This window comes from Camelina sativa, chromosome 7, assembly GCF_030686135.1.
Source record: "Camelina sativa cultivar CO46 ecotype springtype chromosome 7, ASM3068613v1".
Classification (NCBI taxonomy): Eukaryota; Viridiplantae; Streptophyta; class Magnoliopsida; order Brassicales; family Brassicaceae; genus Camelina; species Camelina sativa.
In genome coordinates, this window is record NC_141886.1 from 23,383,767 (window position 1) to 23,508,318 (window position 124,552).

The 124,552-nt window shown below is 36.6% G+C and overlaps 16 protein-coding genes, 5 long non-coding RNA genes and 9 pseudogenes across 34 annotated transcripts; 16 read left to right on the forward strand and 14 right to left on the reverse strand.

Annotated features, from left to right (window-relative positions):
• Nucleotides 1–5,095: 5,095 nt before the first annotated feature.
• On the forward strand, nt 5,096–6,219 carry LOC147941604 (F-box protein At5g49610-like; annotated as a pseudogene).
• A 2,839-nt stretch (nt 6,220–9,058) lies between these two features.
• Nucleotides 9,059–10,646, reverse strand: LOC147941605 (uncharacterized). Its single transcript, XR_015560980.1, has 2 exons — nt 9,774–10,646; nt 9,059–9,597 (listed from the first exon to the last, which is right to left on the reverse strand). It is a non-coding gene; the product is annotated as an uncharacterized LOC147941605 (long non-coding RNA).
• Nucleotides 10,647–13,035: 2,389 nt separating this feature from the next.
• LOC104701779 (3-ketoacyl-CoA synthase 7 pseudogene) lies at nt 13,036–14,772 on the reverse strand (annotated as a pseudogene). The gene has a single exon (XR_015560983.1). The product of XR_015560983.1 is annotated as a 3-ketoacyl-CoA synthase 7 pseudogene (transcript).
• A 421-nt stretch (nt 14,773–15,193) lies between these two features.
• LOC104701780 (putative 3-hydroxyisobutyrate dehydrogenase-like 2, mitochondrial) lies at nt 15,194–16,194 on the forward strand. Its single transcript, XM_010417521.3, has one exon. The coding sequence runs from the start codon at nt 15,194–15,196 to the stop codon at nt 16,091–16,093; it is 900 nt and encodes a 299-aa protein (XP_010415823.1). The 3' UTR covers nt 16,094–16,194.
• Nucleotides 16,144–18,067, reverse strand: LOC104701782 (uncharacterized). Its single transcript, XM_010417522.3, has 7 exons — nt 17,745–18,067; nt 17,536–17,638; nt 17,314–17,434; nt 17,114–17,235; nt 16,895–17,016; nt 16,616–16,775; nt 16,144–16,530 (listed from the first exon to the last, which is right to left on the reverse strand). Exons 1-7 carry the CDS (start codon nt 17,869–17,871, stop codon nt 16,416–16,418), a joined length of 870 nt encoding a protein of 289 aa, XP_010415824.1. The 5' UTR covers nt 17,872–18,067; the 3' UTR covers nt 16,144–16,415.
• A 298-nt stretch (nt 18,068–18,365) lies between these two features.
• Nucleotides 18,366–20,268, reverse strand: LOC104701783 (transcription factor bHLH160-like). Its single transcript, XM_019227745.2, has 3 exons — nt 19,861–20,268; nt 19,442–19,765; nt 18,366–18,864 (listed from the first exon to the last, which is right to left on the reverse strand). Exons 1-3 carry the CDS (start codon nt 20,140–20,142, stop codon nt 18,772–18,774), a joined length of 699 nt encoding a protein of 232 aa, XP_019083290.2. The 5' UTR covers nt 20,143–20,268; the 3' UTR covers nt 18,366–18,771.
• Nucleotides 20,269–21,015: 747 nt separating this feature from the next.
• LOC104701785 (pentatricopeptide repeat-containing protein At1g71210, mitochondrial pseudogene) lies at nt 21,016–24,066 on the reverse strand (annotated as a pseudogene). The gene has a single exon (XR_015560982.1). The product of XR_015560982.1 is annotated as a pentatricopeptide repeat-containing protein At1g71210, mitochondrial pseudogene (transcript).
• LOC104701786 (UDP-glucose:glycoprotein glucosyltransferase-like) lies at nt 23,506–34,533 on the forward strand. Its single transcript, XM_087456793.1, has 37 exons — nt 23,506–24,421; nt 24,519–24,875; nt 24,962–25,115; nt 25,368–25,539; nt 25,666–25,739; nt 25,984–26,080; nt 26,160–26,272; nt 26,368–26,483; nt 26,797–26,854; nt 27,098–27,250; nt 27,370–27,468; nt 27,552–27,704; nt 27,920–27,988; nt 28,118–28,206; nt 28,334–28,496; nt 28,724–28,861; nt 28,962–29,067; nt 29,168–29,262; nt 29,368–29,480; nt 29,598–29,808; nt 29,923–29,991; nt 30,115–30,260; nt 30,547–30,648; nt 30,739–30,886; nt 31,160–31,216; nt 31,318–31,448; nt 31,604–31,692; nt 31,763–32,115; nt 32,200–32,286; nt 32,423–32,487; nt 32,720–32,822; nt 32,946–33,104; nt 33,193–33,333; nt 33,417–33,460; nt 33,539–33,653; nt 33,869–34,021; nt 34,118–34,533. Exons 1-37 carry the CDS (start codon nt 24,276–24,278, stop codon nt 34,307–34,309), a joined length of 4,830 nt encoding a protein of 1,609 aa, XP_087312919.1. The 5' UTR covers nt 23,506–24,275; the 3' UTR covers nt 34,310–34,533.
• A 118-nt stretch (nt 34,534–34,651) lies between these two features.
• LOC104701787 (COP9 signalosome complex subunit 5b-like) lies at nt 34,652–37,132 on the forward strand. The gene is made up of 7 exons (XM_010417529.3): nt 34,652–35,207; nt 35,381–35,662; nt 35,738–35,885; nt 36,008–36,093; nt 36,391–36,468; nt 36,556–36,901; nt 36,979–37,132. Exons 1-6 carry the CDS (start codon nt 34,818–34,820, stop codon nt 36,646–36,648), a joined length of 1,077 nt encoding a protein of 358 aa, XP_010415831.1. The 5' UTR covers nt 34,652–34,817; the 3' UTR covers nt 36,649–36,901; nt 36,979–37,132.
• Nucleotides 37,133–37,617: 485 nt separating this feature from the next.
• On the forward strand, nt 37,618–42,091 carry LOC109124718 (uncharacterized). 3 transcript variants are annotated; one of them, XM_087456796.1, is made up of 11 exons: nt 37,618–37,955; nt 38,071–38,303; nt 38,407–38,554; nt 38,734–38,841; nt 39,031–39,194; nt 39,293–39,458; nt 39,722–39,858; nt 39,967–40,654; nt 40,859–40,971; nt 41,176–41,431; nt 41,599–42,091. In XM_087456796.1, exons 2-11 carry the CDS (start codon nt 38,269–38,271, stop codon nt 41,872–41,874), a joined length of 2,091 nt encoding a protein of 696 aa, XP_087312922.1. In that variant the 5' UTR covers nt 37,618–37,955; nt 38,071–38,268; the 3' UTR covers nt 41,875–42,091. The 3 variants fall into 3 exon arrangements, with proteins under 3 accessions (XP_087312922.1, XP_087312924.1, XP_087312923.1); XM_087456798.1 differs by having other exon boundaries at nt 37,624–37,955; nt 38,071–38,298; nt 38,403–38,554; XM_087456797.1 differs by lacking the exons at nt 37,618–37,955; nt 38,071–38,303 and having other exon boundaries at nt 38,337–38,554; nt 39,288–39,458.
• A 326-nt stretch (nt 42,092–42,417) lies between these two features.
• Nucleotides 42,418–44,081, forward strand: LOC104712699 (GDSL esterase/lipase At1g71250). The gene is made up of 5 exons (XM_087456799.1): nt 42,418–42,725; nt 42,823–42,950; nt 43,044–43,286; nt 43,360–43,615; nt 43,704–44,081. Exons 1-5 carry the CDS (start codon nt 42,452–42,454, stop codon nt 43,925–43,927), a joined length of 1,125 nt encoding a protein of 374 aa, XP_087312925.1. The 5' UTR covers nt 42,418–42,451; the 3' UTR covers nt 43,928–44,081.
• LOC104701791 (single-stranded DNA-binding protein WHY2, mitochondrial) lies at nt 44,036–45,883 on the reverse strand. The gene is made up of 8 exons (XM_087456801.1): nt 45,763–45,883; nt 45,549–45,667; nt 45,365–45,468; nt 45,173–45,265; nt 44,984–45,078; nt 44,801–44,874; nt 44,505–44,593; nt 44,036–44,318 (listed from the first exon to the last, which is right to left on the reverse strand). The coding sequence occupies exons 1-8, from the start codon at nt 45,792–45,794 to the stop codon at nt 44,193–44,195; spliced, it is 732 nt and encodes a 243-aa protein (XP_087312927.1). The 5' UTR covers nt 45,795–45,883; the 3' UTR covers nt 44,036–44,192.
• Nucleotides 45,844–52,707, forward strand: LOC104701792 (vacuolar protein sorting-associated protein 52 A). Of its 2 annotated transcripts, none has more exons than XM_087456794.1 (21): nt 45,844–46,107; nt 46,208–46,269; nt 46,389–46,483; nt 46,592–46,649; nt 46,774–46,869; nt 47,016–47,117; nt 47,260–47,343; nt 47,436–47,516; nt 47,884–48,027; nt 48,392–48,483; nt 48,774–48,855; nt 49,184–49,366; nt 49,866–49,981; nt 50,067–50,125; nt 50,397–50,497; nt 50,853–50,903; nt 51,182–51,361; nt 51,453–51,587; nt 51,741–51,815; nt 52,055–52,112; nt 52,191–52,707. In XM_087456794.1, exons 2-21 carry the CDS (start codon nt 46,243–46,245, stop codon nt 52,496–52,498), a joined length of 2,127 nt encoding a protein of 708 aa, XP_087312920.1. In that variant the 5' UTR covers nt 45,844–46,107; nt 46,208–46,242; the 3' UTR covers nt 52,499–52,707. The 2 variants fall into 2 exon arrangements, with proteins under 2 accessions (XP_087312920.1, XP_087312921.1); XM_087456795.1 differs by having other exon boundaries at nt 52,194–52,707.
• Nucleotides 52,708–53,166: 459 nt separating this feature from the next.
• LOC104704824 (vacuolar protein sorting-associated protein 52 A-like) lies at nt 53,167–59,061 on the forward strand (annotated as a pseudogene). The gene is made up of 19 exons (XR_015560984.1): nt 53,167–53,687; nt 53,758–53,861; nt 53,966–54,062; nt 54,185–54,286; nt 54,425–54,508; nt 54,610–54,690; nt 54,807–54,950; nt 55,056–55,147; nt 55,271–55,352; nt 55,596–55,781; nt 55,878–55,993; nt 56,082–56,140; nt 56,348–56,439; nt 56,755–56,805; nt 57,021–57,038; nt 57,248–57,400; nt 57,498–57,632; nt 57,731–57,805; nt 57,956–59,061. The product of XR_015560984.1 is annotated as a vacuolar protein sorting-associated protein 52 A-like (transcript).
• Nucleotides 58,668–60,072, reverse strand: LOC104701795 (DNA repair RAD52-like protein 1, mitochondrial). The gene is made up of 4 exons (XM_010417536.3): nt 59,815–60,072; nt 59,671–59,708; nt 59,486–59,580; nt 58,668–59,068 (listed from the first exon to the last, which is right to left on the reverse strand). Exons 1-4 carry the CDS (start codon nt 60,060–60,062, stop codon nt 58,925–58,927), a joined length of 525 nt encoding a protein of 174 aa, XP_010415838.1. The 5' UTR covers nt 60,063–60,072; the 3' UTR covers nt 58,668–58,924.
• Nucleotides 60,073–60,151: 79 nt separating this feature from the next.
• On the forward strand, nt 60,152–62,700 carry LOC104701793 (tRNA-specific adenosine deaminase TAD3-like; annotated as a pseudogene). Its single transcript, XR_015560985.1, has 10 exons — nt 60,152–60,282; nt 60,376–60,482; nt 60,585–60,643; nt 60,736–60,812; nt 60,915–61,039; nt 61,139–61,221; nt 61,458–61,557; nt 61,697–62,105; nt 62,181–62,295; nt 62,372–62,700. The product of XR_015560985.1 is annotated as a tRNA-specific adenosine deaminase TAD3-like (transcript).
• Nucleotides 62,613–64,653, reverse strand: LOC147941606 (uncharacterized). 2 transcript variants are annotated; one of them, XR_015560987.1, is made up of 3 exons: nt 64,055–64,653; nt 63,135–63,376; nt 62,733–63,037 (listed from the first exon to the last, which is right to left on the reverse strand). It is a non-coding gene; the product is annotated as an uncharacterized LOC147941606 (long non-coding RNA). The 2 variants fall into 2 exon arrangements; XR_015560986.1 differs by lacking the exon at nt 64,055–64,653 and having other exon boundaries at nt 62,613–63,037; nt 63,135–63,679.
• A 1,012-nt stretch (nt 64,654–65,665) lies between these two features.
• LOC104701796 (putative F-box protein At1g71320 pseudogene) lies at nt 65,666–67,060 on the forward strand (annotated as a pseudogene).
• Nucleotides 67,061–67,492: 432 nt separating this feature from the next.
• On the reverse strand, nt 67,493–69,639 carry LOC104701797 (glycerophosphodiester phosphodiesterase GDPD4). 2 transcript variants are annotated; one of them, XM_010417539.3, is made up of 8 exons: nt 69,119–69,639; nt 68,945–69,042; nt 68,773–68,837; nt 68,602–68,682; nt 68,422–68,514; nt 68,160–68,249; nt 67,944–68,071; nt 67,493–67,854 (listed from the first exon to the last, which is right to left on the reverse strand). In XM_010417539.3, the coding sequence occupies exons 2-8, from the start codon at nt 68,988–68,990 to the stop codon at nt 67,686–67,688; spliced, it is 672 nt and encodes a 223-aa protein (XP_010415841.1). In that variant the 5' UTR covers nt 68,991–69,042; nt 69,119–69,639; the 3' UTR covers nt 67,493–67,685. The 2 variants fall into 2 exon arrangements, with proteins under 2 accessions (XP_010415841.1, XP_010415839.1); XM_010417537.3 differs by having other exon boundaries at nt 68,773–68,833; nt 69,119–69,516.
• On the reverse strand, nt 69,591–72,957 carry LOC104701798 (uncharacterized). Its single transcript, XM_010417540.2, has 8 exons — nt 72,507–72,957; nt 72,219–72,330; nt 71,923–72,113; nt 71,738–71,832; nt 71,235–71,636; nt 70,862–70,970; nt 69,915–70,563; nt 69,591–69,823 (listed from the first exon to the last, which is right to left on the reverse strand). The coding sequence occupies exons 1-8, from the start codon at nt 72,639–72,641 to the stop codon at nt 69,702–69,704; spliced, it is 1,815 nt and encodes a 604-aa protein (XP_010415842.2). The 5' UTR covers nt 72,642–72,957; the 3' UTR covers nt 69,591–69,701.
• Nucleotides 72,958–75,429: 2,472 nt separating this feature from the next.
• LOC147941607 (uncharacterized) lies at nt 75,430–76,665 on the forward strand. Its single transcript, XR_015560773.1, has 3 exons — nt 75,430–75,477; nt 75,596–75,828; nt 76,054–76,665. It is a non-coding gene; the product is annotated as an uncharacterized LOC147941607 (long non-coding RNA).
• Nucleotides 76,666–85,806: 9,141 nt separating this feature from the next.
• On the forward strand, nt 85,807–87,198 carry LOC104701799 (putative F-box protein At1g71320 pseudogene; annotated as a pseudogene). Its single transcript, XR_015561366.1, has one exon. The product of XR_015561366.1 is annotated as a putative F-box protein At1g71320 pseudogene (transcript).
• Nucleotides 87,199–88,838: 1,640 nt separating this feature from the next.
• On the reverse strand, nt 88,839–89,509 carry LOC147941608 (putative F-box protein At1g70970). The gene is made up of 3 exons (XM_087458588.1): nt 89,479–89,509; nt 89,026–89,334; nt 88,839–88,933 (listed from the first exon to the last, which is right to left on the reverse strand). The coding sequence occupies exons 1-3, from the start codon at nt 89,507–89,509 to the stop codon at nt 88,839–88,841; spliced, it is 435 nt and encodes a 144-aa protein (XP_087314714.1).
• A 245-nt stretch (nt 89,510–89,754) lies between these two features.
• On the reverse strand, nt 89,755–91,308 carry LOC104701800 (putative F-box protein At1g70960 pseudogene; annotated as a pseudogene). Its single transcript, XR_015560942.1, has one exon. The product of XR_015560942.1 is annotated as a putative F-box protein At1g70960 pseudogene (transcript).
• Nucleotides 91,309–97,176: 5,868 nt separating this feature from the next.
• On the reverse strand, nt 97,177–100,051 carry LOC104701801 (SUN domain-containing protein 4). The gene is made up of 3 exons (XM_010417543.3): nt 99,594–100,051; nt 99,109–99,343; nt 97,177–98,955 (listed from the first exon to the last, which is right to left on the reverse strand). Exons 2-3 carry the CDS (start codon nt 99,278–99,280, stop codon nt 97,346–97,348), a joined length of 1,782 nt encoding a protein of 593 aa, XP_010415845.2. The 5' UTR covers nt 99,281–99,343; nt 99,594–100,051; the 3' UTR covers nt 97,177–97,345.
• An 8,662-nt stretch (nt 100,052–108,713) lies between these two features.
• Nucleotides 108,714–110,749, reverse strand: LOC104701803 (endoglucanase 9). Its single transcript, XM_010417544.3, has 5 exons — nt 110,519–110,749; nt 109,920–110,423; nt 109,674–109,823; nt 109,482–109,593; nt 108,714–109,398 (listed from the first exon to the last, which is right to left on the reverse strand). The coding sequence occupies exons 1-5, from the start codon at nt 110,711–110,713 to the stop codon at nt 108,905–108,907; spliced, it is 1,455 nt and encodes a 484-aa protein (XP_010415846.1). The 5' UTR covers nt 110,714–110,749; the 3' UTR covers nt 108,714–108,904.
• Nucleotides 110,273–111,360, forward strand: LOC104701802 (uncharacterized). The gene is made up of 3 exons (XR_015562244.1): nt 110,273–110,412; nt 110,496–110,896; nt 111,022–111,360. It is a non-coding gene; the product is annotated as an uncharacterized LOC104701802 (long non-coding RNA).
• Nucleotides 111,361–114,308: 2,948 nt separating this feature from the next.
• On the forward strand, nt 114,309–116,977 carry LOC104701804 (receptor-like protein 11 pseudogene; annotated as a pseudogene). The gene has a single exon (XR_015562242.1). The product of XR_015562242.1 is annotated as a receptor-like protein 11 pseudogene (transcript).
• A 2,111-nt stretch (nt 116,978–119,088) lies between these two features.
• LOC147941609 (uncharacterized) lies at nt 119,089–119,604 on the forward strand. Its single transcript, XR_015562245.1, has 2 exons — nt 119,089–119,211; nt 119,403–119,604. It is a non-coding gene; the product is annotated as an uncharacterized LOC147941609 (long non-coding RNA).
• A 148-nt stretch (nt 119,605–119,752) lies between these two features.
• On the forward strand, nt 119,753–120,664 carry LOC104701805 (uncharacterized). Of its 2 annotated transcripts, none has more exons than XR_015562243.1 (2): nt 119,753–120,058; nt 120,285–120,664. XR_015562243.1 is itself a non-coding variant. In XM_087459174.1 (2 exons), the coding sequence occupies exons 1-2, from the start codon at nt 120,163–120,165 to the stop codon at nt 120,594–120,596; spliced, it is 339 nt and encodes a 112-aa protein (XP_087315300.1). In that variant the 5' UTR covers nt 119,753–120,162; the 3' UTR covers nt 120,597–120,664. The 2 variants fall into 2 exon arrangements, 1 of the variants encoding a protein (XP_087315300.1); XM_087459174.1 differs by having other exon boundaries at nt 119,753–120,189.
• Nucleotides 120,665–124,552: the final 3,888 nt, after the last annotated feature.

The window sequence follows — 124,552 nt, forward strand, 5'->3', positions numbered from 1 at the left end:
GAATGTTTAGGTTGAGTTATCATTATCTGAATTATGTCTGAATTATGTTCGCTATGTCATACAGGTAGATGGCAGTGGTTTGGCTGGGATCAGTAGGAATCTGAATAAAGAGTTTGATAAAGATGATCCTCTTAATTTGTTGAGAAGTCTCCAACTGCTACGAAACCAAATCAACGGCTGAACACGTGGAAAAATGCCAAAGATGCAATGAAGGACAAAGAATTAGATGCAAAGAAGGCCAAAGAGGTTGCGGTAAAGAAGGCCAAAAAGGAGGCGGCGGCTGCAAAGAAGGCCAAAGAGTTGGCGGCAAAGAAGGTCAAAGAGTTGGCGGAAAAGAAAGTTGGAGATAATCCGCAAAAGAGAAGAGGTAGAAAGACTACTAATACTGCCGTGAAGCCTTTGCAATTTGTAGAACCTGTTTTGAATGAGGGAGAAGCCGAAGCTGGTGCAAAAGCTGATGCAAACGCTGGTGCCAACACTGCTGAAAACAGTATATGTGATATGACAACCGAGTTAATGGCTGAAAATGATGTCCTTGAACCTGAATCTGAGGATGATGAGGAGGAAAAGATTAGGCTTGATAGAATTAAAGCCTTAAGGCCGGAGAGTGTTAAGTTGTCCCCGGATGGAAGTGCATTGAATACACAACAAGCTACACAAGCGAGAATTTTTCCTTATATTGGAGACAACGGACTGACGTGCATGAGGAAGAACTCTGTACCTGGAGCTGGAATATATGATCCTCTGGCACCGGTTGATCCGATCAAGTTGAAAAAACTTTTGGAGTACCTAAAGACAGCCGAGTATGACCCTTTAGACCCTTGTTAATCACAGCTTGTTAACATTATATTAACCTGTCTTTATTTGTTTCTTAGGGATACACCATTAGGCAAGTCAACACCAAATATTGAATTCTATAGGATTCTCATCACCGAAAGAAAGAACTGGCCAGTGAAGCATGATACATTTGGGTGGCTATCTGATGAAGTAAGTTTAACTTAATGTCTGAGTTATTATGTTTACGGCTGAGATATAATGACTTGACGGCTGAGTAATAATGTTTACGGCTGAGATATAATACATTATGACTGAGTTGTTCGTGTTGGCAGCGGAGTTATAATACATAATAGCTGATTTGTTATTGTTTACGACTGACGTATATTACATTATGGTTGAGTTGCTGTTCTTTACTCAGTTTTATGTTTTACAGCACATGGGCGCGTTTATGAGACTCCTCAGTATTAGGTACAACCGAGATCCATTCCCATATCACAACAAACGCATTGCGTTTGTAAACCCGTGGTTTACCACAACGATGGTTCGTGACTATGCTCAGTTCGAGATGAAACCCAAACTGTTTAAATTCAATGGCAACTAATTTGAAGTGGATAGAAGATGTGGATCACCTGTATATTGCTTCACAAACTGGAGGCAATCACTGGGTGGCGCTGCACGTGGATCTCTTCAGAAGGCATATTGATTGCTATGATAGCATCGTGGGTCAAGCAAACAAAGACAGTGATATTAGAATGATGAATGCTTGTAGGGCGTTTGCGCGGATGATTCCAGCAATGATGAACGAGAACGTTCCTGACAAATGGCGTACACCTACTTTCAGTCAGTTCAGTTTCAGGAGGAAGAGTGTCTCCAAGGTCCCTCAAAACGTACAGGTTGGTGACTGTGGCGTGTACGCTCTAAAGTTTGTAGAATGTCTAGCGCTTGATTTGACTTTCGATGGCATATGTGATCAAAATATCCAGGCTATACGGGTTAAAATGGCAGCAGAAATCTACGTTGAGGCACTTGATTTTATGAGTAAGGTTAAATAAGAAAGAATTATGTTCTTCGTTTCGTTTCTGTTGGTAGGAATTGTACTATGATATGTAAAACATTTGGATTTCTTTTGGTAGGAATTGTACTTGGATTTGTAAAACTTTGATTTGTCTATTTTCAAAATTATGGCTAATTTACGGTTAAGTTATGGCTGATTTATATACTTCACACGGCTGAGTTATGAATTATAATTGAATTATATAATTGTACGGCTGAGTTATGGGATATTAAAACGTCACTCGATATCACAAAAAGTGATATCACAAAAATTAGTTTTCCTTGTGATATCACAAAAATTAGTTTTCCGGTTCGGTTTGGTTTGGTCGGTTTAGATCCACACGATAATAAATTCATAAAGTGAGCTTTTTTACAATATATTATCAAAATAGTTAAATAATTATTATTTGAATTTATAATTTTTTTGTTGTAAAATTATTATTCCAACAATTGAATATTAAAATTATTATAACTTAAAATTTAAACAATAGGAAAACGAAATGTCACGTCTATTATTAGGTTAATTTATGGTTTCCCGCCAAAATATTGCTTAACGGCTGAGTTATAGTTGGAAAAACGAAAAGTAAAGTCGAATCATGTGATGGCTGAGTTATGGTATTTAAGGGAAAACGAAAGGTCTCGTCGAGTCATGTCACGGCTGATTTAAAGTAAAGTTATGGCTGAGTTATCACAAGAAACAATCTGTTTGTACCTATTGACTCATTCTCTGGCTGCTATATATGTATTAACTCATTAAATTCATCTTCCAAATAACTTTCTTGTATTCTGCCTAACCAAATAATATGTCCGCTCGAGCACCCAAGAAGCTACGCTCGAGCCCTATGTCCGCTCGAGCACCCAAGATTCCAGATCTCCCCGACGATGTTTTCATAAAAATCATTTCCCTTGCTGCAGAAGATCAATGGTGGTCACTTGGTTCTATTTTAAAGGCTGGTCGTAGGGGAAAAAATGCAGTATACAGTAAAGAAGTTCTAAAGACAGCTGCTATCTATTGCCTTTGTACTGATCCATCAGAAATCAACACATCAAATGCCCCTGATGGTGGCCTCCAAATTGAAGGGCGGTACAGGCCTTTCTTCGTTAGATGCTTGATGCTAGCAACCCCATTGCCATTTACTACGAAGGGCTAAGGGTTGTGGATGTGGATAGAAATATCCAGCGTGGGATTGATATTCTCAGTCGTATTGTACCGGCCGATGCTGATGCCACCTTAGCATGTGGGGTACTAAGTATATGTCAAGGGAATGAGGTTATGGCTGTCCATTACCTCCAGCTGTTTGATGTACATCATTATCCTCTACTGTCTGCGGGTGTCAGGGCAACCGGTGATTATTTTCTGTTTGCGTTATCTCGTTTTAAGACGGCCCGGAAATACTCATACACAGCCTCCCATCGCTATCCTGACAGTCCGTTACTCCCTTCACCCGCTTGTGCTGTGATGTGTTATTTGGATAACGGTCGCCATTCTCCCGGCTATGGAGACCGTTATAGAATCATGTGCAAAAACTGTTACCTTTGGTGGTTGTCCCTTAAAGTAACTGAGATCCTTTAGGGTTTCCAGCAGTGATTTTCAGCAGTAATTTCCTGTCTGTTTAATTTAAAATAATTATTTTCTATTCTTTAGGCGAGTATCTTTTTCATGTATTAAAGGTCCCTGTTATCCACATTTTTATGCTTCCACATTTTCCTTTTAGTATCTCCTCTCATTTAACGGCTGAGTTATAGTAACGTTATGGCTGAGTTATCACAAGAAACAATCTGGAATCAAACGACTGATTTATACGAATTTACGGCTGAGTTATAAAATTTGTGAGAAAACTAAAGGTCATGTCACGGCTGAGTTAGTGTAAGTTATGACTGAGTTATCGCAAGAAACAGTCTGAAAGTAAATGGCTGATATATATGACTTGGCGGGAAAACGCGTAATGGCTGAGATATCGTAATACCGGCTAAATTATATTAATATTAAACATTACAAAAAGAAATAATAAAAAAAAAAGTTCAGAGTTCATAAAGAAGACGAGACAACAGTACAATGGAAGATGGTTTTTAAAACCGATTAAGAGGAGGAGGAACCAAGAACTTTTAGTTTCTCCCAATCAAAAGGAGGAGGAACCACACACTGTTCGACATCAACCTCCGCAATCTCTCTCATAACCTCTAACCTATGGTGCTCTGTCTCTAAGTCGACAAGTTCTCCACCCAAGATTTGATTCAGTTGGGATATTTGAGCGTCGATTAGTTCCACTTGATGCTCGAGGGCGGTCTTCTCTTCCTTCTTCTTCATATGATCATTCATCATATGAAGAACTGCTTTGTAGCGATCAGCTGTCTCCGCATCGGCCTCGACTCTCGTCTGAGTAAAAGCTTCGGACATGGCCAATAGTGTTTCCTCTTCCCACTCGAAATCTGCATTTCTTTGATGTTTACTGGAACTTGCTCCGGCCACTTGATTGTCTTTGTCTCCCCACTCTGCCTTGCGTTTTTGACGTCTACTGGAACCCTCTCCGTCCATAGCCGAGATTTGAAGGAAATGATCGAAGGAAATGATCGAAGGAAATGCAATATAATGATAGATGAGATTTGAAGGTGGACTGATCGACCAAGATGCAATATTTATATGTGTAATGAGCGGAGAAGAAGAAACCGAAACGATACAATGAATTAACCGAAATGATACAACGTGTCTATTATTAGGTTAACTTATGTTTTTCCGCCAAAATATTACTTGACGGCTGAAATATAGTTTTATGGGAAAACGAAAGGTCACGTCGATTCATGTTACGACTGAGTTATATTGAATAATGGCTGAGTTATCAAAAGAAACAATCTGAAAGTAAATAACTCATTTATATTACTTGACGGCGGAGATATAGTTTTACAGGAAAACGAAAGGTCACGTCGATTCATGTTACGGCTGAGTTATACTGAATAAAGGCTGAGTTATCAAAAGAAACAATCTGAAAGTAAATGGCTGATTTATATTACTTGACGGCTGAGATATAAAACTTACGGGAAAACGAAAGGTCTCATCGATTCATGTGACGGCTGAGTTATTGTATGATATGGCTGAGTTATTACAAGAAACAATCTGAAAGCATACGATTGAAATATACGACTTGTAATAGTTTTACGGGAAAATGAAAGGTCGCGTCGATGCATGTGACTGATGAGTTATAGTGATTTATAAATATGTTATGGCTGTGGTATCACAAGAAACAATCCTCACAAAGGTTTTATCTGGGCACATGCGATGTTGAACGAAGACGTGATTCAAGAGATCCTCTCTCATTGTTCAGCGACGGAGATTGCAAGATTCCGTCTACAAAACAAAGAGTGCAACAAACGAAGTTACGAGTTGAGATTTATCGATCATCATCTCCATAGAGCCAACTCTGTTTTCGGCTATTTTGTTCATTACGAGGACAGATGTTTTAGGTATCGGCCTCATTTTGTCCCCGACGTTGAAGCAGAACAAGAAGAAAAAGGAGATAAAACCCAAATCTCGCTTCAGTTTCTTCCTCAGAACAACGCAAAGATCAAAGCTTGTGATACACATCATGGGATTTTGATCTGTATCGGTGATGGGTTTAAAGGAGCGAAAACGATACCAGAGTACATCGTTTGTAAACCTGCCACAAAGCAGTTCTGGATCATACCAAACCCTAAAACTCGATATCTGACAATCGCAATTGGTTTAATGGTGATTTCTTTGAATCCGTTTCGGTATAAGATCATTAGGGTTTCTGAACCAAGGACATGGATGACCAAGGAAGGTTTCTATATTCACAACTGTGAGGTCTTCGATTCTGATTCCTTCGCGTGGAAGCGACTGAATGATTTCGAGTTATCAGAGTTTTTCCCGAGAGAAGCTATATTGGTATCAGCATACGGTTTCTTGCATTGGTTAACAAGGAAGAACAACGTGATCCGGTTCTGTATGCGAACCGAAACTTGGTCTATTTTCTCTGTTCCGGACGTACTATTATGCGATAGCAGTCTCATCTTGGTCAACATTCGAAATCAAGAAACGGAGCTGAGTTATGGGTTTTGGAGAACAATTTGAGAAAGTCTTGGGTTAAAGTGGAAGACGCTAAAATTACAGCGTTGAAAGATGAATATGCACAACCCTTTTGGTTCCCAAGTAGCAACGTCATATCAGTGGCGGCTAGTGATCGGCTCGGTCTCTACAACATGAATAGCAACAACTGTCGATATTTGACTAGGGATAATTTGTTCTCGTCCGACCACCCACCCAGTTATCATCTTATACCTTTCTACTCAAACTACGAAAGAGCTTGTTTGGATAAAGATAAAGCTGAAAGAAAAGATACGAAAGGAGTGGGAAATGGAGAGAGTAAGCTTTAATATGGTCAAGAGAATAGTAAAAAAACGTAGAAGATGATTGTTAAGTAAGACATTTTTTTGTTGTAATCGGATATATTATGTGACGAATGAGTTATAGTGATTAATAAAATCGTGATGGCTTAGTTATCACTAGAAACAATCTGAAAATAAATGGCTGATTTATTTCAGTGTCACGACTAAGTTATAATATTTATAGGAAAACGAAAGGTCTCGTCTATTATTAGGTTAACTTATGGTGACCCGCCAAAATATCGCTTTACGGCTGAGTTATAGTATTTACGGGAATACGAAAGGTCATGTAACGGCTGAGTTATAGTGAGTAATGGCTGAGTTATCACAATAAACAATCAGCAAGTAAGTGGATGATACATAACTCTACGGCTGAGTTATAATATTTACGGAAAACGAAAGGTCATGTGATGGCTTAGTTATAGTGAGTAATGGCTGAGTTATCACAAAAAAATCAGCAAATAAATGGATGATATATGACTCTACGGCTGAGTTATAATATTTACGGGAAAACGAAAGGTCTCGTCGATTCATGTTACGGCTGAGTTATAGAGATTTTTTAGGGACGCGTGACAAAAACATTGAATGTTTGCGCGGTCTTTTAGAGTGATTCTCGGGACACAACGAAAGTCCTGCCGCAATCTGATTGGTGGAAGAGGATCGCAGTTGCGTTCCAAATTTTAGTATAAATAGGGGAAGGGTTGGAAATGTTCAGAGCATTTCATAATCGAACGAAACTAGCAAAGATGCAAGTGAATACCCGATCTGCATGGTTGAAACGAGCCCAAGATCGGACAGCCGTTGGAGCTAGCGGTTTTGATCCGAATGAGTCGGATAATGCCCCTCTCAAGAGGAGACGGAGACGTCTCGATCCCTTGAACTCGTTTCGAATTTCAACGTCGTCGAGCCATCCGGGGATCCTTTGCAAACGGAACTCCGGATGTACCAAGCTCGCCGCAAGAGACTAGGCGCGTATATCAAAGCACTTCGTCTTAAACTCGAGCAAGTCTATCTGCTATGCCGATTGAAAGGGAATATTCGAGTCCTGGATGAGCTCATCGCCGAAGGTTTCTTTCTGGCGAAGTGGCGCATGACTCGTCTACTTGTTGAGCATGCCTGATGCGAAGAACAGGTCTCCCGTATGGTGGTGCCCAACTTACCCAGGTGATTACGAACCTTTGGGAGAGTCTGACTTCCCGTGCATCACGGACGTCTGGGCCTACCGAGCTAGCGTGGAGAGGCTGAGGCGGTACGTCAACTACTTGGATTCAACGGACCATTTCTTCCGCGAAAGCCATGCCATAGAAGGTCCATGTGCCTTCCTGGAGGAGATGGTGTCCAAGGGCTCCGAAGTGCCGATGGAAAGGCTTGAAGCCTTAAGGCGGGATCGTCAGATCTTGCGATCTAATCTGAGCAAGCTGGTGGTGGAAAAACCGTTGGAGTCCGATCTATCCGGTCCGGCTCCCATTCTGAGACTACAAGACCGTCCACAATGCTAGTGATGTGAATCAGTTTGTGCCGAGATCAGAAGACTCGTGATTAGCCTTCACATGGGAACTAGTTCGCTGATAGGACGCTTGTCGCTTTTTATTTTTATTTATTTTTTCATTTTGGCGAATTGCCGAACTGAATGTAATCAATTCAAATTTAATAGAAATTTAATGGCAATTCTTCAGCCAAGCGTTACGGCTGATAAATATGACTTTACGGCTGAGTTATAATATTTACGGGGAAAACGAAAGGTCACTTGACGGCTGAGTTATTGTGAGTTATGCCTGAGTTATCACAAGAAACAATCTGAAAGTAAATGGCTGATATATATGACTTGACGACTGAGTTATAAAATTTACGGGAAAACAGTTAGAGTGATTCATGTGACAGCTGAGTTATAGTGATTTATAAATCCGTAATGGCTGAGATATCGTAATACCGGTTATTTTATATTAATATTAAACATTACAAAAAAAAATCAAAAGAAAAAAAGTTAAGTTCAGAGTTCATAAAGAAGACGAGACGACAATACAATGGAAGATGGTTTTTAAAACCGATTAAGAGGAGGAGGAACCAGGAACTTTTAGTTTCTCCCAATCAAGAGGAGGAGGAACCAAACACTGTTCGACATCAGCATCCGCAATCTCTCTCATAACCTCTAACCTCTTGTGCTCTGTCTCTAAGTCGACAAGTTCTCCACCCAAGATTTGATTCAGTTGGGATATTTGAGCGTCGATTAGTTTCACTTGATGCTAGAGAGCGGTCTTCTCTTCCTTCTTCTGCATATGATCATCCATCATATGCAGAATTGCTGCATAGCGATCTTTTGTCTCCGCCTCGGCCGCGACTCTCGTCTGAGTAAAAGCTTCGGACAGGGCCATTAGTGCTTCCTCTTCCCACTCGAAATCTGCATTTCTTTGACATTTACTGGAACTTGAGCCGGCCATGCAGATGGACCACTGATTTTCTTCGTCTACGCACTCTGCCTTGCGTTTTTCACGTCTACTGGAACCCTCTCCGTCCATAGCTCGACTATCAAAATAAAAACAACCGTCACCAACTGATAGGTGCAATGATCGAAAAATATGCAATAGATTGAGAGGGAAAGGAGAGGAGACTTAAATGTGCAACAATCGAAGGAAATGCAATATAATGATAGATACGTTTATTAGGTTAACTTACGGTTTCCCGCCAAAATATTGCTTAACAGCTGAGTTATAGTTTTACGGGAAAACGAAAGGTCTCGTTGATGGCTGAGTTATAGTAAGTAATAGCTAAGTTATCACACGAAACAATCTGAAAGTAGATAGCTGATATATATGACTTGACGGCTGAGTTATCAACAATCTGAGAGCAAACGACTGGTTTATACGACTTGACGGTGAGTTATTACACAAAATAAAACAAATCTCCCTAACTACATCCGACAAGTTTTCCTATTGTGCCCAACTTGCTTACATCGCGAACATGTTGGTTGCTTCCTAGGGCGTTTATTTTCAATGACAACTTCCAAAGATGATTCAATCCTACACTTCTTGGGCCTTCCTGGCTGGTTCACAACAATCGGAGGCAAGCACTTCTGATTATCCACAACTTCAGGAACATGGAATGATTCATCTGGAGGCATGATTGAACCAGCCCATCCGTTAACCAAATCGACACTCCTAAATTTCGGATCGCACATGGATATACGAGACACATCCATATGCTCTGCAGCTGCAATTGCATGGATGCATGGTATTTTCTCGTGGTCGAAACGACGGCATGTGCATTTTTTAGTTCCAAATTTACAACATGCAAAGATGATCCATATCTCACTTGCACACGTACAACATCAATCGTTAGAACCTCCATAAGTCTTGCTGCGGTGACATGGTCCTAGTAGGGAGTAGAACAAAAAAAAAACGTTTTAGGCTGAATTATGAAAACAATGACGGCTGAGTTATGAAAACAATTAAGGCTGATTTATGGAAACTATAATGGTATTGGCTGATGTATGAAAACAGTTACGACTGATATATGAAAGCTATTATGGCTGAGTTATGTAAACTTACCTGTAAAAGTTTCTCAAGACCTCGAGTGAGCGTTGTTAGCTGCGATTTCGCATCCTCTCTCCGTTCAGAAAACCATATTGTCATCATATTCCGTATCGATTCTAGCAGTCGAACTATGGGAAGACTTATAGCATTTGATAGTGCATGGTTCATTGATTCTGCAATATTCATTGTCATTAGATTGTACCATTCACCCGTGCAATGAACACGCGCCCACATTCAGACACCAGCTCGTTGGAGGTATCCATGTAGTTTGAGATGATGTGCTTCAATTTCATTGAAAGCCTCATTAAAATCAGACAGCCTAAAACACCTTGCCGCTTTTTTCACTAGAGGGAACACATGTTTTCCTTTGAACTTCACCAAAATGTTCTTATACAAATGGTAAGTGCAAATTCCACGGGAAGCCAACGGATACACTTGACCAATCGCTTTCCCTAGTGACTTATGTCTGTCGGAGATTATCGCAAGATCCTTTTCGTCAGGAATGGCAACTTTGAGTTGTGTAAAAAACCAACGCCAAGACTCATCATTTTCAGTGTCAACAACAGCGAAAGCTAATGGGAAAATTTGAAAGTTACCATGCTGAGCTAGGGCTGTTAGAAGCGTCCCTTTGTAACTACCATGGAGAAACGTTCCGTCCACAACAACAACTTTGCGCATGAAAGCAAACCCAACAATACTCGCACCAAAAGCAATAAAAACATATTTGAATCTGTCTTCATCATCTATTTGAAGACGCGTGAATGTACCCGGATTTTCCCTTCTTAACTTGTATATGTAAGGAGGCAACTCACTAAAATTATCCTCAGGAGTTCCCTGATGGATCAGTCTTGCATTCAGCAGCGTTCGATATGCCTTCCAATAACCCATCTGTTGACACCAAACAAATTAATAAATCAGCCATAACATATAGATAACTCAGTCGATACATTCGAATAAGTCAGCCGTAAATAATCAATAAATCAGCCGTAACATGTAAATAGCTCAGCCTATACATACATATAAGTTAGCCATTATTATCAATAAGTCAGTCAAAACATAGTTATTACCTTTAAACTAAATTGCTTATTGAAAATGACTCCGACACTTTAAGGTTTAACATCCGGACCAAGATCACCAAGATAGTCTCTGTATAGACCTGCCAATACATCAGCTGTTGATTGGCGGGATCTAATAGAACGTTCCATCACATAACATGTGTGTTTCGAATCGTATAGATGAACATGAAAATCCGGTTCATCCCCTTATACAGATGCACGAACTCACCAAAGATATCCTTCAACCCAACACCTAAAAACCACATGTCTCGGATTTGATACTGGTACATTAAAATCAAATCCATCCCTAACCGAAATAAGTTTCACGTGATTCCTGAACTCCTTTTTGCTCATGTATCTTTGTCCTACAGCAATTTTTAGCGTTGACACCTCCAACCTAATAGCCTCCGGATTCATCTTCGATCCGACAAAGTTATCATCTTTATGAGCTTTCTTCTGAGGAGGCGGAGTAGGTGGGTCTTCCTCTTCTTTACTCTGAGGCTCGCCCAATACAGAAAATTGCTCGTCATCAGATGACTCACCATCGGAGTCGTCGACAAAATCAAATCGGCTTGAAAATTCATTGTCTTCCTCTTCGTCAGATGCTACTTTGACAGCTTCTTCTTCTTCTTGGTTTTCTTTGTCAACGATCTTACCATAATCAAAACAAGTGCCTTCAAATCCCCCACCGTACACTTCGTATGTAGATTCTAATTTCGATTCACTGCTTGGCCGAATCATCCTTCCTCTAGCTCCACTAGTTTCTGTAGACTCTTTCGCCGAAAACTCTACACAGAGACGTAGCTGATCGGTTTTCCAAAGCCCCAAAAAACATTGCAATTGTCGATCATTGGAGACAAAAACTGGTGGACTATCATGCGCCATTAGTTTCAGTGCCTTGTTCGAGAACATGTAGCTCAGCTTTAGCTCATGGCTAAACGCGTCCAATCCGTAGTCTTCAAGAACAAGCTCCACAAGCTTGTTGTGTGTTGTGCCACCATCGATCTGCACAACTATACACCCTATATCGTCGGTATTAAATACATATCTCTGTTTCTTTACCCAATTACCGGACACAACTAGTACCGGAACTGGATCCATGAAAGATAATGAAGAACAAGGTGAAGAAGAAGTAGAAGAACAATGTGAAGAAGAAAAGTGAAGAAAAAGTATAAGAACAAGGTGAAGAAGAAGGTAAATAGTTCACTTATTTACCAGTTGAAGAACAAGAGTCGAACGACGTTTCGTATTTCCGGAGGAAAAGAAAAGATGATATGGAATGCTGACATGGATGTTGCGTCCGACATGGCAAGTCAGCCATCAAACAATTAATAACTCAGTCTATATAAAACTCAGCCATCAAACAAATTATAACTCAGTCACAACATGAAAAACATTACAGTAATTAAAAAGCAAAAAAATTGCTGCCAAATTCAGCCGCTTCATCAACTGAAAATATGTAACTCAGCCGTATCGTTTAAGAAGTCAGCCGTAACTGAATAACATTCTAGTAATTAATCTTTTGCTACTAAGTCAGCCGTCGAATGGCTGAGTTGTACGATAAGTCAGCCTATCACGGCTGAGTTGTACGATAAGTTAGCCTATCAAGGCTGAGTTGTACGATATATCAGCCTAGTCGGAAAATGGTAACTCAGCCGTGTCGTAGTGATAACTCAGCCGTGTCGTAGTGATAACTCAGCCAAAATTTTAACAACTCAACCATTGGGTGAAAACTCAGCCATAAGGATGGCTGAGTTAGAGCGTAACTCAGCCAGATTTTGATAAGTCAACCGTAACGCTTGGCTGAGTTATGCTCTATCTCAGCCGTCCGCTCTTACTCAAATATTTTTTGCCATAACTCAGCCGGAATATACCTGTAACTCAGCCGCAACATACCTTTGTAACGCGTTATGGCTGAGTTATTGTTACACGTCAGCATTTTTGACGTGGCGTCTGACGTGGCAATGGTATTTTTGTAATTACGTTTTTTCCGGTAACATAAAACAAGGGCACGCTGGTTATTTTGAAAATATCCAAAATATTCTAGTAATAAATTCTTTGTTTGTAGATTCTGGTAATATTACCTAATTTGGATAACATTTGAGTAAATCACCCTTGGATTTAAGGTTCTTGCTTCTTTAATTTTAGTGTTTCAGGGACTTGTATTTAGTGTTTTAATTTGCAGTTATAGGAAGTCAAACTATAGCACATACTAAACCTTGTGAAGATAAATAATAAATCCTATTTGATATTGCAATAACAATACATATCTGAGAGGAAAGATCCAAAAGAAACAGCTCTTGAAGAATCTGAGAATGTGGAAAGTTTTTCCTACAATGCATGAATCAGCTTAAGAGCAAACCAAAGAGAACTCAAAGGAATTTATAAACTATTCTATGGAGCAGCAAGTCATTGTCAAGAAAGGAGCTCTGTCCTCAATTCACTTGAAGCATCTCCACAGACCGGATACAAATGGATTCGGTCAGACCATGCATTCCTGTCTCTTGAATCGATCTCAGAAATGCATTTCCAGACAGCACTGTTAGCCTTAAAGCCACTTCCAAACCCGATCTGCCATACTTTATCTCCCTTCTTCATTCTACCTTTAGATTCCAGGTATTGCAGCTCATACCACAGCGAAGACGAAGATGTGTTACCATAACGGTACAGAGTTGACCGTGAAGCTTCTACGTCTTTCTTGTCCAGCTTCAGATGCTTCTCCACGCCTTCGATAATCGCCCTTCCTCCGGCATGTATACAGAAATGCTCAAAAGCTTTCTTGAAGTTGGGTGTGTATATCTCCTTGTGTATTCCCCATTTTCTTTGAATGAACGAGACTATGTATTTGAGCTGCTCTGAGGAAGGTAGAACCCGAGGGCCTAACTCTACCACGTTGATCTTTAAGGCCTTTGATGCTACCCTCACAAGCTGCTTGGACAATGCTACTCCTACTTTGCCTTCTTCATCAACTTGCTGCATTACACTCTCGTAGGATTCATTGTCTGATCCGACGTGAGTTCGTATAAGATGTTGGAGTTTGTATTTCGCCTTATGCATATCTTGCTTCCTGTTGGAGAGAAGAATCGCAGCTCCACCCATTCTGAAGATGGTGTTTGCAATGAGCATTGACTTCGACTTCCCTCTGTAACCATTTGGACTCACAGCTTCCATGCTCAACACTAGGGCCAAAGAGTCACCATGAATCTTCATAAGATCTTTAACAAGATTAACCGAAAGAATCCCGGCGCTGCAGCCCATACCACTCAAGCTGAAGCTCTTTATATCGCTCCTCATGCCAAACCGGTTTATGATCATAGAGGTTATGGAAGGAGAAGGACAAAAAAGGCTGCAGTTAGACACAAGGATGTCAATACTCTTTGGACCTATCTCATGCTTTGCGAAAAGGTCTTCGACAATAGTGAAGAGAATCTCATGAGTTTCTTCTCTAGTTGCAGGGAGAGAAGCGTTTGGTGGAATCTCATGGACTGAGGCAGGGACGCTCGCGTCATCACTAATCCCTGATCGCTCTAAGACCTTCTGCTGAAGATCAAGACTTTCTTGATCAAAAACACCGGATATGGTCAGATGCTCAATGAAATTGGAGACAGGAGCTCGCAAGAAGTCAGGAGGTTGATAACATGAGAAATCAATAAGGTATATAATACATCTTGGTTTGAAGAAATAGTAACCAAAGATTGTTATGAGTACACAGGCTGATGCTACCAGGAAATGGTGAAAAGTCTTTAAGGGTTGATCAGTGATAAGGAGTGCTTGATTGATGAAAGGAAAACTCGATTCCATATTTTCCAGAATCCCAAACTGGGAAAAGAGAGAAGCAAAAGATGGTTTCAAACAGAGAGTTTCTGTTTTTGTGGCAAATGTTGATTTTAGTGTTTACCATAAAGGAAAAACAAAACTAAGTTTGTTGCATCACAGGGTAAGCATGTGAAAGGAGAGTCCAAAACAAGGATGAAATTCAGGTCTCGTGACCTATATTGAGTTTTTTTGCATGATTTCATGGGCAAATGAACATTACGTGTTTGTTGAGTATAGGGACTTTGGAAGTCTCTGTTTCTAAGCTCTACCTCTGTTTCTTTCTTTCACCAACTCCATGTGTTAAATCATTCCAAGATCAAACTCTAAAATAGTGGGAAGATTGTTTAATCTTTTAAAGCATAAAGCTTGAGAGAAGTGAGAGAACCTTGACTTTGTAATTGGGAGCCAAAGACCATATTAATAAAATATGTGCACAGAAAAAAAACAAAACTGAAGCTCAATAAATGAAAAAATTGAGTGAAGTCGGTAGAGCTTACTGTTCTGTTTTTTCTTTTTTCCAATCTTCTCTCGCAGATTCTTCATTTGTTATCTGGAAACGAATAAATGGAGACTCCATACCCAAATCTCATCGATCCTTCAAAGACTAGAATCGGATGGATCGGCATCGGCATAATGGGATCAGCCATGGTTTCTCATATCCTCGCTGCAGGCTATTCCGTCACCGTCTACGCTCGTGATCTCCGGAAATCGAAGGATCTGCAAACCAAAGGAGCTCGCACAGCCAATAGTCCCAAGGAGTTAGCGGAGGTGAGTGACGTTGTGTTCACCATAGTTGGAAACGCCAACGATGTTCGATCTTTGCTTCTCGGTGACGATGGTGTACTCTCTGGTCTCAAACCCGGTGGAGTAACCGTGGACATGACTAGTAGCAAGCCAGGATTGGCGCGTGAGATACACGAGGAGGCGAGGCGGAGGGATTGCTGGGCGGTTGATGCGCCTGTATCGGGTGGCGACGCTGGAGCAAGAGAGGCGAAGCTAACGATTTTCGCCGGCGGAGATTCTGAGATCGTGGAGTGGTTATCTCCGGTGATGAAGAATATGGGAATCGTGAGGTATATGGGAGGAGCAGGGAGTGGTCAGAGCTGTAAGATTGGGAATCAGATTTGTGTAGGAAGCAACATGGTGGGACTAGCTGAAGGGATTGTGTTTGCTGAGAAGGCTGGTTTAGATCCGGTGAAATGGCTTGATGCGGTGAAGGACGGTGCGGCTGGCTCAACGGTAATGCGGTTGTTCGGGGAAATGATGGTGGAGAGGGATTATAAGGCGACGGGTAATGCGGAGTATATGGTGAAAGATTTGGGAATGGCGGCGGAAGCAGCAACGGCTATGCCTGGAGCTGCTTTGAACAAGCAGTTGTTCTCTGGAATGGTGGCAAATGGAAATGGGAAGTTGGGATTTCAAGGTGTCGTCTCTGTTATCAGGAGACTTAACGGCTTATCTTGATGATACTAGTGTAAACTAAGGCAAACTTGTTTTCCAATTTGGTCAGTAGATTTTGGTCTTGAACCAAAGTTGCTAATAAGAACATGGGAGTTTTTTCACAATCTTGACAACTAAAGTTACAAGAAATAACATCAAAGGGTGTAACAAAGGACCAAAATATGAATGGTAGAAGGTAGCATTTGATAAGATTACAAAAGGGTGTAACATTAGTTCCCAGATGGATTTATCAACTTCGACCACCTATAACTACTTCTGTTAGCCAATAATCTTAAACACGACTATCAAAGGTCTTACCATTATACGAGGGTCACCAACATAACATCTATGGAGTCTCTTCGACTGCAACATTGGAGTAGCTATAATCAAACCTCTCTTCCTCGGATTCATTCCCTTTACTCCTCGTCCATGATACCTTCCATGTTGTATACAAGCTAATCCTGTGTTTAGCAAAATGGGGGTAAAGCATGAGTCAAGAATATGGATCTGCAATTTCCAGTCATTTTCACATATATGAGAATGTACCTCTCAGTCTGAACAGTTCTTTTTGCAAGCATGAGGGTAAGGAAGACAGGGACCATAGCAGCGCACAAATGCTTCAGAGAATGGCCACTGATAATATGATGAGTCCAGCTATATATAGGCTTATCAGCAGCTTCTTCCACCTTGGCTAAGAGATAAAATCCTGCAGTTTCAGCCAATTGAATCTAGAATAAGAAATCTTGCAAGTGCAAAAGCAAACTGAAGATATATATATATATATATATATATATATATATATCAACACAAACACTGAGCACTAACCTGCAGCCCAGAGCCAATACGTAGAATGAGTATACATTGGAGGCAATAGAATAGCCATCAAGGGAATGACAATGCAAGGAACAAACTGTACTAAAGCATATGGTCTAAGGTCATCGAAAAACCTGAAATATTACAGCTTCTTATGTCAGCTTATACTCTAACCTCAAGATGGTATCATTAAAAACCAGTTTGAGAGTTTTAAGGAATTCGAGTTACTACCTCCAATACAAAATGCTAATAAGGCCAGCGAGAAGCAAAGGAACAATGGAGTAAGTACCCTTATGCTCATCAATTCTCTCGATTACAAATATAGCCATGATTGATGTGAAGGCAATAGTCATCTAATCCAAAAAAAAAAACGAGTGATCAAAAACAAGACACAAAAAGCGAGTCTAAGAGAAAGAGAAAGAGAAGCGTACAGGAAGACGATCCCAGAGGAGAGTAGCATCGTTAGGGTGAAGATGATAGTAAGAAGATCCAAAAGCAACAGCAGCAACACCAACGTAAAAGCAAGTCCATCCTATTTTCTCACCTCTCAAACTGTATACACAAAACAAATTTGTGAAATCTTAGATTGAACAAAGAAGACCAAGCAAAATTAAAACTAGACATGGAAGAAGTACTAGATATGGTAACGCGACCTAAATCTGAAGAAATCTTCAGGGTAAAAGCAGAGGACGAGACCGATAAGGCCGATGATAAGGAAAGGGAAGTTTGAAATGACGTTGAGAGTATTTGGAATCCCTGAGAATGGAATCGCGGATCATGAGATTTTTGGTACAAACCCTAAAATTCAAAACAGACGATTTTAAGAAGAAGATGATGAGAAGTGTGAGAATTATATAAATACCGAAGAAGGAGCGTTGATCGGCGAAATCGTGGTAAGCCTGAGATTGAGGGATGGTGGGAGTGACGATCATTAGAACTATGAAGATTATAATCGCTGCTCCCCATGCGTACATCGTTCGCTTCTTCATCCTCTTCGATTCTTCTTCTCCTTCTACTTCTGAGAGAACTCAACAGGTTTGTTTTGTTTGACTCTTCAAACTTTTGTTGAGATCAGAACCTTTTTTTTCTATTGGGTCGATGTCATAAATAAAGCGTCGAGGAAAAAATTGGATTTTCTCAAATTACAACAATAAGGGCAAAACGGTAAATTCAATTATGAGGACTGATGACGCATCGACTCTCCCGTCCGTATACGTTTCGAAGTTTCTCACAACATTTTTTATTTATTTTAACATACACGATTCAATCACTCTGCCCTGCCCATTGTTTGTTAATGTGAACAATGCTTAAGATCTGAGGAAAATAAAATAAAATACTAAGGTAGTTTTGTGTTGGAGAGAGATAACCTTCTCTATGGAATCATGTCTCTCTCTAGACTCTAGTCAAGCTCAAATATGGTGCCAACACTGTGACAATGAACCTGGGTTAGACCGGACTCGAGTTCAGACTTGCTCGAAGTCTATAAAACCAACGTTGCTTATACCGGATTTCAAAATTGTTGTTATCTTTTAGAAATCAACCATAAACATTACATAAATGTGTGAAACCAAAGTTAAAATAATCAAAACTGGGGTTCTAGCTACTATTACAAAGAAATTTTCTTTTTGGATTACAAGAAGTTATGGCCTTTCGTCCATATTAATCTCGGATCCGAGAGAGACCAAAGCATATCCAAACTCGTGATCTTGAGGCATAGTAATAAGGTTCTTTTAGCATAAGGAGATAAAAATAACTTCTAAATTCTAAATACGGTTGATATGAGATTTCAAACACAAGAACCAAACATGATCTATAGCAAGAAGAGGAATGACAATTGTGATTTGCATCATCAAAGATATTCCATTAATTCTATTACCTCATTATATTGATCATTTGCATTTTGTGTTGTCACGAAGCGAAGAAATGATGTTCTTCTTTAACAATTTGATGTAGTCATCACCTTCACATGGCTTCTCATCCATCTACACTTTCCCATGTACAATATTTCGACTAGTTAGTTTCTCTGATCAAAAAGAACATGCATGCGTAATATATACTATCTCTAATTGCTCAAAACTAAACAACTGGTTAACTAGTGTAAAAATTCTTTATGAATTAAGCTTAGTGGTTTTGCTCCATAGATCTAGAATCGGCCGTTGATAGTACATGAAAAATATATGTATATCATCATCATCTCACTCTATACACTACACAACACTCAGATTCAGGTCTATTGAAGTCGAAACAATCTCTGTCGCACCAATATAATCAATATCTTCTTTTAAGACCCATTGATTCAAGAACTTTATTATAAACTATCAATTAATCCTATATACTTCCTTTCTAACTTTATTATAAACTATCAATGAATCCTATATACACATTGCTTTCTAACTTTATGAAATCTTATACCGTACTCCTCCGATCCCAAGATGGACCCTAAACATGTATTACATGACATCCTTGTTACATTTATGACTCTATTAACTAGCACATTGTCTATATTCTATAAAAAACATAAAATCAAAGAGAAATGAAGAAGACAAAGAGGAGACACACCTTGACATGAAAGTTGTAGCAAACCACCCTTTGCTCTCGGCAAACTAGAGAAGTAGAAGCACTTAAAATACTCAAACCTTGCACCTCCATCACATGAAGGAGGTTCGAGAACTCGTCTTCGTTTTCCTTCTTCAAGCAAATCTGTACAACAGCCTCATAACCTGACTCCCCTAATTCAAGAACCGAGATTGCTCGAATGGAAGGAACTCGTCTCTCTAATTCCGCAAGCTTCTGCTTTCTTAGAGTTAGCTCTCCAACTTCATTTTGCAGCTTGGGAATGTAAGTTATTGCATTATCGATGATAGACGGTGCAGACCATTTCTTCTGTCAATCACCAAGAAAAGTTATAGCTCACAACAACGTCCACCAGAAACATACCTAAAAGTTGTAATCACAGTTAGCTCTAAAATCAAGAAAACCTTGGAAGAAGAAGAGTGATCAGGAAGAAGAGTGCCGAGAGTGAGGTAAGAGGCATGAAGTCTAATCCTCCTAAGACGCTCCTTGGCGTTATGGTCTAGTTTCTTTGCTGCTGCACCACTTGAGGAGCCTCCATCATTCAAAACTGGTTCCTTCCTTTTTCTTTGTGATTGACAAGTGTCCTTCTCTGCGGACTCCTTCTCAATGATTGTTTCTGCAGGGATATGCAAGCGATCATGGAGAAAACTGGATATTGAAGTCTGATGATTCGGCTGAGAAGACATATTATATACGACGACGGCAAGAGAAACAATACGACTAGAACAATATTACTACCGATGGTCCTAGTTAAACTCAAGAATTTGCAAAGTAATTAATCTCTAAACCCTAATTGTAAGTTAACAAGATGATCATGACAATGATTTGTATGTATGTAGGTGTGTAACTGTATATATATATATATATATGTTTAGGGGGAGAAGCCTAAAGTCAACCCCAGACGAAGTAATAAAATAAGAATGCAATGAAGCTATAGAAACCTTGATTTAATTTTAAAAATAAAATGATTCAAGATTAAAATAAAATTAGAAAAATAAAAAGAGGTTCAGGGAATCACAGCTCACAGAGCAAGTTGATAGAAGAGAAAAGGTCGTATTGTATCTGCAGTACAGACAGATTAGGAAATGATGAACCCAAAGCGAGCAAGAGATAGAAGAAAGAAGAAGATAACTTGAGACTTTTTTTTTTTTTATATATATTTTTCTTGGTTTTGTGAAGAAGAAAAGTTGTGAGCTTCTTACCTGATTCATCTTCTCCATTGTTGTGCTTCTTTGTAAGAAGAATGCAGAGGTTGTCATAGAAACAAAATCATTATGTTTTTCTCTCTCTGGTTTGGTCTTTATTATACAGTACAAACTGTAGTACACAGTACACACATTTGTGTTTGTTTGTTTAATGTGTATTTATTATGTACATCCCTAAATCTCCTCTCTCTTCTATAACTAATTAACTACTCTTAATTTTATTAACAGATTATTGTATCCTCCTCGTAACACACTTGGTGTTCCTTTTTAATCTTGTTTGTTTTGTTTTTTCATTATGTTGTTAAACTAATTTGTGTTAGTCAAAAAGGGAGTGCTTTTAATTAGAAACACTAATTAGATAAAACACCGAAGTATTTCCTTATTATTTCTTTAAAAAATGTATAACTAGTAAACAAATGTAATACAAACACAATATAATTCGAAACCAAGGTGGGTGAGCACCATTTAAGTTTCTTTAACAACAAATGAAGAATATGACAAAAATTGTTGAAATCTCTCTCTTGAGTTGTGTGTTTCTCTACTAGGAAAGACTACTACGAAATTGTGTACATGATGTAGATCTGAAGCTGATACTACCCAATTCTGTAACTGCCTCTAGTGACACATTTGTAATACAGAGATAAGAAAGCTTTCTGCAAGTTATATGGCTTGCTCACTCACCTGTTATCGATGATCCAATTCCCAAAACATAAATTGAATCCAAACAATCAATTGAGAGATTCTTCCCTTATTCTCTATTCAACAATTCTGACCTCTCCATGACAGTACTTTTCATCATTCAAGTTGCCTCTCTCTGCTATTCCAACCATTCCTCCCTAAGCTTGACTGCAAATTCCGTCCCTCTAGTATGCGGCCAGCCCGTTTAAGGATACTGTCAGTCCACTCATTAGGCTCATACCCTCTCCGACATATTCTTTCAACCATCTCATATGCATCTTCCGCCTGGTTCATCACAATCATTCTCAACAGCATATTGTACGTGTATATATCAAGTGTATAGCATTTCTCTATAACTTCATCTAACCGCTTCAGTTGTACTTCCATATCGATGCGTCCCGAAAATAATCCTATCAACTCACCAAGTGACTTCATCTGAGGGATCTTTTCTTCTACATCTCTCATCCGTGTCCATGCTTCATACACCCCTTTGCTCTTCATTGCGTTATGCAAAAGGACATTACCGATGAAAGCTGTAATGCGGCGCCCGCTTTTCCTAAAATCATTGACTAATCCAACTGCCTCCTCATACCTTTCTTCGTTGCACAACTTTTGTATGTTTAGTTCGTAACATTCGATACTAGGCCGCAGTCCTTCACCCTTCATTTCTTCCAAGAAATGCATCGCATCATCCAATCTATTTGCTTTACAGAGGCCAACAATCATAACATGGTAAAGTCTGTTTTTGATCTCACCTTTTTCACGCAGGTCATGGAAAAAGTGAAGAGCATCGGCCATTTTCTCATTTTTAAGATAACTCTGAAGCATGATAATGTTTGAATCTAGTGTGGGCTTCATCCCATCTCTATTCATCATATCATACACCAGTCTTGCTAGTTTTGGTTTCCCTGCAAACCCAGCTCCTTCTATGAATAAGTTGTAGGCCTGAACTTTGTGTTCCCAAAGAGACAACTGAAACATCAGCAAAGTAGTAAAGAATTCACCACTTTCCATCTCACAAACACATCGAATGACATTTCGAAAGAGAGTACGTATCGGGGTGTAACCCTTTTCCTGCATACTGATGATAAGTTTAGCAGCTATGTCTCCCCTCATTATTGTGATTGAGCCGTATATCAAGCTGATGAACATTTTGAAGGAGGTATCTACACCACTTCTATTGAATAGCTCATTAATCATAAGAGCGTCCTCCACTTTCCCAACATTGCAAAGAGCTGATATAATATTGCCACCAGCTAGACGTTTAGGCAATAAGTCCTGTTCTGCGGCAGCAATAACCAGCTCCTTTGCCATGTCAGGCTTCCCTTTCCAACACAAGGCATTGGTAAGTGTACTAAAAGTCTTTCCTCCAAGAAAATGCCCTCGGTCCATCGCCCCCTTCAAGACATCATAAGCTTGTTCAACACTTCCATTGGCGCAAAGGGTATGAATCAGATAGTTGTAAGACGTGGCAGTAGGAGCAAAGCCAATTTCTGACCTCGACCTGTATAACTCGAGGGCTTCATCTACAAATCCGGCTTTGCAAAAGAAGCATAAAGCTGCATTCATCGTTTTCTTATTAGGTGAAACTCCACGTACCATCATCTCCGTCAGGATATCATACACACCATCAAGATCGTTCTCTTTCAAAAGTTGAAAGACCAAAGAGTTATACCTGAAAACTTCGAGTTCACAACCTTCTAAAGGACTAATTTTCTGCAAGAAATCCGCAGTGTTATTCAACAATCCAGCTTTCATAAGAGCCTTAATCCAAATGTTATAAGCACGGTCCATATCCACTGTTCCCACCACTTTGATATCGTCTAACAACTTAGTAGCTTCCTGAAATTTCCGTTTGGAACACAGAGCATCAACCAAAATACCTAAACCAGAACCACATCCAGCAGGATCATTGGGGAGCAAAGCTCGGATATAACCTTCAGCATCATCAAGGCTCCCTTGCTTGCACAACTTCTTCACCAAAATGGAATGCGTGACAGCACACACAAAGCCACGCACAGAGATCTGTTCGAAGATGACATCAACCGTATCAAAACACTTCTCCTCAACAAGTGCATTCAGAAGCACATGATACCCAAACGAATCCAAATCCAATCCTCGGAATCTCATGTTACCAAAATGCTGAAGAGCTATATCAGTACGACCAGCAACAGCATATCCCACAACGAGCGCATCACATAGACGAAGCGAATGACGGTAACCTTCAAAACCAACACTCCGATCCAATAAGTCAATCATAAGAGTCACGAGCTTAGCACCGCGAAGGATCTTGAAGATGGCGTGAAAAGTAGCACGCGTGTGATGAAACCCAGGCTGACGAGCAGCCCAATCGAAGAATTTGAGACAAGAGAGGATATCGTTACGAGTGTGTGAAAGCACGTCGAGTACGAATTTCTCAGTGAGACGGAGTCGGAGATTGGAGAGGTGGAGGTAGAAAGCTCGGTCATCTCCGTCGCTAGATGGAGTTCGAAGGATATCAAAGATTCGATCGATTAACTGGTGGCTCTGCTTCACATCTCGATGCTTAAACCAGTCTTTCCACTGGCGGACTAGGAAATCTCCGGGAGTGATTGAAGAAGAAGAAGAAGCTCTAGAGGAGAAGGGAAAAGGAGAAGAGATAGCGTCGACTTTGTTACCGGAATTGTAGTTTCTGAACGACGACGCAGAGAGCGATAGTATCCTCCGCCTGAGGAGCATCCTTGGCATGATCTCGACGGTGACGCAACCAACACCGAAGGCCACCAAAAAACTCGTAAAACCCTAACATTTGTGAGCCAGTCAGTGATCGCCACGTGCGACTCGATGTCGTGGCTTTTGTTGGCTATTTACGAAAATGTCCTTTTTCTGAGTTAGTGAGAAATATTGGGTTCCCCGGCTTTGTTTCTGGTTTGCTTCTCTTCTCCGTAGTGGAAAAGATGGGGACCAATCTGAGATCTTGGCTCTGTCTCATTCTTCTCTTCTTCGTCGTCGTCGGCGTCAACGCTCAGAATCGGAGACCTAAGAATGTTCAGGTGGCGGTTAAGGCTAAGTGGCAGGGTACTCCTCTTCTCCTCGAGGCTGGGTAATGTCATTGTTGTTGTCATTTCTTACTTTTTGTTACTGATCTTTGCGAATTCGAAAGTGAAATCTGAATTTGTTGTTGTTGTTGTTGTGAACAGAGAGTTGATTTCGAAAGAATCGAAGCAGTTGTTTTGGGAGTTCACTGATGCTTGGCTTGGTTCCGGTGGAGATGATGATGATACTGATTGCAAATCAGCTAGAGATTGTCTTCTTAAGATATCTAAACAAGCTTCGACTCTGTTAGCTCAACCAGTGGCTTCTCTCTTCCATTTCTCACTAACTTTGAGATCTGCCTCGCCCAGGCTTGTGCTTTACCGTCAATTGGCTGATGAGTCTCTCTCTTCTTTCCCTCACGGGGATGATCCTTCTGCGACTGGTTGCTGTTGGGTTGATACTGGCTCCTCCCTCTTTTATGATGTTGCAGATCTCCAATCCTGGCTCGCCTCTTCTCCTGCGTATGCACTAACACTTCTTCTTCTTTTCTTTTTTCGTTTTTGGTTCACAATTTGTTTATTCTAAGCTGCATTTCGTTGGGTGCTAGTGCTGGAGATGCGGTTCAGGGGCCTGAGCTCTTCGACTTCGATCACGTTCATTTTGATTCAAGAGCTGGAAGCCCAGTTGCCGTTCTCTATGGTGCAGTTGGGACTGATTGCTTTAGGAAATTTCACCTCTCGCTTGCTAAAGCAGCCAAAGAGGTCTCTCTTTTTTTATGGAAACTTGTCCTTGATTGTTGAAAAAACGTATTTTTTATTGGGGTAGAAAAGGAAGGCTCTACCTTGAGCTCGTGACATGAGTTTGAGAAGTTCCATCGTATGGGGTTCAGTTCTTTCTTTTTTCTATTACTGTCTTGATAAAAAAACATCAGGCTCTACTGTCCAGGGATTCCATTTCCTATTGTCTATCTGCTTTTGTTGTGTGCATGCTAATTAAGCCTTGGTTTCCTACAGGGAAAAGTTACTTATGTTGTTAGACCAGTATTACCTTCGGGTTGTGAAGGCAAAACCAGACCCTGCGGTGCCATTGGGGCAAGAGATAATGTTAGCTTAGCTGGCTATGGTGTGGAGCTTGCTTTGAAGAACATGGAGTACAAGGCAATGGATGATAGTGCTATAAAGAAAGGTTAGTGTTAAATACTCAGTTATTCATTTCGCCACCCGAATATTGAAAGTAAAAGCCTATTTTTATCCAGTATTTTTTTTTTGGATCTTCTTTCTATCCTTTAACTATTTCTGCTACGAGTTTCAGGTATCACTCTTGAAGATCCAAGGACTGAAGATCTTAGTCAAGATGTTAGGGGCTTTATATTCTCAAAAATCCTGGTATGTTTAATTTGAAAAATAACCAAGAGTAATGTATACATATATAGAAAACCATTTCTTTCAAAATATCTCTTCATTTATTTTGCACGAATGTATGAATACTCGCAAAAAATAAGTATGTTTTTGTCGATGCGAGACGGACAAAGATACGAGAGGAATGATGGGAAAAGGATTTTTTTTTTGTAGTAGTAGTTAGTTGAATTTCTGTAGGGTAATCGTTAAGGTCAGTGCTCTTCTTTTGCAGGACAGGAAACCTGAGCTAAGATCAGAAGTCATGGCTTTTAGGGATTATCTCCTATCATCAACAGTATCAGACACGCTTGATGTTTGGGAGCTCAAGGGTAGATCTGCATCCTGAATGTTTGGCTTGGTTATGATAGAAATTAATCATGTGTTTCCTAATTTACCTTAGTTCAACAGATTTAGGACACCAAACAGCGCAGAGAATAGTCCATGCCTCTGATCCCCTGCAGTCTATGCAAGAAATTAATCAAAACTTCCCTAGTGTAGTATCTTCATTATCTCGCATGAAGGTATGTCATTGTTTTTTGATGCTGTGTTTACACTGCTGGTTGAATTTTTTTCTTGTGGTTCCTTTTATTTTAGATATGTATGGTTAATCGTGCAGCTGAATGAATCAATCAAAGATGAGATACTTTCAAACCAGAGAATGGTTCCCCCTGGCAAGGCTTTGTTGGCTCTGAATGGTGCCCTGTTGAACATCGAAGATATGGATCTATACATGTAATACCTTTTTGCACATTGTGTTACTTTGCCTTGGTCTGGGCATATTTTAGTGCAATCCATGATCCATGAGGAGACTTTTCTTTTTTATGGTTTAGCAAGCTGAAATTCTGATGTTTTTTTCTCATTTGGTTCTCTTCCCCAAGCCCATTTTTGCTTGAGTACACGACCAGACCTAGTTTCCCGTCTTTCTATCCACTTGCATTTGATATCAGATTGCATTGAATCGCTATTCATTTAGATTTCCGTTTTACCCTTTTCAAAAGGTAGCATGCCTAAATTGTTACTCTGGTTGCCATTATTCTGTTTGTAGGTTGATGGATTTGGCTCATCAGGAATTGTCCCTGGCCAACCAATTTTCGAAGCTTAAGGTACTCCTGTAATAATAGACCGAAATTTTATGATTTAGTGTTTCATTTTTCTGTTTTGCTGGAGATCTTGGACATACATCCCAATTCTTGTGAAATAAAAAGTAAAGTTGTAGTTTATATAACATAGAAGAAAAACTGGAACTATACAAATTGATAATTTTTTTTCTTCCTGTATATTCAGGACATTAAAATATGATTAGTCTTGAACATATGGATGTGTTAACATGTTTATGCAACTATCAGATACCTGTTGGAGCCATACGGAAACTTCTACTAACTACCCCTCTCCCCGAGCCGGATTCATATCGGGTTGATTTCCGTTCCGTGCATGTTAACTATCTCAACAATCTGGAAGAGGATGATATGTACAAGCGTTGGAGGAGTAATCTTAACGAGGTAACTAGTGCAGCTGCATCTTCACCATAAGCGAGGATACATGTGATTTAACTGTAAGCAAGGTGCCATTTGGAAAATAATATCTCTAACGGCCTGTGTTTCTCTCACTTTGTAATAAGATTTTGATGCCTGCTTTCCCTGGGCAACTACGTTACATCCGAAAGAACCTATTCCATGCAGTTTATGTCATTGATCCAGCAACTGCCTGCGGTCTTGAGGTAAGTCTTATATCTGCCCTTTCCCGGCATTGTTGTCCCTTTATCCCTTTTCCCTTGAGCTGACTATTGTTGGATCTTTACAGTCCATTGACACTCTCAGATCTTTGTATGAAAATCAAGTCCCTGTGAGATTTGGGGTGATTTTATATTCCACTCAATTAATCAAGACAATCGAGGAGAATGGTGGTCAAATCCCATCTTCTGATGCCCAAGTTAAAGAGGACATATCCACTATGGTATTCACTGTTTAGAATACAAATTGACTGTTTATCGTTATTTTGAACTTTTTTGCCAGCAATAAGAAGCTTTTTCAGGGGGGTTAAGAAATTTCCTGTTTATTATTTGCCCAAGTTAAAGAGGACATATTATGTTCATTTTTTTTGTTTTTTTTTGCTGAGGGTTAAAACTAAGAATGAATTATTAATATTCTGATGAAAAACTCCCTTTGCAGGTTATACGTCTTTTTTTGTACATCAAGGAGCACCATGGGATTCAAACAGCTTTTCAGTTCTTGGGCAATGTAATAGACATTAAAAATTTACACCAAACTCACAGTTAGAAGTGTCTTGAAACAATTATTTGTCATTTTCTGCTGTAACTTCAAGTATCCAAGAACGTTAGTTGCTAACATCTTCAGGTTGGTTAACAGATAAACACATTAAGGACTGAATCTGCTGATTCTTCCGAGGAGGACATTGAACAGGAGCACGTCGATGGAGCATTTATTGAGACAATTCTGTAAGTACTATGTATATTTTGAATCATTATTCTACGATCGTAGATCTATATTATTTCTATCCCCAATCCATAGGAAATTTGGATTGTATTTCTTAGCGCTCCTAAAGTTGGGTCTTTTATATTCTAGACCAAAGGTTAAATCACCCCCACAGGATATGTTGCTGAAACTGCAACAAGAGCACACTTTGAAAGAAGCATCTGAAGCAAGCTCCATGTTTGTATTTAAGCTGGGTCTGGCGAAATTGAAGTGTTCCTTTTTGATGAATGGCCTTGTCTTCGATTCTGTTGAGGTACTTTTGTGCATCTTTTTTAATTTGTTGAGCTTCTCAGATTTTGGTAGCTTATTGCAAGCATGTGTCTGATTCAATATTATAATTGTACATGCAAACCGTTTTTTTTACTTTTTAATCTGCATCAACTTTCACGTCTGCATAGTAAGAGCTTTTAATATTCTACGGCTGTGATTTTCTTAAGTCTATTGAAAATTGGTTCATGAAGCTACCCCTTGTCTTTCCAGGAAGAAACTCTTTTAAATGCCATGAATGATGAGCTTCCTAAGATTCAAGAACAAGTTTATTACGGCCAGATAGAATCCCATACTAATGTTTTGGACAAATTGCTTTCGGAAAGTGGTCTTAGCCGTTACAATCCACAGGTGCGGAATTTCACTGGCAGCATATCTTGTAATATGCTTATGTGTTTGTTCATTACTAATTCCAAGAAGTGTCTGCCTCTCGTATTTGCATTGTTTGTAGATTATTAGTGGAGGAAAGAACAAACCAAGATTTGTGTCACTGGCTTCATCTACTAGGGAAGGGGAATCTATGTTGAATGATGTTAATTACTTGCATTCACATGAAAGTAACAAGAAATTTATATAGTCAACAGCTTCTGTCCATATCCCAAATGTGTTATCTTCTTAGGAAAACTCACTTAATATATATCTTTATGACAATTCCAGCTTCAGATGATGTAAAGTACGTGACTCATCTCCTTGCTGCTGATGTCGCAACGAAGAAAGGAATGAAATTGTTACATGAAGGAGTCCGTTACCTGGTTAGTTGATGTATTATTAGCTTTATGTCTCGTTCTTTACACCCTTTTCCTCGACCTGAAGTTGGATCCGCACATGGTATTGATGTTTCTTACATTTTCATTCAGATTGGAGGTTCCAAAAGTGCTCGTCTTGGAGTCTTATTTAGTAGCAGCCAGAATGCCGACCCAAATAGCCTTCTGTTTATAAAGTTTTTCGAAAAAACTGCTTCGTCATTTAGGTATGTGAGTTTTTTGTCTTACATGTGATAGGTAAAGTGTTCTCGATGATACTTTTGTTTGTGTCATTTCCTTACCTTCATCTCTGCTTGTTATGTTTGTTATCTAATTATTTGCAGTCATGAGGAAAAGGTGCTATACTTCTTGGATAAACTATGCTTGTTTTACGAGCGTGAATATCTGTTAAAAACATCAGTGGAATCAGCTAGCTCCCAAATGTTCGTTGATAAAGTCGCTGAGCTTGCTGAGGAGTATGGGCTATCTTCTAAGGCCTACCGATCTTGTCTCGCTGAATCGTTGGATGAACAATTACTTAAACGTTTGACAAAGGTATGCTGCTTTAAAAAATTCTAATATGCATGAAAGAATGTCGATACAAGAATCATCAGTTTTCTGTAAAAAGCAATGGTGTTAACAATGGTTTTGTTTATAATTGTTATGCAGGTCGCTAAATTCGTTTCTTGGGAACTTGGGCTTGAATCTGATGCAAATGCAATTATTTCAAATGGAAGGGTGTGTAAACCAACTTTTATCCTTTCCCGTAATTATATAGATTGCTTAATACTATTTACGTATTCTTAGTGTTAGTTCTTATATTTATGAACCTTCATCACATTCAATTATATATTTGACTAGGTGATATTTCCTGTCGATGAGAGGACATTTTTGGGCCAAGATTTACATCTTCTCGAGTCAATGGAGTTCAATCAAAGAGTAAAGCCTGTTCAAGAAATTATTGAAGGCATTGAATGGCAGGAAGTTGATCCCGATTTGCTGACAAGGTCTCTTGTTTTATGCTGTAACTGTTTCTCATTGTCTGCCAATTGCCAAACCAAAAAAAGAATTTTTTTAGTCGTAATGCTTTTCCTCCAAGTTCTTGGCGAGCAGCTTCTTTAGCTGCACATTTCTACAATTCTGTTCTTCTAGATATGGCTCTTTCTGGTTATTTTTATAGGCTTTATTCGCTCTTTAGACTGATGTTTCTTCTCATATTTTCTTCTTCAAGGAGAGATGTATGTTTTGACAATAGCTGATAAAATATTGTTTTTCCTTTTGTCGCACTTGCAGTAAGTATTTTAGCGATGTCTTCATGTTTGTGTCATCTGCAATGGCAACACGGGATCGTAGTTCTGAAAGTGCACGGTTTGAGGTGTTGAATTCAGAATACAGGTATGTATATTGGCTTTGTTAGTATTTACTTTTCTTTTCATTTTCTTAGGAGTTTAAGACTCTGCAACTAAGATGTCCATTTGTTTGTAGTGCGGTTTTGCTTGGAAATGAAAATGCAACTATACACATTGATGCTGTTATCGATCCTTTGAGCCCCACTGGTCAAAAACTAGCATCACTTCTTCAAGTTCTGCAGAAACATGTTCAGACGAGCATGAGGATTGTTCTGAATCCCATGGTGAGTAAAACATATACTGCTTACATTATTGTTTAGAGTACATAATTATTGTTCTGAGCACCTAGATGTTCTAAGGGCTTACTCTTCTGGCCTTTATTATGTTTACTGATACTCTTGCTGAGATCGATATCTTTATGATATAACCGCTGCCTTACTGATGTGGTTAATTATGGGTATTTTTCATGTGCATTCTGTTTCAGTAGTAGTTATTTCTTTTTGGAAGATACATACTGTTCATGTGTCTGACCTAGAGTTCTTATTTCTTATTGGCAGAGTTCCCTTGTGGACATTCCTTTGAAGAATTACTACAGATATGTCTTACCTAATACGGTATGTTATTTAAAAAGATCTTCATAAAATTATATGACGGTCTGGTATTTTGTCCATATTCTCTGATCAAATTTTGATTCTGCTTTGTATCTTTTTTTCAGGACGATTACAGCAGTACAGGCTTTGACGTAGATGGGCCTAAGGCATTTTTTCCAAATATGCCATTGTCTAAGACACTTACCATGAATCTTGACGTTCCAGAGCCATGGCTTGTTGAACCAGTAATTGCCATGTATGGTATTTTCCCCTGAAATAAGAAAATGTGACTATGCTATTCTTTTTGGCTTTAAATATTTGTTAAGGCATTTGCTTGTTTAGTTCACTTATATTTGCTTATGCCTGACCTTTTGCTATTTTTTTTTCTCTTCTGGATTTGTCCTTGTCCAGCCATGATCTTGATAATATTTTGCTTGAGAACCTGGGAGATACCACTACACTGCAGGCAGTTTTTGAGGTTGAATCTCTTGTTCTTACAGGTTAGCTTTTCTATACTTATTATAAAATGAATTTGTTCATTCTATTATTATTAACATAACTCTTGCACAGGTCATTGCGCAGAAAAAGATCATGAGGCTCCTCGTGGTCTTCAGCTGATTCTGGGAACCAAAAATAAACCGCATTTGGTTGATACCCTTGTAATGGCCAATTTGGGTTATTGGCAGATGAAAGTATCCCCTGGGGTTTGGTATTTACAACTTGCTCCGGGTAGAAGTTCTGAACTATACGTTTTGAAAGGAGGAAATGACGGGAATCAAGATCAATCCTCGCTGAAACGTATTACTATCGATGATCTGCGTGGTAAAGTTGTTCATCTAGAAGTAGTTAAGAGAAAGGGTAAGGAGCATGAGAAGTTGCTAGTTCCTTCTGACGATGATGATGGTGTGCAACAAAACAATGAAGTAAGTGCTTCTTTACTAGAATAGAAGATATACAAAAAAAACTATGGGTCCTTAAAAATCCTGGTTATTTATCCCCTGTTTTAGCGACGAAGCTGGAACTCAAATTTCTTGAAATGGGCGTCTGGTTTCGTTGGTGGTCGTCAACAATCAATGAAGGGAGATTCCAAAAAAGTGAGTAGCTTTTGTAATCTAGACTAACTTGTATGATTGTTGTAAACCTGTTTCATCTCAATTCTATTTGATTCTAACATGTGGGCTACCTTTGCAACAATTTTAATCTTGTGATATCTATCTATCATCTTTTCAGGAGCATGAGAAGGGTGGACGACAAGGGAAAACGATAAATATATTCTCCATCGCTTCAGGGCATTTGTAAGAGCTAACATTTTTTATCTGCTTGACCACATAGATTGACTTAGATAAACTGGAGTACTTTTAAGTGCATCATTCACGCATATGAAAAGACAATAATGTATGGTATATCTATGTCTGTATGTGGATATTCGTGTCAGAAGAGTTTTAAGTATATTATGTGAAGAAAAAAGTTTAATATATATTTTTTGGTATCGCTTCCTTTCTGATGCCGAGGCACTGCTTATGACAGATACGAGCGTTTCCTTAAGATCATGATTCTCAGTGTTTTGAAGAACACCAATCGTCCTGTAAAATTCTGGTTTATTAAGAATTATCTTTCTCCTCAGTTTAAGGTTGGTTCCTTTGCTTAAGATTGTCGTCTGTGTCTATCTATGTCTTCTTATCTCTAGATGCAAATTTATCTATAGTTTTTCAACCACTTTTAACTTAATGTGTATCACATTCTACTCTTGCAGGATGTGATTCCACATATGGCACAAGAATTCAACTTTGAGTATGAGCTGATTACTTACAAATGGCCTACCTGGTTGCATAAACAGAAAGAAAAGCAACGAATTATTTGGGCCTACAAAATTCTTTTCCTTGATGTTATATTTCCACTCTCATTGGAAAAGGTACATATGATCATATATCTTCATTTCTTTCTTGCGATTTTGATGCTTGCAAGATGCCACTATAAGGAATTCGACATGTATTCTGTAGGTTATATTTGTCGACGCAGATCAAATTATAAGGACAGACATGGGAGAACTGTATGATATGGATATTAAAGGAAGACCTCTTGCGTATACTCCTTTTTGTGACAACAACAGGGAAATGGATGGATATCGATTTTGGAGACAGGTTAACACATTAATCTGTTTTTTTTTTGCCTGTAGAAGTAATTTGGTTTCCTTACCCTTTACATTCTCGATTACTTTGAACAGGGTTTCTGGAAAGAACATTTACGTGGTAGGCCATACCATATCAGGTAAACAAACTAACTTCACTTGAACCTCAGTAAGTTGTTGCTTTTCCCATCCTTGATGTGCCTCGTATCTATCTGCAGTGCTCTGTACGTTGTTGACTTGGTTAAGTTCCGAGAGACAGCGGCAGGAGATAATCTAAGAGTATTCTATGAGACGCTTAGCAAGGATCCAAACAGTTTGTCCAACCTAGATCAGGCAAGTTTTACAATATGGTTCTCAATACTTAGGGCTGTAACTTTTCTTTGATGGTCACACTATCGTTTTCCTTTGTTTGAAAGCCTTTCCATTTCACTCTTATCATCACACCATGCTCTGAATCTTTAGAAAATTCTACTACTGGTTTTGACTTATCTTCTCAAGTTCTATGTTCAAACTTGTTGATGGCATGGCATTATCTTATCTTGTTTCAGGATCTTCCTAATTATGCTCAGCATACTGTTCCTATATTTTCACTTCCCCAAGAGTGGTTGTGGTGTGAATCTTGGTGTGGAAACGCCACAAAATCCAAGGCGAAAACAATCGATCTTTGCAACAATCCCATGACAAAGGAACCAAAGCTTCAGGTAAACGATGACTTTTCCAAAGCTTCCCTAGGAATTTTTTTTTTTTTTTTTTTTCACATCTGCAACACTCATAAAGCATCTTTTGTTTAAACGCAGGGTGCAAGAAGAATCGTAACTGAATGGCCTGATCTAGATCTCGAGGCACGGAAATTCACAGCAAAAATCTTGGGTGAAGATGTGGAACTCAACGAGCCAGTAGCTGCTGCTACAGACAAACCTAACCCTCCTCCATCAAATGACATCTCGGAAGATTCAGAACAAGACTTGGAATCTAAAGCAGAACTGTAAATGCACGTAGAGGAGAAGATAAAACCATGAATCATGGCTATTTTGCAATTGCAAGATAAGGTTTCTAGTTTTTGTAGTTGCAGTTTCGTAGACAAACGACGACATCTCTCAGCAAAAACTAGACAGAAGATAAATGAGAATAATACCAGTATAATGTTTTTTACATCTATTTGTATTTGTAACATAGAAGAGATTACCTTTTAATAAATCTCACTTGGAAGACCCGTCCAAAATCCTAAACTGGATTTGAATTGAACCAAGCCTAAACCAACAAGAAAACCGAACCGAAATTTAAATTTAACATGTGTCAGTGTCTGTATAAAAATAAGCTAACACGTGTTCTTGGAGCAAAGCAACCTTCGGACACAGTTTTCAATTCACAGCAAGTTGGATCGATCACACTCATCTCAGTCTCCAACCATCTTCATCAATTTTGATTCTTCAAATTCTTGAATCTTCCATCGATTGAAACCCTAGATTTCTGCTGCAATTGAGAGTGTATAAAAAAATGGAGGGTTCGTCGACGATGATGGCAAGGAAGACATGGGAACTCGAGAACAACATTACAACAGTAGACCAACTTGATTCAACCTCTGACACTATCTTCTACTACGACGATACTGCGCAGAGTAGGTTCCAGCAGGAGAAACCATGGGCCAATGATCCTCACTACTTCAAGCGAGTTAAGATCTCGGCGCTCGCTCTTCTTAAGATGGTGGTCCACGCTCGCTCTGGTGGCACTATTGAAATCATGGGTCTTATGCAAGGTAAGACCGATGGTGACGCTATCATTGTTATGGATGCTTTTGCTTTGCCTGTGGAAGGTACTGAGACTAGGGTTAATGCTCAGGCTGATGCCTATGAGTACATGGTTGAGTATTCTCAGACCAACAAGCTCGTAAGTGTGTCTCATCTCCTACCTACTTTGATTCCATCTGTTGTAGTTGAATGGTCTAGGGATTTAATCTGTTCGTATGGGTTTCGAGAAGATGTAAAGTTTTGATTTTTGTTCGTTTTAAGTATCTACAAGTCAAAACAGTTTGATGGATTTTAACTTCACTTTATATAAAGGCTGGGCGGTTGGAGAATGTTGTTGGATGGTATCACTCCCACCCTGGATATGGATGCTGGCTCTCGGGTATTGACGTTTCTACGCAGAGGCTTAACCAACAGTATCAAGAGCCTTTTTTAGCTGTTGTTATTGATCCAACAAGGACTGTTTCAGCTGGTAAGGTTGAGATTGGAGCATTCAGAACATATTCAGAAGGATATAAGCCTCCAGATGAACCTGTTTCCGAGTATCAAACTATTCCTTTAAATAAAATCGAGGACTTTGGTGTTCACTGCAAACAGGTATCACCTATTTCTTGATTTTCCTCATTGGAAGCTCCCAAGAAGATTCTTACGTTTGACTTTTTGTTCTGGCAGTACTATTCATTGGATATCACTTATTTCAAGTCATCTCTTGATAGTCACCTTCTGGATCTCCTATGGAACAAGTACTGGGTGAACACTCTTTCTTCTTCCCCACTGCTGGGCAATGGAGACTATGTTGCCGGACAAATATCAGACTTGGGTAAACTTTTTTTATAGCGTAGGAGAAAAATATAATTCTCTCTCTCTCTCTCTCTCTCTCTCTCGTCATGTCTGCATAAAAGGTCATGTGTTCTAATCGTTTCTTGATTGTTACAATTGAAGCTGAAAAGCTTGAGCAAGCGGAGAGTCATCTGAATCATTCTCGCTTTGGAGGAATTGTTCCGTCATCCCTTCATAGGAAAAAAGAGGTATGTGCAAGTGGTTCATCAAATATTAATTGCTCTGCCTTTCACATCCCACTTCTCTGGGTTTTTACCTCTCTAGAACCTCTACGTATAGCTACTAAGATGATAGCTCTTCAACTTTTCTGGTTATTAGTGGTGATTTGTTTAGTTGAGAGGAGAAAATGTTGTCGAAGTTTAAACAGATAAAAATAGAACATTGGAGAATGTTAATGGGTGTTGTGTATAATTAAAATGATATATTCACGCACTTATGTCTTGCGTTAAAGATCTTGCTTGACGTGTGTTCTGGATCATTTTCAGGATGAGACACAACTAACTAAGATAACTAGGGATAGCTCAAAGATTACTGTGGAACAGGTCCATGGACTAATGTCGCAGGTTAGTAAATCTTGAAACATAATGGTGTTATGGCTTTCCCTTAAGATTGATGGATCTCACAGATTCAAATCCGTCAATGTTGTATAGGTGATCAAAGATGTATTATTCAACTCAGTGCGTCAGTCCAACAACAAATCTCCCAATGACTTGTCGGATACAGAGCCTATGATTACATCTTGAAGTTGTTATTCTTTCGGTCTCTAGTTTTGGATTTGAGCCATCGTTTGTTGTTATGTAGTTGTCATTTCATGTGTGTGTGTCTTTTTTTTTTCTGTTGTGTAAAGAGTTTTAAGGCAAATGAGAATGAATTAGATCTAGTAATACAGAAGAAAATTTTGGTCAATGTTGTCCTTGACCAAAATTGCAAACACTTGTTTCATCCACCAGACCACCACCAATGGGTTCATTTCGCATCTGGATAGAATGGCTTCAAGTAAGTTTTCAAATTGTGTAGTAAAACTCTTTTGGATTCAGGAATTAATGTTTTAAAAAGTAAAACGTTATTGGTAGGAGAGGATGAATGTGAGAGGAGAAAGAGGAAGGACACGTCAACAACATTGCATCTGCAAAAACTTGATTTTGCATATGGACCTATATGACTACTAAACTCTGTCTAATCTTGTTTAACAATATGGTCATTGAAAATCAAAATCTTCGTTGTTCACTTTTCTTCTTAGTTCTTATACTCATAATTCGCACTGCTCTCTTCTCCCCAATTCCCTCCCTTGTTTTTGTTTAGCTTAGAGGCAAGGCAAGAATAATAACTTACAGCTTTCAAACACTAGACAGTGCCATGTATAAAACACTTTTTTGAGGCTGCCCTGACTTAACCTATAAGGGGGGGGCGCCTGGAAAATGTTGTTGGATGACATCACTTCTACACAAGATATATCAGGAGCCATTTATAGCTGTTGATAATGAATCCCACAAGGACTGTTTCAGCTAAAATAACTTTTGAGAGCGGTCCATCCAGAAATTTGTAGCTGTTGATATTGATCTCACAAGAACTGTTTCAGCTTAAATAAGTTTGAGAGTGATACATTCAGAATGAATTAAAATTGAACAATCAATGATACATAAAATTGGATTAAGGAACCGTCGACATTGGTTAGTTTGATATTTTTATATGAGAATAAAGACATAAAAGACGAAACCAGAAAGAAAGCAATAATTTAAGACTTACAAAAGTAAAGTGGTGCGTGGTGGTGTTTTGCCACGGTACGCCTCCTCTCTCCAAAAGCAAAGTTTTTTTTTTTTTTTTTTTTTGTTTCAGCAGCAAACAGAAACAGAAATGGCGCAAAGAGTGGGAGGATTGAAAAGAGTGAAACTTTCATCTGCAACTCCAGATTTTCCAATTGTTTTCCGTTTGGATGGTGGAGCTCGTGTTCATCGACGTTACTCTTTCTTGAGAAATTGTTCTTCTAATCGAAAGCCTAGACTCCGAATTGCTGCCCAGAAGAAATGGAAACTGAACGATATCGACCCAAGTAAGACCTTCCTCTTCCTCGAGTTATTAGAGTTATGTACGAATCTTTTGGAACATAAAACTCAGAAACAGCTGCTAGGATTTGATTTAAGTTTTTGTTTTTGTTTGTATGGCAGATGCGGTGCAAGAACGATTTAGTCGGTGGGTGTCTAAATCTCAGAAGCTTTTGAGTGATGTAACCTCTCCGTTGAAGAAAAAAGGTCAGAGTCTTAAGGTAGAGCTTGAGGATCAACATGATGTTGAAGACTTGGAGGAGCTCCTTACAGTTGAGCAAACTGTTCTAAGTGATACACCTAAAGGATCTCTTTCTTTTGATGCTATTATCTCCATCGAACAGTTTAGCAGGGGAGTGAGAACCAATATATAAAAAAAAAAAAAAACAGAATCATCTTCTGACTTGTTGTTGCTTCAAAAGTATTCATTTTTATTTGACCCTTTTTGATATATGGCAGGATGAATGGGATAACTGGGAAGAAAATGCAAGATATATTTGAAACACTTGTTCCTCCAGCTTTATCTACAGATGCTCGGTACCTTGTAGAATATTGCTGTTTCAGGTTTTTATCCAGGGACAGCTCAGAGTTTCATCCGTCTCTCAAGGTATCTTGGAGTTATGGATGCTTTATACGAATTCTCTCTTGAGTTTTTAGTTGCTGGATTGGAGAGTTCTTAAACCCATTTGAAAGAAGATAAACCAAAATGCCTCCAATAACGTCAACAGTGACCTTCTTACAATCTTTTATTTGGTTTCTGAACCGGTGAAGCATGTTTCTTTGTAGCAACCTGCATTCCAGAGACTAATTTTCATAACAATGCTTGCGTGGGCTAATCCATACTGCAAGGAAAGAAATGCACGCAGTGATGCCTCAGAGAGACCTTTGTTTCAGGTATTTCTTAAATCTTTTGGCTTTTTATGAGGACAAAGGTTCCGTATTCCAGAACTGAATCTTATTGTTTCTCTGAAGGTTGGTAGTGGTAATAGTAGTATAAACAAACAAAGTTTGTAAATTCAGTTAGTATCCTGCTCTTTGGGAAACTATGATTGAAATGCTGATGAAAGGTTACTGGTGTTGAAGGGACGGTTTGTTGGGGAAGAGGCATTTGTTCGTATTGCTCCAGCAATTTCAGGCTTGGCTGATAGGGCTACTGTACATAACCTTTTCAAAGCTCTATCTGCTGCCACTGATCAAAAAGGCATTTCTTTGGAGACTTGGCTATCTTACATCCAGGAACTTGTCAAGTGAGTATGACATTTGCATTAATAACTTATCTTTTTGATAAAGAAACATGAAGCCAACGTTGGTTTCCTAGCTGAGTATCTTTCCATTGTCAGAACAGAATACACGAAGGACGAAAGTCACACCAGACTACAGACCTTCGGCAGTTGTCATTGGAGAGACTTTTATGCATGGCCTCTAACAGGAAAGGACCTGTTTTAAAGTGGGAGAATAACGTTGCTTGGCCTGGAAAACTGACTTTAACTGATAAAGCTCTCTATTTTGAGGTATATGTAGCTCTTTATTTTCTAAGTCCTCTCAGGAGGGAGGGAACGAGCAAACACTGTTTTATATTTATTTTAAGAAATAAAGAACACTTCAGTTTTACATATACATTGCATAGATATGTCATGTTAGCTGGAACTAGTTGTTTGATTTAAACTTTGTGAACCCATCTCTTACTGGGCTGTTCTTTTGGTGTTGAAATGAGAACTCTTCTCATGGAAATATTCTTTTCGTTTTAAGGTGTTTGAATTGTTTTCATTTTCAGCCAGTTGACATAAAGGGAAGCAAAGGGGTCTTGAGACTTGATCTCACAGGGGACAAGTCAACCGTGGAGAAAGCAAAAGTGGGGCCTCTGGGGTTTTCTCTCTTTGATTCTGCAGTTTCTGTTTCGTCCGGCCCCGGGTGAGTTCATATGTTCACCTAACTGATGTGGTTCTGATGTCTCTCTTACAGTGCCATATGCCTGGGTGGTCGTTTACATATATGCTAACCTGTAAAATGTTCATTTAGGTTGGCCACTTGGGTTCTGGAGTTTGTTGACCTAGGAGGTGAACTTAGACGAGATGTTTGGCATGCAATTATTAGTGAAGTTATAGCATTGCACACATTTCTACGAGAATTTGGGCCTGAAGAGGATGATGAATCGCTGTATCAGGTGTTTGGTGCAAAGAAGGGTAAGGAAAAGGCAATTGCAAGTGCATCTAACTGTATCGCAAGACTTCAAGCTCTTCAGTATATGCGGAATTTGCCAGATGATCCTATCAAACTAGTTCAGTTCTATTTTCTTCAACAAGTAGCCTATGGTGATATCGTGTGTCAAACTTTAGCTGTAAATTTTTGGGGTGGACCACTATTGACTAAAGTTGCAGACACAGCCTACAAACGAGGTAATATAGCCAGGGCGTCCAGAGAGTCCAATGAAAGTTTTGATAGCGCGTCTGATCTAGATGGAAGTGTCTACTTGAAAAGGTGGATGAGGTCTCCATCCTGGGGTTCCACTGCATCCATCAACTTTTGGAAAAGCTCTTCGTTAAGACAAGGCTTAGTTCTAAGCAAACACCTTGCGGTTGCTGATCTGACACTTGTAGAGAGAGCAGCTGAAACATGTAGAAAAAAATACAAGGTGGTAGAAAAAACTCAAGCCACTATCAATGCTGCAACCATCAAAGGGATACCTAGTAACATTGATCTCTTTAAGGTAACACTTTGTCTCCATTAGTATACAGATATTGTTTCGGAGGATTTCCTATTTCTTCATGTTTAGACAACTTTCAACTCTTGTGTGCAATGCACTCGGTTTTTTAGTAACTATTTTTCATTACCCTGCAAATTATTTTACAAAAAGTAAAATTAGTGGAGACTGACAAAATGTTGTTCTTCTACTTTTGTTTTTCTCTCCCAGGAACTCATTCTACCACTGAGTATAACTGCCACAAAGATTGAGAAACTCAGGCGCTGGGAGGAGCCTTACATGACGGTCTCTTTTCTAGCATTTGCATCAACGATAATATTCAGGTTGGTTCTCACACCTAGACATGTGATACTATGAAACCATGTACCTCATGCGCGTTGCATTCGGAATGATCCTTAGGTTTTAAGACTTGTAGTCGCATGTCGATAAGTCGTATTATCAGTGCTACTTTAAGTTGGATATTGTTATATCCCCATTGCTGCTTAGTAATGATCTGATACCACTGAGGATACTTTTCTGCGCCTCAGGAACCTTCTGCAGTACGTTTTTCCTGTGTCTTTGATATTTTTGGCAACTGGGATGCTTACGTTGAAGGGACTCAGACGACAAGGCCGTCTTGGAAGATTGTTTGGAATAGTTACCTTTCGAGATCAGCCTTCCTCAAATACTATTCAAAAAATTATTGCTGTCAAAGACGCCATGCAAGTTCTGGAGAGCTACCTCCAAAAGATGAATGTAGTGCTTCTAAAACTAAGGACAGTTGTACTATCTGGTCATCCTCAGGTATGTTTTATTAACTGGATCAAGTTATAAAGTGTTTTATTGACATGCCTTCCCTCTCTTATTAAGTAATTTTGGGATTGGGACAAGAATCATTGATAGTGGTCGTGATAGTATCACTATTATGTGGTGTTATATAACCTTGTTACATGATTTGAATCTTTTCTCAGATAACTACTGAGGTAGCACTGGTTTTGCTATCCATTGCGACGGTTCTAGTCATTTTCCCTTTCAAGTACGTTCTGGCTTTTGTTCTCTACGATCAATTTACTCGGGAGCTTGAGTTCCGTAAAGAAATGGTCAAGAAATTTAATGCTTTCTTACGAGAACGTTGGGAGATGGTACCAGCAGCTCCTGTCATTGTTTTACCGTTTGTAAATGAAGAGTCTACACCAGCAACTAAGGATAACAAGCAGCTCAGAAAACAAACACAGAGTGGTGATTGATAAAAAGTGCCAAATCTGTATTTCTAGTGGCATGTGCATCTTTTTAGATACACTAGAAGCTCAACAAGGAACAATCCTAGGAGCCCCAAATATTAAATATAGTTGATGATGATTATTAAGTGTATATGAGTACAGAGCCCTATAGATGTTAGTTATTTGTTTATCTCTTATCCTACTACAAAACTACTGTCCAACAAGGGAAATTATTTTTCTCACATTTCTTACTCTTGATCTCCAAAATTTGTCAGCCTTCGGAGATTTACTATGATTAGCGTGGCAACTCTATCCTTTACAGTCTCAGATAACCTTCTGCTCACTATTTTCTTGATCTTTATCCGAAGAGGGTGAGCAACTCCGTCATGCTCATGTCGCCTTGCGTAATTTTCTAGTCTATGAAATTTCACGCATGATGCAAGCTTTTTGACTCGCTATGCAAGCAGCCGAAATGTGTGAGAGAGAGCCGTTACAATTTGAATCAGAAATTCCGGAAGATTACTCCTTTGAGTCACATGCAGCATGCTATTCTTAGGGTATTCTTAGGGTCTTTATATAACAATCTTCACAAGCTAATTTAACAATGAACACAAACGGACAAAAGATGAAAGTTCCTTTTGGAGGATATGTGTTGATACTTGCCGTGATGGCTTCTGTTATATTACAGCAGCCTGAGTTGGTCACCGGGCAAGCTAGAGTTCCGGCTATGTTTGTACTTGGAGACTCGTTGGTCGACTCTGGGAACAACAACTTTCTCCAGTCTGTAGCTCGAGCCAATTACCTCCCTTATGGCATCGACTTGAACTTCCGTCCTACTGGCAGATTTAGCAACGGCTTGACTTTCGTTGATCTTCTAGGTAAGATTTAAGTTCATTTGTTAAAAGATTCATTAGGCTGTTTTTACTATATATTCTCTTTATCTACTTAATAACACCAAGTATTCTGTGAAAACAGCTCAGTTGTTAGGACTTCCATCGCCTCCTGCCTTTGCGGATCCAACTACAACAGGCAATAGAATCCTTCAAGGAGTAAATCACGCGTCTGCAGCTGCTGGCATCCTCGATGAATCAGGCTACCACTATGTATATATTTTTTTTAAGTTTTGTGTCATCACTTTTTAGTTAAAAGATATGACAGTGTTAAAACGGATAGAGGAATAATGGTGGTGTGTGCAGGGGGCAAGATTCACCCTGAGCCAGCAAATGGTGAATCTAGAGACAACACTGAGCCAATTGAGAACGATGATGAGTCCCCAAAACTTTACGGACTACTTAGCAAGATCGCTTGTGGTTCTCGTTTTTGGAAGTAATGACTATATCAACAACTACCTTATGCCTAATCTATACTCCTCCAGCTTCAGATACAGACCGGCTGACTTTGCCAATCTACTTCTCAGTCAATACGCTCGCCAACTTCTTGTACGTTACGTCAAACCTTCGTATGGGTATTATCCTTTAATCAATCTTCTAATAATCTTTTGAATCTGTGAAGACTTTGTACAGCCTAGGTCTAAGAAAAATATTTATACCTGGAGTAGCACCACTCGGCTGCATACCAAACCAACGAGCCACCGGTGCTGGACCACCTGGGAGATGCGTTGACAGTGTGAATCAGATTCTAGGCACATTTAACGAAGGGCTGAAGTCACTTGTTGACCAGCTGAACCAGCGATCACCTGGAGCCATCTTTGTATATGGAAACACATATAGCGCAATTGGTGACATCTTAAACAACCCAGCAGCTTACGGTATACCTCCCTCTTAGATTATATGGCTGTTAAAAAGGAGTTTCTTCTATGCTTTCTACTCTGATCAAAGAAGGTTTATATGGTACAGGATTCAGCGTAGTGGACAGGGCTTGTTGCGGGATTGGGAGGAACCAAGGACAGATCACATGTCTGCCAATGCAGAATCCTTGTCCTAACAGGAGTCAGTATGTCTTTTGGGATGCATTCCATCCTACTCAGACTGCTAATTCCATTCTGGCTAGACGAGCTTTCTATGGCCCACCTTCTGATGCATATCCTGTCAATGTTCAACAGATGACACTCCTTCGCTAGTTTCTTTTTGTTATTGTGTTTCTCGGTCTTGAAGTTTGTATGTTATGATGGTTGAATCTGTCTAAGTATAAAGCTTAAACCAGAATGCTTTTACTGCAAAATAACATATGTGCTAATGAAAACGGGCAGAAGCCCTATGATTAGAAGTCTTAAAGAGGATATGTTAGATTCAAAAACAAAGCATGCCGATTTTCGTGTGCACCAAATTCCAGAACAAAAGAACATGTGCATTGTCAATTTACTCCGTTCCTACTACTCTATAAGTTCATTTATCCCACTCCTGCTCAATATGCTGAGGACCAGTCGTTAGATGTTGTGAAGTAGTCTTCTGCGTTCCAGTACCAACTTGATCTATTACGCGATCCCAACCCATGATGTGTGGAAGGGCAAACTGCACAAAGTACAAAATCTGATTAAGAGACAATCACAAATATCCTCTCCTTAAATAATAAACACTTGATCCAGATTCATGTGCTAAAATATGACAGGATAGCAACGCTCTTTGTTTTTGGTTCTCGAACTGATATATAATAGTAACAGAACAGAGAAAATGCAGAATTAAAAAATCTCATCTTACACTAAAAGCTGTCTTCATCACTGCAAATTCAGCTGTTGTGACAGGAACCACAAAACGGTCATTGGTATTGAGGATGTTATTGACAACGCCTGCAACAAACCGCAGAAGCTAAGTATTTTATTATAAAGAAAGCCATTTCCTGCGGAAAACTGTTATCGCCATACTACAATACTAATACAAGTGCAAGCTTCTAAATTTAACAAACAGAAAGCTCCCGTAACTAACTATTTCAGTAGGATACAGACTGATGATCCATATCACTAGTAATATTAATATTGATAGATTAGAAGCCTTACTCAATGAGAAGAAGTAGCCGCTACCATCCGCGTGGGGCTTAATTGACAATGTCTTCCTGACTTGACCAGCATTACTGAGGAGTCAAAAACATGTGTGTGTCAGAACATGAAAATGCTGTGTTAGAAAGAGAAAAATCAGCAGTAACATCATCAGTTGAAGCAAAAAAAAAAAAAAAAACAAACCTTGACTTCATGGAAGGGTCATGGAAAAACTCAGAGCTGTCTTTGGAACCCATGCTAATCAAGGATCCAACTTCCGTAGGTGACAAAGAAAACAACTGCAATGATGTATATAGCAAACAAAAATCAATTTATCAGACAAGAAAGAACACAAGTGAAGAAGATCAGAGAGAGAGAGCAAAAGATCAAAACCTGTTTCTGTGCCCCATCGTACTTACGCTCACCAATAGAAGGCATAAAAGTCATCATCAAGGATCCACGACGCTCTATCCGACGGTTTCCTGACTAAAATTGTACCCACAGTAAGTAATGAGAACCTAAAAGCCTTAGAAACACACACAAAACTAAAAAGAAATGGTTTTTGTTTTGTTTTTGGGGGCATACATCGATTTCGGTGAAAGTGGGGAGAACAGGTTCAACAGAGAGAGCAGCTTTTCCCTTGAAAATAGCATAAGGTGCGAACACTCGACCACTAGGCTTTGCAGCATCTTTTCGAATCAAGCAAAACAAAATTAGGGCAACCACACTCTTTATAACAGACTAAACGGAACAAAACCAAAGTTCGTACCTTTTTGACCAGAGAAACCACCTCTAGATGCAGAAGAATCTGACCAGCTTGCAAAACCACGCAACGTCGTAGCTCTCACTTTCTCTTCCAAGAGTGACTTACTTTGGTCGCAAAGACTCCTGCTTTTGGGGAAAAAAAAAACAAACAAACCCAGATCAGAGATGGGTTCTAAAATGTGAATTTCTTGAGAAAAAAAGAGAGGAATTAGGGTAACCTCGAGAGCAAAGTGCGAGCTTGCTTCATCATCTTCTTCTACACAATTCCGAGAGAAACGACGAGTACAAAGCGTCACTTTGGGGGGGTTTCTACCGAGGTTTTATGATTTGTACCAAAACGGGTTTTTAACAGGCGACCCATATTTTTTAACCCGTTTCCTATAATTTTATCTTTTAACGGCCCATGTGGACCAAAAAAACAATCTTTTAACAGCCCAATGGGCTTTTCTGTTGAATTAGGAATCCAAAATCAGATTTTGGAGAAGACGAATCTGGGAAAAGCTGAAGCTGAAGAAGAAGAAGACTGTAATGGCGGATTCAGACTGATCTCAGAGACTCAAAAGGTAGATCTCTCGAGAATTCTGATTTCGTTTCCCTTGGAGTTCAAACATCTTCTGAATCCTAATTTCTTACAAAAGCTTTCACTGTAAATTTTTTGTATAGGTTGAAAGATCGAGCATTCTGGTTAAATTAGCAAGATGTCTGACATTTCCATTGACGCATTGGTAAGCCTGCAAATGGTTTTTCACATTCTTGATCTTTCGAGCCTATTCGTGGATCCTATATGATTTTCGAAGTTTGTCTCTAATTCGCGTTTGGTCTTCTATCTAAAAATTATTTTTAGGGCCAAGCAATGGGTGACTTTAGTAATCATGAGAAACATGGATTTGATTTAGGAGCATTTGTTGGGGACTTGGCTTTTGAAGAAGATTCAGGCAGGTAAACCTTCTAATGTCTTCTGCTTCTCTTTATTATTCTGCTTAGAATAATCTCCTATCGCACTTGATCTAATAGACATTACTCTTTTCAATTTGATTTGTTGGGCAGTGAGGATATATCATTGGAAGGGCTTCAACAAGAGCTAGAAGAATGTCAAAGTGATGAGGTTAGCTATTCACAGAACTGAGATCAAAATTTTGAAAGCTGAAACTAAGAATGTGGATTAGTCGTAAACTGTTGGATCCCATGGATATGATGTCCTATCTTATCTTGTTTGTGTGTCAGCTCAGGTTGTTTCCAATATACTATCCAGTGGTGCCAAACTTAGAGACTATGCAAAAGGGGTAGAGAACAATCTACGAAAGGTTGAATTGGATTCAATTGAGGTTGCTATTTCTCTTACCTCTGTTACATTGTAGCACTTGTTATTGTCTACTTGCCATGTAACATATTTTTCCCCCTCTACGAGTTTGGGAATTTTTTCAACATTGTGAGTAGCTTATTTAAATATTTACCCTCCATGAATACCCAGGATTACATAAAAGAAAGTGATAATCTAGTCTCACTTCACGATCAGATTCGTGACTGTGACAGCATCCTCTCACAAATGGAAACTCTCCTCAGTGGATTTCAGGTACTGTATTTGAAAATTAGTCATTTATATAGTTTGTGTGTGTGTCTGTGTGTGTGTGTGTATGGGCTTCTTTCTCCACTTTGATACATGTATCTATATTTTCCTTGTAATCTGATTTCGCACTTTGCTTCTTTTCTTTCAGGAAGAGATTGGTTCTATAAGTTCAGACATAAAGATTCTTCAAGAAAAGTCAATGGACATGGGTTTGAGATTGAAAAACCGCAGGGTATATAGCCAATCAGTAACTGCTATCAGTTAGTGTTATCTCTTGCTGCTTCCACACGTGACTTATCCAAATGAGCTCTTCTATTTGAACAGGTGGCTGAATCAAAGCTAGCCAAATTTGTCGAAGACATTATAGTGCCACCGAAGATGATCGATGTAATTGTTGATGGAGAGGTAATTTTCTAAATCCTGCTTTGGTAGGGTTCAAGATTTGTGGTATCTCGTCATGTTGTGTATGTGTCTATTTTTCTTATTGTTTCTGATGCTGTAAGAAATTACTGATTTGGCGCATATGCTGTACTATGGCAAACGTGGGAAAAATAGAAAAACAACATGTTCTGGTTAAGCTTTGGTATATGCTGCCACAATGTGCAATACTAGTAGAACTAAAATGTATTAAATAATCTTCATATAGTCCTTACTGTATGTCACCTGAGTACGTGTTTGGGTAAAACTGTAAGGGTGCATTTAGGCCAACATTGGATTGTTGAGTTGGTTTTTTATTGTTAATCTGATAAGTCGTAGTATTTTCCTTATTCAGGTGAATGAAGAGTATATGAAAACGCTCGAAATTCTGAGTAAGAAGCTGAAATTTGTAGAAGCAGATCAAGCAGTTAAAAGCTCAAAAGCTTTAAAAGATGTAGAGCCTGAGCTCGAAAAGCTCCGGCAAAAGGCTATTTCCAAGGTTATAGATCTACTTTCTCTGTTACCTGATACCGGACAATTATAGATTTCGTATAAGGGAGTGTGTTAGGTACAAAAAGTTACGTACCTTTTGACTCAAAATAGACATTTGATACTTATATATTTCTTAAAGTTGTTAATTGTTGGATAGATAAGTACAGAACAATTATGTTCCTGATAAACCCAACTTATTTTACCTCATTGATATGAATCATTGTTCCTTCTCTCTAAAAGTTCTCATCTGGGGTAAATTCAATGAATTTGTAGTATTGTATTAATTCTGCGTCATTTGTGTTTGTTCTCTTCCAAATGACGACAGAGCATTCTAAATGTGTACTCATGCAAGATTTATTTCCGTTTTGCAGGTGTATGATTTTATTGTCCAGAAGCTTATCGCCCTTAGGAAACCGAAAACAAACATTCAAATTCTTCAACAAAGTGTGTTATTAAAGTACAAGTGAGTTATGCTCTCCAGGCCCCTTTATTTGCTTAGACATCATGAAACTACTATACTACAACATTTCCTGTCTTGCATGTATGTTTCTGTTAACTATTTTCTCATACATGTGTTTGTGGTTATCAAATATCAACTTACAGATGATTTGCTTGCTTTGGGTTTTACCTGTGTGATGTTAGCGAAGTTGTTTGAATTTAACATGTTACTGGTGTCCAGCTTGATATTATATTGCTTCTACCGTAAATATATGTGGATATGTACTTCACTCACCAATTATATTTTAATGATAGGTATATTATCTCCTTCCTCAAAGAACATGGAAAAGAAGTGTTTATGGATGTTCGTGCTGCCTACATTGATACCATGAACAAGGTGATATTCTTTATCTTGTTTGATTGCTTGCACCATCCTGCAACTTCTTTATATAGTCTTAGTTGGATGAGAAAGGATAAACAGATAGATTTGTCTTAGGTTAATCTCTGTAATGTACGGTAGTGAATACAAACATCCAATTGCACGTTACATGCAAGTAGTTATTCTATTGTGTATTCTCGCAAGAGTTGGACAAAGCTAGTTATTTTCTTTGTTGATTGAGCTTTGATGATTAAAGGCTGTATGCAGGTTATAGATAAAAGTGGTGTTTGTTAGCTTAGGCTTTCAATTGTTGTTACACCTAATGTATTGTGAGATCTGATTTCAGGTGTTAAGTGCACATTTTCGTGCTTATATTCAAGCCCTTGAGAAGCTACAGTTAGATATAGCCACAGCATATGACTTGATTGGGGTGGAGACTAGAACCACCGGCCTCTTCTCCAGAGCAAGGGAGCCACTAAAGAACCGTTCTGCCGTTTTTGCTTTGGGTGAGAGGATAAAAATTATAAAGGTATTCATTAACAGCGATTAGCATTTCTGATTGACTTTTTCGACCATTCTACATCCTCTGGCAGATTTATTATATAAACTGAGTTGCCTTTCTGACTCTTAATACAAAAGATGGTACTAGGTGTGCGTCTTTACAAATAGATTAGAAGTTGTATTAACTTAATATACACCATTATATAGGAGTGCCCACTGCCCACTTTGATTTTTAGTTCAGATATTTTTGTTTTAGGTTCGAAATTATAGGAATCAAATCATTGACTCATTTCAGTGTTGTACTTTCTACGATATGTGTCCGTAATTTGAAGGCTCCTCAAATAGATGTATGTTTTGATTTGTTTTTTGTCACTTTCAATTTGCATTAATGTAGTTGAGTATCAAAATTTGTTTTTTCTGGTATAGAAGAAGTAAATCCAAAGTTTGTTTAGTTTAACCATATTAGGTACCCCTATTATATTCTAAAAGTTTGTTGAAAGACTTAAGTTTCAGTATGTCTGCTGTAGGAAATTGATCAACCTGCTTTGATCCCTCACATAGCCGAAGCTAGCTCGCTCAAATATCCTTATGAAGTGCTCTTCAGGAGCTTGCACAAGCTACTTATGGATACAGCTACTTCTGAGTTCTGTTGATATTTCCCCTTTTGTATTTATGTTACTTTCCCTCACCTCTCAACCTCCTAATGTCATTTGTTTTCATTTTAACAGGTATATATTTTGTGATGATTTCTTTGGTGAAGAGTCCATATTCTATGAAATCTTTGCAGGTAAATTCTAATTTATCTCCCTTTGGCTATACCAAACTATGTGGATATTGATAACTGTTTAAAAGCACATCAGTATATCTTGTACTCTTGTAGAAATCCTCGCAACATAGTTAAGTTCGTTACTTAGTTGTTACAGATTTGATATGGTGTGAGCAGCATTTAAGAAATTACCTTGCCTTCTTCCGGATAGAAAGCTGAACCCTTCTACTTTACGATTGATATGATAATAATAGCATTTTTTTGGAAATATACTGAACTTTCCATGGCACAGGTCCATTTTCTGTCATTGATGAGCACTTCAATCCTGTTCTTTCAAACTGTTTTGATGCTATCGGCCTGATGCTCATGATTCGCATAATACACCACCACCAGGTATTAACGCTAACCCAACTAAGTGGCAATACATATGTGAGAATGCACTGAAAGTTAATGGTCCAGTGAAGTATGGTTAGATATATATTATCTCAGCATTGGAAGGATGAGTCTTAATGTCTCTCGAACTAAAGATTCAGAGACACTGGCTTAGGAAAGATGTTTCTAGATTACATACCTTCAACTGCTCCATATAGGCGTTCCACCCCAGTCTATATTTTGCCTCAACTGTATGATTATCTAGTATAGCTTAAATTTTACTTATTTTCATGATTCCGGCCTTTTGCAAGGGCCATGATAGTTTTTGTGTCCACTAAGTGTCAAGCAATGCTCAATTTCCCTCCTTTTTTTACAGCTTATTATGTCTCGGCGGAGGATTCCATGCCTGGATTCATATCTGGACAAGGTTCATAACTCTCTATCTCTTTTATTCTGTTTGATATACTCTTTAAGTATATATGTAGCAGTTAAAGCAATAAAAAGGATTCATTATTACTGTGCTCATCTGCAGCTGTTTTCACTTGGTCATTATATGTGTTTTTTTTTTGGGTACAACTTGGAAACATGGTTGATTTCAATCTCATTTTACTTTTAAGTATAAGCTTATAGATGCGGCTATGGTTGATTTCCTTAGATTCCATAGTCCTCTCTAAATGAATCTTTTACATTTTTCAAACGGAGCAGGTTAATATATCATTGTGGCCTCGTTTCAAGATGGTGTTTGACTCACACCTCAGCAGTCTGCGAGATGCAAACATTAAGACATTATGGGAAGATGATGTTCATCCTCACTATGTCATGAGGCGTTATGCTGAATTCACGGCTTCGTTTATTCACCTGAATGTTGAATATGGAGATGGGCAGGTTCGTTATAAGCATTGGCTCTGTCTCCAATGATATGTGTTACTGAGCTCGTCGCTTAATCATCGCTTGAAATTATCTATGACCCCTGCAGCTTGATATAAATCTGGAGCGGTTAAGAATGGCTGTAGATGGCTTGATCCTCAAGCTTGCGAAGTTGTTCCCAAGGCCAAAGCAGCAAATTGTGTTTCTCATAAACAACTACGATATGACAATTGCTGTGCTGAAGGTGAGTTAAACCCTTGGCCGTCTCATGTTAAGTGCACCCTAAAATGCCTTTTGTGAATCAGTCAGCATATCCAAACTTTTTACGAATCATTATTCTATCTATTGAATCTATCCTACCAGAATAATATCTTAAACTCATCTTCTGGTATTTTAGGAAGCGGGACCAGATGGTGGGAAAATTCAAATGCATTTTGAGGAATTGCTAAAGAGCAACACTTCGTTATTTGTGGTAAGGGCCAATGTTGCAATTTGATTATCTTAACTTTTCGAAGTTTTGGTGCCTTTATAATTTGTGTCATGATTAGAACACAAGCATGGCTTTGTAGTAGCGATGTCAACACAGCCTCGTTCAAGTTTCAATAATGGTGACTTTTGTTTGGTCAAGATAAACAAAGACCGTAGACAAATGCTAACATTTGTTATTATTATGTGTCCGTTATCTTGAATCATGGTTTTTTAATCTCGCAGGAAGAACTGCTGGTGGAACATTTCAGTGATTTGATCAAATTTGTGAAAAGTCGAGCTTGTAAGGAACTTCTGTCTTTCTTGTTCTTGCACACATCATTTAAGTCAAAATAAACCACTAAACTGTAATAATATGTAGCAGCTGAGGATTCAAGTTCAAATCCAGAGAGGTCCATAACAATTGCTGAAGTAGAGCCATTGGTGAGGGACTTCGGAAGCAGATGGAAGACAGCGATTGAGTTGATGGACAAAGATATCATAACTTCGTTCAGTAACTTCTTGTGCGGTATGGATATCTTGAGAGCTGCATTGACACAACTATTGCTCTATTACACAAGACTCACAGACTGCATCAAGAAGATAGATGGTGGATCTGCTCTGAACAGGGATCTTGTCTCCATTCAATCTATCATGTACGAGATCAGGAAATACTCCAAGACGTTCTGAAAAAAACATACATATGTGGTTGCTTATGAAAAGTATTGTAAGATAAGTCAATCTTTCTAAGCTAGTGAATCTAAAGCGCCAGGTATTATGGGTTATATGATGTATCTTTCAAAACCAGTTAGAGTTCCTGTAATATCTTTTGATACTGTTATCCCACTTTACGGTTATTTTCACAGCCTGAGTGAGTGTATGGAAAACTTTCATGGGAATGTCTATCCACAATTCACTATTGTCAAAGGTATAAAATTAGTGTAACAAGGATGAGAAAATTGAGAAAGGAGAGGACAGAGAATGCAGTTAGCCATGGCTGAAAACATAAACTTTTTACTGGTTAGAAGTTGCAACCTAATATTTACTTTAATCTAGTATAGCAAAATTACAAATTAGTTTTTGATTAAAGATGTAATAAAGTTAATTAAAATAAATATATTATATAATAAATTGTATGTTAAGTATTTAATTAATTATTTCGTATACACTTCAATTTATATTGTTGTAGTAATATAAATTGTTTGTTTTCTTTTAGATATAAAATTTCTCTTAAAAGATCTCTGAAAAGTTATTTTATTCCTGTCAAAATATTAAATTTTAGATAAAATCATTAACAGAGGTGAATCCTAGCAGAACTCCCATTCCTAGGGCTGGGCTTATTAACATAAAGACCCTAATATCAGATTCTGTTTACAGTTGTGAATATTTCTAGGTCAGAGAGCCCATCGGCTCACAGAAGTGAATTATTTGAAGGTTTTTACTAGTTACTCAAAATCGGTAAATATTATTTGAAGGTTTTTTTGGTTTTTTCTCTTTTCCCCGACAATATCTGTAAGAGAAAAAACGAGAATATACTTTCTGAGATTGAACCGTCATTAATTATCATCCCTAAGTCTTATATATTCAGTAAGAAATTAACGTCAAACAATTAACGTACCTGACTTGGATGATAAGGAAGCTTGCTGAAATCTCTTTCTCACGATCGAAGTCAGAACCACAAGCTTCGTATATATCAAGTCTCTTATCGAAGTTTTGCGTCTATTATTCTCTCTGGTCGTCTTCTATCTAAGAAGAACATAGGGTCAAGCTATGGGTGACTTCAGTAATCTTGAGAAACATGGATTTGATTTCGGAGCGTTAGTCGGAGACTTGGCTTTTGAAGATGATTCGTGCAGGTACGTAACATTCTCATGTTTCTTCTGTTTACCTCAATTCAAGTATATATTACAAATCTATGGTTCTGCTTCTATTTCGTTTTGCCCCATGGCCATTCATACATCGACATTACTCTTGTCAACTTTTTTTGTTGGGCCGTGAGGATATATCATTGGAAGGGCTTCAGCAAGAACTAGAAGAATGTCAAACTGATGGGGTGAGATCAAACGGTTCTTTTGAGTTACTCTGTACATGGATAGACTTTTATATTCCAAGGATATGATCTGATGTCTTCTCTATCTTGTTTGTGTGAAAGCTCAGGTTGTTGCCAATATACTCTCCAGTGGTGCCAAACTTAGAGAATACGCAAAAGGTGTAAGAAAACAATCTACAGAAGGTTCAATTGGATTCCATTCAGGTTGCTCTTTAATTTCTATACTCTCTTACTTGTGATACATTGTGGCACCTTGTTATTTTCTACTTGCATACAAGTTTTGGTGATGAGTAACTTACTTTTATACCATCCATGTGAATACACAGGATTACATAAAAGAAAGTGATAAGCTAGTCTCACTTCACGATTAGATTCGTGACTGTGACAGAATCCTGTCACATATGGAGACTGTCCTTAGTGGATTTCAGGTACTTGACACATTAATCATTGTTATATGATTTTGTGTGTGTTTATGGACTTTTGCTTGATAGGAGAATATGCTACTCTTGGTATACTTATATAGGTTTGTAAACTAATTACCCTCTTTGCGTCTTTGTTTCTGTCAGGAGGAGATTGGTTCTAAAAGTTCAGACATAAAGATTCTTCAAGAAGAGTCAATGGACATAAGTTTGAGACTGAAAAATCGCAGGGTATAAGCCAATGAGAAACCACTATTAGTATTTGTTATGCTAACCTGTGTGGTATTTGCTATCTATTTCACTCATTAAAATGAGCTCTTCTATGTGAACAGGTGGCTGAATCAAAGCTAGCAAAAAATTTCGAAGACATTATAGTGCCACCAAAGATGATCGTTGTAATTGTTCATGGAGAGGTATTTTTCTAATTCCTGTTTTTATGTAGCTCTTTTGTTCTGTTAGGGTGTCGGATTTTAGGATCTTTGCATGTGTTTGTGGTGCTGTATAATCATATGATGTACTCTTTCTTCAGGTGAATGAAGAGTATATGAAAACACTCCAAATTCTGAGCAACAAGCTGAAATTTATAAAAGCAGATCCCGCGGCTAAAAGTTCGAAAGCTTTAGAAGATGTAGAGCCTGAGCTTGAAAAGCTCCGCCAAAAAGCTATTTCCAAGGTTAACTTGATCCTTAACAATTTATGTATTTTTATGTTGTACGTTTGACTTCTTCTATGATGTCGCTGAAAGTAGTGTAAGCTAACTAAATCTGTTCTTATGTAGGTGTATGATTTTATTGTCCAGAAGCTTATAGCCTTGAAGTAACCCAAAACAAACATTCAGATTCTTCAACAGAGTGTGTTATTAAAGTACAAGTGAGTCATGTCTCTTCAAGGCCCTTTGACTTGGTTTAGTTAGTGGAATTACTATTGGACAACATTTCCCTAGCTCTTGAATGCATATTGTATTGATTTTTTCTTATGCAATTTTAATGATAGGTGTATAATCTCTTTCCTCAAAGAACATGGAAAAGAAGTGTTTATGGATGTCCGTGCTGCAGACATTGATACCATGAACAAGGTGATATTCTTTATCTTGTTTGATTGCTTGCACCATCCTGCAACTCCTTTATATAGTCTTAGCTACATCCAGTTGCACTTTACATGCCAGTTGTTCTTCATTCGAGCCTTTTGTCTCGCTTAGAGATAGATAAAGTTAGTTTTTACTTTGTTGAATGAGCTATGATAAGAAAAAGGCTGTATGTATGTTATATAAGACTTACAATTGTCGTAACATCTAATGTAATGTGAGATCTGGTTTCAGGTGTTAAGTGCACATTTTCGTGCTTATATTCAAGCACTTGAGAAACTACAGTTAGATATAGCCACAGCGAATGACTTGATTGGGGTGGAGACTAGAAGAACCACTGGTCTCTTCTCAAGAGCTAGGGAGCCACTAAAGAACCGCTCTGCCGTTTTTGCTTTGGGTGATAGGATAAATATTATAAAGGTAATTATATTATCCAGTGATAAGCATTGCTGATTGATTTTTAAGACATAAATCGAGTTACTCCTACCTTCACTTGACATTTTCTGTCTGATGCAGGAAATTGATCAACCTGCATTGATCCCGCACATAGCCGAAGCTAGCTCTCTCAGATATCCTTATGAAATGCTCTTCAGAAGCTTGCACAAACTACTTATGGATACAGCTACTTCTGAGTTCTGTTTATTTTTCCCCCTTTTCCATTTGTGTTATATATTGTTGCTCATAGCTCAGGGTTAATGACATTTGTTTTCATTTTAACAGGTACTTATTTTGTGATGAGTTCTTTGGTGAAGAGTCCATATTCTATGAAATTTTTGCGGGTAATTTCTAAATCTATCTCCCTTTTGCTTTTTGGTAGCTGTATAACTCCTTCCAAGATAATTACAATGGTTGTTACAAATATGGTAGTATCTAAGAAATTTATTTTTCTGCTTTCGGATAGAAAGTTAAACTCCTACTGTATAATTGATATAATAATGATATTAGCAATCTTTTCTTGGGTAAATTCTGAATTCTCCATGGTACAGGTCCATTCTCTGTCATCGATGAGCACATCCTTTCAAACTGTTTTGATGCTATCGGTCTGATGCTTATGATTCGCATTATACACCACAACCAGGTATTAACTATGATCCAATAACTACTTTGCGTGTTTGAGTGAATCTCTTGGAATCAGGGAATGTAGTTAGCTCCCCTTTTTCATTTTTTTGAAGTCACATTCTTATGTGAGAATGCATTAGAAATTAGTGGGTCCAGTGAAGTATGGTAAGATATTTATGACTTAATAATATCTTGCAAACTAATGATTCAGATGTTTCTTGATTACATAAGTGTTTCACAACCTATTTCAACAGATGATACTCTACTATAGCTTATATACATACCCCTTTTGTAAGGGTCATAATGGTTTATTAATTTGCCACTTTTTTCACAGCTTATCATGTCTCGCCGGAGGATTCCATGCCTGGATTTATATCTGGACAAGGTTTGTAACTCCTTGTCTCTTTTAGTCTGTTTGATATACTCTTAAATGTATATAACTGCAGCTCTTTTCACTTGCTAACTTATGTTTTCTCTCCGGTATAACTTTGAAGGTCTTGTATAGAATTTAGATACGAGTTCATAGATGTGGCTATGATTGATTTCCTTAGTTTTCCATATTCCTTTCTTGATGAATCTGTTACTTTTCAAATTGAGCAGGTTAATATTTCACTGTGGCTGTACCGGTTGTTATGCCAATAGCAGCGCCGGGCAGCTACAGTTAATTAACTCCTATTTTTTTTAAGACGAAGAAAGAAATTTGATTTTCTTCCTATTTCCAAAGGAACTGGAGTTACATCTCTTTTCCATTTCCATTCAAGAGTTCTTATGTGTTTCCACGCCCCTTTAAGACCCCGAAATTCGATTTTATTTTCGAAATATATGAAAAAAATTTCAAGATGGTGTTTGACTTACACCTCAGCAGTCTGCGAGATGCAAACGTAGAGACATTATGGGAAGATGATGTTCATCCTCACTATGTCATGAGGCGTTTTGCTGAATTCACGGCTTCGTTTATACACCTGTATGGAGATGGACAGGTTCGTTATGATTAAGCATTCCCTCTGTCTCTAATGATATGTGTTACCTGGAGCTTGTCACTCAAAGTTCTTGACTTTGTCTAATGAAACTCTGCAGCTGGATATCAATTTGGAGCGTTTAAGAATGGCAGTAGACATCTTGATTCTTAAGCTTGCAAAGTTGTTCCCAAGGCCAAAGCAACAGATTGTGTTTCTCATAAACAACTATGATATGAAAATTGCTGTGCTGAAGGTGAGTTGAACCCTTGACCGTCCCATGTTTAAGTGCACCCATGTAGGTGAATCTGACCTACCATAAGAATCTACTTTGATCATCTTCTTGTATTTTAGGAAGCTGAACCAGAAGGTGGGAAAATTCAAATGCATTTTGAGGAATTGCTTAAGAGCAACACGTCGTTATTCGTGGTAAAGGCCAATGTTGCAGTTTGAGTTTATTGAAATTTTATAATTTGCTTCATGATTATAGCGCAAGCATGGCTTTGTAGTAGCTAGCCTGCACCTTAAACTTGATGTCAACTCAATCTTGATTTTTGATTGTTCATATTTGTCTCGCAGGAAGAATTGCTGGTGGAGCATTTCAGTGATTTGATCAAATTTGTGAAAAGTCGAGACTGTAAGCAATTCTATCTTTCTTGTCCTCACAGTACTCATCACTTAAGTCAAATAACCACTAAACTGTTGTATATGTAGCAGCTGAGGATTCAAGTTCAAATTCAGAGAGCTCCATCACAGTTGCTAAAGTAGAGCCGCTGGTGAAAGACTTTGGAAGCAGATGGAAGACAGCGATAGAATTGATGCACAAAGATATCATAACTTCCTTTAGTAACTTCTTGTGTGGTATGGATATTTTGAAAGCTGCACTGACACAACTACTGCTCTATAACACAAGACTCAAAGACTACATCGAGAAAATAGATGGTGGATCTGCTTTGAACAGGGATCTTGTCTCCTTCAACATTTTTACCTTCGAGATCAAGAAATACATTACGAATTTCTGAAAGATAACATATGTGGCTGCTTATGAATAGTGTCAAATCTTTCAAAGTGAATCTAAAGCCAGTATTATGGGTTATGGTGCATTACTGAAAGACTGAAACCAGTACGAGTTTCTCTATGTCTTTTGCTACTATTATCCTATTTGTCTCAGCCTGAATGTATTGGATACTTTCATGGAAATCTCCATCCAACAAATCTCTAGGGTTTAAGATTTGAGATATAAAAAGGATGGGGGAAATTGATAAAGAAGAGAACAGAGACCGTTGCCCAATTGCTGCAAATGGATACTCTTACTGGTTAAAGTAATAATCTTAAGTTAAGTAACAAATATGCAACAAAAAAGAGTCTTCAGAGGCTCATTTCATTATCCGATCTCAAATCCTAAAACGATCAATATCAGTAAATACAGATCTTACATACCAAAACTAATTAACGCTTCCCTGAGTTATATCCTCGACAACTACACTACTAGGCAGTGGGAACACCAAAAAACCATCTACTTTCGCAGGGTAAAAGGACACCCTTCCTTTACAAAACATCCTCGTGATAAAGATGAAGCCCTAATCCAAATCTTGCACACGCACGGCGAAACGCCATTGCTTCAGCCTTTTGCACAGCATCACCATAGCCTTTGTCATCTACAGGAGTGGTACCTGTTGATTCCCTAAATATCTTCACAACACCAAAAACAAGATGTTGAATTAGCAAATGGTTTCAGCTTACAAGCGCAAAACAATGAACACATAACGGGCTCACGGATAGTATGCAAGAAAGTAAAACATCACCACTTTTATCAATTCATCTCTAAGGTCTATGAGAGTAATGATAACAGAATCTACAACCCGGAGTTGTTGTTTCCCCACAGTTGCTAAACATACACTCTCTAAGCTTGTATTGGCTTGACGGTGGTTTCATCACCTTCAGTGGATAATTCAGATGTAGACAAAGAAAAAGAACAACAACTAGGTCTCTCTATAGCTTTGCAGCTTATCGGACAAAAAAGCAAAGAACTCAACCAGAGAGAGAACCACTTAGCCTAAAGTTACAAATCAAATCAAACCAAATGTAAACGAAGAGGGAGGGAAAGACCTCAGCATCAGTGCCGTAGAGAGTCACACGATAAGCCACAGTAACATTTTTCCCATCAGGAGAGTAAGTGATACTTCGAACTCCTCCTGACCATTCTGAGAAAACAGAGAAACACAGACAAAAAAAAAGTCAAAACCAAAACCCAAACATAAACCCAAAAAGAACAAGAATGGTTTAAAACAGACCTGGAGCATGCATATTCATGATCCTATTAACAATGTGCCTGAGAATCATCAACACAAGCAAGTATTAAGTATGAGTATGACCCAAAAAAAAACCACAAACAGGGTCTCTGAACCCCCACCCCAAAATCAAAAGAAAGAGATTACCAGGGGATGTATTTCATGGAGTACCCATCTTCAACTCTGGTTCGGATGACTGAATCTGGAACCTTTTTGTTAAGCTCCTTGAGAATCTCAGCGAGTGGTCTACTGATTCCTGAAGTTGGAACATCGTTTTCAACTTCAGAAGAGAATCTACGAACACCCTTTCCCATTTCCCTCGATACAGCAGCTGCTCCGCTCCTCAACGTCCATTTCGCCGCCTTCAACCGTAGCCCTAACCCTAACCCCGCCATTTTCTTTCGCCGGACCAAATTCTCAAAGGTCGCGTTTGTTTTGTATTTAATTAATCAAATAATTAGGTTTAAGTTTAACTTTTGGAATTCGAAGAGAGCAAAACGACGACGTTGCGAGGGTTCTTGTCTTCTCGAACCAGATTCAACAACTCTCTCTCTCTCTCTCTCTCTCTCTCTCTCGCTCCCGGCGTCTGTGTTCTTCTTTGCTTGAGTAAGCCGAGTGAGTTTAATCTAATCTCTGTTATGAAGTTTTTTTCTTGCTTTTTGCTTCTTCCCCAATTCTTATATTCTGTGCTATGAACTCTATCTGCAGAACAGGCTCAAGTAAAGAAAGAACAAAACTTATGGATTCATCAGATAAATGGGAAATTATCCATATACCTGAAAAGCCTGCATTGTCACCTGACCATCAGCCAACTGGTATGATTCAATCTCAAAGGCTTCTCCTTTTGGAATTTTTTTAGTCTATCAAAGGTTCTTTTTTGAAACTTCTTGTGTGTGTGTTGTTGTTGTTGTTCACAGTGAAGGTATGTGCGAGTCTAATAAAACCCAAAACCCAAATTTGCCAATACGATAGTAAGGTTTGTCACTCTTTATTTCGTTGATTAAATTTTACAGCTGCTCTGCATAACTGTAATCTCATGAGTGAATTTGTTGACTCTGGTATGATTAGGCATTTATGTAAGATTGCTCCTTTAGAAGATCTTCGTCATGTAAAAAGGGTGAAGAAGAAGATTCTTCCTGATAGCGGTATCTCATTGTTAGTTTTTTTTGTTGGCGTGGTGGTGATTGAATATTGATACACCATAACATAAAAATTATGAGGTTTTGATTGTAATGCTTATTGGACAGGTGAAACTCAGTTGACTGTCATCTTATGTCTAGCTCCTGAGCGTCACGATCATTTGAATGATAGTATACCACCTGATGTACAGAAACTCGTTGATCCCTATGAGTTGAGTCCTTTTATTAGAGAAGTAGGTGTTTCTTTTTTTTCTCTTTTCTCACCACAATTTTCTTCAAGGATTTTGTACATTTTGATTCCAAGTCAAAGATTTCTGCTATAATTATGATAGGTATGCAAATATGCCGCAGTATCCAAAGAAGAGTGGGAAGAACAGAGTAAGATATGGCCAACTTCATTTCACCCTCCAACCTAGTAAGCTCCATGTCTTTTTTGTTTGATTTTGGTTTCTTGGATCTTGTTTGTAACCAAAGGACTCTACATTATCGGTCTTGTCTTTTTAATATCTAATAAGCTTTAGTCGTTCTAGATTAATCCTACTTCTTGATGATTTCTACTAGTGCTCTTATCTGCATTGTGATAGCAATATATGTCTTTGTTTATTGTGCAAAAGTCAATGAATTTTTTACTTTTGCATTTGGCAATGACAGCAATATAGATGGCATCGGTGGGTTCAGCGAGGAGGATACACAATCGATCTGCAAGTTCATGAGAGTTGTTATTGATATGGCAGTATCTGGTCATAAACCAGTAAGTATTTACCATTGATCTACATAACGTCGATATGAAATTTTAGACAATAGACCAGGCTCTCCTAATCATCTGTTTACCATGGTTTCATTACATAGAAATTGATCTCAGTTTACCACATTTCTAATGTACTTTTCAGCTTGTAAATGCTGCAGTGATAGTCGATCCCTCAGTTAGGCGAATAATAGCTAGTGAAACTGATCAAGTATATGCTTCGTCTGGCGACAACACTAGCACTGAGACTAGCCCCTTTAAAGAAACGGGGGATATATGCTTAAATGACACACTTGAAAAACAGAATGGTTCATTGTCTGCTGTTGCTTGTCTGAATCCCTGGAACTGGAGTTTACAGCCGCATGACACTGAAAATTGTAGCCTGTGGCATCCTCTTAGGCATGCTTCCATGGTTGCCATTGAATCTTCTTCTGCCAGAGATAGACATCTGTTTCCCAATTCATCCGAGATTTTTGGTCAGGATCACGTTCAGCCCTCAAATATGGATTCTCCGGCTAAAAAGCAGAAAACAAGCAGTCAGAGTCCAGACGTAAGTTCATTCCAACCAAGATTCTTTAGTCTCCTCCACGTGCTTTGACTAGTACAGAATTCTCTCTTACACTTTTGAGCTACTGATAGGGTCCAAATTGACAGCGGAGAAAAGACTCTTCGAGATCCTTCAATGGACAGGCCGTATCTCCGCACTGCTTATGACATGTTCCTCCTGTTGGAGCCTTGTACAATGTGATTTTCTACATACATTACCCTTCTAACATCTGCAAGTTTGTGTATCTAATAAAGTGCGTGATATGTTCCCAAGGTGTGCTATGGCGCTTGTGCATCAAAGAATAAAGCGGATTTTCTATGCTTTTCCAAACCCTACGGCAAGTGGTCTCGGGAGTGTTCATATAGGCTTCAAGGGGAAAAGAGTTTGAACCATCATTATGCAGTGTTTAGAGTTTTGCTGCCTGATGACCCCCTTAGACAATTGGCCACAGTCTAATGCATTGTTGTAGTTGAGTAATAATTGTATTACAGGTTCTGAGTAAGAAAGCTGATTCTTTGTTCTTGTTCTTTTCAAGAATCCAAAATCTTATTGAGTTATATGTATACTATCAATGTTAGTCAACACAAATCATTTTGTTCTAAGTGCAATTTGCTAACCACTTAAAAGATCAAAGAGAGAGAGAGAAGCTTAATTCCTGAAAAGGCTTGTTTAAATTGGTATGTAATGAAGTCTGAATTTGTACTTACAGACTACAGTAAACTAAAACCATCTTGGTCGGATATTGTCTAGAGAGGAGGAAGATCAGCTTTTCCAGGATATCAAGGGAAATAGATAACATCTCTGATGTTGTCAATTCCTGTAGCGAACAGAATCATACGTTCGAAGCCAAGTCCAAATCCACAATGCTTTACTGTTCCATAATGACGCAAGTCAACGTACCACTCATATGGCTCAATTGGTAGACCTATCTCCTCGATCCTGTTACATAAGACTATCAGGTTTTGCTTCATAAAACGATCATAAAACTTTTATGATAAAAGAGTCAAAATATTGAATGTGTTTCACTTTCACATACCTCTGTTTGGCTCTGAGGCCAAGTCGACTCCCCACTCCACTTTGTTATCGAATTCCTTTCCTTCAGCTACAGTTCTCTCAAGTACCTCTATTGCTTTAGCGGATACTTAGTCGGATCCACCCGTTCCCACATCAATTCTCAATGGCCAAAGTTAAGCTCAATGCTCTGCTTCACACCTCTTTACCTTCGGGAGGAATCTTCAAAACTCCATCAACAGTAACACAAGTTCCCGTCGCAACCAACTTTGAGAGATGTAAAGAGAAGAATCAACCATAAGTAAAAGCAAAAGTACCTTTCCCTTGTAAAAGAAACTTGATATGGATTTTGCTTCATAAACTCGTAGTTTCCCTCAGGGTAAGGGGTTTTTTTTTTTTTTTTTTTTTTATCAATTGCTGAACCTTACTTGCTACGCGCGTTTACTACCCAAGGTGTGACTTTTGAAATGGAGATTTTTTTTTTTTTTTTTACTTCATTATACATTACTTTTGAAAAGAGGTTGTTAGTACAGATGAGCTAATGGCGACAGTTTATTATATTTCTGAAATTTCGTACCACTCATATGGCTCAATTGGTAGACCTATCCTTTGGCAGATCCAGAAAATAATTTTATCCGGGACAATAATATTAAATAATTTTTTATTATTTTTTAAAATAAAATTATATTAGTTAAAACATTTAATTATTTTTGTCAACTTAAGATAAGTAATAAAAAAAGATTATCTTTATAGAATATGGGCTTGTTAACATAGGAAATATAAACAAAATTAAGTTTTTGTATTGTATTTGTATAATATTTTAGTATTATACACAACACAAAACGTGTATCTTAGAAGAAAATAGGGTAATGGGGCAATAAAAATATTTTAGCAGGGGCATACTTAAAAACTCATGTAAAATAACATTAATCTTAAAAAAATTACCTTTGGGAAATGCCCCTGTTAACCGTAACATACGTCCGCCCTTGACCTATCTCCTCGATCTTGTTACGTAAGACCACATGTTTTGCTTCATAAAACGATCATAAAAGAGCCAAAATATTGAATGTGTTTCACTTTCACATACCTTTTTATGATCGTTTAAATGAAGTTACATACCTTTAAAGGAGAGTTAATTATAAATAAATATTTAATTTATTTTTATTTAAAAGAAAAAGAATACCAAGTGACCCAATCAAAATTCACATGATTTGGTTGTTTTGTTCGTTTTGTTGATATAAACCCAACACTCACACATAATATTTCAAATTGAAATTATTACTTTTAAAAGTGACAACTAAATTAGTTTTCTTATTATGAAATTCAATCTAAAGATTTTTTAATAACTCATGGATAACTTCAATCTTTTTTTCTTTTTCACTCATCAATTTAATTTATAGTGCTAGATTCCATACTAATGGTTTCATCTTTATAGAACTCAGTTAAATGATATTTTTTAAATTATATTATTTTCTATATTTCACTTCCAGTTAAATATGATTGTTTTTGGGATCATTTTTCATTTTGATTAAATCACAAAGACCAAATTTTTTTAATTAAGTTATTTTTGTTTTTAAAACCTCAATCATAAATAAAATAAATATTATATTGATCTTTACATATTTATCTATTGGATCACAAAACAAAATAGACTTTATAAATAAAGTTGATAGACTTTACAAAACAAAATAGACTTTATAAATAGATAATTATATTGATCTTTAAATATTATATTGATTTTTACAAATTGTTAAAAATGGTACATGAATATGTGAGATAACATAATAGATAATTAGAGATGGATTCTTTCAACTTCATGACCTTATTGTGTGGTGAATATTGTAGAAAAGTATGAAAATAATGACTTATAAGAAGCTAATCGAAAATAGGCAGAATGAGTATTTTTAAGAAGTGAAGTGATGAAAAATTACATTTAGAAAAATGAGAGTTACAATTCTAATTTATTGTTTTATTTTAATACAATAGAGTGGAGAAATTTAATTAATGCATAATTTATATGATTTTAGTTTTATATTAAAATGTGAGTTAAATGTCAAGATTAAATATTTTTTAATTTATATTTTAATATAAATATTTTTTTGGTTAAAGTTGCATTGCCAAGTGGACCAACAAGGAGAGAGTGAAACCTTACTTTATTGTATATGATTTATAGAATTATTTTAAAAAATCTATCAATGTTCAAATAAATAGACTGATATCAACAAATAATTATTAGTGATTAATTGTTTTTTAAAAAAATATATGAAAGCATATTTAATCATAAATTTACTCATTTTATTTACATTATTTTTAGTAGTGATATATATATATATATATATGTATTAATCAACATGCAATTTCTTCATGAAATCAACATTTATTTTATAGCTTATATATACACAACTATTTATTTACTCTTTATCATTCTAAAATGAGTTAATTGTGTTAAATCTTCTTTCCTACAATTAATTAATGTTAACTCTAAAGTTAATAATCCAATATTATAACCATATTTTCATATATATATATATATATATGTGTTCTAAACTATGTATTATCATCGTCCTAAAAAAATGGAGGATAACAAACATAATAATCCTAAGACAACTATTATATCAGAGGATATAGTTGAAGAGATATTTTACCATCTTCCAATAAAAGCACTCGTTAGATTCAAAGTCTTGTCGAAAAAATGGAAATCGATGATCAAATCAACGTATTTTTCCCACAAGCTGCTCGTTCGTACAGGATTACCAACCTCTAATATGAAACTTCTAGTTGTTAGTAAACAACTATCAGCCAAGTTTGATATACAAGATTCAAATTCAACAACTTTGTGTTTGGGTACTTTTTCTAGGGATGATGATCACAACAATGGAAAATATTGTCCTTCTTCTTCTAGTTACTACACTTTTCCCGATGATCCAGTCGACAAATGTCAAAAGAAAACTATTCAAGTCTTGGGGTGTTGTGACGGATTGGTCTTGATTCGTATCTACGACGATTTTAGGTACATTTATTTGATCAATCTGACGACTAAAGAACACATGACACTTTCTCCGGCATTTTCGCAGTGGCCATTTACTCTTAAATTCAGGTTAACCGCAACGCCCGATAGAACATGGAGAGAAGTTTCTCAACTAGTCTTGCCAAATTATGAAGGTGAATTAGTGAAGATGATCCCAAGTCTTGCTGGATTTGGCAAAGATATTGTTACAAAATCATATAAGGTGATTTTGATATATCCAAGAGTTAAAACTTGTAATTGGGATTGTTTCAAGGCCAAGATCATACCCTTCGATAATGGTAAGCAAAGAGACACAAGTTTTTATTATTTAGATAATCGTAGATTCTGCAAAGAGCAATCATCAGTCTACGCAAATGGATCCCTCTTTTGGTTGACATTATATAACATATCACACAAACTTTCAGTGCTACTAGCTATGGATCTTCATATTGAAAAATTCCGATGGATAATGTTACCAAAGTGTTACACCAATTATGCTACGCCTGCTAGTATAGAAATGTGGAATCTCAATGATCGTTTGTGCCTATCGGATGTGCTAAACGATTCAGATTTGGGCGTTTGGAGTTTAAAACAAGAATATCCTCCTGACGAGAAATAGGTGCAAATATATTCTATTAGTTTAACAAATACACATGAAAAGTTTTGGATGCTTGGTCTAGCGGCTGCCTATTGTCGAAGTGTTAGAAAGAATCGATATCAATATTCGTTGGCTAGACAAAGAACAATTTTTTTTTCGCCGACAATCATTTCTCCTGCAAGTTTGATGCTTTGATGTTGTTTTGATTTTCACTTCGTCAAATCAAAACTGTTAAGTTTTTAACAATATTATATATATAGTTTAAATGTTTAGATATATTTTTATAAGTATATTGCCATTTCTATTTATTTGAGCTATTTATAAAACTGTTGTCATTTCTCTTTTCTTTCTAAGCTTTTCCTTATGTTTTTGTCAAGGATATGTGATATTTTAAAAACAATATATTATATTATATATTTGGATATACATAGTTATGATGAATAAATACAATATCTTAAACCAGTTTTCACGATTGTCAAGACGAAAGTAGGGATAAAGAGCAATTATTTGAAGTGAAGAGTTAGTTCCAGTTGACTAGGCAGCGGTTCGGTAAGGTTGGCTATACGGACATGAGCTTCACTAACATTTACCAAATCCACAGTGAAGTCATCTCCATCTATAGGTTCACCCAAGAGACCAGCTATCCAGCTCTCACCCACCCTATGCACTAGACTGAAAGGGAAACTAATATTTCAGTTTGCATATCCCTAGACTTGTGACAATCATTGTCTAAGCCAATGGGCACTCTGACCTAAAGAATCTACACAACTCTAAAAAGAATCTGAAACATCTAGTACAATCATTAAGAATGCTTGAGTTTGATGAATCGCATCAAAACAGCTACTACAATCTTTAAGAATGCCTGAGTTTGGTAAATCGTAGAAAAAAACTAAGTTGATCTCAGACTAACTATTGCGTCTTAACATGAAACTAATATCACTTCTCTGTTACTCAAACCAGAAATTTATTTTTCATGTCCGTATTGAAAAGCCTTCTTCAAGACACTCAGTTCTAAGGTCTTCCATGAGACCCTGAAACATAGATGGATCGCTCGTAACAAGAGCATTCACACTTAAGTGAAGCATCCTTTTCATAGAATCAGCATCATCCACAGTCCACGCATAAACATCTTTGTTTCTCCTGTTGATCAGATCACGCATGGTTGTAAACACATGGAAAATGATGGGTGGGTATGTTTTCAGTTGGAAACATCGGAACATATTGCTTACCGACGCACGACTCTGACTAATTCTTCATCGATCAAGGGATGATAGACTCCCACAACCCTAGCACCCTTCATTCTTAGCAGGTTGCTTCTCACCCCAGTTGAATGATCCACCATCACAATGTATCCCACCTGCCAGATAAAATTTAAGTACAGTCTCAAGTAATGAGCAAGAAACTGGCTCTCAACTTCGCTATTGAAATAACCATTTTCTACTTACTGTAGTATCTGGTGCTTGCTTGATTATGTCCCTAGCCAAAGTGTCACTTTTGGCCCATACGATGCAATTCTTGCACTGTGCGCTCTCAATCTAACAGAGGATTGAAGTCAAAACTCAGAAATACCACCAATAAATAAAAAAACAGTTACTCAAAGGTACTTATATAAGCAATTCTAGTTTTTGTGTATACAAAGAGATACAAGGAGAGAGATGATTAAACAAACCTCTTCAAGAGCTAAATATGTGATAACTTAATACTTACAACAGAAAGAATGTCTTGTGCCAGCCCCTTTTCATACATTGGCGGTCCAACTTTGGCATCAAGAATCACTTGCCGAACTGAAGTTGATATCAACTAGATGATTCAAGATGAAGGTGAGCAGCAATTACAAGTAGAAAGCAAAGCACGAGAAGATAGTGATAAAAAGAGTTGAGGCACTACCGCTAAAGCATCTTCAAGGGTAGGAATCCTACGATTTCCCGATGTTCCTTTAACAATCTCCGAGACATCGAGTTCCCTGATCTGCGAAAAGATCATGAAAGGATTGATACAAACGAGGTGAAAAGCACAAACATCACAAAAGCTGGTAAAGAAAGGGGAGAGATGAGAGACCTGTTTCATACTCAGATCTCCCACTTGAACAGAAGAGTTACGAGCAATACGCTGCAGATCCCTGACTGTGCGTGTGATCAGAAGATGAATTAACAAACAACTCCGATGAGAATCCAAACACAGAAATATCGAAATAAGAGAAGAGTATACAACAAGGATCAGAGCTTGTAACCTGTTGTGGAGAGCGAACAAAACACCATCGGAGGAACGAGATACATCGACTTCGATGCAATCAACTCGAGAACGTATAGCTAAACTGTAAGCATCCATCTGCGAGAGAGACAGAGTAGAAAGTAAGGTAGGTAGTAAGAGTGTGAAGAAGAAGAGATCGAGAGAGTGTACGTACCGTGTTTGGGAAAGCGAGTGTGGAATCGCCGCCGTGAGCACAGACAAGTGGAGGATGGTGAAGCCAATCGCACTTTTGCTCGACAATCTGACGAATTCGTCGGAGCTTGAAATGGAAGAAGAGAGGAGGGACTATAGCTAAGAAGACCACAGCGAAGAGAAACATTCTCTTAAATTTTCGCGAATACAATGGCCTTAAGAAACGACGGCGGCGAGTTACTCCTCCGTCGAGTGGCCGCCTTCTCTGTCGCCATCCGAAGATCGCCATTAGCTGTTTTAGGTGCTAAAGCCGACGTTTAACGCAATGTGAAAATAAAAAGAGAAGTTTACTTTTGAGGATATAGATTTTTTTTTTTTTTTTTTTTTTATGTGACATTTTGTTAGATTACTTATGAAATTATGTTACTCCTATAAATTATTTTCAGTTTACAAAATTTTGTAAATTTATATATGAAAACTTTGATCAACAAGGATTTAAAAAAATAACACTATTATTCTCATTTGTTCAATATCTTAAGAGTCACTGAGTCAGTAATGTAAACCCATCAAAATAAAATTAGAAGTTTAAACACAAAAAGAAAAAATCACTTCCTAGTCTTATCAAGAACTTCAATGAATCTCTTTGGAACTCCATAGTGTTCCACCATATATCTCGCAAGATTATCAATCACACCTCCTTGAATCAGAACCTCGTACCCTTTCTTACCTGAAAGCAACACACACAACAAAACAATCATCTCTCAAATACTACACAGATGAACAAAACAAAAAAGGATATAGATTTTAAACGTGCGTACCTGGAAGTTCTCCAACTGAAGTACTGCAAGCAAACTTCTTCTGCAGTTCTGATCCAAACAAGTCTGGTTCTATCAAGAACGTCTCCATCCCTGTGACCTTGGTCACTTTTTTGTTACCTTGTCTTCGTTCTGTCATTATCTGAACCGGTTTTATAGCTCCTTTACGAACCACAGGTTCACCGCCTCCTCTCATCACTACGTGATGAGGCTGCATTCTACCTACAAACGTCGACCCAACATCCTTTTTGTGAATCTCTGACGGATATGCCGATCCCTTTTTGATAGCTCCTTTGAACAGTGAATCACATAGTATCGCATCCAACACCACCATTGACTTGTTTGTTGGCTTTACCAGATTTTCCTTCTCGATGTATCTGAACACAACATCAGTTGCTTCGGAAACTGTGTATAGATTTCCTTTGTCTTCCCCAACTGATGCAAATATTGCACTGTTGTGTATGCTAGGTTTATAGACCTCTATGATTTCAAGCATTTTCTCTGACTGAGGTTGCGCTGTGGAGCGCTCTCCAGGAGACTCAGAGACTTCAGCTTTCTTCTTCTCTGGCTTGAAGGATTTGTAATCCGGGTGGCTGCGGTTGACTGATATTAATACAATCTCCTTCTTATGCTTGTCTTCTTTAACAGATATCTGCGCATATATTTCAAAGATTGTGACAGAGTGTAGTTGCCAATCAAGACACCAAAGCAAATCTACTAGCAATTAGTGCTTATATCAGGGTAAATGTAAATGTACCAATGTGTTACAGACTTTGAAGGAGATACAGTTTACAACACTTGCTACTAATAGTTTCCTAAATTAATAAGCCTGCTGGTTTTTGCAGTTAATCATCTACAAATAACATCTACTAACACTCCTGTTATATCAAAACATAAAATCAAGCAAAAAGAAATACCATAAGACAAGAGAAATCAGTTAAAAAACTGACCATTCCAGTAGACGCTTTAGACTGCAGCCACTTTGACAGCTTTTTATGGGAAGACTTCTTAATGTCAAGTGTGAGACCAGATGGCCTACAAGGTAATACATGATTTGCCCTGCACCACTCACAGGAAAACATATGTAAGCCAAACGTAGAAAGGAGAATAAAACAGGCAATTCCAGGTGTTTAGCTTGTCATATTCGGAGTCAAGAGTAACACAAACACGAACGGAGCATCAGAGCATAATAAAAACAACCCAAGCATAGTCAAAGCCAACAAGGTAAAGCCGGATAGCATACATCAGTAGGTACAATACCAAGCCAATCCCAGAATATACTTGGTTTTTCATATAACAAAAATATCTGAATAGTGCTCTTACCATAGCGTACTTCCTGGGATGGGAAGGTCCTTCTCCTTTAGAGTTGTATGCAATGCTTGCAAAAGGCATTGGTCAAGAAGGGCATCTACCTCCTCAGGGGAGAGAATATTCTGCTTGTCGGCATTTGCTTCATTAGCAGAAGAAACGTCATCTGTCAAGTTCAGCTCATTCATGCTCCCAACCAAATGTTCTTCAGTATCATTCTTAGCATCCGTAACAGAGGTTGAAGGCACAATATTGTTAACATCACCAGATTCATCTTCAGTCTCTGTGCTTGTCTGAGGACCAGCTGAAGAGTCTGAGATTTCTTCAACTGAACCAGAAGCAAGGTACGATGGATCCTCCATGACAACATTCTCCATAAAACCAGCATTTGGAACATAGTGCCCCTCAGCTGATTCCCTGTGAAACACATCTCCCGCATGTAAGAAACTGAATTCCTTCAAAGATAACAAAACGAAGAGAAAAAAAAAAAAAAAAGCTGTTGCTAGCATCTCATGTACCAAAGGAAGTCACGGTAATAATGAGTAATCCGTAAAGCCTTCCCACGCAAACCTGCTTTAAGAGCTTCTTCACTACTCATTGTGGTACACCCAACCTTGAGAAAAAAAAATGCATAAGCATGATGTCACTCAAGACACAAACTTCAAGATTTATATATCAGTTAGCAAAATATAAAGAGACTTACCGCAATAGGTGCGGGATTCCCAGGAACCTGGACAGCCCATATTTCTCCAGCAGAGAAAGAAGGAAAGCCTTGGGAAGGGATCCATATACCTGGGAACATCAAATCTGCACCGCCTAAAACATACCGTGAAACCTCACCTCCTTTCAACATAAAGGAAGGTAACATTTCCGGAGCCTCCCAGAGAGCAAAAACTGCAGCAGAGTAAGAAACAAAATACAACTAATCAGATTGAACTATCCCACTCATGCGGCAAACCTGTTTGAGTAGAATCAGTAGAATTTCTGCAAAGTGCAAACCTGTTGGGAATATCTCAGTTCCTCTTCCATCGATATCAAAAAACATGGGACATCCACCTTCGATACTATACACATGGACTCGATTCTGAAACTTGGAAAGAGTTATCTCGACCTAGGCAGAAACAATCAATGGCAAAAGTAAGCAAACAGCGAACCGCATCAAAGTATCAAACCATAGCACAATCCGATCGAGAATCAATCAGATGAAACGAATCAAACAGTCCAAGTAATCTATCCAGGCAACAACGATACCAAAACTAAGGGGAAAAAAAAAAAAAAAAATCCGACCTTGGGAGGAAGGATTGCGTCGAGGAGTTCATCGGTTAGAAGGGGAAGCCTATTTCGTACAGTGCGGCGGAGTTTTTTCCGGTCAGCGCCGGAGAGACGCTGGTGAGACTTTGCCTCCACGGCCTTCTTGAACATTCTGTTCGCCTCTAGTGTCGCTTTACCACCGCGTGACTCGAACCAAAACCAGACCACCACCAGTGTTGTCGTTTCGTCTCTCTTAACCCCTTACTTTATGTTTTCGGTTCTGACTTCGCTTCTAAGCCGGCCACGTGTCTCTTGCATTGTAATTTAATCAAACCGGTTCAACAAATCGGTCCAGAATTGTATTCACTTTTGGAGCGCAAATCAAACCGAATTTCAGCGACATGTGGCGTGAAGCATCAATTTCTTCTAATTAGGGCGATAACCAATCATAACATAACACTAGGAGAAGACCAGCACGTGTACGTGCGGGTTTTTTTTTTAATTTTTTCCCCTTTTTAATTGAGAAATTTATCAAGACTGGCATGAATAGTGTGATAGAGACGAGTTAAAATGACTATGTTACCCTGTAAAATTTAAACTACAATATTAGATATATTTTTCTAAAATAAAGCTTATCCAATCTTTCTTTAAAAAAGACATTTTTGACGAATTTTTTCTTTTTTCAATTTCTTGTTTCTCTCTGCAATTCCTCCTCCTTTCATATTCTAATATTTTTTTGGTGAATCTCTTCATCTAACATCATCTAATGGAGAGACAAACTACTCTACATAGTTTTTTCTGTAACCTACTCCAACAAATTCCTGCATCTGATCTAGTTACACCAGTCTTGTATGAGAAATCCCTTTATCTATAGCAGAAGATGCTCTCGTCGTTGTTGGAGATGCTTCCGTCAAAGCTAGGTATGAGACTCATATGTTATCGGTCAAGTTAGGTTTTAACTGATGGACCAGATCTAGAGTATATTAATTTGTCCTCCACTTAGCTTGTCCATTATCTCTTTATCAACAATAGACAAACTCTCATTTGTTGTCCATTTCTCATATATCCCAGTCAATCGATGGACATAATGGACTCAATGAGGACTCAAAGGTTGGACGCTCAGAGCACAACACTGAAGACATGGTACTAATTGATGGGCCAGATCTAGAGGATAGAAATATTGTCCATCCTCTAACTTGTTCACTAACTATGTTGTCCATCTTGTAGAAGATGTGCACATAAGTGATGGACTCGAGGAGTACACAAGTGTTGCATTTCTAAGTTTGTTTGATATTTCCATTTACTGGTCTAATTTGCTTACGTTTCTCTTTGTTTTTTTTGTTTTTTTTGATAGACAATTTTCAAAGTTCTAGTCTTTTCATGTTTGGTCTATCTCGATTGGAATCTGCATTAGTAGTGGACATGTATCATAAACTGGTTGTGGACAAAAATACATGTATATTGTTGTCTATTATAATAGTGGACTAATTTTTTATAAACAAACTTGTCCACAATAAAAAACAAACAATGTGGACATAAAAATGTGGCGAATAATGATAAATTACTATGGGAAGAAGCAAAATCCTATTCGGATAGGTATTTGCATACTACGCCCCTGGTGGAGGATAGGGGAGCGTTTCCTCGATGTCAGATTGATGGTTCTTGGAAAGGGTCAGATGCTATGCAGGGTCTAGGATGGTGGTGTTGTAGTGATGATGATGCGACTCTCCTTTTGGGAGCACGGAGTCAGAGATGCGGTCCTACATCCTTACATGCACAGCTACAAGCCTTGATTTGGGCTATGGAGTCACTCTTGGCGGCTGGAGTTGGATGTCAAAGCTTTGAGACAGACTGTGCAGAATTGGTGGCGATGGTGCAGACGCCTGACGATTGGCCATCTTTTTCGAACCTGTTAGAGGAGTTTCTTGTGCTCAGACCATGCTTTTCCTCGTTCTCCCTGATCAGGATCTCTAGAGAGCTCAATGTAAGGGCAGATTGTCTAGCCCGTTCTTCAAGATTGCTTTCCTCTGAAATTTCCTTTGTAAACTCTTTTCCTCCGGTTTGGGCAACCAATCTTGGAGTTATTTTTTAATTTGATTAATGTTTGGTTGAAAAAAAAAAAAAAAAAAAAAAAAAAAAAAAAAATGTGGTCTATCCAAAAATATTAATTAATGATTTTAAAGTGATTCATTATATGTCAGATGATTTTAATTAACATTTTTCCAGGGTAATTTTGTCTTTTTATCTTATGTCAAAAAGCAAAAAATGGCATTTTAGAGAAGACAAAATAAAAATGGCATTCTTGACAACTTTTTTGGGAAAATGGCATTCTTAGCCAAATTCCCTTTTTAATTTATTTAAATTATAATCTGAACTAAATTTAAATTTCATTTACGTTGTATTATTATGGGCAAACACATAATGTGTTGTAATATTTATAAATGAAACATAAACAATGGTTTAATGGGCCCTAAAATTATAAATGTTGATCAGTAGAATAGATGGGTTTTTTGTGAATCCGAAATTGGTCCATTAACACTCTTATCCTCTTCTTGATTTTGTTATCGGAAGAATGAAAAAATAACAATAAACAAAAGTCGAAACGGTTTACAGAGAAAAAATCGATTCTACAACATTGATCTGATCTATCCGATTATTTCTGATGCAATTATATTTTCAGTCCAGAATCCCAGTAAAAGCTCTATGAGCAGATTTATCAGGTAATCTATCTTTTTTTTTAATTCTCTGATTACACAAAACTGATCGGATTTATCCAATAATCTGTCTTTTTGTAATTTTCAGATTTCAAAATCAATGGATTAGTAAGGTAATAGATTGATCTTTTATTTCAATTTTCTCCTTCTTCGTCATAGATTCGTTGTAGATTCCTCATTTACTTAATTTATTATGTATGTATGGATTCCTCATTTACTTATTTTATTATTCTTCGTCATAGCTTAGGTTGGATTCCAAAAGGATGTCATCGAATATGGGTCTTCTTTAACAGGTTTGAATCTTTTTCCATTTTGTAATTTGTGGTTTCTTGTTGTTTAAATCGATTTGATATACTGATATATCTTAAATTTTCTGTTTACCTTTTTTTGTTGATTTTTTCTTAAAAACAGGAAAACAAATAAAGAAGCATAAATAAAAGATAAGGAAACATAACCCTATTGAATTCTGTCTTTACATCTACTTTGTTCAATTCGAAGCTCTAATGTTTATGTTTTGTTTCGACAGGGTTAAATTTCTTTGAATTAGACGCTCATTGGACTTGCACAAATTGGATTGAAGAAGGACTATGAAGATACTGGTGTATTGAATACCTTTTGCTTTGCAAATGGTTTGTAAATCAATGGTAAGAAGACAAATCAATTGTGGTTTGACAACGGCTATATAAATCATTTTCTTTAAACAAATATAATGTCTACTCTATCTATTTCCTTTGCTAATACTGCTTTCTCCGTTAGTTTCTGCTAGTTTTGTTACTTACAATTTTTTAAAGTAAGTAGTTTCTGTTAGCAGTTTGATAGAAAAAATGTGATACCCTCTCATATCTATACTAACCTGTTGAATTTCACAGATTCTTGATACAATAAGAGATGATATGAAGTCTAAGGGACTTACTCCACTTCTCTTACACTCGTAGAAGAAACGACCCATGCCTGGCTCTTCGTCTCTGGTGCCAATTTTCAGATGACTACCACAAATGCACTTCCGAGGGAGGCCGTATGTTGGGTCTCCATAACGACGAGAAAAAATTGAAGATGCGGACGAAGCAGAAGCTGAGCTAGGAGGAGGCATGCCATAGACAGCCTCATTGTGAGTGGATGCGGATGAAGAAGATGGTTGAGAGTAGCTATACTGCCCCATTAGGTGAATAATAGCATAGAAGGCGGATGTGGTGGGATATATGGGTAAGAGATCCTCTTAGTCTTTAGGTGAATAAGGACGTAAAAGTCGGATGTGGTGGCCCACTATAGTCTTTATCGTTTGACTTTTAAGCTGTTTACAGTGTTTGTTCTGCCATCACGGAACAAAGACATGATTGATTGGCTTCCACTGTAGCTATTTTGATAGGTCTCCAGCAAGGTAGCCGTGTTAAGGTATGTAGCCTTTTAAACCACTTGTGTAGATAAAGCAAGGGCAGGAAAATGTGTAATGAGATTTAAATATGGTCCACTCTTCTAACCGTTGTTTAAAGAAAAAACAAAATGTAGTAGCGACCAAAAAACAAAGTATATATCCTTTTGAAGAAGGACCAAAAAGAACAACTGACAGGGAAGACATAACAAGTTCAATTCTTAAGTGAGACAACAAATTCTTGGTAGACATAAATAGCGTAGGACATACGTAGTTTGTCCACCAATTCCTCTGAAAGTCCATCCAGCGTTACTTTGTGCGAGTGGAGCTCGATATATTTAATCGCTAGAGGTCCACAGTCGCCGGTCCTGTCATTCTGGTAAACATTCTCCACTCTCTCACAGCTAAACACGTTAGGAAGAGGGCAGTCAACTGATGCAGGATCAACAAACGCCTTAATGACCAGTGGGAGCAGGTCCATGATAGGTTTCATCAGACGGGAAACCTTCCTGGGGGCGTTGTTGACAATTAACGGATCAAGGATGAGGACATGAGCCTTCCTTAAGCGAATAACAAGTGTAACCCAGTGTCGTTTTCCCCAATTCATAGGTAGATAAACAATATCGACGTCGGTGTACCAGGCAAGGTTGGTGCAACGGTTGTGGACATTACCTCTGACGTAGTTCTTAATAATGTTGTTCCACGCAAAACTTGTTTTCTTCCTCGAATCCTGATAACGCCGTAACTCGGTGGTTAGCATGTGAGTGAACCAGGTGTCAAGAATAACTATCCTGTTTTGGCGCAACTTATCCCCATAACGCCTCCACAGAAGACTGAGCATCTGATAACTATCCAATTTATATGTTTTTAGCATCTTTTTGTCCATATTTTGCATTGTTCATACCTCTAACTTAGCATTATTAGGTCATTAACTATAGGAATTCACTTTTAGACCATTTAGGGTGTTGCATTTCTGCATTTGCATATTTTGGATTTATCCCCATAACGCCTCCACAGAAGGCTGAGCATCTGATAACTCTCCAATTTATATGTTTTTAGCATTTTTTTTTTGTCCATATTTTGCATTGTTCATACCTCTAACTTAGCATTATTAGGTCATTAACTATAGGAATTCACTTTTAGACCATTTAGGGTGTTGCATTTCTGCATTTGCATATTTTGGATGAAAACAGGTGCTAAAGAGCCAAAAATGGGGAAAAACAAGGACAAACCCGAGCATGTACCCGAAGGAGCCATCGAGCTGGAAGAACAAGTCCAAACCCCAACACGATCGAGGAGGATCCAAGAGCATGAAGAACAACCCGAAGATCCACCCGAGGAGTAACCCGACTTCACCCTCGTGTACCCCATCGAGTAGACCATCAGGCAGGTCTGGGAAGCTAGGTCAAAAGGATTTCCATATATAAACCCCCTCCTCTCCTAGCTCGAAAACGAGCACGCCGCTGAGTGCTTCTGTGAGAGCGAGAGCTTCTGTGAGAGAACTGAGTGACTCAAACAATTTTCCTTTTGTTTTTACATTTTCTTTCATAGTTTTCATAGTTTTTCTTAGATCTCTATCTTGTACTCTTTCTACTTATCTTTATCGTTTAATACAATGCAATTTTCATTCTATTTTGTTGTTTTGTTCTTTGTTACTATGTCCGAGTAGTGTGATAAAGTTTCTAGGGATGGGATAGATGATTTTGTGTTCTTGATCGGTTAGGATGTCTTCGTTTGATTGTACATTTTTGATAGATTTCCTTCTAGGTTGGTGTTCTTAATGCTGTCAACAGACCAAGAGGTTGAGATTAGATCTAGGGTGTTTTACCACCGAGAGGTGTAGATAAGGTGCTTGAATCAACCAATGCTAGAGGTTCACTCGCTCTGAGTAAGGAATTAGATGAGTTAGGGTGTACTGACAATAATGAATTGATCTTAATGCCTGCTTGGTCATGTTTCTCCAATGAGAGTTGGGTAGGGAAGTGACAAAGGTTGATTGTTGCTAGTGCGGGAGTGTGGTGACAAAGTTTTAGAGATTCATTGTCTAGGAAATGTTTGCTTGAGGCATGTAAGGCATTTGTACTGGTCAAGAATACTTAGGATTCAATTACCCCATCCTTAGAATATTTTGTATTTTAATTGTTTGCATTTTCTTTACTTACTCGATCACTTACCCGATCAGGTACACGATAACCTGCATCGAGTGATACCTCGAGCTGTTCATATCCCATTTGCTTACTCGATCACCCCACACGATCTTGTACTCGTTTGCTTGCATCGAGTGCTTAGGTCGTGTGGTTTCTTTGTTCATATTCTTTTCTTTCATTCATTTTAGGACTGTTAGATCAAAAAACCCTATCTGCTTGGTTTGACTTGTATAGTTCTGATCATATCCTTCCTGCTAGCAATAGACAACCATTTGGATTGATAACCCTTTGTACTACAACTACATAGGGAATTGATACCCTGAGTGAAAACTTGTCTATCAGCATCGCTTCCATGTGCTGCAAAACAAAGGTGGACAAACTTTCAACAAATGGCTTCTTTTAAACAGTAGACTTGTGTTGTTCTGTTAGATAGTAGATAGTATAATGCACTTACCGGAGTATCCACCCAGTGTTGTGGCGTGTAAATCTCGCTAAAGAAACTCTTCTTGACAGGGATGCCATGAATAATGTTATCCCTAAGGAAGATGTCAATTAGACAAATCTCGTAAAAATAGTGTCGGTAAGATATAACCAGAGAAAGAAAAGATAGAGAAACGTTAGAAACAAACTTTTTACGGTACTCTTTTAGTTGTGCCATAAACCTTCTCTCCAGTGAACGGCTTACAGCTTTCAGAGGGCGGAAACTATCGTCTTCGGAGCTCTCTACATATGGTTTCTTAGACTGAGAAGTCGAACACTGACCATAGCGTCTAGGGGCTGTCCTGGTTCTTTTCCTTGGAAGTGGAGTTTGACATTTATCAGATGTGGGGTAACGCCGCTTCCTATTAGCTTTGTCGGGGACCTGCAAAATGGCCTTTGCTGTAATTAAGCAAGCAATGTGGATGGTAAAGACATGGGGGGGGGGAAACATCTTAATGGACAAGTTATGAATCATACCTCCATCCGTGGTCCACCTTCAGTTGCACCTCTAGACAGAACTGTAGCCTCTCCTAAAACAACCGATTTACCTTTCACATGCTCCTCAAGTGATACATTGGTACTCGCATCACCAGAATTGTCATGATCACTCATGGTTTCCAATTGGGATCCTGAAGGACGTTTAGGCTTGATAACTCTCTAATTTACATGTTTTTAGCATCCTTTTTTGTCCACATTTTGCATTGTTTATACCCTTACCTTAGCATTTTTAGGTCATTAAGTGTAGGAATTCACTTTTAGGCCATTTAGGGTGTTGCATTCTTGCATTTGCATACTTTGGATGAAAACAGGTGCTTTGGGGCCTAAAATGGGGAGAAACAAGGAAAAATCCGAGCATGTACCCGAAGAGGATCCAAGAGCTGGAAGAACAGTCCGAACCTTAACACGATCGAGGAGGATCCAAGAGCAGGAAGAACAACCCGAGAGTCTACCCGAAGAGCAACTCGAGCACATCCTCGTGCACCCCATCGAGCAGACCCTCAGGCAGGACTAGAAAGCTAGGGTTAATGGGTTTCCATATATAAACCCCCCTCTTCTTCCTCGCAAAGGAACACGCCGCAGACCCTAGAACAAAGAGCGAGAGCTTCTGGGAGAGATATAGAGCGACTGAAAACACTTTTCAATTTTGTTAGGATTATTTTTATAAGTTTTTGTTATTTCTTTAGATTTCTACTTTGTACTCTCTATTCTTTACTCTATCTTTTAATACAGTGCAATTTTCGTTCATACATGTTTTTATGTTTCTTGCAATGATTTCTGAGTAGTGTAGTAAAGTTTCTAGGGATGGGATAGATGATTTTGTGTTCTTGATCGGTTAGGATGTCTTAGTTTGATTGTGTATTTTTTATAGATTCCCTTCTAGGTCGGTGTTCTTAATGCTATCAACAAACCGAGAGGGTGAGATTAGATCTAAGGTGTTTTATCACCGAGAGGTGTAGATGAAATGCTTGAATCAATCGATGCTAGAGATTTACTCACTTAGCCTAAGAGATTAGATGAGTAAGGGGTTTATTGACAAGAATATCCTCCTGACGAGAAATGGGAGATAAGATATTCTATTAGTTTTATAAGTACCAGCCAGTTACATGAAAAGTATTAGATGCATGGTATAGCGGCTGCCTATTTTGGAAGTGTTAGAAAGAATCGATATCAAGTTTCTTTGGCTAGACAGAGAACAATTTTTTTTTCGCTGACACTGATTTCTCCTGCAAGTTTGATGCTTTGATGTTGTTTTGACTTTCACTTGGTCAAAATCAAAACTGTTAAGTTTTTAACAATATCTTTTATCCTATAAAGCACAAGTCACTGTGCCAATAAAAACTTCACATGTCAGTAAAAAAAATTAATTAAAAAAATTATGTAAAACAAAAAACGATCGTGGAAAAAATAACGATTATCATTTTCATTTTACAAATAACTGCAACCGGGAAAAAATTTACAACTGCCTCCCCACGATCTTATATCGACTTTTTTGATTCAATTCTTCACCAACATGATTTCATACTATTGAAATAGGTCTTTAAGAAACTCAAAGAAACAAAGTATGACTCACTTTATTAGCTTAAGAAAATAGCTCAAAATTTAAGCTCTCAAGTTCTCAAAACCTTACAATCTTATGCCATGAATTGGCACCCTTATTTCTATGTTAACGCCAATCCTAATCCTAATAAGAAACACCTATGTTTAGATAACTCCTAAACATATTAGAGCCTTATCCTCTTAAACCATAACTCGGTTAGGATTAGGCTAACCTCCAACTTAGGTTATCTTCAAACTTACGTCAACACATACCCAAAAAAAAAAAAAAGTTAGTGAAACTGATCAAGTATATGCATTGTCTGGTGACAACACTAGCACATAGACTAGGCCCTTCAATGAAATGGGGAAATTTGCTTAAATGACACACTTGAAAAACAGAATGGTTCATTGATTTTCTGTTGCTTGTCTGAATCCCTGGCAATGGAGTTTACAGCCGCATGAATCTTCTTCTGCCAGAGACAGACATATGTTTCCCAATTCACCCAAGATTCTTGATCAGGATCATTTTTCGCCTTCAAATATGGATTCCCCGGCTAAAAAGCAGAAAACAAGCAGTCAGAGTCCAGATGTAAGTTCATTCCAACCAAGATTCTTTAGTCTCCTCTACGTGCTTTGACTAGTACATCATTCTCTCTTACACTTACCGATAGGTCCAAATTGACAGCGGAGAAGAGACTCTTAGAGATCCTTCAATGAAAAGGCCATACCTGTGCACTGGTTGTGACATTTTCCTCCTGTTGGAGCCTTGTACAATGTGAGTTTCTACATACGTTATTAGGATAGATGGTTTATGATTTGAACCGGTTAACTCAGTAAACCATGAAGCTCGAGGATAAACATTTATTGGGTTAATGTCTTGTAACAAACTTTTGGATCAGATTAATAAAACGGTGTTTCTCACCTTTACTCTCCTCCGGTCGTTTTTCATCTTTTCCGGTTAATCGGAATTTAATATGGTATCAGAGCTCTTCTTTTGAGTTTCTTTTACTTCTGCATCCATTGAGAGGAGATGAGTCTTCCACTTCCATCAAATGCATGAGAAATTTCACACCCAAAAGTTGAATAACTCTGTTTTATGAATGGGCTTTCAAGCTTAAGAAACAGAGTATGGAAACGTCAGTACTTTTCTTTTTTTGAACTAAAAAAGAGTCATATCTGAACTGTGAACGAACATTATTCTTTAGCACAAATAAACATTTACACGACAAATAGAATTATTGTTTAGAAACACAGTTATAAAATATCTGAACTGAAAAGAACATTATTATTTTAGCATAAGGAAAGGACAACACGACAATAGGTATGAAAACGAACAATCCCAATAAGACCTATAGAGGCACACCATTATTATTTATTTATTTAGCATACGTAAAGAAATTAACGACAATAGGACTTTGAGGGAGTGAACAACCAACGAGTCTCTGATCATAATCAGCGGACCAATTCTTGTTGTTCACATAAGGTAAAGGCTATCAACGTGATCCAGAAAGGTTCGAACAGAGTCAACATTGCCAACCACTCCTTGAATCTTACCTTTCTAGAGAGCCTGAGATCGTTTCCATAGGAGTTATAATATGAAAGTTATGGTCGAATATGTTCATCTGGTCGAATTTGTGATTTATTTTCTTTGTAAAAATAAAGATAGTTTATAATGTATATATAATGTTTATGATTATAAAAAATTTGTATGATTATAAATTTTAAAAAAATAATATTGTTTTGAGATTAATTTTTTAGTCATAATTTTTATCATATGCAATGATTTTTTTAGTAATAACTTGTGACCATTTGAAACTAACTTCTAATGACAAGATTGAACATTATGATAGTCACAAAATATCATGATTTTTGAGTATTTATTAAATTTTTGCGACAAATTTTTAATTATCATTTGTGACCATTTGAGACTATAATTTCGTAATAATAAGATACATAATTAAAACGTTATTTTAAACACGAATTGTGACGATTTAAAGACGTTTTGTTAGTTTTTCATTGAGACAGTTTTGTTACTTTTTGTGTCGTAATTATTGATGACAAAATGGTTACTAATATTTTCGTTGCATTTTTGTTACAAATAAAAATTTGTGACCATTGTATTGCAACCATTCAAAAAATGTCACAAATTCGTAACAATGTTTATATAGTGGCTAAATAATTTTTATTGTGACTAAATATTTTGTCTTAATAAAATTATTTTCTTTTAGTGGTTAATCAAAAAGTATTAAATATTTTCTCTTGAAATATAAATAAATTAGTAGGAGGAATGAATTAATGTATAATTATAGGGTAGGAGTTACATTTAAGTTGAATGTAGAGTTAAATGGAGTTACATGCCTGTAATGTGAGCTAATTAAAAATAAATAATCAAAATTCTTATGATTTGGTTGTTTTGTTTGTTTTGTTGATATAAACTCAATACACACAGATAATATTTTAAATTGAAATTATTACTTTTGAAGTGACAAACTAAATTAGTTTTCTTATAAAATTATATGAATTTCAATCTAAAGCTTTTTTAATAACCTAAGAATAACTTCAATCTTTATTTTTTTTTCACTCATGAATTTAATCTATAGTGCTAGATTTCACACTAATGGTTTCATCTTTAGAGAATTTAGTTAAATGGTATGTTTAAAATTATATTATTTTCTATATTTCACTTCCAGTTAAATATGACTTTTTTTTCATTTTGATTAAATCACAAAGACCAAATTTTTTTTGTTAAGTTCTTTTTGTTTTCAAAACCTCAAGTCATAAATAAAATAAATATTATATTGATCTTTACATATTTACCTATTGGATCACAAAACAAAATAGACTTTATAAATGGATAATTATTTAGATCTTTAAATATTATATTGATTTTTATAAAGTATTAAAATGATATATGAATATGTGAGATAACATAATAGAGAATTAGAGATGGATCATTTCAACTTCATGACCTTATTATGTGGTGAATATTGTAGAAAAATATGAAAATATTGACTTATAAGATACTAATCTAAAATAGACAGAATGAGTATTTATAGGAAGAGTGTGACACCCCAATTTTCAGAGACTTGCGTAGAGGTGTTAAAGAATTGATTTGGCCACCTATCTCACCAAAGTGCACTTATCTTTTTGGTTAAGAATCCTAAGAGAACTCCAGAGTTAAGCGTGCTTGAGCTGGAGTAGTCTTAGATGGGTGACCTTCCCGGAAGTGACTGTCGGAACTAAGGGAGTAAGGACCAAACACAGGAAAAGATCATGTAGTGATTTGTAGGGACGGTAACAAGTCTTGAAAGCCTCCCGGACGTAGCAAACCGGCCATCGAATATAGATGGGCTCACGAGCCTAGTGAGAGGACGTGAGGTCCATTAAGGAAAGTGGACCCATGGACTGGGATTGGACATGGAGCCCACTGAGAGGTGGCGGTCGGGGCGTTACAAGTGGTATCAGAGCTGAACCCAGACGAGTGTAGAATCGAGTGGGCTCACACCGTCAGGGGGTGACGGTCTTTGTGCACAACGAGGACGTTGCAATCTGTTAGTGGGGGTGAATTTGACACCCCGATTTCAGAGACTTGCGGAGAGGTTTAAAAGAATTGATTTAGCCACCTATGTCACCAAAGTACACTTATCTTTTCGGTCAAGAGTCCTGAGAGAACTCCAGAGTTAATCGTGCTTGAGCTGGAGTAGTCTTAGCATGGGTGACCTTCCGGGAAGTGACTGACAGAACTGTGCGAGTGGGGACAAAACACAGGGAACGATCATGTGGTGATTTGTAGGGACAGTAACAAGTCTTTAAAGCCTTCCGGACGTAGGAAACCGGCCGTCGGATATAGATGGGCTCACAGGCCTAGTGAAAAGACGTGAGGCCCATTAAGGAAAGTGGGCCCATGGAATCGGATTGGACATGGAGCCCACTGAGAGGTGGCGGTCGGGGCGTTACAAAGAGAAGTGATGGAAAATTACATTTAGAAAAATAAGAGTTACAATTTTAATTTAATGCTTTGTTTTAATACAATTGAGTGGAGAAATATATTTAATGCATAAATTATATGATTTAAGTTTTATATTAAAATGTGAGTTAAATGTCAAGATTAAATATTTTTTAATTTATATTTAAATATAAATATTTTTTTTGTTAAAGTTGCATTGCCAAGTGGACCACTAAAAAGATAGTGAAACCTTATTTTTATCTATATGATTTATAGATTTTTTTAAAAAAAAAATCTATCAATGTTCAAATTAATAGACTAATATCAGCAAATAATTATTAGTGATTAATTGTTTTTTTTTAAATATATAAAAGAATATTTAATCATAAATGTTATCATATTACTCACATTATTTTTAGTAGTGATATATACATATATTAATCAACATGTAATTTTTTCATGAAATCAACATTTATTTATTGCTTATATATACACAATTATTTATTTACTCTTTATTCTTCTAAAATGAGTTAATTGTGTTAAATCTTATTTCCTAAAATTAATTAATGTTAACTCTAAAGTTAATAATCCAATATTATATCCATATTTTCATATCTATATATATATATATATATATATTCTAAACTATGCACTATCATCTTCCTAAAAAAAATGGAAGATAACAACTATAATAATCCTAAGACAATTATTATCTCAGAGGATATAGTTGAAGAGATCTTTTACCATCTTCCAATAAAATCACTCGTTAGATTCAAAGTCTTGTCGAAAAAATGGAGATCGATGATTGAATCAACCTATTTTTCCCACAAGCGACTCGTTCGTACAGGATTACCAACCCCTAATGTGAAACTTCTAGTTGTTAGCCAACAATTGTCAGCCAAGTTTGATAAACAAGATTCAGACTCAACAACTTTGTGTTTCGATACTTTTTCTAGATATGATGATCACAACAATGGAAAATATTGTCCTTCTTCTTCTAGTTACTACACTTTTCCTGATGATCTAATCGACAAATCACAAAAGAAAACTATTCAAGTCTTGGGGTCTTGTGACGGATTGGTCTTGATTCGTATCTACGACAATTTTAGGTACATTTACTTGATCAATCCAACGACTAAAGAACACACGAAACTTTCTCCGGCGTTTTTGCAATGGCCATTTAATCTTAACTTCATATATAGTACAATGGTCGATGGACCATGGAGAGAACTTTCTCAATCAGTCATACATTATGAAGGTGAATTAGTGAACATAATGCCGTTTCTTGCTGGATTTGGCAAAGATATTGTTACAAAATCTTATAAGGTGGTTTTGATTTATTCAAGATCTAGAGATTATGATTCTGGTTGTTTCAAGGCCAATGTCATATCCTTTGATAGCGGTAAGCAAAGCGACACAGGCTTTTATAGTATAAAGAGTAGTTTCAGCAAAGAGCAATCATCAGTCTACGCAAACGGATCCCTCTTTTGGTTGACAATACAATATATAGACGGAACATTTGAAATGCTACTACTAGCTATCGATCTTCATACCGAAAAATTTCGATGGATAATGTTACCAAAGTGTTACACCAATTATACTATGCCTACTAGTATAGAAATGTGGAATCTCAATGATCGTTTGTGCATATCGGATGTGCTAAAGGGTTCAAATTTGGGCGTTTGGAGTTTACAACAAGAATATCCTCCTGAGGAGAAATGGGAGATAATATATTCTATTAGTTTTATAAGTACCAGCCAGTTACATGAAAAGTATTGGATGATTGGTCTAGCGGCTGCCTATTTTGGAAGTGTTAGAAAGAATCGATATCAAGTTTCTTTGGCTAGACAAAGAACAATTTTCTTTTCACCAACACTGATTTCTCCTGCAAGTTTGATGCTTTGATGTTGTTTTGACTTTCACTTGGTCAAATCAAAATTGTTAAGTTTTTAACAATATCTTTTATCCTATAAAGCACAAGTCATTGTGCCAATAAAAACTTGACATATCAATAAAACAAAATTAATTAAAAAAATTATGTAAAACAAAAAACGATCGTGGAAAAAAAAACGATTATCAGTTTCATTTTACAAATAACTACAACCGGGAAAAAAATTACAACTGCCTCCCCACAATCTTATACCGACTTCTTTGATTCAATTCTTCACCAACATGATTTCATACTATTGAAATAGGTCTTTAAGAAACTCAAAGAAACAAAGTATGACTCACTTTATTAGCTTAAGAAAATAGCTCAAAATTTAAGCTCTCAAGTTCTCAAAACCTTACAATCTTATGCCATGAATTGGCACCCTTATTTCTATGTTAACGCCAATCCTAATCCTAATAAGAAACACCTATGTTTAGATAACTCCTAAACATATTAGAGCCTTATCCTCTTAAACCATAACTCGGTTAGGATTAGGCTAACCTCCAACTTAGGTTATCTTCAAACTTATGTCAACACATACCCAAAAAAAAAAAAAAAAGGTTAGTGAAACTGATCAAGTATATGCATTGTCTGGTGACAACACTAGCACATAGACTAGGCCCTTCAATGAAATGGGGAAATTTGCTTAAATGACACAGTTGAAAAACAGAATGGTTCATTGATTTTCTGTTGCTTGTCTGAATCCCTGGCAATGGAGTTTACAGCCGCATGAATCTTCTTCTGCCAGAGACAGACATCTGTTTCCCAATTCACCCGAGATTCTTGATCAGGATCATTTTTCGCCTTCAAATATGGATTCTCCGGCTAAAAAGCAGAAAACAAGCAGTCAGAGTCCAGATGTAAGTTCATTCCAACCAAGATTCTTTAGTCTCCTCTACGTGCTTTGACTAGTACAGCATTCTCTCTTACACTTACCGATAGGTCCAAATTGACAGCGGAGAAGAGACTCTTAGAGATCCTTCAATGAAAAGGCCATACCTCTGCACTGGTTGTGACACTTTCCTCCTGTTGGAGCCTTGTACAATGTGAGTTTCTACATACGTTATTAGGATAGATGGTTTATGATTTGAACCGGTTAACTCAGTAAACCATGAAGCTCGAGGATAAACATTTATTGGGTTAATGTCTTGTAACAAACTTTTGGATCAGATTAATAAAACGGTGTTTCTCACCTTTACTCTCCTCCGGTCGTTTTTCATCTTTTCCGGTTAATCGGAATTTAATATGGTATCAGAGCTCTTCTTTTGAGTTTCTTTTACTTCTGCATCCATTGAGAGGAGATGAGTCTTCCACTTCCATCAAATGCATGAGAAATTTCACACCCAAAAGTTGAATAACTCTGTTTTATGAATGGGCTTTCAAGCTTAAGAAACAGAGTATGGAAACGTCAGTACTTTTCTTTTTTTGAACTAAAAAAGAGTCATATCTGAACTGTGAACGAACATTATTCTTTAGCACAAATAAACATTTACACGACAAATAGAATTATTGTTTAGAAACACAGTTATAAAATATCTGAACTGAAAAGAACATTATTATTTTAGCATAAGGAAAGGACAACACGACAATAGGTATGAAAACGAACAATCCCAATAAGACCTATAGAGGCACACCATTATTATTTATTTATTTAGCATACGTAAAGAAATTAACGACAATAGGACTTTGAGGGAGTGAACAACCAACGAGTCTCTGATCATAATCAGCGGACCAATTCTTGTTGTTCACATAAGGTAAAGGCTATCAACGTGATCCAGAAAGGTTCGAACAGAGTCATCATTGCCAACCACTCCTTGAATCTCAAACTCTCTGAAACTTTCTGTCAAAGTATTGTAATACAACACACAGTAGTCAGGACCGCCATGTTGGTAGAGTATTGTGCAAAAACAAGTTCGTTTTCTCCAATGGTACCTTGGAAATATAATTCCTTCTCTCGAACAGCTTCTTCCCAGTGAAGAATCTTTATGGGGGTTCTCTCCCATTGTTGCGTACTCTCATCCAAAACAATTATATAAAAAACTTTAGTCCCATTCGGTTCATCATTCACAGCTTCATTGTCCAAGTTCGGCTCATCATTCACATCTTCTTTGTCAAAGTCAGAGTCATTCACTAAGGCAATTTTCTCATTGTAAAACACAAATCTCCAATTTGTATAATCGGAATCATAATCAGGATATCTAATGACGGCAAACTCTTCAGACCTCACTAATTTGCTTTCATCTTACGTGTAATATGAACTTGTTCATTGTATTGGAAGAACCAAGCTACTAAAACGTGTAAGATAGTTGGAAATAGATGTGTCACTTCGTATAAACGTCAAAATGTTGCAAATATTGGCCAATTAGCATAGAGATTAATAGATACCATGCATGAAAAGTGACAAATTTGCTTTCATCTTACACGTTTTAGTAGTAATTTGGTTCTAATTCCAATACAATTATCACACGCCAAAATATTGATACCAAGTTAACATTTTTCTAAAGGTATTCACTTTTATTCTGTTTTGTCTATTGTGAAGGATGATTACTAGACTAACACATAGATTTGGTGTAAGCCAAGCGTGACTTGCAAGGTTTTCTTTCATCGTACAAATCTAGTCGATCGTCAATGCACAAAATAAATTCAGATATAGAATTTAACTTCTTAAAAGATTTCACTTTTCACTTTTATTCTTTGTACACAATTCTTAAAAGAAAGGTTTTCACGTATACGCATAAGATACCTACTTGACAATCCTTATAAATTCCTTTATTTTTTCTAATCGGGTTACTAGTACTACATGAGTACATGAGAGACATCATTATTAATTAGCGTAAAATAAAGATTAACCACAATAGAATGAAATATAGAAATGAAGACTAACAACAATCCCAATGAGAGTTGAGAGTTGAGAGTTGAGACTTGAGAGAGTGAACAACCAACTCTTATTCATCATATAAGCCAAGTACTATCAACATGATTCAAGAAGGTTCGAACATTATAGTATCCATCAACCATTCCTTCAATCTCAAATCTTCTGAGGTTTTTTGTGTCTTTATGACAATACACCACAAAGATTTGTCCCTCTAACGAACAGTATGGTGCGAAAACAAGTTTGGTTTTTCCAATAGTACCATTGAAAACAAACATGTGATGTTCAACAGTTTCTAGCCATTGAGGAATCTCAATGTTCTCTATCCCCCAGTCTCCTGATATCTCCTTCCTAACCCACAATACAAAACATCCAATGCCATCGTCGTATATATCGACAATTCCAGTTTTAAAATCAGAGTCGTTCACTAACGCAATATCCTTATAGTAGTTCACCAGTTTCCAACGATGATCAAGTTGGACTATATCCTCAGGCAATTCAATGACTGTAAAATCTTCAGAACTCACGTTGAAGCTCATGACCAGAGATTTGTCACTTATATTGGACTGAGCTCCATAGTACAAGAAACCTCCTTTGAATAGTCCTTGAGTAACTGGTGAATGATCATGGTTACATGTGATCCGTCTCCAAGGAGAGTCTTCTTCAACCGATCCCCCCGTCACCGTGTATACATGAAACTCCTTAGTTCGCTTACCATCTCCGAGCTGTGTAATACATAACACCTTGAATACATCTGTAGATTCATCGTATCCGAAAAAACATCTTATGGTTATGGATGCTCCGTTAGGCCTTTGGATCTGAGGTATCTGAGGTAAACGCCGAAACTTTTTCGCACCTGGGTTGCAAATCACAACATTAGTACCACCTCGAAGACAGATCAAACCTCGGATGGGTTGAGAAACTTCATCAAGTGGTGCCTCTGCTTCGTTGGCACGTATCTGTTGTTGACCAGACGACAACAATGGTTCCTCCTCTTGGTAAACAGAGTGAAACAAGGCTTCGTCTTTGTTTTGATGAGTTCTTACATCATGGGCGACGAACAACACTCGAGGCCTTGTCATTGACTGGTGCAAGTAGGGATCTCTGAATGCTTTTGTGCGGATTAAAGATGCCCATTTCTTCGAGACGCAGATGCATGTCACCAATGATTTCAGAGGCAACCGTGAAAGAATCTGCATTTGTAGATCTTCAGGAAGTGATTCGAAATCGAAACTTGAACTGTCCATTCTTGTTTTGTTGTCTACTGATATTATGTTATGTGTTTTGAGATATAAAGACTTAAACACGCTGCAGATGTGATTTATAAGAGAATCTCATAATTTGTTACTGTGACTTGTGACTGGTGGTCACTTGTTGAGTTGTATAACGTCTTTACTTTATATTTCATCCTTAATTTACATCTAAACCCAAGGAGAAATGTTTAATTCACACGCTAAGCTTTACTAAAATTAGCATAGAGTTTATTGGAGAATGTGAAATATTCTCTTTTTCATCGTACACATTTTTAACAGTTTAATTATCCGAATACAATTGAATCTCACGTCAAAATATCGATAACACCTTCACCTTTTTATCAAAAAAAAAAAAAAAAAAGTTTTTCAGTACACAATTTCAAGATCAAAAAGAAGTCACACGTCAAAACTTTCTAATTTATATGACTAAGTAACAGAGAGACTTGGTGGAAAGCGTGACTTGGAAGGTTCTCTTTCATGGTACACATCTAGTCGTCAATGCACAAAATCAACTCAAATATATAGTCACACGTTTTAACTTTTAAAATTTTTACAGTATTCACTTCAATTAATTCCTTGTACACTATTGTTGAAATTACCAATTCTTTCAAATTTCTTTATTTATCCGGTTACTCGTTGAGAACTATTTTGGTTAATGTAAGGATTTAAAAATGATGTAATGTTATTAGTATTGAGTATACTATTCAGACTTAAGAATGTTATTTATTGGTTATAATAGTAACGTCACATAATTACAGAGTTCAGCCAAACAGTAAACAAACAATAAACAAAGGAGAAAGATTGATCGCTTTAGAGTGTTATATCATTAAGAAACAGTTGAGTAATATGGCTAGTCAAGTGATATCTATTTATAGAAATCTGAGTTTGTTATCAACGTCTATGACTTTAGTTTAACTTGTTGAGATTGTAAAACGCGTACATCTTTTAACTTTATTTCATGCTTTTTGAAAAACATAAAGAGAAATTTTAGTTCCACAATTAAGATACTAAAATTGTTGGCTAATCAGCATATAGATTAGTGGATACCAAGCATGAAAATTTACATTCTTACATCCTACACAATTAAATCACACCTCAAAAGATAAGATAATACCTTAATTTTCATTATTTTTAATTGCATGAATAAAACTTATTTTTATGACTAAATTTAGCATGACTTGAAAGGTTTTGTGTTAATCCTTCACATCTACTCATCTTACACGTTTTCAATTGTTACTATAATTCTTTGTACACAATTAAGTACAGTATACTACTTATTCATTGTTGTTTTTATTATTGGTTAAAGTATTAGCAGAGTCACACATTTCAATTTTAACACAAAACGCTAGACAAAATGATTAGTAGCGATAGAAAGCGATGCAGCCAACAGCAGAATTCAGATGGACACATGTCTGTTTAGTTTCTGCTTCTTCTGCTTTAATTTTTTTTTTTGTAAAAGGTTAAGTTATATATATTTTGTGTTTTGAGATATAGAGAGACTAAACACACATCTGTGGTAATCTATAACAGAGTAGTTTCATAGTTTGTTACCAACGGTGTAACTTGTGAGCGTGGGTGATGATCACTTACTTGTAAGTGTGGGTGATGATCACTTGTTGAGTCGTGAAAACGCGTACATCTTTATTTTACATATCATGAAATGATTTACATCTCAAAAAAAATGAAAGTAGAATGTTTAGCTCCACACGTTCAAAACTTACTAAAATTATTGGCCAATTAGCATAGAGATTACTAGATACCATGCATGAAAAGTGAAAAATATGCTTTCATCTTAGAGACGTTTTAGTAGTAATTTGGTTCTAATTCCAATATATTAATCACACGCCTAAATATTGATAACAAGTTAACATTTTTCTAAAGGTTGTCACTTTAATTCTGTTTTGTCTATTGAGAAGGATAATTACTAGACTAACAGAGAGATTTGTTGTAAGCCAAGCGTGACTTGCAAGGTTTTCTTTCATCGTACAAATCTAGTCGATCGTCAATGCACAAAATAAATTCAGATATACTACAATTTAACTTCTTAAAAGTTTTCAGTTTTCACTTTTAATTATTCTATGTACACAATTGTTAAAAGAAAGGTTTTCACGTATAGGCATAAGATACTTACTTGACAAATCCTTTTAAATTTATTTCTTTATTTTTAATCGGATTACTCGTTGAGGATTGTTTGGCTTCTATGTTAGGATTTATTTATTTATTTATTTTTTTTTTAATGTTAGGATTTAAAATTGAAAGAAAAATGAAGTAATACTATATTCATACTCAAGCGTGTATATAGGTTAATAGTAACGTCACATAATTACAAAGTTTAGCCAAAACAGTAAAAGAACAATACACAAAAGTAGATGATAAAGATTGATCGCAACAAAATGCAATGTAACAATTGCAAATCCAAATCTTAGCCGCACTCTGTTTTATGTTATAACGTTATACCAACCATTTTAGATTCTCCAAGAGAAACTCTTATGACCGCCCAGTTTGTTATTGAGGCTGAGGTCGTGAGAGTCATGGTCTTGACTCTTGACAGTGCCTTTAGATGGTTCAGTCTGAAAACGTTAAGAAAAAGCAATTGTAGAGTGATATAGGTCGGTGACTTTTTTTTGTTCTTTTTTTTTTAAGTTTCGATCGATGATGTTAATCAGACAAGTATATAGAAAGATTATGAATTCAGATGCTTGGGAAACTATCTGAAGAAGCCTACATTGTCACCTGACCATCAGCCCACTAGTAAGTAGTAATACCACCAATGGCAACAAAATGAGGATGGAATAAAGAAATTGAACTGAATAAAAAATCTAAATTTTTTTACCCTATGGTAATTAGTTGAAAAAAGATAAAAGAAAAAATTGTTTGTACACCTAATTAATTGTAACAAATCTATACTATTAATTGGGGAGTACACTTACAGCTTAAAAAAAAAAAACATAATATATAAACATGTTGCCAAACAGACCCACTTGCCTACAAAAAAAAAAATAAATAAACATCCCTAAAACAATGGTAACAACTATTAAAGAAATAGATGATTAACTTTTTATAATTGGTTATAAATTTCGTATATATATATATTTTTTGATATGGATATAAATCATAAATAATTAATTTTGAATATATTAAGTTTTCCAAATATTTTCGAAATTAAATATTAAACTAATGATTTCCTCCTTAAATTTAATTAGAGCATACCATCACTATAAAAAAAATTAAAGCCAACAAGATTACAAAATGAAATTTAAAATATTATAATAAAAACAAAATTATCTCTATTAATAATTCTTTGAATTTATATAGTTATTAAAATTAAATAAAATAATAAGAGATTTCCGCAATTAATAACATACCAGAAATGTAACTTATTATTTAACAAGATTTCCATAACAAATGAATCTAATTAATTTCGAATAGTATTTATGAAAATAACTTAACTTCAATTTAAAGAGATGATTTATTTTGTGAAATCTTGAAATAAAATGAGTAATTATTTACCAAATTTTTAAAATTTAGGGATTATTTCTAAAATTAACTTTATATATTTACTCTCCAAATCTAATTATCGGTTTAATAGGAAAATCGAGACAATTAATTCAAAATCCAAATCTAATTATCCATATAGATTCAAACATATTGTATATGCATTAATTGAAAACTAAATAAGTTTTTAAAAGATTTTATATAGATTTTTTTAGTTTTAAACGTAAAGGTAAAAATGTTTACTCTTTCGAATTTATAAATAGAGTAATCGACCTAACATTCACATATCATATGCACTACTCTAGCACTATTTTTGTTTGTATCTCTTTGTTTCTGCAAAAAAAAAAAAAAAAAAAAAAAAAAAAAGTCTCTCTGTATTAAGTTTATGATTTATGATTCTATGTCCAGTTTATGATTTATGATTCTATGTCCAGTTTATTATTTATGATTCTTATTATTTGTTAAATTTAGAATTTTTTGTTGTGTATATAAGCATATACAAATCAAGATCTTTTTCGAAAGCATACATTTTTCTACATAGACTGTATATAAGGGAGGATTGTGGTATGAACGGGTGTTCATCCAATTGACATAGCATCTGCAAAACAAGAAAATTACATTTGATTGATTAAAAAAAGTCCAAATTTTTTATATGAACCCGGTAAGTCACAAAATACTATATTAGCTTTTGTTTTCTTCAGCTTTTCTATAGATTTATTTAAGAAACCTCTGTAGGAAATTCTTATTAGAGTATATAGTTGAACTTTGCTTGCATTAACATTAATTAACTTTTGAAACCAGCAAGGGGCACATATACATAAACTATATAAGTACAATTAATCTCCCATGACTATATTGTAATCAGCTGTATGTATTAAATTATATTATTTTCTTATTTCTCCAAATATATGATGTTAACAGTCTTTATTAAAATGGCACTATTACTTAGAATGTATATGGAAAAGAAAACAAAAAACATACATGGCAGTAAAATTTTATAACATGAGCACCTTGAAATTTTTTTATAGTCTTTTAAGTCATGGTGACCTTGAATTTCTAACGAAATTTTCAAGGTAAAGATGACTCATAGTATAAAAATTTCTAATCCAAATCTTAAAGTATTGATTAACATTCAAACACCCAAATATTCATAAATCAAAATGACAAAATTTTGGGTTAATGACGTTATACTATATAAATATGTTTACACATACTAAATAAATAATTCTTACTATTTTCAATTGAACTACCTTAAGTTTAAAATAAAATAAAAATAAAAAATACATAAAATATGTTCTGTAACAGTTAAAATATTAAAAAAAAACAATAATCTAATATAGGTGAAACATATATAAAATAGTAAAAATAAAGAAGTCGATTAATTTTGTAATATTTTTATTAAAACATATGATATATAGATATACTATGAATTATATTTATGTTTATTTCATACGGGAGTTCGAGAATATATGTATTTGTCCGGTCCCCTCCCGTTTTCAATCGGAAATTTGTCCCATATCCTGAATGTCCCATATTGGGAATGCTTTCTGTTATGCAACGAAAATTTGATAATGGGTGTAAGACATAATGGAACATGACAAAACGAAAAGAGAGTTACGGCCATTCCTAAATATTTGTATATGTTTCAAACGAGTTTTCATGGCTGTTAACGATTATATTTCAAATTTGATAGTTCACAAATTTAATAGAATCTAACCAATCATTTATTTGATTTACTTTGTTACCAGTCCAACTGTTATGTTGTTCTAAATTTTAAGATGTTGGTGAAATCATTATTATTTTAAATTTTCAAACATTAATAAATCAAACCAAATATAAAACTAAAATCTCAATTAGTATAAGTTTGATTGTATATACAAAATTAGTTTTGTTTATAAACATAACCCCGCACCTACGTGCGGGTTCGAACCTAGTAATAATATAATATTTAAATTAAACAAACATAATTTAAATTATTCTGCATTAATTGACATTTTTGTTGCGTCATTTTTACGGCACAAACAAGAAAAACTAGTTTTAAAGTTTCTAATATGAATAATATTAGTTTGAGTTTATATTCTGAGTGAAATTCTCTTTAAGTTTCTCTTATGTGACACTTTAAAATATAAGATTACATATATCACTAAGATTATGTTGTTATTGTCTTGTCTTTAGGATAAGCAAGAATCCAAGATAAGTATTTGCCATATGTATATTAGAGTCAATTTTAAGGAAAAAAAAATCACGTCAAAAGCCAAGGGCCCAAGTTGATGAAACGGTTATAATTGTGATTTTTAGAACGGGCATACCTGCCTGGTCCCCTCGCTTCAACTGTTTGTTTGTTTAATTGGTAATTTTATTAATTAAGAATAAACCGGAATTTTAAGGCGTTTGATTGGTAATTTAGACCCGTATTGAATTAAACCGGAATTTCAAGGACAACAGAACAATACGAATCTTCCATTGAACCGGCCAAAACTCATGTATTAAAATCTTATGGACACAGCATAAGTTAACCTACTATAGTTTTATTGGGTACTAATTCTCTATATAAAGAGGACTCAAACTAAAACTCTACAGTAAAAACTCTAGAAAACAAAAAGAAAGACCAAAACTGAGAACTCTTCTCTCATCAAAGAGACAAAATGAACATAACAAATGTCGAGCTTATCAATAACAGTAGCCAAGCCAAGCCTGGCTTCTCTGCTCGACCTATCCCCTTACCGAGCACCACGGCTGCAACTGCTATAACCCCAAACCCAACACAGATTGTGAACACAACCACACCTTTCTTCTCCATCCACTCCATTCTTTCCAACACATGCTCTAACCTCTCCTTCACTTTCTCTTTCTCATTCTCAGCCTTCTCTAGCTCTGCCTCCACTCTCATCCGCCACTCCTTCATCTCCATCGCCTCCTTCTTCGTATTCTCGTCCCTCTCCTTCATTCCCGCTACCTCCAGTCTCATAGTCTCCACCTCCTTCTCTCTCTTGCTCGCCTCAAGGTCCATCTCCTTGAATATCTTCCCGTAACTTGAGCTCCGTTCCTCCAAGTAACTCTCAAGCACTGATAAGCTCACGTCAAGCGACCGGATCTTCTGCATCAGTATCTTCAGGACCGTGTCCCCTGGCATTCTGCTTCCTGGTTGATGTTTTATCTCTTCCACAGGATCTTGCAGCTTTTTTCTCTCAGTTGATACTGCAGCTTTCACAACTGCAACCTCTGGTGAGGTTTCTTGTTCCTTCTCCTTCTGTTTACTCCTGTTTTCATCGCTTTCAGAGGACTCTGTCGCTTGTACTGGCTTCTTCTCTTTCTGCTCAGTGTCTCCTTGTGGTTTCAGTATGTTTTTGTCTTGGATAGATATCAAATCCTCCAGCATTCTCTCCACAGCGTCTACTCCGTAGACTTCTAGTAAACTCAAGGTGCAGTAGAATTCTGAACCGTAATGGCTTAGGAAATTTAGCTTTAGATATCTCACCCATTGAGGATCCACGAGTGTAAAGTTCTGCTCATGCTTCATGTTTAAAGCCGTGAAGTTCCCTAGATGAGTCCAGGTCTCAGTCGGATAAACCAAGGTGCCTAGGATCTCAAATTCCTTCAGGTTGGAAGAGTAATGCTCGAAATTTGCAATCTTGATTGTGTTCACCAACGTTTCTTCTGAGAGCTCTATGACAACGAATTTGCCTTCAGTAGAACACGGGTTTCGGAGATACTTGTCTTTGTCCCGGGTTATGATGCTTGAAGGTCCTTTTGCTTCCTTGTTAGAAGCTAGGACCTTTGCACCTTTTGAAGCAGCTGCGTAGTTGTACTCTTTGCCACCAGGTTCCATCCTGTGAATCACGCCGCTGACTTGGCCTGACAAAGATTTGTCTTTAGAATTTGACGTCCTGCTCTTGAACTCATCAAGGCCAAGCGGGACTGCACGAGATAGCTGATCAAGCTTTGAAGCACTCGTCTCACTATCATTCCCTTGACCTGTGGCTGTGCTATTACTTATCTGACTTGGCTTCACAAACTTACTGTCTTTATTTTCTGTAACATTTCCAGCAGTTGTGTCATCTTCTTTTGTTTGCTTCAATATGATGATTTCTCCGGCTGCGGCTTTACCGCCGACCGAACTCAAATCAGGAGTAGAGTGGACAGAGGCAGACGCTAGTGATGGTGCATCAACAGGCTTACATGTCTCATTTGCCTTATCATCATCTGGTTTACCTTTTTCCACAGAATCCACTAAAGACCTACCTGCAAATAGCCAATAGTAAGCGCTAAATACACTTATAAGTCTATACATCTTCATGATTATCATATCTCTAAAAGCTCAGCAGTTCTTTAACCATATAATCTAATAAATGTTTTCGCAAATTCAATCCAAATTAGGAACTTAAAAAAGGTTACCTTTGTCACCATCAACATGACTGATCCACAATGTAGATAAGAAGACAAGCCCCCATATGAGAAAAACAAGAGACAATGAAACTTTGTAGAAGCGATTCCTTCCATTATTATTATTAGAACTAGTCTCAGAAACTCTTCTTCTAACCAGAAGAGCTCTCCTTGATCTTTGCATTTCACATCCAACCAAAAAGATCAGATCACCATCAAACAAAAACTAAAAATGTACTGTTCACACCTGTTCATAATGAAACCGATGCACATCAGATTCACAAATAAAAGCAAATTGTGTAAACTATATAAACCCAGAGAGAAACAATCGCAAACAGAGCGCTTGATTCAAAGCTACACAAATAAAAACAAAAACTTTTCCTTTAAGGTGAAGGTATACCCTACCCAAAATAAAGAGAACGACCCAGATTATTTAAAACTCGATTACCAGATCCAAAATTACGGATACGAAATTGAAGAAGAAGACTAAAAGTTACCTGAGAAGCGAATCGGAGATTGAAGAAGACAAACACCGATTCGAGAAGCTTCTACTGTAAAACAAACCCTTTTTTCAACGCCGCCGTCTCCGATGAGTGTCCGATCTAAAATGAAATTCCGACGATCTACCTCGTCTCTGCATCTCAGAATCCGATGAAACGCACCTCAATCTCTCTGCCACTTTTTTTTAATCACGGGATTTATATAGAACTCGAACACAATTTACAATGTTAATTTTTTTTAACCGTTGTGGTGTTAAAGATAAAAGAGGTGAAGAGTCAAAAAAGAGACTTTCAAATACAAAATTGAAAAACCGCGGAAGAATCTGTAGAGTCGACGACAGAACTGATCCGCAAAAGAGACAATGGGAAAGAGATTGGCTCTGTCTCTGTGTCTGTCTGTTGAGAAGAGTTTGGATGGAGCAGCGCAATTTAATATGATTGTACACCGGTCAATTATTTTGAATTTGCAAATTGATTTCTTTTAAATTTGTTTCCTTACTAATTAAAATTAATTGTTTTACCTTACCTTACCTTCTAATCTAAATTACATGTATATGTGCCAGCTTAGCTGTAAAGTGACTATAGTAGTTAACAAATAAAATATTCACCTTTTTTTTTGTTTTGTTAATTTAAATCTTTATGTTTGACTTCAAAGATTTTTTACTTCATTGTTTCCTTTATTCATTGTTTCCTTAGGTTTCCTTTATTCATTGTTTTTCAACTTTGATTTGATTTTATTTGCTTTATTAGCATTTTGAATTTTTTTTTGGATCTACCCAAATGTTAATTACTACTATTTTTTTATTTTTTTTAATTACTACTAATTATTACTATGGGGATATTGATAATTCATTTGTGGGGTTAATGGAATCATGGATGTAGTTATGGCTTTTGCCAAATATTATCAGCGTATTTAAATTGTTATAGCTTTCGAGAATGTAAAATTACAGTTTCCCACTCATTAAAGTTTCTTTCTACGAAGACAAGTAATCATTGTCTTGCTAAACCTTTTTCAAATTAGTTTAAAGTAAATCTTCCTAGGACTCTTAACTTTTTGTATTAAATAAAAATACTAGATTGAAATTCACCTTTGATTGTTTTGATTTTCTTAATTACTTCATTTTGGTTTATAATACTAAACCTTTCTCCCAAAAATTAAAACCAAAAACTGTACTAAATCGTTTTGCGGAAAAAAGCATTTAGATACTTAATAATTAGTCTCACTAAAAAAATAAAAATAAAAAAAACTTCAGTTTTGTTTTTGGTTTATTGTCTTTTTTTCAATTTGCCACAAGAATGAGTGTTTTGTGTTATCGTTTCGCTTTCCGTTTAAAATATAAAAATAACGTTCATCATTTTACGCGTTTCCCTGCAGATATTTTTGATTATCGTATCTCAAAGTTACTCATGCATAATTGATTTGTTCGAATTATTATAAATCACAACTTACAGCTGGGTCAGCTTGGCGTCGGTCACAAATATCACGATAACATGAGGACAAAATTTCGTTCATTTCTAGTAGATGAATCATGAATCTAACGGCCACATCAGGTTGAACTTCGTAGATAATTCGATATAACTGGTTAGACAATTTTTCGAAGTTATTATAAACCGGATAAAGAAAGTAACAAATATAAAAACTCTATTCTGCACTAATTAATAATTATGCGTGGATGATCGATTGAAGATATTTCAACGCTTCAAGCGTACGTATTTTAGAAATTATAAATAAGACATGTGATCGATGCTATATATTACAAACTGCAAACATACTATATATGCTAGTTTAGATTGGTAATTAGGTACTACAAAAATATGTGCATGTTGCATCAGTTAATTAGTGTCAAATAAATAAATGATTTTAATTTGAATTACTTTTTTATAAATAATAAAATTAAACATCAATTCAAATAACTGATACCATAATAATTTGATTTATATCAATTCAATATAATTGATATAAATTTATATTAATTTGCATCACTTTTAAAATATTGATCACTTAAGCAATTGATACAATTCTTAATTTATATTAACATACTTAAATAAATTGATACAAAATTACATCAATAAAAAGTGATGTTAATTATATAATTTCGCATCAATTGCTAAAACTGATATAAATATTTACTTGTTTTATATCGATTAGACTGAAACTGATGTTATTTACTTTTAATTTGTATTATTTAAGAAATTTGACACTAATAAAATCAACATGCATCATCATTAACAAATAAATATATATATATATATATATTGATTTATTAGTATTAAATCATTTTCAGATTTTTTTAAACTCTATTGATATATCTAGTTACTTTTTTAAAAAAATTACAAAATTACAAAATATAATATATAATATAGATAATACTTTCTTTCAACCGTAAGTTCATTGTTTAAATTGAAAACAAATAATAAATAATAATACACAATTAATTACAACTGTAAATCTTTATAATTTTTGTTATAAATTGTTTAAGATTTTTTTTTTCAGCGAAAACAAATTTCATTAAAATCAAAGAGTTTTACAAAAACATTGAGAATTATTGTAACACAGTTATTACATACATAAATGTATGTGTCATACACTAAGAAAAATACAGCATAATGGATTTTGACGACGCTTTCCGTAGAGTAGTCTTACTCGCTAACCGATCAGAAGATCCGTTATTGTCCAACTTCATATTTGATTTCTCTTTATTACGAATTGTATTCAGGAACTTTTGGCTGACACTTCTTTTCACAAAACGTAACATTAAACCAAATGTGCCCAAAACTAATTCTGTAATGTAGACATAGTGGCACCAAAACGTCCGTACCACAGTATTTCTAGAATATTTCAACGTCTCTGTAAATCTCTTCAACAAAACCACATATAGTTTTATTGTATCAAGCCAAGTACCCGAGCCTCTTGTGTAAATAGATTCCCATCTAATCGTCACCAATATATTTCTCATCCACCAAATCTGCTCAATGCCAATCATAACTTGTCACCAATATTTGGCCCAAAGCATATAAAAACTCGACATCTCAACCCAACATGAGTCAAACTGGGGCAACCATAATTCCATCACACAAACAATATAAACATGAACGGGAGCAACAATTTGGTCGGATTGGAAAAGCACTATCACATCATCAAATCCGAGATTAATATCTCTAGTTTTGAATTTTAACACCGTTTCCCTAATACTAAAGGAGATAAGGATCAAAAGGGAGAGAATAATAGCACCGATAATGTAGAGAATTATTAATCTCGTTGAGCACGGAGGAACCAAAAAGCCAATCTCCAACACAACCATAAGACGACTTCCGTTTATATGACCAATCCATAATTTTTTTTCATCATCTTCAATTTTGTAAATTGAACCTCCTGGATCCCAGATATGGGTTTGAAAATCCTTTATCAAAATAGAGAAATTGAAGATCTGATCATGGTCTTGATGGTGTTGGAGACCAAAAGAATCAGAGTTGTAACACAGGAAGCCGCCTAGAATTATTCTTGGCAGAAAGACACCGATCTTGTAACGACTCCAATGCCGGTGGTTGATCGGAAGAAAACACTCTCCATACGAGAAAAGGACGATGAGATATTAAATCAATAACAAGAATCGGCTAGCCATAGGAAACACTTTGCCGATGTTATTGGTTTATATTAAAAAAAACAGAAAATTAAAAACTAAGGAAAACAGGAAAGGGGGGCCGACGCTAGAGAAGCCAGCGCCGGCCGTGATCTGAACAAGAAAGGTTTTGGCCGGAAAAATTGCTTTAGGGGAGTCGCCTCACCCAAGAAAAAAACGGTTACTCGCACGTTAGTAGATGTCTATTTTTTAGTGTCTTCGAATTTAATTGTTTAAGATTTCTTAAAAAACTAAATTTTACATAGAATTGTTTTATATCTCACGTATATGAGTATATCCTCAATTTCCATTTTGGAAAAGATGAAGAAATATTCTTTTAAATAAGTAATAATTTTAAAAAATATTATACCACAGAATATAATAATAACATATTCTTTTTATACAGAAAAAATAACTTAAATCAATCCCCTTTTTCAGGGATCTTCAATATTTTATTCTTTAAGGTCACGTTCACTTACTTCGTATATGTTATTTCTTTCTTTTCTATACTTCTTTTATTTTTCTGGGTAGTTTTTTACTTTCTTAATTTCTTCAATAAATCTTCATATGTTTCAGCTTTGATTCCGTTTTATCTCAAAGGTTGTGATTACACTCATTCTCATATTTTGCTTTGTTATGAATTTTTGTTTGTTTAAATCATAATTTTGGAAACGGTGAGGAGATCAATATGTATGTAGTTTTACATATGGTTTGGGGAAAGATAATGTAAAGTTATTCTTATACTTTCAAATAATTATTCTTATAGATACAAAGGTATTTCAAGAGATACAATCGTTCTAATTTTTGTAGAATGAAGATATTTTCAAGCACCATAATAGTTTGAATGATCCAATTAGCCAGAGCTAAACTTCATTAGTCTACATATAGAATATAGAAGTGACAGAGTACAAAAAAAAGAGTTTTCAATTAATTAATGTCCACGAAACAAAGGAAATGAATTAACATGGAACAAAAGCAAGATGTGTCTCATAAACCCTGAAGGACCATTGCATTAGTATTTTTTTTTTTTTTGCTGTAAAGGTTGATGATCATGTATAAGATCACTAGGGTTTGAATAAGATTTAATTTACTAATGGTGATTTTACTAAAGATTTTAATATATTTTTATTGAGATTTTAATAGATATTTTAAACCGTTTTTGCTATAAAAACAATATTTACAAAAAAAAAATTATTAATCAAATAAATTAGTAATACGAAAATTATAAATAAATATATTATAAATAATATAATTATTGAAAATCAATTATACAAATTAATATTGGCATTAATTTTAACTTCACTACTTACAATTGATATAAAATTTTAACATCAATTAATATCACTTATATTAATTGATACAAATTTAACAATATTTATAATAAATGATTCAAAACTTAACATCATTTTTTACAAGTGATACATATTAACATCTATAACAATAATTGATGCAAATATTTTTAAAACTGATGCAAAATATTTGTACACCAAATCATAAATCACTTATACAAATGATGTAAAACTTATTTGCATCAATTATACATGATACAAATATATAAAAAAGTGATGTGATACAACCTTTTTTTTTGTAGTGGGTATCCAAACTTTGACGATGTTACGATCTCATAATTTCTATTAACAGACTTTCAAAATCAGCAATAACACCGATATATCGAACCAAAATTTACTTAACGCTTAAGTTATTTTTTCAGTAAGTGTGATGATCTTGGGGAAATTTGTTTGTATTCCGATTTTCAAATCAACGAGCAATGAGTTATTCGTATATAGCAGTAGCTAGCCAATTTGGAAAGTTATACAAGCTAGATACTATTATTGTCTTCATATCTAATAATAATTCACAGAAATGCTTTGGTTGGTATAATAATAAATTTGAAAATCAAATACAATGGTATTCAAAAATAGGAAACTAGTGAACGATATAGAAGGAGAATGAGGCGATGGGTCCAACATGATGTGAACTAGATGACGTGGCGTAAAGAAAGAGAGAGATGGAGACAGCTTCGATTGCTCCCTTATCCTCCGACACCTGGCGTATTCATGTGCGTCGACTTCGCTTTGGCCGACCTCTTTTTTTATTTATTTATAATATTTTCACTATTCTCATCTGTGTGGATCATGAACCTTGCTGGTCACGTTAACTTTGGAAATTTTGTAACACATTTTTCTTCAGCGGTTCAGTCAGTGTCTAATTTTGCGTCGGTAGTAAAATCCAATATACAATTACCAAACCGAATCGATCTATACGCTGCGTTTTGACTGTCTCTAAAAAAACGGTTTAAATAAGTCAATGGAGATTTAAAAAAAGTCCAGCTAGGGTAATAATAAACCGGCGGTCAATCGTGATGGATTCATCGCCGAGCCCTAACAAAGCGGTAACGGAGACGGGGTTCTCCGACCTCAAACAGTCAAACCTATTCTCTCCTGCGACATTATCGAAGCGCTAAAACGGTCTCTTTTCGAGTTCTGTACTCATGTTCAAGCGAGATGATCCCTTTACTTTGCAGCAACAAGGATGTTGTCGTCGATGCTACCACCTGTTCTGGGAAAACCTTAGCTTTCCTCGTCGAGTCGTCCCACTCGTCGAAATCATTCGTGGATCCCCCTCCTATACTCCTATCCTCCCAAGCCTCACCAGGTTCTATTCAAGAAAGAAGATGCTCTGAGAACGCATCCGATGTCATCCCGATTGTAAGAAAACACTTGCATGCCGCTACAATGTATTTAGATACGTGCAGCTACCATGAAGGGAAAAAGGCATTTGTTTCTTTAATTATTTTGTCCAAGCTTGGAAGGAGCATCACTGCTTTAACATTCTCAGGTTGTTTCATGAGGCTCTCAGTAGTCTTTTTTTTTGCTGTTTTCCCAAACATTTTTCTTGCTATTTAGCTTTTGTTATTGAAAAGTGTTCCTTTTTGCTTACTTGCAGATGGCAGGAACTTGAAATCGGAAAGCTAGCCATGGGATATGCCCTCTTGTTTCTTCCTTCAATGTCTGAAGTTAACCAAGGCAGGCTTTCTATGAGGGTTTCACACCCGTCGAAGGCGTTACTTTTGACGACATAAAATTCAAGTAGGTTTCTATCCTTGAAACACTTACGATATCCTCTGTTTTCTTAGTTACCTATTTACAATGTGTTTTATATATAGAGAGACATCAAGGTTCATATTTTAGGGGACACAAACAAGATTTTGTAGTCTCAAGTCGGTAGTGTTATCAGGAATCGAATGCTCTCTGAGACAAGACATCAACAAGTAGGCACTAGGCATGTCTCTGAATCCGAATGTTTTGTAATAAATGCAGGGACAAAATCCGGGAGAAACAATGACAGCAAAACTTACTAACAAGGAAAGAAAGAGGACAAGCAGAGAAAAGAGTGAGAGGCAAGAATCACTCCAAAAAGGCTTGTGCTACTAGTGATTCTAGCGGAGACAAACAATCCAAACAGCTGAAGATAGAGAAGAGTTGGATCGAGACCGCATTGAAAAAACAAAAGAAAGGGTTGATTACAGAAGATGAATATACAAAACTCACAGGATTTCATTAGAGCAGAGATAGGGTGGTGGCCGGTGGGATAAGGGTAATAGTAGCATGTTTTGAAAATAAAATGCTAACAATAACTTTAAGAATCAAATAACTGAATAAAAAATAAAAAATATTAAGAAACTATCTTAGAGGGGGGTATTCAATTTGTTTTTGTAAGGATTTTGGAAGATTCTAATATTTTAGAATTTTGTAAGATTTAGAGGGGGTATTCAACTTGTTTTTATAAGGATTTTGGAAGATTTTAATATTTTAGAATTTTGTAAGATTTAGGAGATGTTTAGGAGATTTGATTGTGTTTTAGATTTATTTTTATTTTTCTTTTAGATAATGAAATGTGATTCTATCAGATTCTATGAGATTTTATAGTAAACTTTGTGTGATTTTAAAATATTTTTCTGTAGATTTTTATTAATCGTTTATTTGTGAAGAATTGTCGATCTAGACCAGAACAAAAACAAAAACAAAAACAGAGTAATTGAGCTAAAAAGCTGCACGGCCACTGTTTTTTGTGTTGCCTGAGTCTTTTACGTTCATCATGTTTTTTTTAGCTTAATTAATCACTAAACTCCAAAGACTGTTTATCTAAACTAGAACAAAAACAGAGTAAGGAGAAAGAGAGAGAAGCAAACGTGATAGAGAGAGAGGCAAACTTGAGAGAGAGATAAGCAAATATGAATGTGAGAAAAAAATAGAAACAAAGAGAAACAAACTTGAATGTGACAAAACCCAAAACAGAGGAATCAAAGTGTCCTGAATGAAAACAATCTTAAAAGAAGTATAGTACTGCATCATGACCCCATATTCATAGCATCATTCCACATGTTTGTTTATAATACTAATTACGTTTCGTTGGTACCTACTAATTATGAACATGTTTCTCTAATAAGTAAATTAGTAATCAGTTTTTTTAAATACTCACCTTGACGGAGATGAACCTTGTGCAGGGAGAAGAAAGCTAAATTGTGCAGGGAGAAAAAAGCTGCTGATCGATGTATACCATATATATATACACCAATAGTTTAACCCTAATAAGCAAACAAGATAAAGCCCACTAAAGTATACTATGATCCGGTATGCTTTTACGGCGACAATGATTTACGACGACAAGATAAAAGTATCTTGCACAGACTACTGCAAATTGCAGTACATGAGAGATTTTTCATATTAGAGGGAGAAAAGAGAGAGAGCTTACAGATTGTGATGATGGTTTCTATGGCTGAAAAGAGAGAGAATAGAGATGGTGATGGTTTGTTTCTTTACAATAGCTAAGAACAGAGAAAACAACTCACAAAAACAGAGACATAAGAAAGTTATGAGAAGAATTCAAGGATGCCAAAGCCACGAGGTGTAGAGCCAGCAATGTCAAACGCAAGAGTGAAAGGAGATAAGAGAAGCTTGATTGCACTGAGCATCAACAAATTGTGCTAAACGACCTGTACTAAACGACCTGATCCTCTCACCATTGGGGACGAAGAAGAAGAAGATAAGGAGCTTTCTCGTTTTGGGTTAGATGAAATACTTCAAAATTCTATGTTAAAGGATATGATTTTGACAGAAGTGTTTTTTAACTAAAAAGAGAAAAAAGTATCCTAGAATCATTCAAAGTAACATTCTAAAAAAAGTTACTATTGATTGAATAACAAGAGATATTAAGTTGGTTTTATAAATTATTGATTGAATAACAAGAGATTCTGGATTATTTTAAATGATTTTATATAAATCTTAGTTGAATAACATAGGATTCATGAGATTTTTTAAAAATCTCAATTAAATAACAAGGGATTTTAATAATACTTTAAAATCCTTAAAAAAACAAGTTGAATATCCCTCTTAATAATCTTAGTTTTATTAAGAGTAATTAATCTTTTATATAGATGATATCGTTAATCATGTAAACCTTCTTGTTACATGCTAATGTTATAACCAGACATCAATTAAATAAAGACCACGATAATTTTTTTTGCCGGGTCCATTAATATTGGGTCTTAGCCCATTAAGAGTTTAACAACACTTACTGATCTTTTCACGTTAGGCTTGGGCCAACGGATCTTTAGCTAAAACAAGAAACAAACGAAACGAATACTACACTCATCGGAGAAAATGCACGGCGGTGGCGGATTCAGTTTCAATTCGCTCGACCGGAGGCGAAATACGCCAAAGGTCCGACAAAGGCGGCGTTAATGTAAGTCGCCGGTTCCGAGTGGCTATAATCGTCTCTCTGATCTGGATACCCATCGTTTTGATTCGGACCTCCGACGATTGCTCCTGTCAGAATGTTAGGGTTAGGGTTTTGAGTGTAGAATGATTGGAATCCGCCGTTGCAGCCTAGGGATTTAGAATGAAGTGAGTGGGAAGGAAGAGAAGATGCTCTGTGGTGGATTCTTTTCGGGAAATTAGATCCGAATCCAACCATGTACGACATTCTGATTGGGTTATCTCCGAGTATGTAATCAACTTGTCGCTTCGATAGGCTTAACAAGGCGTTTGGGACTATAACGGAGCTTCCGCAGTTGAATGTGTATTTTGTGGCTTTCATGTATTTGGCGTAAGTTGTGAGCAAGAATGTTATGGAGGTTACGTATTGCAGATTGCTTTGAGGTAACTTGTACATTAATCCCCCTGTAGTTAGTAAACATGTGATTGGTAAACATGGAAGATCGAGGTTGTTGTTATCAGGCATTTGATATAGAGAATTAGATCACCTTGAGTGTATTGGGTAGATGAGGAAGGAGAATCTGGAAGGATTTGGCAAATGAAATTCTCAGCTGCTTGCTTGTATGGCTCATAGTTGCTGTCTTTGTTAAGTAATGCTCGCTGCCAAAAATAATGATTTTGAATTAGTGAGTTATAGTCTGATGCTAAAGAATGATTTGTTAATAAGTAGCGAGACAAACCCGTGACAGAAGAACATAGGCACCAGCATATTTATTGTCCCAGCTGAAGATGTCAGGTTGATCTCCACCTCCTAAGGATTTTATGAAGTTTGCGTAATACGGGTTATTGGTTGCTCTCAGCAGCCAGGACGCACCCCACATCAGCTCGTCCTGTCATCATAAAATTCACCTTTGGATCCGATTTTATGGTAAAAAGTGGTTTAGTTGTAGTGATTTTGTTGAGAGATGAAACATATGAAAGCAGACCTTGTAACCAGAGTAGGAGCAGTAGAAAGGACAAACGGATGAAGAAAGGGAATCACTGTAAGCTCCCCGGTACTGAATGGCAAATTGCATCACATCCTTAGCTGTTGCCAGCAGCAAACGAGAATACTTGGAATCAACTTTTCTGAAAACCATAGAAGCTGCAGCTAGAGCTGCTGCTGTTTCAGCTGCAACATCAGAACCGGGGTTAGAAGGGGATACAGAGTAAACTGTACGAGGTGTGTCCATGTCCTCAGGCCGTTCCCAGCATTTGTGATCAACATTAGGATCTCCTACCCCAACGTAAAGCTTTCCCGGAGTGGCTCTAGCACATTTCAGCAGATAATCCGTGGCCCAACGGATGTTCACACGTGCATTTTGCAGCTCAGGACCCATCCGCTTACCGTACTCAAGTGCGCTCCATGAGAGCATCGTGGTGGTAAACGCCATTGGGAAGTTGAACTTAACGTTGTCTCCTGCGTCATAGTACCCGCCGGTTAAGTCCACCTGCAATTCGTATAAAATTTACCTGCTTAAATTAGTTATCAATGTCACTGACAAAGATATTGTCTATAACAGGCTAAATTGTTTAGGGTGTATACATGAGCGGAGGAGCCATCAGAAAGGCCAGAGCTAGCCCTCCATGAGAGTTGTTGGCCTCTAGGAAGGCGACCAGATCGCTGACCTTGGAAGAAGAGCAATGACTTGGAGAGAGCTTCTCTGTAGTTTGGGTTGGCATCAACATTGCCTTTGAGAAGAGACGAGAAAAGGAAAACAAAGAAGAAAGGAGAAGCCATTTTCCAAAGACAGAAGTAAATTGCTTTTGAGGGTTTTGAGGTACGAATCTATTACGTGCAGGTCCACATATATATAGAGAAAGGGAAAGATCCAGAGTTAAGAGAGATAGGAGAGAGAATGATCCGGCGCTGATGGAAGCGATAAATATGGCTTTTTGGGTAATCAACGTGCTCCTAAACAAAGTAACCTTAATTTCTCCAATCCAAATCCTCTTCTTTTTTTTAATATTTTATGACTAATCCTTACCTTAGTTTAGCCTAACCAAATCCTCCTTTTCTCTTTTCGGTCTATTGTTATAACTTTACAGCGGTTGGGGTGGACAAATCCATCTGCGGATTAGACCGCTTTTTATTTACCATTCATTATGCGTAGTCCACAGTGGTGCGGTCTACAGAAAACAGAAACAAAACCGCAGCAGTCCAATTGCGGACCGTTTTTCCTTATAAATAGAGTTGGATCACAGCGGTCCATTATCCACACTTAAAACAGAACGGTCTAGTTCGCAAACAGATTTGTCCGCCGCCCTGACCGTAGTTACCATTCAGACTTTTAGTCTTCTTTATCTATTCAAATTCCTCTTTATGTTTCTTTGTAAATCTTTTATCTTAAAGTGTTGAAAAATGGAATAAACTAGGATTTTTGGCCTTAGTGGGGGCATTGGGAAGCAAGAAAGTCGTAACAGTCTCTCCTATTTCCGAAGAAGTAGTATTTGCCATTAGTGGGCACATGAATGAACGAAATATAAACGCACATAACGACTTTGCGTCTTCTTGAAAATATAAAGTTATGGTCAAAAAGACCAAATGCAAAACAGCAAAAGCGGGACTTTCTAGTTTCTACTATAAAAGATGAGGAGATTGAATGATTTATGATATAAAAGCATTCATAAATTGCTTGATATTTACCTTTGCACCCAAATAAAAAAAAATAAAAAAGTTTGCTTGATATTTATTTATACATTTGTTATCTTGTTGGAATCAAATCTTGTTGTAAGAGTTAACAAGTTAAGAAAACCTTATTTTCAGATGTGCATTCTTTTAGTTACAATGGAGCAATATATCACTTCTTGAATCATTTATTAAAGGTTTGTTATTTTTGTGCTAGTTACTACTTACTAGTATATACTAGCAATTACTGTATAATTTTTTTTGAAATGAGTAGTTTCGAGTTAAAATTGGAAACAGTAATGTGTTTATGTTATGGGGTATAGTCTAGTTAGGTAGTTTGTAGTTAAATTAGGTTAGGGTTTAACTTTAAGGGATTGTGAATTTAAAAAGAAGAGACAAGAAGAGAAGAGGGGAAGCGTGAATGGCGCCAAGATAACGGCGCCGAGTCTTGGGACTTAATAAAAAAAACGTATGGTTAGGTTAGTGTAATGGAGACGAAATTGATGCCTTAATCCACTTTCTTATATGTTTGTCCCTCTTTTTATGCATGTTTTTATTATAATACTACTACTCTTCTACTAATATTATTCCACGGATCTCTCTTTGTTTGCTTTATTTATGGGACATTCTTTTTCTAGTTCGTGTAATAATAACAAAAGCGAATAAAAAAGGGGACAACGTGTCTGCTCGATGCCATTGATCTTCTGACAGATAGTACAATGCGTTAACGGAATGATTTTTTTTTTTTTTTGGTTAACAGAATGATTATTATCATGGGTATAACACATACCACGGTTTAAGCAGACGCGTGATCAAAGCTATAGGTATTACTTATTAGTAATTGTAATGATTCGATGTCACTACTAGTAATAGTAAAGATTAATAGTCTTGATTTGCATGAGAATAATAGAAGAAGAGATTTCTAAACTAAGCAACACTTTATTTTGTTTTTCTTTTTCTTCTCACACATGCTTAGTCTTTTACTTATGTGAACCCACTGATAGTCTGATACTATTATACTACTACTCAAAGAAATTTCATTGGTTTTGGCAAATGATTTTTTCATCCTTATGCCAAAAAAGCAAAAATGTGTTTCTTTTTCTACTTTGTTCGCAAGATTCTTTTTATTCTTTCATCTTTGTAGCCTTCTAACTGGCTTTCACACTTAGTTAAGGAGGATTGCTTCCGCGACTATGCTCTAATACTAAATATAGAGTATTGTTTTTGTATTTGGAAAAATATTTGACTAACTAGATTATAACCCGCGGTACACGCGGAGTAAATTTTTTTTTTTTGTTAATGTACTATTTTAATACTAATTTTGGTAATATATTCTTTTGTTAATTTTAGTGATTTAATATATAAATCATGGTATACTGCACAATAATTTTTCTTTACTATAATTTTAATTAAATCAGTTTGATTCGTCATATTTTATATTGGTGTTGTTAAACATTAAAATGAGGATTTAAACCCATATTGAAATATCATATAACTGATAGTTTATTTTTTAGTATTGTTAATTAAATCATGTAATGTCATATAACCCGTTATGTAATATAACTCGTTTGTGTAATTTTGAAAATTTAATATGTTTAAATATTTATAATTTTATTAAGTTTAGATTTATTAGTTATAAATTATAAACTTCCTAAAATTTTATAATTTACTATATACAGTAAATTTACTATATATGTATGTTGAACACACACTTTTTATATTAATTGAGTAATATATGTTTGTTTTAAACATTTCAAATCACAATATATGCAGGAAAAATATACTTTTTGTTATTTTTATGTATTATATGATGATTCACTACATTTAAATTTTAAAATCAAAAGAGATGATTGGAGATTGGAGAATATTTTTTTTATTATTTTGAATAAATCTCTAAATATCTTTATTAATTATAAAACATTTCTATACATGGATATTTAAAATATTTTAATTGTGTTTGGTTATAAATATAGTAGAGAAAGTTAAATAAACTTGTTTGGATATAAATATAAATATTAAATATCAATGTAAAAACTTTACAAAAAATATTTTTGTGCAAAAACTGCTGCAAAAATAGTAGTATAGATTGATAGAATTACAATAATGATAATATTTATACTTTATCAATCTAAGAGACAAAGATTAAATGAGTTCAATTATAATGATTAAGATATTATTCATTTGACTCTTTCTTTCAAACGAACCAAAATAAAATGTAGGTATAGATGCATTAGCGCATCACATACTGTATATATAGGCCATTCGTATTAATGGGCCTTCACAATCAATTAATTTAAAAACCAACCACACAAGCCACAAAGTCTAGATCTGAGATACAACGAGTCAACGACGATTATCTAACGGTTAATTGAAAAACCAACCACACAAGCCACAAAGTCTAACCTAATCCGACGGCTTGTTTATGTCAAAATCAGTGTATGTTGCCGGGGTTAATTGTTCCCTTATAATCAATTTCTAAGTCTTTTGATTTGTCAAATCAGTTATTCAGATGGACATTATCAAGCCATCTAATCTGTGAAGAACGATAGTATATTTTCGTTAAATAGAAATTGGCTAAGCTTCAAGACTTGAGAGATAATATTTTGGAGAGGAGTGACTGAGTCAAATGGTTTACGTGGAAAACTTCTAGACACGTGTGACACAAGTCATTATTGATGATAAAGCAGAGTTGAAGATTTTTGACGAAATCAACCGAAATCCACTGAAGTGTCTCTTCTTCTTAAAGAGAGCCAATGATGCATACATCAGTACATCACCCATTCATGACTTACAACAACACAGCATCAAAAACAAATAAAGAGATATGATGAGTCTAAGCCATCGTTGTTGCTTTTATAGTGTTATTACCATCTATTTCTTCCTCCTAATCCACACTCTTGCTTCTCCTACAGTTCACTTCTGCCGCCACGACCAGAGAGATGCCCTTTTGGAGTTCAGAGACGAGTTTCCAGCAAGTAATAATACATGGAGAAGTTTATGGAATAAGAGCAGTGATTGCTGTTTCTGGGAAGGTGTCAGTTGCGATGATAAAAAAGGCCAGGTGATATCACTCGACCTTTACACCTCTCTCAACAGCTCTTTGAAAACCAATAGTAGCCTCTTTAGACTCCAATATCTTCGTCACCTAAACCTTAGTAATTGCTTTCTACAAGGAGAGGTTCCTTCTTCACTAGGTAATCTTTCTCGTCTCACACTTGTTGACCTTTCTTGGAATAAATTGGTGGGTAAGATTCCAGCTTCAATAGGCAATCTAAACAATCTAAGAAACCTTAGTCTTGCCTATAACAATCTCGTAGGAGAGATTCCTTCTTCTTTAGGAAACATTTCTCGTCTCAAAAGTCTTGAACTTTCGAATAATGGTTTGGTAGGTGAAGTTCCAACTTCCATCGGAAACCTGAACGAGTTAAGAGTCATGTCACTTGACTTAAACAGTTTAAGTGGCAAAATTCCTATTTCCTTTGTAAATTTAACGAATCTTTCCTATTTAAACCTAGCTTATAATAACTTCTCATCCACGCTTCCATCAGACATGAGTGGATTCCACAATTTGAGGTACTTTGATGTTGGTGGAAACTCATTTCACGGGCCTTTTCCTAAATCCTTGTTCTTGATTCCTATGGTACGATCAGTTATTCTAAAAGAAAACCAATTCACGGGACCTCTAGAGTTTAAGAATATATCTTCATCATCTAATCTTTGGGCTTTAAACCTTGATAGTAACCACTTCGATGGCCCAATCCCTGAATCTATATCTAAGTTTCTCAACCTCGCACTGTTACATCTTAGCCACAACAATTTCACTGGACCAATCCCTAAATATCTGTCAAAGTTAGTCAACCTCGATTTTTTTCGTCTCTCCAATAACAAGTTGGAAGGTGAAGTACCAAGTTGGGTATGGAGACTAACAGCAGTGACGCTTTCTCACAATTCTTTCAACAGTTTGGAGAACTCTTCACAAGAAACATCAATCAAAGGGTTGGATTTGAGTTGGAACTCGTTCCGTGGACCGTTCCCTCTTTGGATATGCAAGCTTAAATGGTTACGTCTTTTAGATTTGTCCAACAACCTCTTCAGCGGCTCGATTCCTCCATGTTTAAGGAACCTCACTGTTTCTCTTACCGAGCTAACTCTGCGGAACAACAACTTCAGTGGGACTCTTCCAGATATATTTTCCAATGCTACCAAGTTACAATCATTAGACGTTAGTCAAAACCAGCTGGAGGGAAATTTCCCGAAGTCTCTAACCAATTGCAAAGCTCTACAGTTTGTGAATGTGGAAAGCAACAAAATCAAGGATAAGTTTCCATCATGGTTGGGATCTCTACCATCACTAAATGTTCTCATCTTCAGGTCAAACAGGTTCTATGGGCCGTTGTATCATGACCACATGTCCATTGGGTTTCAGAGTTTAAGGGTCATTGATATATCACATAATGACTTGGCTGGAACACTCCCACCTTACTATTTTTCCAACTGGCGTGAAATGACCACAATAACCGAAGGAAATGGGCAGTACATGGCAACTCTTCCGGCTTATTCTCTAATCTACCAGTCGGTGGAAATAGTGAATAAAGGAGTAGAAACGAGCTTTGAGCGGATCCGACAAGACTTCAGAGCCATTGATTTTTCTGGAAATAAAATTTATGGTAAAATCCCTCAATCTATCAGCGTTTTGAAAGAGTTGCGTCTTCTCAACTTATCGGGTAACACATTCACAAGTGATATCCCACGATCATTGGCAAATTTGACTAGTCTCGAGGCATTAGACCTATCACGTAACAAGTTTTCAGGGCAAATCCCTCAAGATCTTGGTAAACTGTCATTTCTGTCATACATGAACTTCTCTCATAACCTTCTTCAAGGTCCAGTGCCACGAGGCACACAGTTTCAAAGGCAGAAATGTTCCTCATTCTTGGACAACCCAAAACTCTACGGTCTAGAAGAAATTTGTGGAGTAGGACTTGTTCCATATCCTAAATCACAACAACAACCCGAGGAGTTGTCAGAGAAGGAGGAAAAAACGTTCAACTGGGTAGCAGCTGCAATAGCCTATGGTCCTGGTGTCTTTTGTGGATTGGTGATCGGACATATCTTCACTTCACACAATCATCAGTGGTTCGCCGAAAAGTTTGGTCGGAAAAGCAGATAGTCATTACAAGTGTTCGTTAAACGCATCTCTTGTAGTCTTCTCTTTAAGCACTTGTGATATTGCTTCCAGGGTGTCCTTCAAAAGACTTGTTTATGTTGTAATTTTCCTGAATTTTCTATTGTATGGTTTTGTAATATATGTACCGTAGTTGGTGGTATTTGATATAGTATCTTGGTTTTAAAATATATATACATTCTGTTTTGAAATTTATATTATAAAAGTTGGCTAACTCTCTCCGTTTGAATGACACGTCAGCAGTGGAGAGAGTGTCACTTGTCTATACTTATTAAAAGCAAACAAACTAAAAGGAATATGAAGCATCTTTCATGTTTTTTTTTTCTTAATATATCTATCACAAAAATAGTTTTATTATTCACATAAGAAAGTTAGATAGGCTTAAAACATGTCCCAAAAAAGTAGATGCATCACCAAAAGATAAAAGAGCATCAAGAGTTAATCAAATAGCCACTTCTTCCTCTTGTAGTAAACCATGAATGTATTGACATATAGTTTAGGCGTTACAATTTTGTCAATAGTTTGAAGAGTAGCAGTAGTGATCGAGATATTTGTTAATATTGTAAAGAAAATCATGAAAATATGTCCCTAAAGAAATAAAATTTTATATATGATGAAGATTGAGGTTTTGTTTACTATCAAATGGAAGATATTGAATAAAACTTAGAATGTTAGTTTAGAAAAATATAGAGACAAAGAGGAAGGGGGTTTTCATATTCTAATATTTAGAAATTGTCAAAAATAAAAGTAAATGAAATTCTTATTAAAAAAAATCTAGAGTTATATTCAAGAAATAGAAGAGCTAACATAAAAGGAAGGTGTCTATATTAATTTTATCTATTAAAGAGTTAGCCAAGCTGCAATTCTTGATAAAAGAAAATATTAGTGTTTTTCATAGTATATAATTGAAAAGCTTTTTTTTGAATGAATGTAAAATTTATTCAACCAAAAAACTCTTTGTTACAAAATATGCATCCTTAGATCAAGCTTTCATTTGAAATAGTTTTTTAGAAGTTTTAGACAAGAATTGTAGAATGATTAAATCTCTCAAAACAAAGTTTTTCATGCATGTATATAATAATTCAATTACAAAATAAAAATAACTTATGTGAAGTATTAAAAAAATCAACGTCAAAATCATATTTTTCAAGATTTCCACAATTTAAAAAAAATAAAGATAAACTCTACATAAAAATAACAAATTAATAGCACAATTGTTTAAAACGGTCAGCCATAAGCCCACGCATAGCATGGGTATTCATCTAATTCTTACTAAATTGTGATGTAAAATATAGAGCCTCTGATTCTCAAAAGAATTTACGATCAGATTGCTTTAAAATGTAAATTTCTATTTTATGATTTTTTTTTGAAAAATGTATAAAATTAAATTAGTTTATCCTTGTAGATGAATGTTATATTCTTTGATGCTAAATGGCTTTCACAATTGGTTGAGAAGGACAAATTGCTTTCCATGAGCCACCCAAGATTATCATCTACTACTAATAAACATTGTTTATCTTACCAAAAATATGTTGTTTTTGAACTGTGGAGGAGAACCTGCTGAAAAGTTATAGTACAATGAACTGTCGTTCTTGAAGCATAAAACATGATTCTCTGCAAGAGCTATTGGAGATTAAAGTTTTGGTTTTGTTTGATATAGCTAAATTTTGTTGGTAACTATATTTACCGGTCAAGTTAAATAATAACGGACCTCTTAAGTTTAACAGGACGACTTCTTAGGTAGACCTATTAAGTTTTATATGATTAAAATTAAATCAAAAATCAGAATATTGGTAAAGAGGTGCCTCTTAGTGCATCTCCAACGGTGTATTTAGCACAGACTCTTATTGCTAAAGTGATTTAAAAATAAATCATAATTGATAAAAAAAATAAGATTCAACTCTTATGTAGTAAGTTTAAGAGTTGTCTCTTATTGTGTCTTATTGTGTACGTGTAAGTAGAATGGGGTCAGCTATGGGATGGATCACAAGTAAGTAATTGCTCTCAACGTCTAACATCTTCATGAATTTGTTTAAATATTAGAGAAAGTATTCCATGTGGTTTTAGCTTCACTGTATTTGCCCATTTCATCTATAACCTTCTGCATTTAGTGGTAAAAAGTGATATATATATCTCTCTGTTTTGACAAAAGAAAAAGATATATCCCTCTGTTTCATGGTGAAACAGATCAGAAAACATAATTAGGAAAAGGGGAAACATAATACAGACCTCAAGAGCGTGTTTTGTTTAAGGTAGAAGAGCTCTTCCTGGCCTCTTTGGCTTAAGTTCATCAGATGTCAACGTCTTCCTCAAGAGTTGAGGTCTGATACAAAAACACACATCAAGATCAAGGTCCGAGACAAAGAACATCATGATCTAAGCCCAAAAACACATCGACAACGTTTTGTGATGGGATGGATCACAAGTAAGTAATTGATCTTGTGATGTTAATAATTTTGTGTCTTCTTACAGATTGCAGTCAAGAGACTGAAGGCATGGAGTAAGAGAGAGGAGACTGATTTTGCTGTATAAAGCGGGTGAAGATTGCCATAAGCTCTGCTCAGGCCATTGCGTGAGTCTCAAAATCTAAAACCGACACTTTCTCTCTTTGCTCAGGTACCACACAACCCCACAGATAATCCATGGAGATGTGAGAGCTAGCAATGTGTTGGATATAGTAAGTTGATGCCAGGCAGATGATACTGGAGATGGAGCTAGCAAAGCCAAAAGTAGTAATGGGTATATCACTAGAATGGAGCTTAAAATATTTTATTTTGAAAACAATATTTTTTCAAAAATAAGAATCCTAATTAGAGTTTAACATTGGAGGGGATAATGTTAATTAACAAACACAAAGTTCTTATTTTGTAAAATTACACTTTTTACTCCTAAAAAAATATAAGAGTCTCAAAATAATGATCTCCCAATGGGAGGTTTAAGAGGCGACATCTGTGGTCGACGTGTTCAATTACGGTTGGGTGAGAGAAGGAAAAAAAATTGTCGATAGATTCCTCTCAAAAAATCGATTGCAAACAGAGGAGAGTGATTCAATTTATGGTAACTCATCATCTCCACCGACGACAGATCAACGGAAAACTCTAGTGCATGTGATCTGCAAGTCTTGTCTTTGAAATCAGAGAGTCACAGTCACATTACGGTGGATCCGATCTGCACATTCACTGTTGGAGGAGGAACATGAAAGATTTGTGCTTTTTGTTCTAAAGTTGAGATCTTTTTGTTAAGCATTAGTAGCTGAAGAATATTGGAATCAAGTTAGTCTTATCTAAGACTTCAATTGTTGTTTCTATAGCAAAAATTGATTGAAAAGGAACGATCTTTTTGCATATGCCTTGAATTAGATGTTGATGATTAAATCATGGTTCATGACTTCAGTTATCTTGATGTAATATCTCTATTTTAAGTTAATTATCTTCGTTAGAGTGGGTGATTGTATTCTTGTCATTACATATCATTGTTGTTTTTCTTTTATTCACTCAGGCGATTATTTCTGGGAAAGTAAAGCAAGCACCGTTACAGAAGATTTTCACAGTAGGGATGTTTGATCAGAGGCTTGTAGTTGTAGGAGCCACCAATCAGCCAAAACCAGCTCAGTGGCATAGAATTGCAGTGCACAAGAGTGGTCTAGAGCATCTTATTGTAGAATGGTGGTCTGTGATTTTACAAGACAGTAGACCTGCAATTTCTGCATTTTTTGTTCAATTGGTGCTGGGACAGTCTATGACAAGAGGCAACCAAGTTCTGTGCCAGTTAAGACAAACCATTGATGAATTGGAAATGATGCATACATGAGAATATTGTACACTTTCTCGTTGAATTAAATATGATGCATTACGACACCGTGATGTTCTTTTCATCCATGCTTGCTGCTTTAGCTGTTTACACATCAAGATGCTCTCTGATTCTAGTTTTGCATTCTTCTGCAGGTCTGATAATGTTTTTGCATTCTTCTGCAAGATTTTTCACTTGTGTCTTGTATTTACTTTGTCCCAATACACCAAATTTCATACACTTAAAACATCATACACCAAATTTCATTTTAAAAAAATTAATTCTTAAGAACCTCTAATGACCTTACCATTGGAGGAGGTAGAAATTAAGAATGCTTAATGAGTTCCTAAATATTTAAGATATGTTCTCGAACATAGTGATAATGAGTGGCAAAGTGCTTTGTGCGAGCATGGAAACTTGGATTAGCAGTGAGATAAACCGCTGACAGATTATCACAGAAAACTCTGGCTTGTGAAACTGAGGAACTCCAAGGTCTTGTAAAAGATTCACCAGCCATGTAATTTCAGATGTAGCTTCAGACATAGCCCTATATTCAGCTTCAGTAGAGCTTTTAGAAACAGTTGGTTGCTTCTTGGAAGACCAGAATATGATGTTGTTGCCAAGAAACTGTACAGAACCCACCAGTGGAACGACTAGAGGATTGGCAACCGTTGTAATCACTATCACTGAACACCCTCATTTTGCAGTCTGTATTTTTATTGAAGGAGATACCCATTGTGGTGGTTCCTTTGATATATCTGAGAATACGCTTAAGCAGTTGAAAATCTGAGACAATAGGAGCATGCATCTTCTGACACACATAGTTGACTGCAAACTGGATATCAGGCCTAGTTAAAGTTAGATACTGAAGTTTTCCTGCTAGGCTTCTGAAGTATTTTGGATTTTCGAAAAGCTTATCTTGCATTGGTGTTCTCTTGAGCTGTTGTGGCAGAGGAGTAGCAACTGAGGAACAATTGGACATCACTGCTTCTATAAGGAGGTCCTCTGCATATTTTTGTTGAGAGAGAAATAAACCTTGAGGATGAAACTGAGCTTGAATCCCAAGGAAGTAATGTAGTTCTCCCAAATCCTTCATTCTGAACTGTTGATTGAACGCATCAAGCAGAGAATTAAGCAAACCAGATGAGTTTCCTGTGATCACCATATCATCAACGTACAAAAGCAGAAGATGACATCATTGTTTTTGGCACAAATGAATAGAGATGGATCTCTTATACTGCAAAAGAAACCAAACTTCAGTAGAAAGTTACTGAATTTGTCAAACCATGCTCTTGGAGCTTGTTTGAGTCCAGAAAGAGACTTATGCAATAGACACACATGATCAGGATGTTCTTTATCAACAAAACCTGCTGGTTGCTTCATGTAGACGGTTTCAGTAAGGTCTACATGGAGAAAGGCATTTCGAACATCCATTTGTTTGAGTTCCCAATTCAAAAGTGTAGCAATATGGAGAACTGCTCGAACTGTAGGTTTACGAACGACAGGACTATAAGTCTCAAGGTAATCAATTCCTTCTTCTTGTTTGAAACCTTGAGCTACTAATCTGGCTTTATACTTATCCAGAGATCCATCAGCATTGAGTTTAACTCTAAAAATCCATTTGGAGCCCAACACATGCATATCTGGTGAAGGAGGAACAAGAGACCATGTTCTTGTAACCTTGCAATTGTCCATTTCTTCATTCATTGCACCATTCCATTTTTCATCTTTTAATGCTTCAATAACAGTAGTAGGCATAGGATGAGATACTTTATGTGATAGCAAAGCATATCTTGGATTGGGCTTGTGAATACCGGTTTTCGATCTTGTAACCATTGGATGAATTGATTCAGAGACTGTTGAACCTAATACAATCGGCTGAGGCAAGGATGGAGGAATGATGTTGCCTATAGGAACAAGGTCTGAGCTTATCGTACACTCAATACATTCCTCATCAGAACTAGCCGAAAGCTCAGGTGAAACAATGTCATCTTGTGCTTCATGAGTGATAAAAAATGATGATCTTGTAGGAGTAACATGATCTTCTTGAACCGATGATGTAAGAGTGACAAGATCTTCTTGAACCAATGGTGGAGAGCATGCTTGAGTCGTAGTAGACTGAACTGAACAAGCATAAGGCGTCTTGAGCCAAGCAGTGTACAATGGAGTGGGCACAAACGATTGTGAAGAGGCGTAAGTATCCATAAAAGGGAATGATCCTTCATCGAAAAGAACATGTCTGCTCAAGTAAACACGGCCATTAGGAGGGTAATAACAATGATAACCTTTATACTTCTCTGTATAGCCGAGGAAGACACACTTAAGTGAACGAGGATCAAATTTGTTTTGAGCATATGGCCGAAGAATAGGATAACAAGCACAACCGAATGTTCGCAAAGCAGTGTAGACTGGTGCTTGACCATTCAAAGCTTCAAAAGGACTGATTTTGTCAGCAAGAACAGTGGTTGGTAAGAGATTACAGAGATAATTTGCAGTAAAAAACGTCTCTACCCAATATAAGTGTGAGAGCCATTTCTGTGAGCTGTCTATGCTTCCTCTCTGCTAATCCATTTTGTTCTGGAGTGTGAGGACAAGAGATGTAATGCTGAATACCAGAATCCTCTAAGTGAGCAAGGAATTTCTGACTTATAAACTCACCTCCTCCATCAGACTGAAAAATTCCAATTTTATGTTGCAAAAGATTTTCTACTAACAACTGATACTTGATGAAAATAGCACAAAAATCAGACTTTTTCTTGAGTGGATAAAACCAACAATATCTTGAAAAATTTTCAATGAAAATTACATTGAACCTGAATCCTTGAACAGAGAAAACAGGAGAGGGACCCCAGAGATCACAATGAACTCTCTCTAGTGGTCTAGAAGCATGAGAAATAGAAGAAATAAATGACAGTTTCGAACTCTTTCCAAGCCGACATGATTCACACACCTTGCTGGTACTTTTATTGACTTGAATCGCCTTATTGGTAGATAAAAGTTGGAGGACTTGAGCATTAGGGTGTCCCAATCTTTGATGCCAGATTTCATCGGAGGTTTTGATTTGTCTGGTAGAGTAGAACGTCTGAAGCTTTTTATCCTCCAGCTTATAGAGACCATCACTTTCCTTTCCCTTTGTCAGGAGTTTGTATGTTTCCTTGTCCTTCACAACAACATCATCAAAATCAAAAGTAACAGCACATGGATAGTCTTTTGTTAGCTTTGAGACTGACAAAAGTGATTTTGCTATTCCAGGACAAACCAGAACATCATTTAAAGGAAGATTACCTGAAGTTGATGGAAGATTTGAAGAGCCAGTGTGAGTGATGGGAAGGTAGTTACCATCACTTGCCATCACAACATCATTGCCAAAATACGGTTGAACCCTCTGCAGACGCTGAGTTGTGTTGGTGATGTGAGCCGTTGCACCAGAATCTGGATACCAGCCATTATCATCGGTTACATCACTGATATGCAGAGCAGAAAAAGCAGACGCCACATTGTTAGGCTTTGAGTACTCTTCATCAAATCGATACCAACAATCAATTGCATTGTGACCTCTCTTGCTACCGATCTGACAAACGGGCTTGTCACTTGAAATAGTGGAAGGATTTGCAGAGGAGAACTGTTGATGAAAACCTCTTCCTCGAGTTGAGTAGTTACCACGTCCTCTGCCTCTGTTTCCTCTTCCTCGATACTGAGAGCTTGTGTTTCTCATGCTATTAAAGGCCAAATGTGGAGAAACATCAGAGGAGACAGTGTAACTTTGCAAGCGGTCATCAAAGCCAGTCAAGCGAGAGATCACACTTTCATAAGTGGGTTCAGGTTTTCTATCCATAGAGTCTTCAATAACCGTGATTATCGGTTCATACTCACGACCTAAACCTCTTAAAGCAGCAAAAATCTTCATCTTTTCACTAACAGGGTCTCCAATAGAGGCAAGTTTATCACATATATCTTTAATTCCCCTAAGATAATCA

Excerpts from the sequence above, each read along its gene's own strand:
- LOC104701805 (XM_087459174.1), top strand. The coding sequence starts at position 120,163 with ATGGTTCATGACTTCAGTTATCTTGAT. Across the intron at positions 120,190-120,284 it reads ATGACTTCAGTTATCTTGAT|GCGATTATTTCTGGGAAAGT; the intron begins GTAATATCTCTA and ends TTATTCACTCAG.
- LOC104701797 (XM_010417537.3), bottom strand. The coding sequence starts at position 69,385 with ATGGCGATCTTCGGATGGCGACAGAGAAGGCGGCCACTCGACGGAGGA. Across the intron at positions 69,043-69,118 it reads CACTCGCTTTCCCAAACACG|ATGGATGCTTACAGTTTAGC; the intron begins GTACGTACACTC and ends TCTCTCTCGCAG. Across the intron at positions 68,072-68,159 it reads AGCAAGCACCAGATACTACA|GTGGGATACATTGTGATGGT; the intron begins GTAAGTAGAAAA and ends TTTATCTGGCAG.
- LOC104701798 (XM_010417540.2), bottom strand. The coding sequence starts at position 72,641 with ATGTTCAAGAAGGCCGTGGAGGCAAAGTCTCACCAGCGTCTCTCCGGC. Across the intron at positions 72,114-72,218 it reads AACTGAGATATTCCCAACAG|TTTTTGCTCTCTGGGAGGCT; the intron begins GTTTGCACTTTG and ends ACTCTGCTGCAG. Across the intron at positions 70,564-70,861 it reads CTAAAGCGTCTACTGGAATG|ATATCTGTTAAAGAAGACAA; the intron begins GTCAGTTTTTTA and ends ATATATGCGCAG.
- LOC104712699 (XM_087456799.1), top strand. The coding sequence starts at position 42,452 with ATGAACACAAACGGACAAAAGATGAAAGTTCCTTTTGGAGGATATGTG. Across the intron at positions 42,726-42,822 it reads GACTTTCGTTGATCTTCTAG|CTCAGTTGTTAGGACTTCCA; the intron begins GTAAGATTTAAG and ends CTGTGAAAACAG. Across the intron at positions 42,951-43,043 it reads ATGAATCAGGCTACCACTAT|GGGGCAAGATTCACCCTGAG; the intron begins GTATATATTTTT and ends TGGTGTGTGCAG.
- LOC104701787 (XM_010417529.3), top strand. The coding sequence starts at position 34,818 with ATGGAGGGTTCGTCGACGATGATGGCAAGGAAGACATGGGAACTCGAG. Across the intron at positions 35,208-35,380 it reads ATTCTCAGACCAACAAGCTC|GCTGGGCGGTTGGAGAATGT; the intron begins GTAAGTGTGTCT and ends CTTTATATAAAG. Across the intron at positions 36,469-36,555 it reads TCCATGGACTAATGTCGCAG|GTGATCAAAGATGTATTATT; the intron begins GTTAGTAAATCT and ends AATGTTGTATAG.
- LOC104701792 (XM_087456794.1), top strand. The coding sequence starts at position 46,243 with ATGTCTGACATTTCCATTGACGCATTG. Across the intron at positions 48,028-48,391 it reads GGCAAAAGGCTATTTCCAAG|GTGTATGATTTTATTGTCCA; the intron begins GTTATAGATCTA and ends TCCGTTTTGCAG. Across the intron at positions 51,588-51,740 it reads TGACAATTGCTGTGCTGAAG|GAAGCGGGACCAGATGGTGG; the intron begins GTGAGTTAAACC and ends CTGGTATTTTAG.
- LOC104701801 (XM_010417543.3), bottom strand. The coding sequence starts at position 99,280 with ATGCAAAGATCAAGGAGAGCTCTTCTGGTTAGAAGAAGAGTTTCTGAG. Across the intron at positions 98,956-99,108 it reads TCATGTTGATGGTGACAAAG|GTAGGTCTTTAGTGGATTCT; the intron begins GTAACCTTTTTT and ends GGCTATTTGCAG.
- LOC104701783 (XM_019227745.2), bottom strand. The coding sequence starts at position 20,142 with ATGTCTTCTCAGCCGAATCATCAGACTTCAATATCCAGTTTTCTCCAT. Across the intron at positions 19,766-19,860 it reads ATCACTCTTCTTCTTCCAAG|AAGAAATGGTCTGCACCGTC; the intron begins GTTTTCTTGATT and ends GGTGATTGACAG. Across the intron at positions 18,865-19,441 it reads GCTACAACTTTCATGTCAAG|ATGGATGAGAAGCCATGTGA; the intron begins GTGTGTCTCCTC and ends GGGAAAGTGTAG.
- LOC104701780 (XM_010417521.3), top strand. The coding sequence starts at position 15,194 with ATGGAGACTCCATACCCAAATCTCATCGATCCTTCAAAGACTAGAATC.
- LOC104701791 (XM_087456801.1), bottom strand. The coding sequence starts at position 45,794 with ATGATGAAGCAAGCTCGCACTTTGCTCTCGAG. Across the intron at positions 45,266-45,364 it reads CCACTTTCACCGAAATCGAT|TCAGGAAACCGTCGGATAGA; the intron begins GTATGCCCCCAA and ends GTACAATTTTAG. Across the intron at positions 44,875-44,983 it reads GACCCTTCCATGAAGTCAAG|TAATGCTGGTCAAGTCAGGA; the intron begins GTTTGTTTTTTT and ends TTGACTCCTCAG.
- LOC147941608 (XM_087458588.1), bottom strand. The coding sequence starts at position 89,509 with ATGAAAGCAAATTTGTCACTTTTCATGCATG. Across the intron at positions 89,335-89,478 it reads TTTGTCACTTTTCATGCATG|ATGAAAGCAAATTAGTGAGG; the intron begins GTATCTATTAAT and ends ATTACACGTAAG. Across the intron at positions 88,934-89,025 it reads GAAGGAATTATATTTCCAAG|AAAGTTTCAGAGAGTTTGAG; the intron begins GTACCATTGGAG and ends ATACTTTGACAG.
- LOC104701803 (XM_010417544.3), bottom strand. The coding sequence starts at position 110,713 with ATGGCTTCTCCTTTCTTCTTTGTTTTCCTTTTCTCGTCTCTTCTCAAA. Across the intron at positions 109,594-109,673 it reads CCTATGTTCTTCTGTCACGG|CGAGCATTACTTAACAAAGA; the intron begins GTTTGTCTCGCT and ends TATTTTTGGCAG. Across the intron at positions 109,399-109,481 it reads ATCTACCCAATACACTCAAG|GGGGATTAATGTACAAGTTA; the intron begins GTGATCTAATTC and ends TACTAACTACAG.
- LOC109124718 (XM_087456798.1), top strand. The coding sequence starts at position 37,760 with ATGGCGCAAAGAGTGGGAGGATTGAAAAGAGTGAAACTTTCATCTGCA. Across the intron at positions 38,842-39,030 it reads CAGAGAGACCTTTGTTTCAG|GGACGGTTTGTTGGGGAAGA; the intron begins GTATTTCTTAAA and ends CTGGTGTTGAAG. Across the intron at positions 39,459-39,721 it reads ATAAAGCTCTCTATTTTGAG|CCAGTTGACATAAAGGGAAG; the intron begins GTATATGTAGCT and ends TTTCATTTTCAG.
- LOC104701782 (XM_010417522.3), bottom strand. The coding sequence starts at position 17,871 with ATGAAGAAGCGAACGATGTACGCATGGGGAGCAGCGATTATAATCTTC. Across the intron at positions 17,236-17,313 it reads TCCTCTGGGATCGTCTTCCT|ATGACTATTGCCTTCACATC; the intron begins GTACGCTTCTCT and ends TTTTTGGATTAG. Across the intron at positions 17,017-17,113 it reads ATTAGCATTTTGTATTGGAG|GTTTTTCGATGACCTTAGAC; the intron begins GTAGTAACTCGA and ends GTAATATTTCAG.
- LOC104701795 (XM_010417536.3), bottom strand. The coding sequence starts at position 60,062 with ATGGCGGGGTTAGGGTTAGGGCTACGGTTGAAGGCGGCGAAATGGACG. Across the intron at positions 59,709-59,814 it reads TCCATGAAATACATCCCCTG|GCACATTGTTAATAGGATCA; the intron begins GTAATCTCTTTC and ends GATGATTCTCAG. Across the intron at positions 59,069-59,485 it reads TCTACGGCACTGATGCTGAG|ATATTTAGGGAATCAACAGG; the intron begins GTCTTTCCCTCC and ends GGTGTTGTGAAG.
- LOC104701786 (XM_087456793.1), top strand. The coding sequence starts at position 24,276 with ATGGGGACCAATCTGAGATCTTGGCTCTGTCTCATTCTTCTCTTCTTC. Across the intron at positions 25,740-25,983 it reads TTATATTCTCAAAAATCCTG|GACAGGAAACCTGAGCTAAG; the intron begins GTATGTTTAATT and ends CTTCTTTTGCAG. Across the intron at positions 30,261-30,546 it reads GATCCCGATTTGCTGACAAG|TAAGTATTTTAGCGATGTCT; the intron begins GTCTCTTGTTTT and ends TCGCACTTGCAG.